Raw genomic sequence first — 144,179 nt, 5'->3', positions numbered from 1 at the left:
ATACACGATCCGGCTTAAGACCTTTAATCTTATATATATATTATATCTTTTCTTTTTTTATTTTCTTTGTTATATCTTTGTTTGATTATCGAGAATAACTTCGACTTAGGGTCTTAAGCCCTTTCAATATTTTATTATTATTTTGGTTGGGCATTATGCCTACCTTTATAGTCTTAGGAATACCCTTCACACTCGGGCAGTACTTCGACTCTATCTTTCTTATCAATACTCACTTGATCAACCCTTGGCACGCTTTCCGAGACACCAACACTCTTGGCACGCTTTTCGAGACACCAACACCCTTGGCACGCACTTCGAGGTAAATCGTCGGGACGTCGGACAGCACCTCCTCTTAACTCAGAATGTCGACGGAAAGTGGCACGTATATCGAGGTAATGGGCACGGAAAACGAGGCTTCGGGGCATGTTTATCGAGAGAGATCGTTGGCACGTAACTCGAGGTAGTGAGAGAGTATGTGTGTGAAAATTTGGTGTGAGTGGATCAATCCCGCAGCCCTCCTATTTATACCCATTTTTGAACCCCATCGCGGTACGCGATGGGTTCCCTGGCTCCCCTATCGCGTACCGCGATATAGGGTTGGTGAGTCAGGGTGTAGACCTGTCACGTGTCAACACGTAGCAGGCGCCGCCACACGTGTCAACACGTGGTGACACGTGGCAGTAGGTGCTGCCACCGTGTGCCACGTGGCACACGTGTCATGCTGTGTCAAACACCCCATCGCGGTACGCGATGGGTGTCTTTATTGACCCTGTCGTGTAGCGCGATAGGTCCAGAATACAGATTTTTTCATTTTAGTCCCTGAGGTTTGGAAATTGGCAGAATTGGTTCCTTGACCTTAAAAACTTGACATTTTTGGCCCGAAATTTACGTGATATTACACTTCTATTCATTCAACTTTACGAACACTTAGTTATATTGTCATTTAAAACTACATATAAAAAACTAGGCATATGCCCATTATGACACTAGATGGTTATCGGGTTGTGGCTATAGAAGATTTACGTATGAGAAATACAAAAATGCGATCAAATAGGAAACGGGTTAATTATAAATAACGAATTGTGCTATTAAAGTGGACACAAGTAAGATGTGTTACTTTCCTCACCTTTGCATGATACCTAACTTTGTGAAAGATGAAAACTACTTTATCTTTCAAACAAATTATAAACTGAATTAAATACATAAAAACATATGAGAATGATGGTAGATATTTTTGTTTGGTTTGAAATTTATCATTTAAGTGCTTATGACTTATTTAAGTCATATAAAATAAGCTTTGGTTTGGTGATACGTGAGCTATCGGAATTATGACAACAAATTGACGTCTGAAGTTAGAACTATTGTGTGGTCATTGTGATGTGGATGGTATGCCTTGGTTTCAGCTATTATGAACCCAAGTTGGTTTCATGTGTCGAAACTCGAAAGACTTTCTAAATTATAATTCTTTCTCTTATCTTTCAATTATGCATAAAGAGCCAAACTCATGTTTTTTAACAAAATTCAATGAATATCGTAATAAAAATGGATCTGAAACCTAATAAAGGAGTTAATTACATGACAACTTTTATATATATATTTTTGCACGGCCAATTTTTTATTTTTTTTGAACGACCAGCAAAATTTTTATTAAAACTAGCAAGATGCTAAACCGCCAAATACAACCACCAAACGAAGGCAAAGAGTGAAAATACAAACTAAGCCTCTCCACCAAAAGCAAAACCATACAACACTAACAACGAATTTATAACCGAAACCTACATCAATCCTCCCAATTTAACCCTCTTTTTTTTGGATCTACTCTTGATCCAAAGGTAACTTAGAGATTTAATCTCTTCGAAAAGACTTTGAAAGTGAACCGAGGCCCCATTGTGGACTAGATCATTTCGTTTCTTCCAAAGACACCATATTGTAACTAGACAAACCGCATGAAAAGCTTTAGCTTTATCCTTTGGAGCCAACATATTCCTATGAAGTTCCACTAAATCTTGAACTCTAAATGCATAAATTGGAGGTACCTTGCACCATTGGGAAATCAAACACCACACCGCTTGAGCTTCTTCACACAAGAAAAGAATATGATCGGCCGATTCCTCCTCCATACCACAAACCGGGCACTCGGTTGAACTTACCGGAATGCTCCTCCTAGCCAGAGCTTCAAAGGTCGGAAGTCTATTAAGCACGGCTCGCCAAGCCACAGCTTCAAAGGTCGGAAGTCTATTAAGCACGGCTCGCCAAGCTACAAAACCCACCTTTTTCGGAATCCAATTGTTCCATTCAAAAACAGAAACGGGCTTGACTAATTCTTTCTCCACCAATATGCTTTTTAGATTGCGGACCGAAAACTCACCTGAGGGGTCACCGCACCAGAATATTTTATCCTTACCGGGCTCGAGTAACACCTGTTAACACATAGTTAGCATCTCCCTAAACTCCTTCAAGAGAACCGGACCCACGGGCCACTATTAATAAAAAGCTAGCAAAATGCTAGAAAAAAAAAGTTAGTTGCATGACAATAAAAGGATTTTTAACTCATTCTGACCGACTAACCGCAAATTTACTATCTATATTATTTAACTACCAAAACATGGTAACAAAATCAAAGATAGGTCTTTTTTTTCCTTTTTTGCGTGAAAAACGGCATTATTTAGGGGGTGTTTGTTTTTTCTTCAAACATCTTCAAGGGAGCTAATGTCTGCAGGCGCGCAGACATTACCCTTGAAGACTGTTTGTTTTTTTTCTTAAAACAGATCTGAAGTTATCTTCTTTCATCTTAAAAGAAAAGCAAGGAAATCTTGCTTAAAACATCTTCACAAAAAAACCCTACTCTTCTCCCTTTGCAGCCACCCTCTCATCCACTGCTCCTACCACCGTCCGCCAACACCACCACCCACCGTACGCCGCCACCACCACCCCCGTACCCCGCCGCCACCGTCCACCATCCATCACCGCCACCACCACCGTCCACCACCCACCATCCATCACCACCACCGTCCACCACCCACCATCCATCACCACCACCGTCCGCCACCACCACCACCATCCATCACCCACCACCACCACCATCCATCACCGCCACCACCACCACCATCCATCACCGCCACCACCACCGTCCACCACCCACCATCCATCACCACCACCGTCCACCACCCACCATCCATCACCACCACCGTCCGCCACCACCACCACCATCCATCACCACCACCGTCCACCACCCACCATCCATCACCACCACCATCCATCACCACCACCACCATCCATCACCGCCACCACCACCATCCATCACCACCACCGTCCACCACCAACCAAAACCATCCATCACCACCACCCATTGTCCACCACCACCATCCACCGCCACTACCCACCGTCCGCCGCCACTACCACCATCCACCACCACCACCTTCCACCACCCACCAAAACCAAATCGGCATGGCAAGCAAAGACTAAAAACTAGATGTAACTTGAATAAATGACTTCTATCTTGTGAGATAAGTTTGACAGTTATGCAGACAGTATCAGCTTATAAAAACAAACAGTCTTATATTTTCAGCTTGCAGATCTTCAGACCACATCTTCAGTTGCAGACATGAAAACAGATGAAATCAGCTTGCAGACAGTTTATGTCTGCAAAAACAAACAGCACCTTAGAAGTCTCCGGCTCACCTATCACATTGTGAAAATATAGAATACCATGAATAAACTCTCTTCTTGCCCGAAACAGATACAAAATCAAGCCATGTCAGAATCCTCGAGATGGAGAGATAGTTTGAATCGGCTATAAATTCAATCATATAGTTACAAAGATCCACACTCTCGAAGCAATCTTGCAAGGACCAAACAAATGATCTATCCGTCTTTATGTGTGGATGATAACATAAAGTGGTACGGGTTCAAGCCTCACAAAGTGAGCATTGGATGAATTTCAGGAGTAGATGTTACTGGCGTGTGCGTGTGCGTGTGTGACGTTAAGAAAAAAAAAGATAATAATATAAAAAAACTTAAATCTCATTAGGTGAATTTCATGGTATTGAAGTTATCACATCCATCAAACAAACCAACTACTAGAATTCAATGCTTTGGTATTCAAAAGTATATTCAAGTACCGACATGATTGTCCCTCTCGCTAGTACTTATTATGCGAATAAACTTCTTCCACCAAATTTTTTAAAGAATATTAATGACGAATATATTGCTATTTTTGTCTTGTACTTAACTATTGTCTATACGCACTACAAATAAGTATAATCTAGCACTACTAATAAGTACTAACATATAAAGTCGGAAACATATAACTTATGAACGTATATGTGTAAGCGAGGAAGACGTCAACCATTCTTTAATATGTCTTAAGCTAATTTTTATGTGTGTGCGGGTAAAATATGTTTCACCATTTTTTTCTATTAAACCGACTCTTTTGATAATTTAACGGTTTCAATTAATTTTTATAATAATATGTAGAGGTCGGCTTCAAACTCTATGATTCTTGCCCCTAAAAACCAATAGGCATAGAGTAAGTGGTGTGAAATGAGGTTAGTTAACGAAAAGTGACGACACATCATTGTTATGTGTATAAAAATGCATTTACAAACCAACCCAAAAAGGTGAAAAACAAGTGTAATGGAGGGAGGTTAGTTAACCAAAGTATTATAAAAAAAAATTAAAAAAAAAAGATGATTGATTGAAATAGGGATGGACTCCACATTTATGTACTTTCTTGGGCGTAAATGAAATGACGAGAGAGGGGTATAAAGAGCGGCGCTCATTTGATGTTATATTTGGTTTGCTCACTAATGTTGTGCCAAGCATTTGCGATATAGGTCCTATGTTTTTGAAAAAGTCAGGTTCGGAATTTTCGATACCATTACTGAGCTCATTCAAATAACTTGTGATTCAAAGATGATCAGGAGTTTGATCTCAATCGGAATAATTTTGTGGGTATCAACCAAAGGCATAGCAACATTCCTGTCGGTACCAGGTGTCACATAAACCATCTTGATTTTATCTTTATGCATACTCTTGTAAAATAATTATATGTATAATATTGTATTAAACGTTTGCATAAAAAAAACTAGTAGAATTTTGTTCTTATAATTAATTTTTAAATGATGTAACCGTAAACTCATTATTAGTTTATCAATATATAAAGAGTGATGGTTATGTTAGATCAACAATTGATTTGTACGTTTTGACATGATAAAATGAAAATCTGTAAAAGCAAGTTAATATTAAAGTTTACTTGCTTTTATTATTCCATAAAAAAAACCATAAATACACTTAGTTTGGAGTAGAATTAGTTGGAATATATAACTACCAAAATAAAAAAATATTAATAAGGCAACCACTATGACGAAAAAGTAGTTGGGGTTGTTACTTGTTACAACTATCAAATACAATTTTAATCACCAAAGGAACGAGTAATCATATTCAACACTTTAAAACTTCTAAGTTAAGTGTTTTGATCACTTCTTAAGATTTTGTATAAACTTATTATACTTTAAATGGTTTGTATTATAAGGAAGATATCTATGCATAATAATACTATAAATTATGTACACATGCAAAACAAACTAAATTATTTATTTTGTTCAATCTTTATTTCGTTTTAGAAAAATACGGTTGAAATGTAGTGTTCAATATCTCTCTTAAAATTCAAACACACAAACACAACTTGACAAGACACGATTATTTGTGAGATGTGGTGCTAGACACAAACACGACATAATAACTAATTATGTCATTTTTTCTAAACACAAACCTATTTAAAAAAAAATTACACACGAGCCGTTCAGAAACACGATAAATACCATATTAATGATGAAACAAAAGTTGTGAATGGTACATAAAAGTTTTAATGTAATAATAATAATAATAATAATAATAATAATAATAATAATAATAAGATTTTGAATATCACTCACTCGGTCACGGGTGAGATGCCTAAAAGGCGTAAAGTCACGCAGAACTATAATAATAATAATAATAATAATAATAATAATAATAATAATAATAATAATAATAATACACTCCGTCCGCATATTCATTCATTCATGGCCTCAACCAGCTTACTGCTCGCTCTGTTTCTGAAAATCAATTGGTGAATCATAATGGATCGGAAACACTCATTTACCGGATTATTATCTCACCGCCGTCTCATCAGTGATTTTAGCAACAACTTAAATCTCTTCTCCGATGAATCATCCGACTGTACGTTTTCCATTTCTCCTCACGTCAATTGTTTTCACTTACCTCTTACACACACACACACACACATATATCTATATATTATTATGATGATGATGATGATGATGATGATGATGGTGATTTCTTCAACGTTAATTACTAGTTTTGAGTTTTGATGCATACGTCATACGTGCTTGCTAGTTTTATTCTATTCTTCATTCTCTGTTAATCAGTCACCTGAATGAATCACTTATTAGTTATTTAGATTTCAGTTACTGAAGAGGTAGGTCCCAGCAGAGCCCAGTTGGACCCGCAAGACTCACCTTAAACAGGGACGTCTGCGCAGAGACCAACTGGATCCGCAGGACCAACCATGCTCAGAGAAGTGACGTCCTTACGCGCAGTATGCAAGCTGGTCCCGCAGGAAATGCCTCCCATGGTGAAGGACTCCGCCTGTTCCCGCAGCCTCGGATACAAGCCATGAGGGAAGGCCACCCGCGCAGCATGGCTACACGCACTAGGTACTTAGCTCTCGATCATTCAGTATCACCTGAAAGAATGAGCAAAGCCGGGAGCAATCCCGCACAGAGGCGGGAGGGGGAATACTCCCGCCCAAATAAGCCAGTCTATACTGAAGGACCTTTCACTGTACCTGACGAGGTATGGGCGAAAGATCTGATCAGGGATACGACAGCTCACTGATACAGTATGGCGAGCAGCATGCTCCTGTACTGTATCACTATTAAGCCGCTGCCTACTCACCAACTACTGTCATACCACGTGCGTAGCCGGCAGTTGGTGGAAAGGGAATAGTATACAGCAGGCCTGGTCGCTATCAGCCGCTGCCTACCCACCAACTACCAGCAGGGCACGTGCGTAGGCTACTGTTGATGAACAGGAACACTGTTGCAGCCGGCCATACCTCCTTGGAAACCTACCTTCGGCTATAAATACCCCAAATGGTATGATCATCAAAACACATCATATCTTACTACATTATCATCATATTATACCTGATATCTGCTCTAGCAATCTCTTAATATACTTTTATATTTAAAGAGCAATCTAGTCTGATTCTCACGCCGGAGGGTGGTCACAAGGAGGAACCCCCCCCTTCTCAGTGACGAGCTCACGGTGTCTGTTTTGCAGGTTATCAGAAGAACCATCTTCCAAGGGTCTAACCCCTCGTGGGAAACAGCTATCCAACCCCCAGGTTACCAGTAATCTGCCCGGGGTCCGGTTAGTGTTTCTTCATTGGCGCCATCCGTGTATAAAGCTAGAACTTTATTTTTCTCCAGTTTTTTCAAACTTCTGCAAAGATGGTTAGAGAAATTCCGGTAATCATAACCCCTGCTACTAGGGGGAATACCGGCAACACAGTTTTTACGAACACTACCCCGGCAACCGAAGCCGGGGCAAGCGAAGTAAATTTTACGAACACTACCCCACTTACCAAAGCTGGGGCAAGTGCAGTAAATGATCGCCTACTGGGATCCACTGATACCCAGGTTGAGAAACGAAGACTCCCCCGCCAAACTCTCGATGAAGTTAAGGCATGGGCGGAGGCACGACAAAAGGAATTCCAGGCTGAGTTGGACGAACGCTTGCGTTCCGTGCAACAAGCCGACGAATTCGAATACTGGGAGGATGAATCGGAGGAATCCGACTCCGACGCGAACCCTCGCCATAGGGCAAAAGGGAAGCATAAGGAAACGGAATCCCAACCGAAAAGGCATTTTGGACAAGCCTTCAAACCAAAAAGCACAGGTGGAAGTCCACGAGACTTCTCTAAAACGTTCAGACCAAACGTTGCAAATGCAGGAACGTCCAAATTTGCGAGGGACATTGCTGAAGCAATCGCCCCAAAGAGTGCCAAACAAATGCCCAACATAGGCACATATGACGGTATATCTGATCCAGACGATCATTTGAACAGGTTCATAGCAGGGGCAACCGTCAGCAATTGGACGGAACCCACGTGGTGTTACATGTTCCAAATGACGCTGGTTGGGGCTGCTAGAGCATGGTTCGATCGTCTACCGGTCAACCACATCTACGACTGGGCAGACTTCCAACAAAAGTTTAGCCAACACTTCAGCCAGCAACGGAAGTATACCGAGGAGCAATGGACAATCCTCAAATGCATACGAGAGGAAGACGAATCTCTGCCAAACTTCATCACTCGCTTCAACTCAAAGAAGTTAAGTTTGGGCAATATCAGTGAAGATCTTGTTCGCGCTGCCTTCATCCAGGGCGCACATGACCCGGAGCTCATCCGCACCCTAACGGGTAAAGATGGCATGCCATCCACATGGGATGGCATCATGACAGCAGCAAAACGCTATGCGGAAACAGAGAAGCAACTGGGTAGAGATCTCCCACAGAGCACAAACCTCTACACCCAGAGGACGAGAGAAGACAACGTCCTCACCGCCCGATTAAATAAAAAACGAAAGCTAGGCATCTGGCAGTCAAGGGTAAACTTTGACACCTCATCCGGCTTGCAAAATCGGTTGGGCGGAAGGGATAATGTACAGTCGCACCGGAACTCCAGATGGACGCCACTCACCAAAAGCGTCACTGAGATATTCGCCACTGAAGGGCTCCCATGGCCAAAACCGCCAATAATCCGACATCGTCACGATGCAGATCGGAGCAAATACTGTGACTTTCACAAGACAAAGGGCCACAACACTGAAGAATGCATAGATGTAAAAGATATGGTCGAAGCATTTGTCAGAGATGGGACGCTCGCGCACCTCGTGGCGTAATAAAGGCTGAGCAGGCGGGTGCGTATAGAACCCCAGCTGGGGAAAACACGAATCAATTCCAGCTTCAAAATCGAGACTACATGCTGCGTAAAGAACGAGATCCCGAACCAGGTGCGTATCGGCTCGATGGCACTCCCATCCCAACAAGGAAGGGAGCTCATTTACACATTTTGCATGTAAATCAATTCCAATTTGTAAAGAAAAGGCCAAGAGCCACTTCTAATGGAAATGATTCTCTTAAGAATATCGAAGCTGATGATTTTACATTTAATACTTTTCTGGACACTAATATGCCGGTTTTCACCGCATAATTACGTGAAGTCATTGCATGGGAAGGCGGTCCTACCCGCACGAACCCAATAACGTGACGAACCTTCACGCAGGTCAGTTCAAGGGGAAAAAGTTCAGCACCCAAAAATGAAAGTGCCGGTCTATCCGCATGAATCATTAACGAAACTGAATAACCTATCGACAACCGCGCGTCGAACGGTTCAGAACAAAATTCTTATAAAGGTAAGAAAAACCTACACGCAGGTCAGATAAGGGTAAAGTTTTGCCATCCTACTAAGTGCAAGTGACGGTTCTACCCGCACAATCACGAAAGAGGAAGCAAAACTTCACACCTATTATCAACCACGTTCAAAGGTTAACTTATCCTCAAAAGGTAAACCTACACGCAGGTCAGATAAGGGTAAAGTTTTGCCATCCTACTAAGTGCAAGTGACGGTTCTACCCGCACAATCACGAAAGAGGAAGCAAAACTTCACACCTATTATCAACCACGTTCAAAGGTTAACTTATCCTCAAAAGGCAAAGAAAACCTACACGCAGGTCAGATAAGGGTAAAGTTTTGCCATCCTACTAAGTGCAAGTGACGGTTCTACCCGCACAATCACGAAAGAGGAAGCAAAACTTCACACCTATTATCAACCACGTTCAAAGGTTAACTTATCCTCAAAAAGTAAGAAAAACCAGCACGCAGGTTAGATAAAAGTTAAAGTTTAGCCATCCTACCAAGTGCAAGTGACGGTTCTACCCGCACAATCACGAAGGAGGAAGCGAAACTTTAACCCACTATCAACCACGTTCAAAGATTCTTATTCTAAACACTTGGAAAATTGCTAATTTAAACTAAGTATGCAAGTCATAAGTTTATAAAGCAAGGAACCCAAAGAAGGAAATAACAATCTTATACGCAAAAAGATTAATATTTCAAGAATATATTACAAGAATGGCCGGGTAACTACCCGCCTAAAAGAAAATAAAAAACTATAAGTCTTAGCAATGGGAAGGGATCTTCAGGATCAAGCCTCAGGGCCGCTACCACTTGGACCCGCTCCGTCAGAACGGGGTGGTTCGAGGAACGCTTTGAGGACAGCTAACCCATCATCAGCAGCAGCTACTTCGTCCACCTTCTCCACCACTGGATGCGGGAAGGCGGCGTATTGGTTCAATGCTTGGTCATAAATGGCTTCAGTATCCACATTGAACAAAGGGAAGTTGGAAGGCGGGACGCCTTTCTCAACAAACCCTAGACCAAGCATGAAGCCGGCCTTTTCCCCATCATCATGAGAAGCGTTGAGGGCTGCGGTCATAGCATCATCGTAAGAGGTCTCTGAAAAGACCCGACGCACAACCTACAAAGAAAACACAAGTATTAGAACCTTTTCTTACAAAAGAAATGCGTAAGGATAAATCTAAACATACCTGAGGCAACGCTTCTCGAAGAAGCCATCGGAGGGCAGCTTGAGCTTCGGTATGGGCGCGTTCGGCTTCGCTCTTGTTAAGGTTGGCAAGTAAAACTTCCTTAGCGGCAGCCTCTTCGACGCCCTTAAGCTTCCGCTGGGTCTGGTCAAGCACCCCCCTTTGGTCCAGGATTTCCTGGAGTTTCTTGGCATCTTCCATTGCCAAGGCATCATGAGCGCGTTGGAGAGCCTCTAATTTGGCCTTGAGCTCCTCATTCTCCACACGCAAAGGCTCAGCAACGGCTTCAGCCTTGGCAGCCCTCTCGGTTGCGTTTCGCGCAGTCTCCCTGGCCAACCGAAGCTGTTCATTCACAGCTTGGGCAGCCTTGGAGCGGGCCTCGAGTCGCGCCTGAACTTCAACCTCGAGGGCCTTGAAGGCCTTCTCCTTGTCGGCGGCAGCTGCCGCCAGCTGTTGGTTCTCCTCCCGAAGAGCACGTGCCTCAGATATGTCCTTGGCGTGAGCTGCTTTCAACTTGTCGTTTTCACGACAAAGCAGCTCGACGCGCGGCAGCATCCGGGCCTGGAGAACCCGAAGCTCATTAGTTAGCCTACCCTCCTGGTAGCTAACCATGGCTTCCCCCAACGCGCCCGGAGGAGCAGCGTGGCGAGCCCAGTCCACGCATTCCACGGGTGTGCGAAGGGTTGTTCCTCGGCGTATGTTCCATCGAGGAACATACACTTCATTGGAATCCGATACTGCAAAAGAAACAAAAGCAGTAAGGAAAAGATGATGAAAAAACATTAAGGGAAAAAGAAAGGAACCCTACGCACCTGTAGGGTCAATGACAGGCCGATAGCCGCCAAAACCCATCACCTGAACCTAAAGGAAATCCATCCAACAGGTCAGGCAGACGGGAAGGTGGCAAAGATCGGCGTGAAGCCCTGCGCGTACCTGATGGTCCGGCCATTGGTGCCGGTGGCGCGGGCATGGTGGCAGCCGCCGTGGTCGCCGTCGTCTCCGCCGCGGTCGCCGCCTCCTTAAAAGCAGCAGTGACCGCCGGTTCCGTGAAGGATGCTGTAAAAATCGCACTCACGGCCGGCGGTGACGTCATCTCGGCCGGAACAGTTGGCTCGACGGAACGACCAACTGGACCAGCGGATGCAGGCGCAGGCGACTGGGTCGACGCCTCAGGAAGGCTGACCGAGCCTACCATCATTGGCGAGGAAGTACTCCCCTGCGTTTCACCCAGGATTGCGTCAACATCCACGCCTGCACAAAGAAGAAAGTGTTAAAAGAAAATTATTGACAAATATTCAAAGGCATTATGATTATACTTACGGGTTTTCTTGACCCTGAACGTACGGACGGGCGGGGAGGAACCCGATGGAGCCGGCCTCTTGGTACCGGTCACCGTCGTCTTCGTTGGTTCTCCGGAGGTAACGGTCGTAGCCTCCGGAGCAGTGGTCTTCTCACCACCGGGCTTCCCCGCCACCTCTTCACTATCTGACTCCGTGTCAGATAGAACCACTGGATCAGCTGTGGCCTTCTCCTTCCCCTTCACGCCGGCAGCAGTCTTTTTCTTCCGCACCAACGGAGGACCTTCTGCGGATTCCTCAGAAGAAGAAATGTCAAGAACTCCAGCAGCAGGCACAGCATTGAGGGGTTCAGGGTAGAAGATAGGCTTACCAGGCCGTCGGTGGCTCAGGATCTCTTGGGCCGGCGGGTAAACCTCCACGAACCGACACGCAGTTTGCTCTAGGATGGGCAACTCGTTCTCGTCCAGAGCACGAGTACCCATCCGTGCGGGACCATCTTCCTCCCGCGGATTCAGGAGCGACTGTAGGTCGTTCCCCTCTGAAATAAACAGGAAAGTTAGAAAAAAGTCAACATCAACAAAAAGAAACAAGACATACCATAAGGGACAGAGTTCGAACCATATTCAAGGACAATCGGAACCTTCTGCGCATTCGCCGCCTTCCACACTCGGCTCATCCCCAGCATTACCATCGCTGACTCCGGAAAACGGAAAACCGGGGATTGGACCCGGGATATCTTCGAGAACCATTCCGCCTCCTCGTAGTTGGGGGCGTGAAGGCTCTGAAGTGCCTGGCCGTTCTTGAACTTCATGGCAATGGGGATGGCGCGAGCGGATATGAAGAAGAACTCTCTTCTCCACGAGCGAAGACTCCGCTCGGTGGTACAAATCTTTAAACCCTTAATCCGGGTTGTAAGACTGTACCACCCCTGGATGCACCTCCAAGTGTAGAAGGTCATCAGGCGGTCCACATAGGGCTCGATGCCCAGAATCCGGCACACCCACTCAAAATGACGAATCTTGGCGATCGCCATGGGGTGCAGCTCGGTCAAATGAACGCTGTGCCTCTCAAGAACACGGTACACAAACTTTGTCAACGGGAACCTAAGGTTCCCGTAGACAAAGAATGCAGCATAAACCCCGATCTTGCCACTAGGGGCATCGTACACAGTATGGTGGGGTTCAGGAAACTCAGGCTCGAGAGACTCGAGCATGAACTTCCTGACGATATACTGGTACAGATCGACAGGAAGAGAACACTGGCACTCGCCAGCAGTCTTCTGATCGTCGGCATCATGAGAAGACATTTTTGCAGAAAGAGAAGTGATTTCGGGAAAATGCTTGCCTGAAAAAGGGGAGTATTTGCCGGAAATCACTAAGAAGAAGAAGAAGAAAGGTGAAAGTGTGAATTACAAATAACCCTCTTCCCCTTTATATAGTAATCGCAATTAATGCGGTGAATTTAATGCGGAGGAGAGAGAAATCAAAGGTGCAATGAAACTATGACACGTGGCAAAAAGCAGGCTGGCAACAGCTGTTGAAAGGACGTGTGCCAGTAATTTCGCGGCCACGCGCCCGAAAAATCACGCCCACGCGCCTGAAAAAGCGACTGGAATGACCATGTTCTGTCACGTCACCATAACTTCCTGCACGTCCTGACACAGTCAGAAGAAACCGTCGCACGACGTTTCAGAGGTTTGGACTGTTCTTATCTTTCCACTAACTCTTCGAATTTCAAAATTCAAAATTTAAAAAATATTAAAAAGTAAGTGGGAAAATACCCCTTACCCCTTGGCAAACAAGTAACCGTTAGACGGATGCGGGTACAGTGTAAAGGCAAAACCCTTCACATACCTAGCACCCGCAGGGAATTGAAGCCAAGTAAACCTTGGCAAACAAGTAACCGTTAGACGGATGCGGGTACAGTGTAAAGGCAAAACCCTTCACATACCTAGCACCCGCAGGGAATTGAAGCCAAGTAAACCTTGGCAAACAAGTAACCGTTAGACGGATGCGGGTACAGTGTAAAGGCAAAACCCTTCACATACCTAGCACCCGCATGGAATTGAAGCCAAGTAAACCTTGGCGAACAAGTAACCGTTAGACGGATGCGGGTACAGTGTAAAGGCAAAACCCTTCACGTACCTAGCACCCGCAGGGAATTGAAGCCAAATATTCCTCGGCAACCAAGTAACTATAAGACAGGCGCGGATACAGTGTAAAGGCAAAACCCTTCACGTACCTAGCACCTGCAGGGAATTGACGCTAGGAATACCTTGGAAGTAAAGTAACCGTAAGACGAGCGCTGGTACAGTGTTAAGGCAAAACCCTTCACATACCTAGCGCTCCGCTGGGAATTGAAACCAGGAAGGATCTTCTGGGCAATGCTTGCGGAAACGGAAATAACATCCCCGCATAGCGGGAACGTTGAGAACTACGTTGTTTGAAGCGCCAGGATGGAATTGGTGGTTTTAACATAATTGATCACTATGTTCAAAACTACCAAAACCTCATGGAGAATCCACACAACTGGGACTCAATGCTCCTGACTTGCGAGGAGGTTACAGACCTACCCGCATCATACCCAAAGACCAAGCAGGAAACTCGGGCATTTCTGCAAGTGACAAGGACTTCCCATGGAAAACCTTACAAAACCCTTTTCAAAACCCTTTGCTTAAGTCCAAAAGTTCACCTCACTTTATTAAACACGCATGAGAAGAACATTGGACTGGGGGGACTTGAAGAGGTAGGTCCCAGCAGAGCCCAGTTGGACCCGCAAGACTCACCTTAAACAGGGACGTCTGCGCAGAGACCAACTGGATCCGCAGGACCAACCATGCTCAGAGAAGTGACGTCCTTACGCGCAGTATGCAAGCTGGTCCCGCAGGAAATGCCTCCCATGGTGAAGGACTCCGCCTGTTCCCGCAGCCTCGGATACAAGCCATGAGGGAAGGCCACCCGCGCAGCATGGCTACACGCACTAGGTACTTAGCTCTCGATCATTCAGTATCACCTGAAAGAATGAGCAAAGCCGGGAGCAATCCCGCACAGAGGCGGGAGGGGGAATACTCCCGCCCAAATAAGCCAGTCTATACTGAAGGACCTTTCACTGTACCTGACGAGGTATGGGCGAAAGATCTGATCAGGGATACGACAGCTCACTGATACAGTATGGCGAGCAGCATGCTCCTGTACTGTATCACTATTAAGCCGCTGCCTACTCACCAACTACTGTCATACCACGTGCGTAGCCGGCAGTTGGTGGAAAGGGAATAGTATACAGCAGGCCTGGTCGCTATCAGCCGCTGCCTACCCACCAACTACCAGCAGGGCACGTGCGTAGGCTACTGTTGATGAACAGGAACACTGTTGCAGCCGGCCATACCTCCTTGGAAACCTACCTTCGGCTATAAATACCCCAAATGGTATGATCATCAAAACACATCATATCTTACTACATTATCATCATATTATACCTGATATCTGCTCTAGCAATCTCTTAATATACTTTTATATTTAAAGAGCAATCTAGTCTGATTCTCACGCCGGAGGGTGGTCACAAGGAGGAACCCCCCCCTTCTCAGTGACGAGCTCACGGTGTCTGTTTTGCAGGTTATCAGAAGAACCATCTTCCAAGGGTCTAACCCCTCGTGGGAAACAGCTATCCAACCCCCAGGTTACCAGTAATCTGCCCGGGGTCCGGTTAGTGTTTCTTCAGTTACGAACAACCTTCAATGCGGTTTGTTTTTGGATGATATCGGCTCAAGCCTGAGTTTCACTTATCAATATAATTATTAAGTAATTTATATATAATGCTACGTAAAAATAACTAAATTATATATATTATGATTTATAAAAAATTATAATTGAGAAAGTATATAAATATATGCAAAGTAATTAATATATAGTAAACGAGTCGAGCTTGAGCATGAAAAACTACTCACAAGCCAAGCTCAAGCTTCAGAAATAGATATCGAACCGAGCCGAGCTCGAGCCCTGTGTAAGTTAAACGAGCCAAGCTCGGGCTCGGGTCGGCTCGTTTGCATTTAGATTTCAATGAACGTTCAATGCGGTCTGTGAATATCTATGTATTTTCTGCCATTCTGGCGTAATTTGGAGATTAAAATGCATACGTCGTAATTTTCGCTAATTTTTTCGTTATATTTGCTTTCAACTTTGATGACTAGTTGTAAAGTTTGATAAATAATAAATGCATGTTTGTTGATATGATGCTGGTGTTTGTTCTATGTTCACCAGTGCAGGTGAGATCTGAAAGGCGGCTTTCGTCCGGATCAACAAAACCTGCAGCAAAAGGCATATTATTAGATGATATGCTTTCATCTAATGAAGGAGGACAGCATGACTATGACTGGTAATGTTGTTGTCTCCAAACCAACTTCTCATGTCAAATTATTTTATTAAATTAATTGAATGTGACAACCTATGCCTTTAATTCAGATCTACCTAACTTATTTTCTAGCAAAATAACATGTAATTGATGTGGATTAAATGATTTTAAATCTTGATTAATGATTGATGATCACTTCACCTGTTTTTGCATCATTTGATTGGTAATTTGTTAAAGAGTTATGATAATTATAGGTTTTTACAGTTTAGCAATTAGCATATTGTGCTTGCTTGAAGTTAGGGGTGTACACGGTTCGGTTGTTTCGATTTTTCGGTTTTTGCCATTTGAGCTTGAAAATTTAGGCCGAAAAAAAGTTGCCCAAAAATAATGAATTTAGGTATAAATAATTTTGTTAATTATGAACTAATTGATTATTATACATTTGGTCAAAAATATTTGAGTTTTATATTTATTAAATTCTTATAAATTACTTAACATAAAAAATAAAAATCTAGAAATTACAGCAAAAAAATCAAACCGTCGTTCTTATTTCGGTTTCTTGCACACCCATAGTTGTAGTTGGACCTGATTATAAGCTCACTAACCACCATGATGGTTACAGGCTGTTAACTCCACCAGAAACAACTCTAATTCCATCCTCAAATGCAATAGAATCTCAACCAAAGTCAGTTTCTCAAAAAAGGAATCCTTCAGTTAGATCAGCCTCAACAAATAGAACCTCAAGGGTAGATTTTTTCTCCTTTTTTACAACATATTTTCTACATGTCACATGTCACAAACTTAACTTCACACTAACTGAATTAACTTTTATTGTCATCAATGATTTTGTTTCAATTGTAGCTTTCTGTTTCTCAATCTGAAAGTCACCATATTTCAAGACCAACAAGAAGCAGTTCAGTAACCCGCCCATCAATCTCTACAAACAGAAACTCGAATATTCTAAACACAAGCTCAGCTTCCGTCTCATCTTACATAAGACCGTCCACGCCAACTAACCGTCCACCATCAGTAGCCAGACCATCCACTGCATCTTCCCGCCCAACGCCTTCTAAAAGCCGCCCACTCACCACGACTATTGATAGGGTCATTAGACCATCAACTCCAACTAGTAGAAGCCCAACACCTTCTTTCAATAACCGGAGTGCGGGACACACATCCAGGCCAAGCTCTCCTGTCTCACGGGCCCGGGCCTGGGCCCAGCCCATCAGTCTTCCTGATTTTCCAAACGAGGCGCCTCCAAATCTTAGAACTTGTTTGCCAGAAAGGCCTGTGTCTGCTGGTAGGTGCAGGCCCGGTGCAGCCATGACTGTGATGGGAAATGTGGATAATATAAACACAAGGAGACATCCGTCGCCTGTTGCCGCTAGGGGAAGACTTACAGAACCACCTGGACGGGGGCGGTTGCATGCTAACGGGCATGCAGTTGAATCAGTTACAAGAAAACCTGTAAAGGTTATGAGTTCAGAGAATGGTACAGGATTTGGAAGGAGTATTTCAAAGAAATCACTTGACATGGCCATAAAACATATGGTATTATTCTTACTCTTTTTTTTAATTGTTCTGTTACAATTATTATATAGAAAAGAACTACTTTTATAGATATAAAAATACTAGTGGTTATAATATTCTGAAGTTCTAAATATTTGAATATTATAATAAATGATGTTTTACATAGTAAATAAAAGCATTCCATCAAGCAAATTTGATTTAATCAGTTTTAAACACATATTATTTTTACTTATTCTATTTAATACAAATTTTTAGTTACTTGAAAAGAATTCTTTTTTCACCTTGAATACTTTTGAGATATTATTAGTGTATATATATAGATGTTTACACCTAATTTTCATGATTAAGTATTCTCATTATTGTTGCTGATGACAAAAGAAAAGTTTCTAAAGTTAAGTTATTACAAATTGGTTTAAGATTAAAATTTTCACTAAATAGATTAAGACAGTGTTAACCGTGTCGTGTTGGTGAGTTGAGTTGTTCAACCCAAACACGGCCCGCACCCACTTATAACCATGTACTCCAAACACGATATGTTAAACCCGTTTATCTAAACGTGTCAAACGGGTTGGCGGGTGACAACCACATTATAAGCATGCTAATCAAGTTGGTAGATTGTAAAAAAAATGTGTTAAACAGGTCATAAATTGGTTAGTAGGTCGACTTGTTTAACTAAATAGGTTAAACATGCCAATCTGAACACAACCCGTGTTTGATATGCCAACCCAAAACCTGATTTAGAAAAAAACATTGATTGCAGGATATAAGAAAGGGAGGCGCGCGCCCACTTCCTGGGTCAACACTCTTTCCTCACAGCATTCGATCTAGTCAACCTTCAAGTGCAAGCAACAATGTTAACTCCAAAAATGGAACTTTAAAAAATGGTTATTTTGATAACAAAGTGAAACCTGTAACCGTAGAACATAATAGTCTGTATTCTTCTAAACTAGGACGTGCAGATGTATACGAGAGCTTGAGGTACGACTCGATGTTGCTAAAAGAAGACTTGAAGAACACGAGTTGGCTCCACGGTGCAGATGAAAAGAGTGATCAAAGTCTGTTGTTTGACAATGGGTTTGAGTCACTCCCTGAACCTTTTGCCCCATGATATGTCTTCTTTTTATTCATTAATTCATATGCTAAATTTCATTTAGCATCTTTGAAATGCATGTAATCCCTAAGACCCAAACACCTCAAAAACATACTTAAGCAATACTTATGCAAAGGAAGTATGTCATTTAAATCCTTATGGCAAGTATAAATGCAATCTCCCCATTGCTCCTGCTATTGTATATTGTAAACTCAATACACAAGTAACAATCAAGTTGCTATTTGATAATATACACATTAAAACCACATCAGAAAACATACTTGAGCACATATAGTCCTTTATTCCAAATGGATAACTTAAAAATTCACCATCAAAGAAAAAAATAATGGTATCATCTGTAGTTCATCTTTTAATGTAATTCCCACTCTATCCCTCTATCAAAAATTTTCACAATTCTCCTACTTGTTTGCTACAATCATATCAAACCATCATTCATTATTGTTGGTTTACATATATTAGAACTACAACTCACTTCTGAACCAAGTCGGCCCCACTCACATATCTCGCCATAAACGATATCAACCTAAACGGAGCACCAATAAGGGGAGCGTCTGTTAAAGGCACCGGCTCGGGAACAGAGGTTGCTGACATGGCGTCATTCTCATTCAATGAAACCTGCACGATTTCAACCGACTCCATGCTTACTCGAGAATTTTGATTCAAATCAGAACCCATTGGATTCATATGATTCACAAGCTTATCCGATGGCATTCCAGATAGCGGGCCCACGTTGCTGACGGTGTCTAGTTCTTCAGCTGATGATAGAATTGGATCAGTTTCAGAAGCTGACGTGTCATCCATGTCAGCAGATTTGGGATTTTTGATTTTTGGATCAGATGACTGGATGCTTGCAGTCTTTTGGTCAAGTTCGATTTGTAAGATGTTGACCTGCAATTAAATACCATAATTACTGAAATTTGTGATTATTGGATCATTAGTGTTAGTTGTTAGCACGCCTGCACTAAAATTAACTACCTTCTCAACTAACTTCTCGTTTTCAGAAAGCAATCTTGCAACGAGTGCTTGTGCAGATTCCAACTGTAAATTCATGTCGTCATATTCGGTAATGTGCTACACCAAGAAACAAAAATAATAAAACAATTCAGCATATAAGGTATGTGACTGGTAGAGGTGTAAACAAGCCAAGCTGCTTGGCTCGCTAAAAGCTCAAACTGAGCCAAGCTTAAACGAGCTTGAGCCTAAAATAAGCATGGTTAATAAACGATTGCAACAGCCCGAGCTTCACTAATCGAGCTCGAGCTGGCTAGCAAACTTAAACAGGCCTACTATTTTTATGCTTTTTATTAGACATATTAAATATATATTTATACAATTATAACTATTATAAATAAAATTGGGATAAAAATAACTACATACTATGCATAATGTTATATATATAAATTAAGATTAAATTAGGTCTAAAAAATATATATAAACAAAAAACTAATTAACGAATGATAAACGAGCCAGGCCAAGCTTGAGATCTCGTAAGTTATATGATTTGAGCTTGAGCTTGACTCGTTTAACTTCACAGAGCTCAAGTTTGGCTCGTGAGTAAGTTTTCAAGCTCGAGCTCGTTCGGGGCTATGCTGATATGCTCGTTTAATATTAATTAATTAAATGATTTATATACATATATAATAGTTTACTACATATTTGTAATATATATTATTTAGTTATTTTTATCATAATTACAAATGTAACAATATCTATTTTGAAATCTACATTTATTATGTTAAACAAAAATTATTATATTTGCTTAAATAAATGGCTCGTGTAGGCTCACAAGCCTAATCAGGCTTGACATATGAAGCCAGAACTCGAGCTAGTAAACTGATCTCGAGTAGTTCAAGCTCGAGCTCGTTTACACTCCTGATAACTAATGATGTGGTAAAATAAAAAAAAAACAAAGAATTAAACAGACCTTTGTCCTTTCAGCAGATAAATGGGTAGCTACAGCATTCTCAAGATCCTGAATCTTTAACTGAAGATCCGAAACATGTTCTTTCAGCTGCTGATTTTGGTGGGAAATATGATTTATGGACGTTTCCAGCTCGATCACCTGCAAGACTTTGCTTTATTTTTAACAAATCATATAAGGTTAAACAAAACACATTTTTTAGACTGTAAAGATGTGTATGTAATGTACCCTTGCTTGTAACTTTGCATTGTCCTTGTTCAAAGTAGCTAGTGATGCTGCTGCAGAGTTCTGCAACACAAAGGAAACTCATAAGTATTTTTACACTAATTATCAATTATTAAAATAATCAATTATTATCTCAACACACCTCTTTTTGAAGCCAGGAGTGTTTTTCTGTTTGTAATTGTGAAACTCTTGCCTCAAGCTCATTCTGGTGAGCAAATCACAAGTTTTGTCAGATACATGAAAAGTTATTTAGGAGTAAAGTTAAAAGCTTTAATCACAACTATTATAGCTACTAGAGTCACCTCTTTATGATGCCATAAGTTTCTTTCTTTCCATGATTGCGAAAGATGATCAGCCTGTAAACATGTATCAACATAAAGCATAAGAAAGATAAACAATAATATCAATTTATCAAAAAAAACAAATTGGTCATTACCTCCCTTTGTGCATGCATGTCCAATTGCTCTTGTAATTCTTTTATTTTCTGTTCTAGAGAAGCCTGTAAACATGAATAATATTATTAACTGCTGTTAATCACATGACTCAGAAACATATTAACAAATGCATTGAGTTTAAAACATGTTTTTACCTCCCTGTTTAACCAATAGGACTTGTCAGCCTCAACCGAACGTGACTGTGTAGCCAAAATTTCAAAGCAGCAACAAATCAGGCTTCATATACATATGCACACACACATAGATGTATGTATATGTATATATGTGATACACAAATGTTATTACAAGAAATCTTACTGTTTCGGTTCCACTAATGGAGTCTCTATCTGAATCTGCAACTGTTTTCGGGACATCTGAATTATCAGAATTCAGGTTCTGATGAATCTGATTAGACGCATTTGCATGATTGTTTAATTCACCAGCAGCAGCAGCAGACGCATTTGTTTTCGCCTGCTTGTTCTTCTTTTTCTTATTTCTCTTCTTCTTTTCATTCTCCATAACTTCGAATTCCGAGACCGAACCGAAAAGGCACAATTATAATTTATATAAATACCTCTTCACCTGCACAAGGATTCACAAAATTCAATTCAAATCCATATAAATTGTAACTTTTAACAACAAAGAAAGAAAGATAAAATCCAGAAAATGTAACTTGTGAATGCTATCTATACTCATTTCATATATTTGGTGAAAACTCTCAATTGTTTTACACAACACATCAAATGTTTAATGAAATAATAAACCTTTCATATCTCTTAAAAGCCCTAATTTTGAAGCAGAATAATAAGATTCAATTGAATTGTAACTAGACAGATTACGAGAAACCCCCAAATTTATAACTTGACAGGCATATAATATAATATAATATAAACATCGACGGAAAGCTAAACAGATTAATAATAATATATCAATTTCTTCTTCATCAACACATTGCAGATTAAAGATGATGATACATTGCGATAATATTATCACCAAATTAAACGAACCTGTGTCGATCGATAGATGTGGTTGCGTAACAAAACAAAATGATGGAATGTATTTAGGTGCGTTCGTGCGTGCGTGCAGATCTGATTTCAAAATATTTTGGTAGGAGACAACCCACCCGGTAATAGACCCATTTAAATTAGGGCTGGTCGGGTTGTTCGGTTTAAATGCAAATTAAAAAGATATGTTTTATAAATATAGACAGGATTACGGAAATTGTCATGTTATGTTTATATTTTTTATCCATTATCTTTTATCTTCAAAATTGATATGTTTTATCATTTTAACTTTACAAATCCGACAGTGATTGTCAATTGGTCATAATTCAGTTAGTTTTTCTGTTAAGTCAAGCCATGTGTCTTATACATGAGGACAAATATATCATTTTACCTTGTACATTATAGACGCACTCTGCTCCCCCCCCAAAAAAAAATTACGTCTAACGGAAAACTAAAAACCTAAGTAGCGAAGTGACATGGATTTGGCGCACCATTATACACATATGGTATTGCGTGGGGCTAATGTTAAGGCATTGATAAACAAAACATAACGTATAACTATATACACTCGGTTAAAAAAAAAATTAGAAGAGTCTCCTCTACATAAAACAATAATATGTTTATGTTCACTGGTATTATTTGTTTGCTTTTTTTTTCCTAGTATGTGACAATTCTGCTAATTTTGACATGTACGCTGCTTTTATTACATTTATTACACGTGTAATATTGTTATACATATTATTTGGTTGTTATTTTAAAGTGATTATATATGTCATCATGTTACTTTTAGTTAACCATCTATTGAGTCTTGGGTAAGATATGTGTTGTTTTTTCATAAGAAGACACAAGGATAGTTAATGAAAAACTTCTACTTTTAAAATATGTATAAAATACTCGTCTGAGTATTAAAAATTTTATCAAGTTATTATTATTATTTTATTCTAATTTAAACGTTGAATCGCTTTCTTAATAATGAATACATTCATGAATTGTTATTTTATTCTCTAATAACAATGACACGTAAACCCAATTAGATAATAATAAGTCGAAACCGACATATGCACAATACAAATACAAACAATTCTTGTAAAATGAATAAATGGACGGTACACAAATGTTAATTAAGCTGCCAAAAGTGGTCCCACAGGCACATTTTGTCACATGCATAAACCAACAAAAAATACAAATTAATACTTCTAGAATAACTCAAGTAATATGATGCCAGTATAAAAGCGTTTACAGTGAGTTGTCAAAACAGGTCCTTACATTTTTTATCACATTAAACAATACTTCTAGATGAATCATCCACACGTTTAATGAGTTGCCAAGATAGACCCTTACATGTATTATATTATCATTCTTATACCCTTGGACTTTTCAAAACCAAGTCAATATATATATATATATATATATATATATATATATATATATATATATATCACAAAAGGCATCATATCATATCATATCATTAATCAATCACCTACCTAATTTCCAGATCAACGAGTATTCTGTAGGCTTTGTAACTTATTTCAATTGTCGCCGGAAACTTCAAATCTCAGGTATATTGCAGGTTTTTAGGTTATTAATTTTCTAACTGCACGCGTCTATATACTATTTTATGTGTAATTGGAATGTTTTGAGTTGAATCTGAAGTTGATTGGTTGACTGTTGGTAATTTAATATTCATTAGGTGTTGACAGTAGGGTGCACGGTTCGGTTCGGTTCGGTTATTAGCCTCAACCAGATTAACCAATAGGTTTTCGGTTAATCTGTTAGGTTTATTCAGTTAATTTTCGTCTTTGGTTTCGTACGGTTAATAACCAAAATTAAATTTGTAAATACATGAGATGAAGGTACAAGTAAATAAAGTGGTGGTATAAAACATGGAATGGAGACATAAAAGCTGGAAATATGTGAAAATATGAATAGTTCGGTTAATTTTGGTTAACCGAGGGTACAAAAAATAATCGATAACTGATTTTCGGTTATTTCGGTTATCGGTTAATTTTGGTTCGGTTTCATCGGTTTTCGGTTCGGTTATTGCTTACCAGCAGCTCGCTAAGGGGTTTAGTTTAGGTTAAAACGCTGAATTTATGCTTAGTGTGGTTTATTATTATTATTCTGTGATGATTTATATACTGAGATTTGCAATTTAGGACTAGAGTTCTAATCGATTTGTTTAATGCTTTTTTCTTGAAGTGCATATCGGTAGCAATTTGCTATTGATAACGTCTACTGATCAGTCAGTTTTGGATTAAGAATGTGTAAATAATTTAGCACTGAAGTTCCAATCAGGATGTAAATGGTTATGATATGAATTATGATATGCAGATTTTTACAGTGTTATCACCGGATTGTGTCTTGAATATGTTATTTAGACTGCTAATGTGCTATGAATATCTTTTATCGAGGTTATGTTCTGCTTCGGTTATGTGAATAGTGCTAATTGTTTTCTTTTGTTTTTCAGGATAAACCTGCTGCAGTTACTTTTAAACATCTAAATGGGACTTTGCTGCTCGTTGGTGAGTTTTCCTTGTAACAAAGAACTGGACATTTTTCCCAACTGTTCGTTTCATAATCAGTTAACTAGTTGTTCAGTTAATAAAGATTTTTAAGAGAGATCATGCTCACGATGATTTCCATGGTTGAGTGGAAGAATGTGTATTTTGGGTCATATAAGATCACACACTGCGAGAAAACATTAAAGTTATATGTGAATAACAAAGATATAACTTTTATCCCTATAGATTCATGAAAACACATGAAAATCAAATGTGACACTTTGACTTGACTTGACTTTGACTTGTAATGTTGAGGTCCTTTGATAATTTTAGAAAGGATAATGTTTAGTATTAGATGGCAGACAATTTGTGTGAATATGCTTATTATATAATCACTCGTTCATTCAAGGTTTGTAGTAAATTATTACAAACCTTGAATAAAAGAGGGATTATATAATAAGCATATTTTCACAAATTGTCTGCCATTTAATACTAAACATTATTTGTGCTAAAAGTATCAAAGAACCTCAAAATTACAAGTCAAAGTCTGATATGAATTACAAGTCGAAATCATCAGTAGGGCAGGGTCGTCTTCTCTACATCTTCAGAGTGTAAAATTTTCTCTAGTTAAGTGGTTATTCTTGGTCACCTCTAAAAGCAAGTTAAAACTCAAAACTGTTTAACTCTTTTCAAATAATCTGATCAAAAGACCAGATTACAAAATTCTTAATTTCTTATTGTAACCCTAGATTCTATCAAAGAAAGTTCACGAACTGTTAATTAATGTTCGGTTTGTTTACATGTACACGCGATTCTGGTTGCAGCACTTTGGCCATTGATCTATTCATTATGGTCTGTTTTATATGATGTGAGAAGTGAACATGTGGTCATTGATCCCATCTATTCTATGTGATGTGAATAAGAACTAAGATGAATCCACAAAAAGACATGCAGGAGTGTTATAACTTATAATCAAATATAACTTTAGTTTTTTAACTGACCATGTAATTTGACACTTGCAGCCTCAGGCTGATGAAGAAGAGACCAACATTCATACCAAGTTTGATGGCGGTAATGTGACTCTCATCACTACCAAAAATGTTTGGGACCAAAAGCTATCAGAAGCAAAGGCACAAGGCAAAATAGTAAGCCATCAAACCATATGTTAATTAACTTATTTCTACATTATAATGTAAATGTTATATTCATTTTGTATGTTTAATAATAATAGGTGATTGGCAACTTTAGTGCATCTTGGTGCGGTCCATGCAAGTCAATGGCACCACACTACGTTGAGCTATCAGAGAAGTATCCTTCACTTATGTTTTTAACCGTAGACGTTGATGAACTAAAGGTAAGAGTTACACTATTATATACATAAGGGTGAATTGACCATTCTACCCTTGGTTTTGAAAGTAATGATATTTGATATGGATGCAGGAGTTTAGCACACAACTGGATGTAAAAGCTACTCCAACATTCTTCTTCTTTAAAGATGGTCAACAATTTGATAAACTTGTGGGAGCAAACAAGCCTGAATTGCAGAAAAAGATAACCTCCATTGTTGATTCACAATAAGTATCCATAACCATAAACTTTGTGTTTCATGGTTGATGTTACATTCAACATGGTTGCTTTATTAAATATTGCCTGTTGTGTTGTATGAGTGAGAATTTTTAGAGGGTACGATTGTTTTTGTTTATTTGTATAAGTTGTAATGAATACGATCAATGCATTTTCTAGAACGGCCCAAGCGAAGGACGTTCTAGGTTAATCTCATGGGTTGACTTGTTTATTTTAATCAATATTTTTATCTAATAATTTGTGTGAAGACTTAAACCTAAATTCTATTTTATTTATTATTTTGTGTGTGCGCGCATTTGAACTTGCATTAGCTAGGTATTTTGTGTCAGTGTGTCACTGCTCAAGTTGAAAAGACAAATGAGTGTTAAGACCATCTCCATTGGATGGTTTTTGTGTGGTTTAAACCAACCTAAAAATCAAGAAACCAATGGAGGACTTGGTTTAAAACAAAAACAACATTTCAAGTTTGTTTTTTCAAACCACCAAAAACCACAAATTGTGGATCCCAACCCTACATAATTCAACCCGTATATATATATTTACCCATATTTATATTTATAAAATATATTAAAATATTATACTTATATACATATTTTTTTATACTTATTTCAAAAATTATGTATTTTTTTGTTTCTCTATTTTTTACGGCAAGTTTAACGGTTAAATTTATTAACGGCTATTTTTAACTATTTTATTATTTATTTTACAACGCTTAATTCGAATAAAAAAACTTTACAAGCGTACAACGGTTCAGGGATTTACGTAACAATGAAGCTCATCATGCACTTTGGAATGATTTAATGGAACATTTGTGGACGGTTAAAAATAATAATTCATAAGTTTTATTATTAAGCAAAAGTTTCAAATAATCTCTCTTTTATTTTGTTAGAGTAATTGTCATTTTAAATTATGTAATTTTTTTGTTTATCTGTTTATTATATTTTGGTTAATCTATTTTTTATTAGATTTTTATTATATTGCTATTTATTTAAGTAAAAAATTATTTTATAGTATTGTGAAATTCTTATTTAAAATAAATGTAAAAGTAAGTGATGAAGTGGAAATGTAAAGATGGTTTGAGAATGTGTATTGTTGGAGTAAAAAAATGGTTTTTAAAAAAACTGACGTGGCAGTGATGTGACCGGTTTGAACAGAAACCGTTGAAGATGGTCTAATAGCATGGTTTAAGTGCAATTGTTTTTGACAAAACTTTTTGTAGAAATATTTGTTTTGGATGTGCAATTTCTATTTTTAAGTGGAAAAAAAGTAATAACTTTCCGTTAAGATATTGTTTTATCTCAACCAGAGGATAAATGTCCGATATTATTTTGGGGCCATGTCATATATTTTTGTCTTTGAACGCCATTTTTCTAAATTAACTTTACATCCAAGATTGAATGTGAGACTTCTCACAAAAGACCTAAGTCTCGACCACTGACCAACTAGTCAAGTCGGAGCATTAACTATGGCTCTATATATCAACCAACAAACAACTAATTTTCCTTATCTTTACAAAATTAGAATAAATTAAGCCAAATAAAAGAATGGGGACTTTTTCCATCATCTCTATAAATAGATAGCCTATTTATAACTATGAATTAGTAACTCTATTCTGAAATAGAAATGATCACATCTGTGTTTCTATTTATGAATTTGTTTGGCAATCTTGGTTTAAATCATTAAAAGGTCTGCCTAGTTAAGAGGAAATCTCTTAATCATTCAGTATATCTCTGAAACTTAACCATTTAGCCGTTTTTGTAAAATCTTAGTGTTGGGTATGTATATTAAACCTTTAATGTGTAAATATATAAAAATCTTTAATTCATATATAGTCATAACGGTTAATTGTTTTTTTAAAGAACACAACTATTTACTTACAATTTTTTGTCAAAGTGATGCATGCTTTAATAACAACTAATAAAATCATTTTCAAAAACAAAAAGAAAATTCAAATTATGAAAGAATTGTTAAATATATATTCTAATACGGGAAAATGAAAACCAGAAAGTCAAACCATAGTTCAACTTCTTTTCTTTCGGTGGGTTGATGTTATGGAAAAAGATTAAATGATCCTTTCAACTTTTAGTATTTTAAGAAAGCTTGAAACAAAATAAAACAAATTGATTTATGATTTTAACTTTAGGTAAATGATGTGTAACTCATTGTAAGGTAAGAGATCTTTCTCTAACTATGTAATGTGTAAAACATATTCAACTTGATAGTTTTGTTTAACCTTGGTGTCGGGAGAAATCTTCTAGTATTTGTTGTGTTTTACACGCGTTTTATATTAACATAATCGCTTTGTTCTTGAGTTTTTTCAAAGGAGGGAAAGGAAAGGAAAACTAAGGATAGTTAAAAAATGGGTATTCTTGAGTCTTTTTTTTAGGATGGAAAGGAAATGAGTAGGAGGAGTTAGGAAGGATTAAATTAATGTATTTTTCTAATTAGTTATCCTCCTAAAAATGAGATGATTACTAAGGATAACTATTTTTAACATAATTATCATTTCCTTTCCTCTATTTCCTTCCAACTCAAAAAACACACCTAATTACAAAAAAAATCATTCTCTTCCCCCTCATTTCCTTTTCTTTCTTTGGTTAAAAAAACTCTAGAACAAGACGAAAATATTTATAAAAAGGGTATCATTTATATCAAGATAAATACTTTAAAATGCTTTTTTTAATGAATTAAAATATTTTTTATTATTTAATCTGTGTAACACAATGTGGTCTATAACCTAGTTTACAATAATAGAAAACATAACAAAGCACTATATAATATAGAAAACTATATTTTTACTCTAACCTTAAATTCTATTTATTTTTTATAGATGAAAGGCCCAACCATATATACACTCACGATGGGCCCCACATCTTAAATGTAGCATGACTTCCAAAAATAATTGTTTTCTCGTATGACAATATGATGATCTAGGCATAGCCGACCATCATCTAAATCTAATGCATATGTTCATATATACCTCAATTACATAATATCGGTCTTAATGCAGGCATTTTCGAAGAAGACGTAGAAGGGAAGAGCAAACCGATGAATTCGAACTTGTTAGATGGTACCGTGATCAGGTAAACTCATATGATATTTTATTGTATTGTTCGGGTAGTTTCAAAAGTTAGTTAAAACAAATTATATCTTTCTATATATGAAATTGATGTTAAAGATATGATTATATTTATGAAGTTGAGGATCTAATAAGAAGCTAAATATTTATTTAAAAAAAGGTAAAAAGTAATTTAATTTATTAAACATGTAATTTTAATTCATAATTTTATATATTTGTGTGAATTTATAAACTTTTATGAATCGAATATTTTCTTATTTCTTGCAATTATAGGCGTTCAAATTTCGTGTTCTATTTGTAAATATATTTTTTTCTTGTAAGATAGTTGTTTACTCTTTTCCCCAAATGGATTACCTATTTCATCACTCTCACTCAAACATGGAGAAGCCTTTGAAGTTACAGGAAAAGTGGGCCCAAAAGACACATTAATACATAATAGTGTAATACCTAAATTTCAACTTTGATGTAAGTAAAACTCTTAAATCCAAAATCAAAATTATGAAGATAAGAAATCTAACCAAAGTAAAAAGTTATTGTCATTTGGCTTTAGTCATGGCGACGAGACAATAACTCCCAACATAGGGGACACCTTACATCACACCTGGTTACTATTTGGTTCCGTCGATAAATAAATATAAAATATTCCACAAAAAATCATTAAGCATAACCATGGTTTAAAATTTTCATTGGTTTAGTTTCGGTTTTCTCAGTTTAGATATTTTTTTCAGTCAATATCGAAAACCAAATTCAAAGTTGGCAAAATCGAATGGTTCATTTTCGGTATCAAACCGAAAAACCCAATTCTAACAAGGTGTGTTAGTGGGATTTCGGGTTTCTCGGTTTTGTAACGGGCTACATATGACCAGACTGAATTTTCTAGAACCAAAAACTGATTACCAAATAAAAACCAAATATATAGTTTTGCCATTAGTATAACTCTTCTGTTACCACCTTTTCTCTTTCTCTAAATCACTTGACAAAGATATACAACCAATATCTTTTCTAGTTAATTCACATTACAAAGATTGCTTAAAAACATGAGTCACTATGTGTATGTGAGACAGCACCAAACCCATAACACCATCTTACATTACATTACATATATACATCTTAGCTTTGAAGGTAGCAAAATGGTTTCCTCTCCCACACTTTTCTTTATCATCATGCCATCATCCAAATCACATCAAACCATCTTATTATTATTATTATTATTATTATTATTATTATTATTATTATTATTATTATTATTATTATGATCCATCATAAACACATTCACAATCCAAACAAAACATCAAATGTATACCCATAAAACCATAATGTTGTTGATTATTCTTTTAGTTTACAACTTGCATACAAACTGTCTCAATGAAGAACATGTCTTTAAACATAGGTACCATTAAAACAAAATTAATGGAAATTAATTTTATGGCATTTGACATTGTGGCTTTCTTTTGCAGGATGGATGATGATTATGTGGGTGACATGGATGATGAACCATGGACACTGGTGAAGAAAAATGGGAACCAGTTTGTGGTGAATGACCAACCGTTTTATGTCAACGGGTTCAACACTTACTGGTTAATGACATTTGCTGTGGACGCTTCGACTCGTGGGAAAGTCACTGAGTTGTTTCAACAAGCGTCCGGTATGGGAATGACCGTGTGTCGAAGCGCGCGCTTCAGAAGAAACCTTCTGTTTATGACGAAGATGTTTTCAAGGTTCTTTCTTTATATTATACTAGTTTAAGACCCGTGTATTATACGCATAATTCATGAAAATACAAATAATCGATATACAATACACAAAACAATAAACCTATCAAACACCGACGTTTTCTTTATTTAAAATAAGAGATGATTATAATTTGCAAAATATATAAAGTAAATATTAAATTAACAGTTTTTGAAGCATAAATTTTAAGAATGGTAATTATTATTATTATTATTAATTTCCTGCTTGCGGTGCGCGCATATAATGCATATATTTGTGAACCCTAGGGTGGACTAAAGTGAAATTGCACTAAATTTGACGTAATTTTACAAATCTTGTGAAAATAATGTTAAAAGTGGCGGAAGGTTAATCAGGCATCATGTGGTGGCGTTGATAGCCGAAAGACAAGGGTACATGCACCAATCGGCCGATGTCCCGATGGTTGAGTGTTATGTGCCTTATACTATTGAATTTGAGCTGGGGGTCTAACCGGATGCAGTCTCTCTATTCTTATGGGTAGATGTAAGTCTGTCTACATCAGACCCTCCTCAGACCCTACCATAGCTTTGTTATTGGTGAGATTTGCTGAGTACGATGACGATGATGAATTTATTAAAAAGTGTGAGGTTTAATACGGGAGTGACAAGTGACAAAACTTTTAGTTTTTTTTATTACAAAGTATAGACTATTCTTATATGTATGTATATGATCATGTATTTGGGTGATGAATACAGGCTTTGGATTTTGTGGTGAGTGAAGCAAGGAGGTTCAAGATTAGACTAATACTGTCATTGACCAATAATTGGGATTCATATGGTGGGAAGCCTCAATACGTGAGGTGGGGGAATGAAGCTGGCTTAAATTTGACCAATGAAGATGATTTCTTTACTCACCCAACTCTTAAAAATTACTATAAGGCCCATGTTAAGGCAAGTTTCTAAATTTTAGTCATTCACTAGATCATGGATATTGGGATGCTCCAAAAGTTCGCGATTTGTTTGGAAATAGCTCTTTGTAAACGAGCTGAGTCGAGCCCGAGCCAAGGTCGGCTCGGCTCATGGCTCGCTTGTTTAGCTGGCTTGCCTAATTTTGATACATATAAAAGAGATTCATTGGAAAAGACTAGAATATTGCGAGAACAAAAAGAACAAACATAAATCGTTTAATTTTTTCTATCAATGGTCCATATTTTTTTAAACTTACTTTTTACATACAAATGTTTATGTTATATATATATATATAACCATCAAACAAAATTATTCATACTTTTTTTTAATTAATTTCATTTTTACACATTAGGTTTTTAAAAGAATTTTGTTTACATATATTTTAAAATTTTTAAAATTGAAAAAAAAATTGTTTTTTTTTTTTGTTTCTTCTACAAGTGACCTGTTATTTTAGACAAATAGCTAATGTTTACTTACTGTTTTAACAACTTCAATGATTAACTAGTTATTACTCCTTAGAACTTGGTCATGCTTTGAACTTGAATTATAAACTATGTAGTTTATAAATCCCTTTATAAATTATGCATTATGCCCATCTTAAAAATTTTATTTTTTTTGTTTTTTTTAATAACATTTAAATATGTTTAAACTATAGAACTATAAAAATAAACGAGTAGGCTCAAGCATTTCACTATCCGAGCCCGTGGTCAACATTTCAGCTCATCAAGATAAACGAGTTGAGCTCGTTCAGAAACTAGCTCGGCTCGGCTAGGCTTGTTTACAACCCTGCATAGTTAATATCATAAATATTTTTTCAAATGTTTTTTTGGGTTTTTAGACTGTGCTGAATAGAGTGAACACAATAACCAACACAACATACAAAGATGATCCAACTATATTCGCTTGGGAGTTAATGAACGAAGCTAGATGTCCATCAGATCCTTCAGGAGATAAACTACAGGTATTTGACTGACCGGTCAACTTGACCCGAGCCACTTTTTCTTCAAACTTTAACAAAAGGGTGCATGATAATGTAGGAATGGATAGAAGAAATGGCATATTATGTCAAAACCATTGATCCGAAACATCTAGTGGAGATCGGTCTGGAAGGATTTTACGGTCCTTCAACGCCTAACAAGATTCCATATAATCCAAATCCTGTTTGTCAACAAGTGGGAACCGATTTTATCAGAAACCATCAAGTTCTTGGCATTGACTTTGCTTCGGTTCATATTTATGCTGACTCTTGGTAAGTCAACTCAAAAGTTAAAAGTTAAGTTTTTCTAGATAACAAATAAGATATGTTCAATAGGTCTGTAAACGAACTTAATGCTTAGTGAACATTTTGTGAACATGTTCAACGGGAAGTTTGTTTATTTATTATATGAGCGAACATAAACATAAAGTTTTCTTCATTATGTTAAACAAACGAACATTAACACATGTCTCGTTCGTTCATTTATGTTCTTGAATGTTCATTCATTTAAATTCATTTACGTTCATTAGTTTACATTTTTCTAAGTTCGTTCATTAACATCCGTTAATATATTTAGTATTACTTTCATAACTTTTTAGGCTTAACACACTGTTTTAGCACAACTATGTCCGTTCTTTTATACTGTTAACAAGTAAACACAAACACGAACATGTTCATTTTCTTAATGAACAGACATGAACAAGAAAACCCCATCGTTTTATTGTTCATGTTCAATCGTTTATTCAGCTAAACTTGAATGTACATGAACATGCTCTTTCGTGTAGATTCGGTTCATTTACAAGCCTAATGTTCTAGTCATGTTGTACAATTTATATAACATATAATATATCTATTTTTGTAGGATTTCACCACCAATAACTGATGCTCATATCACGTTCACGAGATCATGGATGCAATCACACATTGATGATTCAGAGAAATATTTAGGGATGCCCGTGATCTTCACTGAGTTTGGTGTGTCTGCAAAAGACCCCGGTTACAATGCATCGTTTCGGGACAGCATGATAAGCACAGTGTACAACACTGTATTGGATTCAGCAAGAAAAGGAGGGAGTGGAAGTGGGACTCTTTTATGGCAAGTGTTTCCTGATGGAACCGAATATATGGACGATGGGTACGCGATTATCCTGTCTGAAGAGGTAGGTCCCAGCAGAGCCCAGTTGAACCCGCAAGACTCAACTTAAACACGAACGTCTGCGCAGAAACCAACTGGATCCGCAGGACCAACCATGCTCAGAGACGTGACGTCCTTACGCGCAGTACGCAAGCTGGTCCCGCAGGAAATGCCTCCCAATGGTGAAGGACTCCGCCTGTCCCCGCAGCCTCGGATACAAGCCATTAGGGAAGGCCACCCGCGCAGCAAGGCTACACGCACAAGGCACTTAGCTCTCAACCACAGTGTCACCTGAAGGAATGAGCGAAGCCGGGAACAATCCCGCACAAGGGCGGGAGGGGGAATACTCCCGCCCAAATAAGCCAGTCCGTACGATACGGGAAGATCTTCTGTACTGTACCTGACGAGGTATGGGAAAAAGATCTGACTAAAGATACGACAGCTTATGGACAACAGTATGGCGAGCAGCATGCTCCTACACTGTATGTCACTATTAGCCGCTGCCTACTCACCAACTCTTGTCATACCACGTGCGTAGCCGGCAGTTGGTGGAAAAGGAATAGTATACAGCAGGCCTGGTCTCTATCAGCCGCTACCTACCCACCAACTACCAGCAGGGCACGTGCGTAGGCTACTGTTGGTGGAACAGGAGCACTGTTGCAGCCGGCCATACCTCCTTGGAAACCTACCTTCGGCTATTAATACCACAAATGGTATGACCATCTCATCTTATCATATCTTATCACATTATCATCATAATATACCTGATATCTGCTCTAGCAATCTCTTAATATACTTTTATATTTAAAGAGCAATCTAGTCTGATTCTCACGCCGGAGGGTGGTCACAAGGAGGAACCCCCCCCCCCTTCTCAGTGACGAGCTCACGGTGTCTGTTTTGCAGGTTATCAGAAGAACCATCTTCCAAGGGTCTAACCCCTCGTGGGAAACAGCTATCCAACCCCCAGGTTACCAGTAATCTGTCCGGGGTCCGGTTAGTGTTTCTTCACTGTCTAAATCGCCTTCCACTTCTAATATTATATCACGACACTCGACGAGGCTTACGCTTTTCAACTCGTTGTGTAAATGGAAATGTCGTTGGGGCTGTAAGAAGCGACACGGGCTTGATGAGTCCCACTACCATGATGAGCTTTAAAGAAAGAAACCAAGGAATCAGCTTGCAGATATGTATATAACATACAGAGATATACATATACATATGTGTGCTACTTTGTGGATGATTTTACATAAACAATAATACTGATGTTTGTTAGATTATTATGTGGTGTTCATCTGATATAATTATGACTCCAGATCCGGGTGATTATACATAATTGAAAAAAATTAGAGGTGTAAGCGAGATAAGCAGCTTGTTACCTACTTGAGGCTGACTTGTTAAAAGCTCAAACTGAGTGAACTTAAACAAGCCGAGCCTATAATAAGTTTGTTTAATAACTAAGCCTTAGTCCAAGCTCAAGCTTCACTAATCAAGTTTGAGTAGGCAAGCCTACACATGAATATTGTTTGTGTAATTTTTATTTGATATATAATATAATAACTATTAATATATATCAAATTATGATAAATAAAATAACTAAACAATACATGTATATAATGTTAAATACACAAATTTTAAATTATAAATATATAAAAAGTAATTAAATTTGTATATAAATAAATTAATCAACAACAACAACAAGCCAAGCTAGACCTTGGGCGAGCTTGGTAAAATTATTATAAAAGTAGCCATGTAATATATATGATTTCATATATACAAACTTTTATTATAAAATTTTAATTAAGAATGTTTATAATTTATAAATAATGAGCTTTGCTCGAGCTTGAAAAAACCATTCACGAGCTAAGCTCAAGCTTGAAACAAGCACACTTAGGAAAGCTCAGGCTCGGCTCGATTACACCCGTAATGAAAATCACATCCTTCCATGCAATTGTGTAGACATTAGCAAGAAATAACCATAAAGCAGAAACACACAAGAAATTAGGTAGTAATTAAACACATTATAATTCCAGAATTCACAATCAGAATACATCATCAAAATAATGTAAAACAAAGTAAAAAGTAACCAACATGACAACGAAATAAAAAAGAGTTTCACAATAAAAATCCTTAAAACACTCAGAAACAATTAGCAGACCGGGCTGTTACTACTGAGAAACGAGGCTGCAGGCTTAACATAAGTAAACCCTTGAAAAAGATTAGCAGAAGCATCTGGGCTGGATGCAGGAGAGTCCAACAGGGGCATATCGGTCCACCTTTTATCAAAATTAGCAATGCATTGGATTCCTGCAACTTCGGGCCTAAAACTGGGCTTGATTTCTCGAGCATCCAACTTTTTCCAGTTAATGGGCTTGAACCACTTGTGATGCTTTATCTCCTCACTTCCCTTTGGCCCGTTTCCAAGCCTCTTGGTTGGATCCTTTTGCAGCAACTACAAAGAGAAGTATGTTGACTTTAGTGGTCAAAGTCAAACTAAATGTCATTAGTAAAATGGTAAAAAGAAAACTACTAACCCCTTTCAGTAAACAGTGTGCTTCGCTTGTTAAAAAGGCAGGTAGCTTTAATTTATCCTTAGTTATCTTTTTCTGTATTTTTTCTCGGTTGCCTCCATGAAACGGTGGCTGTTCAAGAAGAAACAACATTTAATAAGTAATACGGTAAGAAACACCATTTGATAGTTTTTTAGTAAAACTAATTAGTAATGAAAATGAAATTATAATAACTTTACCTGCCCTGTGAGCATCTCAAACAACAAGATTCCAACACTCCACCAATCAGCAGCCTTATCATGTCCCTTACATGAAAGTTATAATAATTAATTAAACAATAATATATAAATATTAATTTTCTCAATAAACGTGATATTTTCTCGATAAAATTTCTCGAACATCGAGATATGTCGGGTGTTTAATAAAAATATTAATTTGAAAGAACCGAGTTGTTACAGTCTCCCCTACTTTAGAGAATTTCGTCCCGAAATTAAAGAGTACTATAACAACACCATTAAAGTTTGAGGAAAAGAAAATTTTAAAATAAAATTTAAAAATTTATCATAACACCGAACTTTGAATAGTTAAAATAACGCTCCAAATACAAATCCGATATTGACACTTATATATAGGATGTACCAGCGGCGTATCCACCATGTCCTTATCATTTTTACATTTGTACCGTTATCTCAATTACTATTAATTCTATATTATGACACACGACTTTACGCTTCATGATTTCCATGCGAGGACTTCGATAATTATGTTCCGGACCAAAATTATTGTTATCGTCGAATGGTCTGCATGATTTGTCTCATCGTGTGGGTGTACAAAACGTTTTATTAAAAACACGACTTTAAGGAAACAAAAGTTTTATGGAGTTTTAATTTAGAACACTAGAAAGTAATCAATGTAAAAAAAAATCGAAAGTTGAAGTGAATTTTAGTAGAGCAAGAAATTTTAAGACGACTTTTATAAGTATTAAGTTTAAGGAGAGGTAGCTTATAAATAGTTAAGATTAATGAAGGTAAAGAAATACGATAGAAGTAGGCTTTAATAAAAAAATCTATTTGATCAAAAGAAACTTTATTTATTAGATAGAAGGTAAATAGTTCAAATTGGAAGTAATCCAAGACAATAAAGATGCGTTACAATACGTAGTTAAGAAAAGACAAAAGATGATAAGATAGATAAAGAAAACGACAAAAGTCTTCATGATCGTTGAGTAGCTTAACTGGAGTGACTTGAGGCACCATGAGGAGTCGCATTCATATAAGTTGGAGCGTTCGAGGTAAATTGATTTGGGTCCTTACAGTGGTAGCAAGCACGGGTACTAGGAACATCAGGTTGAGCATGAGGGGTAGGTTGTTGCGGAACAGCTTGTGCAGTAGGCGGGACACGGCAGGTGTTAGCAAGATGGCCATAACGGTTACATTGGATGCAGCGATGGCATAGGGATTCAAACGAGTGATGTTAGTTACAAATGGAGCATGACGGAAAAAGGACCAAGGTAAGGTTTCTTGTTTGAAGAGACTTGCGGGTGATTAGGATTTGTTGCAGCAAGGTTCTTACGTGTCTTGTTGTGAGGATGAGTGGAGGTAGATGGTTTGTAGTCACTAGTAGAGGAATTAGCGGGAAAAGTTGAATCTGATTGATGTTTTGAATTCGCGTCACTATCCTAGGGATCGCAGCAGCCATCTCTTTGGTTATACAAGCAGCTATACGGTGGTTGTGAGAATCAAACGATTGATGTCGAGCATTGGTTTGTTGAATGAGACATTCTATAGGGACCAAAAATGAGGATTTATAAAATGAAGGATAAATTGAGAAACCATAAGAATAGTAAAATGTTTAATTATGTGAAAATGATAATGTTGTCTTAATAAGTGATGAATTGCGTCATGAGGATTAAAAGTAAAAAGTTTATAAGATGAGGGGGGTACATAGCGTAAATAGTTATTAAATGATGTAGTCAATAAGATTAATGTGTGATGATTACATGAGGAGTTAAGTCAGTTTAAAATTTAGATTTGATTAAGTTTACAATAAACTAACGAAATATAAATTGTGGGTGTTGGCCTCCCATGAGCTTTCCATGGCAATTTGAATGGCCCAACGAACTAACGAAAAACAACTGAGTTGGACAGCCCATGAGCGTCTCAACTAATTAACGAATTAACAATGCAATGAAGTTTGTCGGCCCAATGAGCGTTACACGGCGTTTTAACCGACCAAACTAAATAACGAACTATCGAAATCAATATGGGTAGTCGAAGAATCTTGTGAAATCACCACGTTGATTACTCCAACAAAAATACGAAATCAAGTTAAGAAATGAATAGTAGGAGTACCCATGGGTTCCATGGATTTTTCACCCAACTAACCATTTAAATAACGGAACACAATAATCGGGAAAACCGAGTTTAGCCAAGAAATCACCGTGAATTCGGTTAAAATCAAAAGTTGAAGTGAATTTTAGTAGAGCAAGAAATTTTAAGACGACTTTTATAAGTATTAAGTTTAAGGAGAGGTAGCTTATAAATAGTTAAGATTAATGAAGGTAAAGAAATGTAAGGCCCCGTTACCGGTAGCCCTACTTTAGCGTCGGATTTACTCATAAACACAGTTCTTACAAATCAGAGTAATTAAAACTTTCGCGGAACATTAGAAACTTTCATAAAACATTACAGCAATCCAAAACTTGCCTTAATTAAACATTCTTGTCTTTCAAAATAAACGTCAATTAACATTAAAACATCTTGAGTCTTCAGATGCCAGTCTCCTATTCGCCCACCATGTGCCCGCTCAAGCTAGCTGTCTCATTCTACTCACCTGCGTGCATACTAAAAGTCAGCTACGCTGAGTAAGTTCTAGTTAATCGGACGCCCTACAATACATACACATACATACATATCCGAAGATACATATCCATACTTAATCCGTTACCCTACTACCATACATACATACATACATATCTACAATCACTACCTCAGTCTACCGAGAGTACGTTCATAGTCCGTCGTCTATACCTGTACTCAAGATCGTAAACACGTAAAAGGTCCGCAGTCCTTACCTATGTTCACCAGTTATGGTACGTGCAAGGTCCGCAGTCCTTCCCTGTACCATCCTATATTGACAACACGTACAAGGTCCTCAGTCCTTCCCTATGTTGCAACCTAAACCATAGCACGTACGAAGTCCGCAGTCCTCCCCTATGCTAACACAACACAAATATAGCACGTATAAGGTCCACAGTCCTTTCCTGTGCTGATGCCTATCTACATTACGTATAAGGTCCGCAGTCCTTATCTACGTTGGCGTCTATCTCCTATAACACGTATAAGGCCCACCGTCCCTATCTTCGTCTACATCTATCATCTACATCACGTATAAGGCCCGCAGTCCTTAACTACGCCATCACCTGCCAAGTCTATGTCCAACAGAAGTTAGAGGGATTCGCCATCCTAACTTACTATGTCTAACGTAGGACTCACATACCATTAGTGTACCTGTACACACATACTTCACATATACAATAATTACATTATAGCATAAGAACACTCTAGGCGTTCTTTACATCATTCATTTAACAACCATACCCCTTGTCGATACGTGCAATATCCGAAGATCGTTCACGCCCCGACAAGTGTTCATTTGTAATGTTCATACATCTTCGATATATAATATTCGTACCTTTATATTTAACCTGACAGTACGCGCAATATCCGAAGATCGTTCGCGTACCGACAAGCAATCATTCATATCTATCACATATATCACATATGGCATACACTTATCACTTAGGATAAATGTATTAACAACACATCGAGTATGCACACAGCCCCGAAAACATAACAAGGAATGGGGCTAGAAACTCACCTGAATCTTGTTACGCTATCCGTTAATCGTTATTCCCTTCTTGAGCTGTGCACGGCTAACTATATAATATTTACATGTATCAATTAACTACTACTACTCATGTTGTATTTCTATCTTTATATAACCCACAACGTCTTAGAGCCGAGGGTCTCTCTGGAAGCCACATCTTTATTCCTTTGGATAGAGGTACGGTGTGCCTACATCCCACCCTCCCCAGACCCTACTTATAGCTTTGCTGTCGGTGGGATTTTACTGGGCATGATTGATTGATTGATTGATATAACCCACAAAGAACGGGGGTCCGGGGGCAGCGCCCCTGGCAGCGAGGTTCTAGGGGCGGCAGCCCCTAGCAGGGTCCAAGGGGCAGAGCCCCTGGCTGGGGTCGAGCTGCCAGGTCAGCTTGGAAAAATTTTATTTCCAATAACTGTCTTAACACATTTTTCATTAGGTTTTTAATTTATTTTCTAATTTGCTAATTCCAGCGAACTTATCATTAAGCGAACTTAAGCATAGGCGAAATTGTCATCAAGCGAACTTAGCATATGGCGAAGTTGTCATCAGGCGAACTTAGCATATGGAGAAGTTGTCATCAGGCGAACTTAGCATATGGCGAAGTTGTCATCAGGCGAACTTAGCATATGGCGAAGTTGCAACAGGTGAACTTGATCAGCGAACTTAGATTGGGTTAAGGCGAAGTTATCTTGGCGAACTTGGCTGTAGGCGAACTTAGCCGCAGGCGAAGTTGTCCAGCAGCGGCTACTGTTCGTCCTTAACCCCCATAATCATCTTCATTTTAACGTGTAACCCCTTGAAATGATATTAACCAACCCCGTGAACATTTCCATGATCGATATCGGGGAAAACTCAGCCCGGAAAAGTATAAAGTTGGGACCTTTAAGCTAAAAACGTTCAACACTAGATCTAAGGTTTTCTTTAAACGAACCGTACATGTTTATAGGTTTGTTTTAACGTCAAGTTTGCTACTTTAATACTTGTTTATACCCGATCTTTTCTAGGTTCGAGTTTCACGGATAAACGTTCATAAAAACGTAAACTTTAAGGATAAAAGACATACCTTTACGTGTTTTCAAGGTTACGGTTAGCTTGGTGATGAACTAAAATCTTGTATCTTGCTTTCACGCTCAAGATCTATTAAGTTATAGGCTCGGTTTGGTCTCGGATTGCTCCTTAGCTCGCGGCCGTATATGGTGTAGGAAGTATGTGTGTTTTTCAGTGTGTAGAGATTAGGATGGATAAGATGGATGGAATGGAAAGGATTAGGGTTTAAGGGGGTATTTATACTCCCTTAATCCCATGGACCTAAGGCCCATATTTCCTTTTGGTCCATAACTAATTCCATCTAATTATCCTACTAAGTCTTCATATTTTGCTATTATTATTATCGTTCCACTAACTCGTTAATTTCACCCGACAAAATAATATATTAAATATTACTTTAGAAATTTCGGGATGTTACAAGAAATACGATAGAAGTAGGCTTTAATAAAAAAATCTATTTGATCAAAAGAAACTTTATTTATTAGATAGAAGGTAAATAGTTCAAATTGGAAGTAATCCAAGGCAATAAAGATGCGTTACAATACGTAGTTAAGAAAAGACAAAAGATGATAAGATAGATAAAGAAAACGACAAAAGTCTTCATGATCGTTGAGTAGCTTAACTGGAGTGACTTGAGGCACCATGAGGAGTCGCATTCATATAAGTTGGAGCGTTCGAGGTAAATTGATTTGGGTCCTTACAGTGGTAGCAAGCACGGGTACTAGGAACATCAGGTTGTTCAATGCACTTGTTTATTTATATACTTATTTATTTATCAAATCATAAATATACACATACACACACTTTCATAGTACTCCAAGGTATCCTTACCTTAAAACGCAAAAACATTAGTTTTTTTATGGTGTTTTATGGATCACGAGCTTAACTTGGATCCCGTTGTTTCAAATCTCCTTAAAGATTGTCTCATATGAGATGACCACTTTAAGTAGTCGAATGCGAGCGTTCCGTTCGCCATCCTAATTTTCGGTGTTAAAACAATAGAACTACGGTGATTTCGTGGACTAGTGTTTTGACATGACGTTGTATTCTGATTTATTATTTTCTTACAATCGTTATTTGAGTCGAAGACATGAAAAAGACGCAGTGGTACGTGCACATGTTTAGACCCCAATATGGTATTTTTTTTATTTTTTTGTTATAAAGGTTTTTAGTGTCGGAATATCAAGTCATGGTGGTTCATGCACGATTTTTCCCCCTTAAAATCTTAAAACATTATTATTACATTTCAAGAATTTAAACCATTTTTCCTTCATTTTGTTATAAATCCTTATCACAAGTCTTTATTTATAAATGTTATATTTTTCTTATTGTTAATAATTCTTTTATATCTCGATCTTATATGGTAAAGTTTTATACCATTTCTCATTTTGATTTCACTATAATTTTTATTACAAATTTCGTTCATTATGATCTCTTCAATATAAGTTAAACATATATATATATATAATCATATTAAGAAGGTTTTTATGATAAATTGCACCTCAACTTTTCAAAATTAAAAACAAAAATTAAAAACTAAGCTAAACTAGCACTTTGCGCGTTGATTCCCCGGCAACGGCGCCATTTTGATGTAGATGTCGTGCTCTAATCAAAAACAAGTATTTATAAAGCTTAAATACCTATAACTAGTACGGGTAAGTAAGGTCGTCTCCACAGGGAATCAGTGGAAAGTGCAAGTAAAGTTCATAACTATTAAATATTATTCTAGGCGGACAGTCGATGTCAAGCGGTTTATAAAAGATAATTTAATAAATACACACGGTTACTTGGAAAAGTTTGTAAAGAATAATGAGAAAACGATTCACTTCAGGTTCAGGTAATGCGATGACCGACTAATCACAGATTCATAAGATTAATTGCACAGTAATTATTAAACCTAACAGTTGGGTTGTGAGGACAAACGATACCCTAACCGAATTGTTGACACAACTGAACTTCGGTTTACCCAATTACCAGTTTAAAATATGAAAACCAATTTTAAGCAATGACTAACGATTACTGGTTCAATGACATAAGAGCTAACCCTACATGTGATGAACACAACCAGAAAAGTGATGCAAAGTTTAATAATCAAAATCATAAACTGTTTAAACAATCAATTTGTAATGTAAAACAAGACTAAAACAATCAATCAAGTTCCTACTCATTCAAAACATAGAATCTGATCAAAGTTAGTTTACACAAAACCCTAGCCTAAAGTGAATACATTGGTTTAGCCTGACATCGGCATCACGAAGGATTCGCTTATCTGATGAGAGGATGAACGCATGCGATGAACGGACGAACCGGAGGCTTCGGGATGGTGGAAAATCGTCCTAGGGCTTGTACTTGGTTGACGGAATGAAGGATATGTCGAATGGGGGCTGAAAACTCAATATAATATAATTAGGTTTTAATTTCCCGTCTGGAAGACTTTAGCGCGACGCTAAAGTCCAGGGGGTGAGACTTTAGCGCGTCTCTAAAGTCTGCTTTCCTGATGTGAGTCTTTAGAGTATCTCTAAACTCCCTTAGCGCCGCGCTAAGGGCGTCTGACAGAATTTTCTTCATTTTCTTCATTTATTTTGCATCGGAAAGCTTGCCAATCATTATGAGTCTTCTACATCCTCGTTCCAAGCTCGTAATTCATCCTGATAAGCGTCCTTAACGTCAAGTATCCTGAAACACATAAACACGCTTGAAGTACCAAAGTTCACATAATATTTAAACTAAAATTAAACAAATAACATAATAATATACACGACTTTTGCCCGACCATCACATCCCCACACTTATCTTTTGCTTGCCCTCAAGCAAACTCTAATGCAACACATACACCTCGATCGATGATTCATAAATTACCACGATTAATATTAGTGAGGTATAAGGTCATACCCAATTCCCAAGAACTGACACTGTCAAGGTTGATAACCCACCAAATAATTTAATGTTACAATTTAAAACTATGGAATCGCCCAAACAAGTGTACTTTGTTTCCGGTTAAGGCACACATGGTCATACCCCTCATAATATAATATCTCTCTTCTCGGTTTAATATCTGGACCAACAAAAAATGTGCTAGTATATCTCTGTCCTCTATACCAAGTTTGAACACAATGTAATAAGCTTGGAAGCAAGTCATATCTCCACCCATTACCCACCGGTTGCATAAAGAATAGAACTAAGGGTTTTGTTGTGGCTTAGGTTAGGGTGTGGAAGCGGATTTATTTAGTAACTTATGGTGGATGAGACCCAATTTATTCAAACAAACAAACAACTCACTCACTATTATTTACAAACGAAAATAACTCAAACATGACTCCTTTTTGAGCTTTTCTTTGATTTTCCAACTTTTTTTCTTTCTTTTTTTTCTCTCTCTCTTTTTTTCTTTTCTTTTTTTTAAACAAATACTAACATCAATATATACAAACAACTGAATCGAGACATACGTACATTGTGTACTATGATCGACAAACAACTTATATACAACTCTTGACATACCGAATTTAATCCACAAGGTTAAAAATAATAAAGGCCAAGGCAAACACGGTTTGTAATGTGGGTTAAACAAACGAAAGGGAAAAGGCACAAACTTGGCTCCTAGGGGATAATGTAGGGTAGGGAGTATTATTTTATTTTTTATTTTTATATGTAAGGCCAATATAAAGTAGGTTTTCTACCGTCATATTTCTCCATACAGGTTGTGGTGTTAAGATCTCGAAATGCATGAGACAACCAAGTTCTAGATATCATAGACATATTGGTTACTCTCGATAATGGCACTCAAATGACATGTGTATATACTATATATTATATGTGTATTATATACAAGGCAAATCTTACACACGTACCGGAGGAATTAGGCTGCCGACATGAAACATGTGTATCTGTCCCCATGACTCGTTATCCCCATCTAAACGGTTCATTTTAATTGTCTAATTTTTGAAAAACATTTGCATGGGAAGACTTTCGAGAAGCTTAAAAACTGACCATGACCAAAGACCTCTACTTGGCATTAATACTAACAATTAACAAGTTACAATTCTGGCTTTTGCGCACAATCAAGGTACTCTAAGGCCAAAATTTTCAATTTCCCCCCATCCCCACACTTGAGGTTGACATTGTCCTCAATTTTTAAAAATATAACTTTTAAAAGAACATTAACGAGGACGGGGTTAAAATTTTACTGATTATAAATTTTAAAACCGGGCTTAATATGATGGTCCTAAAAATTATACAACTATACACTTAAACTTTTAACAATAAAACTAATAAAACAAAAAGAATTATGAAAACAAAATCACCTGATAAGAAAAATAAGCCACTCAAATACACTCGTGCTTGCGCTCAACGAACCCGGCTCCTCAATTCACTCAACAGAATCTGCAAACTCTCACACGTGTAGAAGCACGTTTCTCACAACACTTAAGATAGGTCTTTTATATCGTTTGCAAAACCGTTAATTTTAATTACCAAGCCAAGTTATATAAATTTCCTAATTAAATTTGTTAAAATAGTAAAATTGTTAAAAGACCTAACTCACTTTCGTAGGAATCACGATTGCATTTAGCGTATGCAACAAGCCCTTTAAACCCCCCGGTAGCCCGGGTGGACGAATGAGGTCTCGTGAGGGTTTATAGTGAACAACTGTCACACCCTCAAAATCCACTAACGGAGTTTTACCGTCAGAGGGTGTGAACTAACAGGATCGGAATCATTAGTTATAATCAAACATCATATTCAAAGTTTTTAAACCACAAATATTAAAGTTTAATGAAGGCGGAAGCGTAAATCATAAGCCAAGTGTTGCGTCACGCATGACGACTTAAAACCAAATTAATAAAAGTTTAAAAGCAAGTTTTCAAAACGATAGTGTTCAATGAAATGCATGTCCCTATATCGCGCGCCCGCCTCGGCTACCTGAGAATAACATACTAAAAGTGTCAACACAGGGTTGGTGAGTTCACATATATAAATAAAGGAAAACGTTTACGTTTAAGTGTTTGCGTTTGCGTTACCAGATAATGTTAAGTCAATTATATATCAATAGGTAGCTAGCCTATAAAACAAGTATACTAAGTGTTCGCCACCGAAGCTGACTGTTTATCATTTGCCTTGCCACCATGTCAACCACGACCATGGTAATATGTTAGCCAAGATTACACCCACTCGACCTACAGTCGAGTTTAGAGTTGGGTGGGGTTTGTCAAACCCAGTAGTACTACTCAATAGTGACTCGCTATTATCCAAATATTAACCGGTTCGATGTTATGAAGGACTTTAGTTGGTTTGTTTGCCACTTAGCCTTACAAGCGATATATAACCAATAACAAAATCTAAAGTGTTTGGAGTATGTTATCTCCCCCAAGTAAAAAGCGTTTAAAAGAGTAAAAGGGGAACGTGAAACTCACTGTTTGCGAAGAATTCAAAAACAAATCCGAGAGATGCGCGTCAAAGAAAATCCTCACTAGTGCTCTAAAACAAAAATGAGATTCTCTAAGTATTTAAACTACTATTGAGTCTCTAGACTCGGCACATAATACCTATGCATGAGATACGTTTCGTGTTTCGTTTGTGAATTATGTGTAACTCGACAAACACATTGGTGACACGTTACATTTGTATACAACTACTTAAGCATCAAATACTAAAATTGTACATTACTAGGAAATTATCTCCCCACAAGGGCAATTTAGTCAAAACATGGCAATTATCTATTAACAAACACGTTTCATGTATTTTCACATAGTTCAGCAGCTAGTTTTATCAAGACAGATTTCTACTTGAAAGATTACTCTATTCAACAGATCATAACATATCAATTAATTCACCAAAAATCGTCACAAAAGCACACATGAGTTAGGTTTCCAGAACTATTTTTATTTTATTTTTATTCCACTTAGTTTTCTCACAAAGACCAAAACATTACAGTAAACTCACAGCAGTCAAAATCATGCGCAACAGAATGATATTTGTTATTACCGTTAAATGGTAAATTCAATTAATGCAAGACCAATTGGATTAGATTCTTAACTCAAAATGTTAACTTTCAGAAGTGGAACCAACCCATTTGGTCTTGTAGTTTATGAGGTATGATAATTTCAAAACATTCTAACAGCAGACCTCATAATTCAGACTTGCACTACGGTTTTGTAAAATAATAAAAGTTAACTTTTACACCTCCAAAAATTACAAATTTGGACTCTATAGAAGCTAGACTCAACCTAGTATATTATAGCATCAGAAATCGCATCAAAACATGTAATTAACATCGAGTTATAGTCATCCAAACATGAATTAAATAATCTATCCAGCATCAGTTTTGACCTTTGATCACATTTAAATCGTTTGAGTAACCAAAACACCTCCAAATCAGGCGTGGTTGGGTTTTCTGAAAACTAGACTCAGAGTGCTACCTTTTAGACTCAAAAATAGTCCAGTTTGGTTTCATATTTAACAAGTTACACCTCGTTCAAGTTTAACTATCTCTGCTGTCAAAAATCAGCAAGCACACACAATCATCTAGCATGCATCCTAAGCATACGACACATCCCCAAACATGCAATAAATATTGTAATCATGAAAAAAACACTTTATATTCAGTTGTAACACTAATCATCCATAAAAATCAGTAGTAAACCCTCTAGGGTTTACGAAAAAATCAATGATATAACAATTTTTCACCGTTCAAAATCACACACGATCATTTAAATCAACAACCGAAGCATAATCAAGCATCATCTAATCAAAACAAAGCATATGAAAACTTAACACATAATTTTCGAAAACTAGGGTTTATGTTTATACCTCAAAAACTCAGAAACAAGCAAGAGGAAGGTGAGGGATGACCAGAAACAAGTGCGGGATGCTCCGATTATGAAAAACGAGGTCAAACGGAAGTGGTATGGTGGTGGTTGGTCATTGCCGTCGCCAAGGGGGTGTGAGGAGGGGGGGGGGGGCGATCGATTGTAAGGGAGAGGGAGGGAGGTTAGGGTTTTTGTTAATATTAAATATTAACTTGTAACACTTAAGTCCCTCTACTTCTTGTTATTCAATTTCTAGTATAATTAATAACCCTTGTCTCTTGTGTTTAGTATTTCACATACTTATCAAGTAACATATAGATTATAACACATACTTATCAAGCATTTATTGTTTTGATATTTGTCGTTTGTTCACCAATGGTTTGAGTCGACTCGTGTGCATTTCGGTGCAATCCCGAAAGACTACATGTGTAGTGATTGTCATGCGTCATTTAAAACCCTAGTTTAAATGTAATGAGATGTGCGTTATAAATCAAGTGATCTTAAGTTTGGATTAACGGAGTTTGGATTAACGGAGTTAACCTGAAATTGACGAGTGTCACAACAACACCCACAAAGTTCAAATACAACACAAAATATACACGTACCTGAATCAACGTAGCAAAGTATGAACGCACCTTGGGAAGCTGCAACTCATGTTAAGATGATTCTTCACCAAAACATTGCAAACTCTGACTTTTCCATGTGTGGCATCCCCACACTTGACTTTTGCTACAATGACACGCTTGAAATATAACGGTTAAACAAACTACAAAAAAAAACTAAAATAAAATACAAATTGAAAATAAAATCCGGGTTGCCTCCCGGTTAGCGCTAAGTTTTTGTTAAGGTCTTCAGCCAGACCGTTACCTGGTATGACGTTTATGGTGGTTTAAGCGGACACTTCCCTACCGAATTCCCTGTAAAAGCTCGGTAGTTGACGCACCTCGGCTCCGCTTCTTCCTTTATGTTCAAGATGTCTGATAAACAATTATGGGTCGGTGTGAATGAAAATTTACCTTCAGAATTTCCAACATATGCTCGGTAACGAACACGCCTAGCCCACGCCCTCTTTCTTGAGATTGAAACACTAGGATTCGATCGTGGTCGAACCGAACATTTTCCCACCGAATTTCCCGTGTATGCTCGGTAATTAAAATTTGTGCCCATAACTTCTTCTCTGTGGTGGACATGTGTGTAAAATGAATACAAGGCCACTTCACCATATTTTGTTCAAGGTCTTCCAAACTCACTTTCCTCTTCTTTGAACTTGCACCATCACCCCAATCTTCATTTATATGCGTGACCAAAATGGGAGAACGACTCAGATTCACCTGGGTTACTTCAGTCACCGGTTCTTTAAAGGTTACTATGTCTTCAATCGGGTCTAAACAGTCAACTTCATGCCCCAAAAGATCCGAACTCTCCCCCTTTATATCCTCATCATCAACCACAACTGATGCATTCATTGGCTCTTCGGTAACAAGAGGAATTGATGTGGTATTATTCTTCAAAACCAGATCCTCACATTCATTCTCTGAAAGATCACGAGCCTCTTTTATCACTTCCTCATCAACCATGGCACCACTAGCCAACTGCTCCCGATGTCGTTTCTTTTGGGCCACATCTTCAAATAGTTGACTCATCAATTCATCTTGGGCAGCATTATAAGTTTCTTGAAGTTCTAACCTCTGATTTAAAACCTAATTGTGAGCTTCTTGATCTCTCTTCATTTCCTTAAGAAAATCCATAACGTCTTTCCAAGACTCTTCTTGTTACTCGAGGAATCTTCTTGATCTTGCTGATAATTCCTTTGATACGTACCACCATGATTATAATGTTGAGGGACTTCCTCGTATATTGGTTGAGGATGTTCATGGTAGTAGTAGTCATCATCTTCTTGATAACTTACAAAAGTTGGCGTATCGGACCCTTCACTATCATGCTCCGAATTATCCTCAAACTGGTAACAATTAATTCTCTTTTGAGATTGAGAACTGCTTTGATACGAGTTTTCATTGTTACCGGTTGTTGACCCAAAATAACCCTTATAATCAGATTGAGGCGATGAATAATTTTTGTACCACATGTTGCGACCCTGTTGGTTGAATCTCCTTAGGTTATCTAACTCGTAGAAGCCTTGAGAGTTTGGTGAAGGTGGGCCATGATATGAATGTGTACGGTATGAGTCATCGTCCTCCACGACCTTATATCATTCATGTGGGTCACAGACCCAACTCCACGTCATCTTGAGTTACCTACACACATAAGACACACAAATACCAAGCGTAAAATCAACGAAGAAACAATTAAAAACAAAAATTAAAAACTAAGCTAAACTAGCACTTTGCGCGTTGATTCCCCGGCAACGGCGCCATTTTGATGTAGATGTCGTGCTCTAATCAAAAACAAGTATTTATAAAGCTTAAATACCTATAACTAGTACGGGTAAGTAAGGTCGTCTCCACAGGGAATCAGTGGAAAGTGCAAGTAAAGTTCATAACTATTAAATATTATTCTAGGCGGACAGTCGATGTCAAGCGGTTTATAAAAAATAATTTAATAAATACACGCGGTTACTTGGAAAAGTTTGTAAAGAATAATGAGAAAACGATTCACTTCAGGTTCAGGTAATGCGATGACCGACTAATCACAGATTCATAAGATTAATTGCGCAGTAATTATTAAACCTAACAGTTGGATTGTGAGGACAAACAATACCCTAACCGAATTGTTGACACAACTGAACTCCGGTTTACCCAATTACCAGTTTAAAATATGAAAACCAATTTTAAGCAATGACTAACGATTACTGGTTCAATGACATAAGAGCTAATCCTACATGTGATGTACACAACCAGAAAAGTGATGCAAAGTTTGATAATCAAAATCATAAACTGTTTAAACAATCAATTTGTAATGTAAAACAAGACTAAAACAATCAATCAAGTTCCTACTCATTCAAAACATAGAATCTGATCAAAGTTAGTTTACACAAAACCCTAGCCTAAGGTGAATACATTGGTTTAGCCTGACATCGGCATCACGAAGGATTCGCTTATCTGATGAGAGGATGAAAGCATGCGATGAACGGACGAACCGGAGGCTTCGGGATGGTGGAAAATCGTCCTAGGGCTTGTACTTGGTTGAAGGAATGAAGGATAGGTCGAATGGGGGCTGAAAACTCAATATAATATAATTAGGTTTTAATTTCCCGTCTGGAAGACTTTAGCGCGACGCTAAAGTCCAGGGGGTGAGACTTTAGCGCATCTCTAAAGTCTGCTTTCCTGATGTGAGTCTTTAGAGTATCTCTAAACTCCCTTAGCGCCGCGCTAAGGGCGTCTGACAGAATTTTCTTTATTTTCTTCATTTATTTTGCATCGGAAAGCTTGCCAATCATTTTGAGTCTTCTACATCCTTGTTCCAAGCTCGTAATTCATCCCGATAAGCGTCCTTAACGTCAAGTATCCTGAAACACATAAACACGCTTGAAGTACCAAAGTTCACATAATATTTAAACTAAAATTAAACAAATAACATAATAATATACACGACTTTTGCCCGACCATCAATCTTCTTGAAACTCTAATGCAAAATTTCATTGAAATTTTACTTAAAAGACAAAAATCGTTTACTCTTGATTTCTCGATTTACAATGCCGGTCATTCTAACTTACTATAATATTTTCGTCACAAGATATTAAATAATGAACTTGGTAAAAAGAAAAAAAAAAGGGATTTTTTTTTCGCAACTTTGTTTTCCCAAAACGACACTCATCATTCAATGTTTGATACCTCATAACAAATTTTGACATTCAATTTACGTATTTTAAATTTTCCTCATAAGCAAAATTTTTTTTATTGTAATCTTTAAAAAAAAATTGTGTGATTCACACGCTCGGATCTCAAAAAATTCTATTTATATAATATATATATTCATATATATATATATATATTAACTTGTAACTTCAATTATCAAAATTTTCATGGATGTTTCAAACATTAGTTATAAATTTTGATATTTTCAATTAATACTTATAGGTCAAAAATCTCCCTATACATAACCACAAGTTCCCAAACACCCGCATCCCGTCTCAAACTACACCCTTAAATCAAACCACCCTTCCTTTTCAAAAGTTTCCCGAGCACTCAAATCTTTCCTCAATATGAACGAAACCTAAACATCCAAAACTATGCCCTCACCAACTCAAGCCCCATGCAAAATCCAAGATGTACAATATTAACCCAACAAAAAGCCTTAAATACCGACACCTTTACGCCACGAAAACCTCTCAAACTTACCATCCAAATGCTTCAAAGACACGACAAACACATTCACCAAATGCCTTGAACATATACAAACCAAAGCTTACCCAACTAATACTCAAAACCCTTCGACCAATACCATTGTCGAGTCGCAAACCATATCGCCACATCATTCTCATCCAACCATAGAGTTTGATATCAAAATAGCAACCCAAACACTCCTTACAAAATACATGTATAAACCAAATCTCAACCCAAACTAGCCAAGATCAAAATTATCCAACCCATCAACTTAACCTGAGCTCAAATAAGCCAAACCGCACCTATTAGCCCAACCACTACTCACACAAACATCCAAGCCTAAACCACTCAAAAGACCTAAACTCAACAAACCCCATCAATTCAACTCAAGAAAACTCAACTACTCAAGCCGACCTAAACACCCTCACTTACTACTAAATTTCCAACCCATTCACCGTACGAAGCCTAAGACCCCTCCCTACGCATGCAAGCTTCGTTTTTCCCTAATTTTTTTTTGTAATTATATATATACAACTAATGTATTTTTATAACGACCTCATGTGTCCAAATAATCACTTTTAAATTATACACTCTAAAAATATGTGTATATATATATATATATTGTATTGTCATGACAAAAAAAATTATTTGATTATGAGGATTTGTCTTCAAAGGTTGTTAAACGATTATGTGTATGATTTCAAGATTTTAAATATTGTCACCTAAGGTGATAAATCTCTTAATAACTTTATAAATACGAGGTTTCATTTTGAATGTTGAATGCGGGATTTATTTAGTAATAAATTATAACTTTCACCATATTGCATAAATCCAATGACCATGGCTTTGCAAATCTTTTGGGACGCGTTTATAAATATTTTATATTGTAACACAAATTTTGTTCAATAATGATTTACGCGACTATTACCTCTTATTATATTATCGCAAGCATCATCACTTTATATAATTTATTTTCATCACAATAACTTTAAGTATACAAACTCCTTTAACAACTTGGTTTACATATTTCATATTTGGTAATGATTTAAATGTTTCTCTAGCTACAAGCTACTTCGATGCTTTGTTATTATGTACATTTTTTAGAAACAATAAAACGGCCTTACTTAATACCTCATTCTCAATTTTAGTCTATTATACGCTACGCGACTTACATATTTCGTCGTTTATTCGAGTCTCACTGATTTTTACGATTTCTTTTCATTTGATGAGATGTTTCGATGACCATATTATGCACATGAGATTTTATTTTTGTGTTTTAATTTCCGTGATCGAATGCAAACTATTAAATAACAATTTGTGTAATACTTTCAAAACCTTAACTTCGCTAAAAAAAATCTTGTTTATCTTTTAAACGATATTTTCATGACTATGTTATTTATATTTGAGCATTTATGTAAACACGATTCTATACATTATTCTATATCATTTCATCTAATCTATTAACGGCCTATATGTGGTTGTCTTCAAGTTTTGGCGCTATTAGAAACCGTTATTATAATGACGATTATATAAATGGTTTCACAATAGTGGCCGTATACACGTTTTATAACATTTCATCGATTGTTTTGGTTGTTAATCAAATACTATTTATTTATATTGATACACGTATGCGTCACCCCAAAGAAACTCACCTCATTTATCATGTTGTTACATTTCACGCAATCGAATTCTCAATTACTTTTAATCTCAAGTTTGTACACGTATGAAACTCATTGCACGACGTTATTGAAATTGTAACGTAGTTTACCCCTACCTCATGTACTCACCTTTCGGGTTTCTCATTTTCACCCTTTGGATCCTCGTTTCACTTATTGGATTTTTCTCATTTTTCACTCATCGAATTTTATACTAAATTTTAGTGTCCCGACGTACAACCACAGGGCTTAAGGATTTGTCTATTCTTTTCACATTGATGACATTTGACTTCAATCCTCGTCTCGTAATTGTCTACTATGGATTTTATTTATTTGATCGCCTTCACTTATTTCAACCAAAATAGTTATTTTCACCTTAGTTATACTTTAAGATTTTAATTGACTCAATTATTTATTCCATTTCCCTACTTATTTAAAAAGGGTCAACCCCAAAATTTCCAACTGCGGGTATTATAATATGTGTAAAAGTCAACAGATTCATGCACGTTTCTAATGTTTAAGATTTCAAAGTAAATATGTCTTTTAAACCACGCAACGGGACGAACCATGTGGACCATACGACGATCGAAATAATTATGGGTGCACAATTAATTATCGAAATTCCCGTATGGAAGCCATAGTAAGTACACTTGTGTGCGATAACTCAGGCCCGAGGATGATAGCGGAAAAATGGTAGAAATGAGAGTTATGATAAGGGCATGGTGGATACGTCGCTGGTACTTCCTATATATAAGTGTCTTTATTATGTTCTCATTTGTGGCGTTTTTTTGAGCCATCCAAGGAATTGGTGTTATTCTTTTGTCAAAATTTTTTCTTGCAATTATTTTACTAAAGGCAATATTGTTGGTAATTATTATTTTTCTTTAGTTTATCTTAATTTCGGGACGAAATTTCCTACAGTAGTAGATTCTGTGACATTCGTCAATTTCGGGTCTCGTTTTATATTCATTTGGTAATCATCTTGTAACATGTCGATTCCTTTTGCGTTTCATTTTAATAAATTATACTTCGAAATGGTGGTTAAGTTTGTAAACCCGAACCGGCAATTTATCAAATCTTTGATGTTATAACTCTAACGTGTGCGAGGTTTGTCAAAACTTCGTTAGTTTTAGTTTATACGTTTGGTTAAATAAACTTTAGGGACTAAATTGGATTTTCCTTAAAGCTAGACAAGTTTTAAATCATTTTTAACTAAATACCAAACTTGAGGGGCCAAAGTGTAATATTTTATAAACCACCTATAAATACCTAAAAACCCTAACCCTAATCTCATATAACCAGCCGCCACCCTCTCCCTGCCGTCTTTCCGGCGAACTCGATGTTCCGGCGAGCTCGTTTTCGGCGGACCTCCATTTCCGGCGAGAAGCTGTATCCGGCCACCACCTCCGGTAACCCCATCTTCTTCCTCCCTTGTTTCCGACCGCCGCCGCCGCAGCCATCCCTGCCGGCCATCACCTTCGACGCACCACCACCACTCCCCATTTTATTTCCCCTTTACGTTCTCCGGTAACCCCTCACCTTCACCCTTCGTTTTTCCGGCCAACACCATCACCGAACACCACCTCTCACTGCACACCACCTTGCTCCCTCCCTGTAACCCAACCCGACGCCGACCACCAGCCGTCTCCCCTAGGACTGTGCAACGGTTCAGAACCGCAAGAACCGAACCGGAACCGATCCGGAACTGAAAATGAGTGAAAAATAGAACCAGAACCGGAACCTATTATAGTAAACCGGTTCGGTTCCAAAACCGCTTAAGCCGGTTCTTGCCAATCGGTTCTGGCTAAAACCGGTTCGATCATTTATTTACAAATGAGTTATGCAAACTTTGCAAATTGCAAAACAAGTTTATACAACGGTGTGTCTTTTTTCACGGTAAAACTAATTTTGATTACAACATGAACATTCGTTATATTTTTTTATTAAAACCAAAGTGTTCAAGTTAAATAAATCATTAGCAACGATAGATTAATGAAATATCGTATCATTTTATATTAAATTAGCTTGATAGCTTAAATCAAAATTGATGATGGTTGCTAATTTCTTGAACGTAAAGAAAGGAGATTTGAATTAAAATATGATTGAATATATGCCGGTTAATAAGTTACTCTATAAAATATGGGGATTGGTAAATTTATTTAAGGCGTTTTGAATATTCCGGTTCTACGGTTCCAAGTCTAGAACCGCCGGTTTTACCCGGAACCAAACCGGGAACCGTTTAATGCAAATTCTGATAACCGAGAACCGAACCGGTACACACATTAGCGGTTCTAAGGCACCGGTTCAGTTCCGGTTCCTCGGTTCCGACGGTTCCGAACCGTTTTTTGCTCACCCCTAGTCTCCCCCTCACCACTCGTTTTTCCGGCAACCGGAAAACCGGCCACCGGTGTACCACTGGGTCTTTCCCTCTCTCTCTGCCTCTCTCTCTCTCACCGTCATCTCTCTCTCTCAGTTTCGTTTTCCGGCGCGTCTCCGACGGCCGGAATCGGCTCCGACAGTTTTGTTCCTTCGTCTCCGGTGGGTGCGCCTCGGTTCCTTCACGGTGTAGAGTCATGACTCGCGAACCTCTGAAAGGTATAAAATTTAGGCCTTGGTATTATTAGTTTAATTCGATTATAAGATTTAAGTTTGTTAAAAATCGGTTATAAGTTTGGTTATAATTTGTTATATAAAATATGGAATTGAATTGTGTTTTGGAAATTTGATTGATGAGTCGTCTCGACAAGACCCGGGTTTGAGTCCCACGTTAAAACCGATTTCGTGTTATCATTGTTAAAAGTTGCATACTTAGTATAAAACTATTAAAATATATAAAACTTATTAGTTTTAAAGACTTTCATTATTATTATTATTAAGATAGTTTTTATATTATTATTATTGTCGTTATTATTATCATTTAACCAAGAAATTATTATTATCATAATTGTCATAACAATATATTATTATTATTATGATTATTAAGTAATATTATTAAATTATATTATTGTGAATATTATCCACTTGTTTTATAGAACCGAAACCCATGTCGGGCCTAGTTGTCATTTAACGTCGTCGCCACTCGAGTTATATTTTTATCACTAATACTACTATTATTAAAATGTTAAGTATTAGTTATTATAAATTTGGACATATAATTATAATAATAATTATTATTATTATTATTATTAAAACTTATAAATCTATTAATAACGCATCCAACAACAAAAGTAATAATTATTATATTTATTATTACTACTACTACTACTATTAGTTTTAACAACAATTCTCAATTTGTAGTATTACTAAGTTTTATCATCATTTTGATCTTTTATATATATATATATATATATATATATATATATATATAGCATGTTATAAAATTATTATTATCATTTCTATCTTTATCATTAATAATATTATTATAAACTTTATTATCAATTCATTTTTATAAAAACCGAACCCTTGATTTAAAACCCGTCTTGTTTCTATTTAATATTGGTGTAGTTATTTAAAAGCCCAAATAAAATAATATTATTTTATTTTAAATTATCAATTAAGTACGAGTCTCTAGTCGTTAACAAATTAACCGGAAACCCGACTAACAACCGAACCTTCTCATTCAATGTTTCCAATATAGTTTCATTATGGTTTCAAGTTCATTAATTATTACACTATTTATTTTAGCTAAGGTGTTTATCGTTTCAAGTCGGATCTGTTCGTTTACCGTTCGAGCTTCATTTATTTATCTATTTATTTTTCGGTTCATCAATCGAGGTGAGTACATTTCATCCCCCGTTTTCCCTTTTATGTTTTGGGGGTAACATGCATACTTATTCAAAACAAGAATGATTTATTATACACATTTCTCAAACCACAAACTTTAGGGTATATGATACTTGGAATACTTGCTCTTTCGTGTGTTATATGCCTCATATGTTTTACGTGCGCGAGTGTTTATTTTTATGTTGTTGTTGAGCCTCATTAAGTATGATCAAACGCTCCCCTAACTACTTAGCCTTGTGCTAGTAGAATAGGGCCTCATTATTCAAATATGTCGGTTGTTACCAATCAGAAAGGATCCTCATTTACATATGTTTTATATGCCACGATTGATGCTTTTATTTATAGTCTCATATACGTTTATGGATTTCGTTCATATTATATATATACTCAAACTGTGAAATTGCTCACCAACATACGTGTTGACAAAATATTATTTTATGCATGTTACAGGTTTGACTTTTGTTGACTCGAGGACTTGATGAAAAACGTTACCAAGACCATTAGGGTATTAGTAAAACGAACAATATGATTTTTACTTGTTTCCAAATTTGTTTATATGAACGAGATGTGTTTGTTTATTGATTTATGAAATAAATGAGTTGTTTAAATATTGTCACTTTAAATAGTGTCTTGTGTATTTGTCCAATCACGTTGCACCCGGCATGTTCCGCCGCCTTTGATCGAGGTGTGACATACATACTATAAATGCTATAAATGCATATTATATTTAACAAAAAAAATTATTTACCTTAAAACATAAAGATGTAAAAATAAGGTAGTTCAACATTAGATGTTGAAATTCAAAACAGATTGCAAATATTTAAATGCCCATATTATAACAGCTAAATTGTTAGCCTTAATTTCATAAATAAAAATAATTTTCATAAATAAAAATAATGGTTTTTATTTCTTTCATTTTACTTTTTGTTTAAACTAAATAAAATATTTACAAATTATATTTTTAAACATAACATTATGGCAAGTGTCAGCTTTACATGTTTTATTTGTCGGTTGGTTAAACGATTTTTTCAAACTTTGTTTTCCTATTTTTCATAGTTCATCTTTAAAATGACCGAAACTTTTTTCATGATTTAAAAATATCCCATCGTCTCATGATTTTATATCCGTGTTTCAACGTTTGATACATCGCCTTCAACTATATTTTTTTTGCTTACTAATTTATGTTTACGAATTTGTGTTGGTACCACTGATACTAACCGAATTTGTGTTAGTTTACTGTTGTAACGTGTCGGTTTTATTGGTTCTACATATGATATAATTTGTTGTATTTTGGCATTGACGGGTTTATTTATTTTGTTTAGTTTCGATGTAGTAACCTGATACAGACTGACTTCGTGTTGACTTGCAACGAGTTTATAGTTTAACTCTTTTACTTATATTTTTTTGTTCGACTTAACGCTCTCGTCGCGAAGCGCGGGTCCTAAATGCTAGTTTAAGAATTAAATACAAAAGTAATTGACCTATTAACTTTAACATTCGTCCTTTCCAATACGGTATAGTGGTAAGAAGCTTGAGTTTCTCAATGAAAACTCAAGTTCAAACTCTACTAACAACACTTTGGAGGGGCATGAGAGGCTTGATGAAAAAAGACTGAGATCTTTTTCGTTCGATTTCGAAGGCGTCCGAGTTTTACTATCGGTAGGCCTTCGGGCAGGTATGTTTCCCCGGAAATGGAGATAACTTAGAGGCGCTTAACGACTTCGTACGACTGGGTTACGCCAGCTGACAGTAACCTTTTGCCATTGGGTCGCCCCGTACAGAATAACTAATTCCCTGTATGTTGGCCGTTAAAAAAAATAACATTCTTTGATGATGTAAAGAATATCATCTGACAAGGATTCTCATGTCTTTTTCCAAACAAAATCAAATGTATGAAGACTATCAAACAATAGCGTTGTAGCAAACAAACAGCATTATAGATGATAATCGGAACCTGAATGATTTGCTTCTTCAATGGTCTTTATATATTCCATGTCGTCGTCTAAAAAACCACACACGTAACACGAATCTCTGAAACATTTTTACCTATTTATATTGGTTGAATCTCATCAAATGATTTTGGCCATTTTACCTTGTTAATTAAGAATTCAAATATATCTTTAAGTTTCCACATAAACTGAGCAGCAAATTTAACATAAGTCAGTTTTCTTGATTTTTAATATATTTGGTTACAATTCATCCTCACCATACACTTGTTGTCCAGAAATATGGAATTGAAGCCTACCACATAAGGTGAAGAAACACTAAGTGACAAACAGTACTAGAGGGTGCTCCCCTCTGACTTATGTTAAATTTGCTGCTCAGTTTATGTGGAAACTTAAAGATATATTTGAATTCTTAATTAACAAGGTAAAATGGCCAAAATCATGTACTGAGATTTTGATGGTAGTAGGTGATTCCATTTTGATAATGGCTTCGACCTTTTCAAGGTTCGCTCTGAAGCCATCTTTAGTGACGATGACCCCCAAGAACTTCCCTTCTTCCATTCCAAAGGCACACTTGCTCGGGTTGAGCTTCATGTTTATCTTCCTGAGCGTGTTGAAAGTTTCTTCGATGTCTTTCAACATCGCTTCTGGGTCAGGGCTTTTGATGACCAAGTCATCCATGTAGACTTCCAAGTTCCTCCCAATTTGGGAATGAAACTCTTTGTCCATCAGGCGTTGGTATGTGGACCCGGCATTCTTAAGTCCGAATGGCATCATTTGATAACAAAATGTGCCATCGGGCGTCCGAAAAGCGGTTTTGTCCTGATCATCAACGGCCATGTGGATTTGATGGTACCCCTTATACGCGTCCAGGAAGCATTTAAGGCGGAATGGTGCCAACGAATCCACCTTAAGATCAATTTCAGGTAACGGATAACAATCTTTGGGGCATGCTTTGTTCAAATCCTTGAAATCTATGCACATGCGCCATTGTTTGTCATTCTTCGGTACCATAACGGGATTTGCAACCCAAGTTTGATATCTACTAACGCGTACGATGCCTGCGTCAAGGAGTTCCTTGACTTGGATTCTACACGCGTTAGTTTGTTCTGGCCCCATTACTCTGCGCTTTTGTACGATCGGCGTGACAGCCGGATCGCATTTGAGCTTATGCTCTGCCTTACTCCGGGGTACACCAGTCATGTCAGCTGGTGTCCACGCGAAGATGTCGGCGTTCCTTTGTAATAAGCGCTTAAGTAAGGTGCGTGTGGGATCAACAATTGTTGGGCCAATGGTGACGGCCTGGTCCGGCTACTTGCCGTTGAAGGCCCATCTTTCTGGTTCGGTGATGGTTGGTTTAGCCATCTTTGGTTTGGGTTTAGATGAGACAGATGCGATGCATACCTGGGGAATGTCGGTGATCATCGCTACACCCTCAGCTGTTGGCCATCCCATCATGCCGTGGACTGAGGATACCACGGCGTTGAATCTTGCCATCCCGTCTCTCCCGAAGAGAATGTCGTATGTGTGGTGTGGCTTCCTCATCACGACAAAGTCCACGTCTTCTGTGCGGGAGTGTTTCCCATCTGTGAGAGTGACGGGGAAAGATAGGATACCCAGGGGGGTGTTTGTGCTGCCATCAAACCCTTCCATCGAGGCGTGGATCGTTTCCAGGCGTTCCTTGTCTTCGTCATCTAGCTTGTCGAAGAACTGCCTGTACATCACCGTTGACGAGGCGCCGTTGTCAGCAAGAGTGCGGGAGGTGATGTAGTGCCCCAGCTGGCTTTTGATGATGATAGGGCCTTCTTTGCTGGGTCCTCCTGGCACTCGCGGGAAGCGCACCTCAGCTTCCTTCCACGCACATGGTTCTATCGTTCGCCTTTTTCTTCCTCTGATATTACCATGAACCATGTTGATTCTGATGTCAACGGGCTTTCGTCCGTTGCCTCGGTACCGGTTGTCGTTCCGTCCTCCCTTCTTGATTGATGCCACCAGGTGTGCCAGTCTTCCATCCTTGACGAATGCTTCAACAATATCCTTCAAGGATGTACACTCTTCTGTACCATGACCCTTTGTCCCGTGGAAGTCACAGGATTTGCTCTGATCCGCATTAGGTCGCTGCCGGATCATTGGAGCTTTTGGCCACGGTAGCTTTTCAGTGGCAAATATCTCCGTGACGCTTTTGGTGAGTGGCGTCCACCGGTGCTTTTGGCTTGAAGGGTGTGTGTGATTTCTTCCGCCAACAAGAGGGTGAGAGCTGGACGAGGTGTCAAAGTTTATCCTTGACTGCCAGATACCTAGCTTCCTCTTTTTGTTCTGCCGGGCGATCCGAACATTGTTCTCTCTTGTCCTCTGCGTGTAGAGGTGTGTACTCTGGGGAAGATCCCTTCCCAGTTGCTTTTCCGTCTCGGCAAAGCGCTTTGCCGCCGTCATGATGGCATCCCATGTTGATGGCATGCCATCCTTACCCGTCAATGTGCGGATAAGCTCTGGGTATTCGGCGCCTTGGATGAAAGCGGCGCGAACCAGATCTTCACTTATGTTGCCGAGACTTAGCTTTTTGGAGTTGAAGCGGGTGATGAAGTCTAGTAAAGATTCATCCTCCTCTCTAACGCAGTTGAGGATCGTCCACTGTTCTTCAGTGTATTTCCTCTGTTGGCTGAAGTGCTGGCTGAACTTGTTCTGAAAGTCCGCCCAGTCATATATATGGTGGACCGGTAAACGATCGAACCATGCCCTGGCCGCTCCGACCAGAGTCATCTGGAACATGTAACACCACGTGGGTTCCGTCCAGTTACTGACGGTAGCCCCCGCAATGAACCTGTTCAAATGGTCATCTGGGTCGGATAGACCGTCATAAGTGCCAATGTTGGACATTTGTTTGGCACTTCTCGGGGCGATTGCTTCCGCAATGTCCCTTGCGAATTTTGACTTTCCTGCATTTGTAGCAGTTGGTCTAAAGGTTTTGGAGAAGTCACGCGGGTTTCTCTCCGCATTTGTTGGTTTAAAAGCTTCCCCAAAATTCCTTTTTGGTTGGAAGTCCGTTTCCTTACGCTTCCCTTTCGCCTTATGGCGAGGGTTTGCGTCGGTATCGGATTCTTCCCTCTCGTCTTCTGAGTACTCGCACTCACTGTTCATATTGAGGTGTTGGCGAGTACTGCCGAATTCGTCAGCCTGTTGAACTGAACGCAAGCGTTCATCCAATTCAGCTTGGAACTCTCTTTGACGTGCTTCGGCCCACGCCTTCACTTGATCTAGTGTTTGGCGAGGGACCCTCGTTCGTTTTTCCAACTGGGCATCAGTGAACCCCAGTGAAATATTTACTGCACTTGCCCCGGCTTGGGTAGTCGGGGTAGTGTTCGTAAGATTTGTATAACCGCCGGTGTTCCCCCCAGTTGCTGGGGTTGTGGTTACCGGGGTTTCTTGGTCGGTTACTAGCCTTGGGACCGGAGTAACGTTAACCATTTCTTCAAAAATTTTGAAAAACTAAATTAGTTCTAGCTTTTATGCACGGATGGCGCCAATGAAGAAACACTAAGTGAACCCTGGACAGATTATAGATAATCTGGGGGTTAAGTAATGTTTCCCACGGGGATGAGGTCCAGCTGAGAAGGTTGTTCTTCTAGAGACCTGCAAAACAGACACCGTAAGCTCGTCACTGAGAAGGGGGGGTTCCTCCTTGTGACCACCCTCCGGCGTGAGAATCAGACTAGATTGCTCTGAATATAAGTGTATATTAAGAGATTGCTAGATAAGATTGAGATATCAGATGATGATCTTACCATTCCAAGGTGTTGGAGTATTTATAGCCGAAGGTAGGTTTCCAAGCAGGTACAGCCGGCTGAATAGTATTCCTGTTCTACCAACAGTGGACTATGCACAGGCCATGCTGGTTGGTGGATAGGTTACGGCCAACAGTAATAAGGTCGGCTGTATACTGTTCCTTTACTGCCGGCTACGCACTGTTCCACCAACTGTAGGCTGCGCACGTTCCATCGTAAGGGTTGGTGAGTAGGCAGCGGCTAATAGTGACAAACAGTACTAGAGGGTGCTCCTCCTCGTATTGTTGTCGGTGAGCTGTCACCCTGTGATTAGTTCATGGGCTGCTCTGGTCAAAGTGTCTGTTCCGCCCATACCTTAGTAGGTATAGTACGAAAGACCTTCCAGAAGCATACGGACTGGCTCATTTAGGCGGGAGTGTTCCCGCCTTGCTCATTCCTTCATGTGACTACTGAAGTAACGAATGCCTTGCGCGTGTAGCCTTGCTGTTAGTGCGGGTAGCCTTCCCTGATGACTTGTATCCGCAGCTGCGGGAACAGGCGGGGTACTTCACCATTGGGAGGCTTTCCCTGCGGGTACAACTGGCGTACTGCGCGTAAGGTTCTTTGAGCATGGTGGGTCCTGCTGGAGCGGTTGGTCATTGCACAGACGTCCCTGTTCAAGGTGAGTCTTGCGGGTCCAACTGGGCTCTGCTGGGACCTACCTCTTCATAAGGAGTCCTTTAATGAGCATCATATGCAAATATCCTCCATGATTGCGTAGTTCGTTATTTTCTATAATAGAAACAATTACTTTATCACTATCAGGACCTTTGCTAATGTATTTAAACAATTATTTGATTCGTCTAAGTTCTTTTCATAGTCGTTTGTACATCAACAAAATAAACAAATTTTATTATTTCAATTTTTTTTAAAAAAATGTATCATTTTCTATAATATATACAACAATTTAGAAGTTTGTGTTGCAAAGCCCTCATTGTGCCACTTTGCGGTACCGTATTAAGGGTATTTTTGTTTTTTTTGTTTTATTAGTTTCGGCCTTAATCAACGTAACAAAAACTGACCGAATGTCAATTTTGTATTTGTTATTTTAAAAACTATTTTTGTTTTAGTTACGGTACCGTGACGAATGTGATAGAACCCGACCGAATTCGTGTAGACTCACTGTGTTTTGTTTTAGTTTTCTTACTGTAACTAAAACCGATCGAATACTGATTTTTTTAGTTTCGGTACCGTAACAAATACGATGAAAATCGACCGAATTCGCATAGACTCACTGCCTCAACAACCGGGATCGATAACGGCCAGGTATTACCAATTATCGAGTTTTACCGACCGATGCGACGCCATTGGTCAGTACAATAACACACGTAACCAAAACCGATGGAATTCGTATCAACTTACCACATCACGCTTGGGTTTTACCATCATCCGAGTTTACCAACCTACCGGACGCAACATGTCTGAGACCACACTGGTTTTCTATAATATTAACCTTTAGTAACACACAAAGAATCTTAAATTATCAGGAATCCAGTGGGCTCATCACATAATTAAAAAGAAAAAAAAACAAGACACCACATAGCCGTTAGTCCCGCTTCCATGCTTTCAAATTCAAATCTTACCCTTTCAACATCTTCCCTTTTATATTCCCATTTCCTTTCCTTTACACACAAAGCCAAACTCACTAACTCTCCATTCATCTGAATCTCAAAACCCCAATCAATAATGTTGTCCGTTCGATCCCCGGTCACCGAAACCCACCTCCCTCGGTCCAAACCCACCCGCCGCCCTCTCCAACCCCTCAAATCCCATTCCAACATCCCGCCGCAACCTCCAAACCCAAAATCCATCAACAAGGATGAGAAGATTGATCGAGCTTCATACCCGGAACCAACTCGTTCTCCAGTATCCACTGTTTCATCTGCCCCGGTGCAAATCGAGCAGTTTGAAGTATCGTTGGCGGATGAATTGAACGCGATCCGTGAGAAAATGGAGCGGTTGAAGGCGGATAGAGAGCGGACGGAGGAGATACTTAAAGCGAGGGAGGTGACGATGGAGATGAAGATGAAGGAGATTGAGGAGAGAGGTGAGATTCAGAAGGTGCTTGAGATTGAAGTCGATCGCCTTTATAGGTTAAACGAGCTCAGATCGGTATGCAATGTAAGTTCTAAATTTGAAGAATAAGTGTTTGTTAATCGAATAGGGGGTTCGGATTGGTTTAACGGGTTGTTTTCGATGTGTGTGGTTCAGAGGATATTGCCGATTAGATCGTTGAGAGAGAAGGAACAAGAGAAGATCAAACCGGATAAATTGCAAGTGAGTTACTGATTAAGAATTGATTTGAATTGCGGGTGTGCCAGTCGGTTTTCAGCTAAAACCAAACCATAAACTGAAAGTTCGGTTTCGGCTTTTTGTTTAAATTCGTTTCGGTTTTATCGTCTTAGCTTGAAATTTTTGGATTAAAAATAAGAAGGCAAAAGAAAAATGAGTTTGGATCTAACATTTTTTTAGCTAATAATTAATTCATTATTATACATGTGGGTTATACTACATATTAAACGATTAAATTTACTTTAAAAAAAATGGAAATCTGTAAGTTTGGTTTTCCGGTTTTAATTAAACACAATAGTAAAACCGGCCCGACTTTAAAAACGGTTAAATTTTTTTTTGCCCGAAGGCGAAATATTTATTTTGGGCCTTAATAGAAAGGAGGGGTATCTTATTGGGTTTAAGCAATTTAATTTAGCCTTATTTTTTTTGGTCTTATGATTTGGTTGTGTAAAAAGCATTTTTTTATAAAAATAAGGGGGTGTTTGGCCTAGCTTTTTTAGCTTTTTTTTATAAAATAAGCTTAACTTGGGTTTTAGCCTAGCTTTTTTAGCTTATGCTTATTAGCTTATATAAGCCCATTTGAAGAAACTTATTTGAAGATGGTTTTTTAGCTTATTTGATATAAGCTTATTTGTCTATGAGTGTAAATTACTCATTTGTCCTCAAATGATGGTGGATTAGTAATTATTACTCTAACAAATTAAAGAATGTTGGATTTAACAACTTATTAAGGCACATAATTAACTTATAGAATATAAGCTAATCCAAACACTTAAAAAAATGTTATCAAATAATAGAAAAAAAGCAATAAGCTAATTTTATATATAAGCATAAGCTTAAAAATAATAGCTAGGCCAAACACCCCCTAAGGTTAAATGTGTGAATTGACGTTAGGACCCACAACCTTTTGGTTGAAAGTCGTATCTCTTTGCCACTAAACCAAGCTAGTGGTTGTGTAATTAAGTTTAAACATTATATATACATATTGTTTTTCATAAAAATACATATACAATTTTTATTTTTATTTTAAATCCGGTCATATCGGGGTGTCGGGCCGGGGTCCGTCGACCGCCCGGCCCTGGCAAAACCGAACCAAAAGTTCAGATTTTGTGAAAACATAAAGCATTGGTTTTTATTTTGGTTTCATGAACACCCCTAATTTAGACGACACTAGTTGAACAATTCTTTTGTTGATTTCTGAATGTTTGGAATTTGAATTTTGCAGGGAGTGGTGAAGGTAGAAGAAAGAGAAGCAAAAGGCCAAGGTTCCATATGAGTAATCGGGTCGGATAAGTTGTTATTCGGGTCAAAAGGAATGGTGGGTATAATTAATGTGTTGTATTATGGATGAGTGGTATTTGTATTTTATGATGATTAGGAAATATCATCTTGTTGTGGCATGGTTTTGGTTTGATTCTTTGAGGAGGCACAATGGAAAGAATGAACCTTACTTTCATTTGTAATTGTATCCAACAATCATATAATATATATATATATATAACAAATAAACTATATTGATTTCAAAAAATTTGTCTCTCATTCTCCGTATATTTTTAGTTCTTTGTGATGGTGTTTGGTTGGTTAGTCTCTTAGTCACGGTAGAAACACCAGTTGGCAAACCCCAAATCTAGTTTTGGTGTTTTTACACCAAGTTTTGAGACATTCATTTTTTTAAATGCTACATCTTGCATAGTGTGTGTAGGTTTTTGTAGTTGATATACATCCATGTCTGGTCAGTCATTTGAGTTGAAGCAGGCCCAAACAAACTGGTTATTGATGTGCGAAAATGTATCTACGAAGACTACGACTCACAACTAAGCTTTAGATTAAAACGGAATATCCTAACTTAAGTTCACACAACCGGCAAGTGTACCGATCGTATGTAGTAAAGACTAAGGAAGTTCGAGTATCGAACACAAAGACACGTGAGGTGGCTCAGATTACTAACCCTACTCAATATATTTGTTTAACTTATATATATCTAAACTAACTTAACTAACGCTAACGAAACTAACTAGAAACTTAACGGGATTTAACGATAATAAGAAAATGAATCACCTAGGTAATATGACTTAACGGGTATAGGATGGGTCAGGTGCTAACAAGTGTTTGAAACCGGCTTCTAAAGATGAACTAAGATAGATGGAATCAAGTCAACTGGGTCCTACGGTCAGTTTTACTAGAAAACCCTAACAAAGTCTATTTAGCTTTTAATTTACGGTTGTTTATTTACGTACCCTAATGATTTATTACTTGGTCCGTATCAAAATCACAATCCTCACTAAGGCTCGAGCTAATTACAAACCTAGGAACAGAGGGGTAATTCAATAATAAGGATAATATAACTCAACTTACAAACTAACCTAGTCGATAGCTTGAAAACCGCACGTGGTCTCGCAAGGGGTAACTAAATCAACTAAAGCATAGAGAAAAGCTAACCCCTAAGGTTTTGGTTCAACTCAAAGGGGATGATCCTACTAGCCTAAATGATTCAAGAAACACGTTTCCTAATGGCACACGTCTACCATAATTAATCAACACACTCAGTATTAACCGAACTAGCAATTAACGACTACACAAAACAAATTCATGCAATAATCAACTACCCGGGGCTCATGCAACCTAAAATACATTTAATGTCAGCAAGGTTCATGGAATAATATCACAAATTATGAACTTTACAATAACTAAACAATCAAACACAATATTAGCACCCGAAAAGTGATAAATCACCCGTTAAACATCAAACCTAGGTGATTCAAACAAGTTTAGCAAAAAATAATGAATGAACAATAGATAAAATAGATAAATATGATAAACATGTTCATGTTCATTAGAATCTGATTACAACTTGTTTGAATGTCTAAAACTCAAAAACAAACTCACAATCGTTAAAAATACTCAAAACCAACAACCGGGTGATGAAATAACGAACCGGCTCCTCCTCCTCCTCCTTGGTATTTCGTTTGGAACAGATCTTTGGTGGCTGGAATCGTGATTCATTCGTTTTTAGGGTTTATGGTTCTTAAATATATCATTAAACTTGATAAACAAGCCAAACTAGGTCCAAACAAGCCCATATAAGACAAAATAGTCGTGTTGATGCATTTGGGAAGCCATAGAACACCCCTAGGGTGCCGCGCTACGTGACCATGAAGGGTCAGGTGGCCGCGCGGCGTGGTCATGCCCTTTGGGTCTTCGTTTATCGACTGCTGACTCGTTTAAACTTCGTTTGTGCGTACCGGCTTCATTTGAGCTCCGTATTAACTGATTCTTTCTTCATTTGACTCGTTTTCTCACTCTCTTCAACATGGGACATATCACATACACAAACATGTAAATTCAAGCAAAAGCAAATGATATTCATTAACGTTTATGCGCAAAACGACATACAAACTAGCAAGGAAAAATGTGTGTTTTACAACACATCAGTTATCAAAAAATAGCAGCAACTAGGTAACATGTTCAACATTACATCACCAAGACATTTATTCATCTAACTAACAAAACAAATATTTAACAGGTATAATATATTGTGGTGAAAAGTAGCAGCTTGAAGGAATGGACACATTACAACATATATATGCAATGTTATTTTGTACTTTATAATACTAGCAAAAGTGCCATAAATAGTCATGTGTAACTCAGAATACATGCCAGTAAAAATGTAAAAGCCACAAAATTTTAATCTCTATTTGCCATCATTGCTTTTCACCTGGTGTAACGCGCTGGTGCTACCAACTAGTTTTATTTAAGAAAAAGATAAACAATCAGAAAACTTAAAAATCACCAAAACTTGAAAATCTATAAAAAAAAGGAAAAAAAACTCATTTAAAAATAGCTAAATAAGCCACTTTATACTTTTAGTAAAAACACGAGTAATATAGACATTTTGTTAACTATCTATGCTATATTATAAAACATTTAAAAAGGTATGTTAAAAATTTTTGTTTTTAAAAGTTTCATAAAATTTTATCCATATAATATAACACTTAATGCATTCACTTTACGTGATTACAACATTTAAATGGGTAGAATGGTCCTTTAGTCACTAGTCATACACTTAGTTCACATTTATTAATTTTATTTTATTCATTATTCGTATTTAATAATATAAATTTTACTTATTTTTATTTATCTATACTACTATAAAATCGACCCATTCCATAGTTTAACGTGTCGTCGCAGCACGCGACGAAAACTGTAGCACTTTGAATTACTATAACTAACATTAGTGTGATCATATTTCACACTCGTCGTTAAGTTGCAGACTCTCCATTAATTATTAATAAAATATATTGAGATGGTTATGAAATATCAATTTTATAAAATCGATTATGTGGTTTGATCACAATTGACACTTTCATCCAAAATAAAAAGATTAAAATACCTATATGATATCTAATTCTCCTAATCATATTATTCCAGTTAGCACATGAAAGGTTAATTTTAGTTCTATACGTTTCCTTACCAAATCTTAACAAATAACTAACCAACATGAGTGTTGGTGACAAATTTAAATGTTTTGATTCTTCTAATTATGCTTTAAGATACCTTAAAGATTATGATAATTAACCAAAATGTAGTATCAATACTTAAGCTATATTATGACAATTGTAAGGTTTATATAGTCAACATAAAGTCACTCTTACCTTAAACTTTCATATTATTTGTTATCAACAACTTGATAGAAACATTTATTAGATATAACTAGATGATACTATACATTTTTACAACTTTTGTTATCATGCAAATGGGAAATTAACGAAAGACAAGTGAGACCTATAAATTTCATTTACTGAAACCAAATTTCCTGTCTGACATGGTTGATGATGATTTATTTATTTATTCTCATTCTTAGTTATTTTAAATCATGTGTTAAATGCCCTAAACATTACTTGGCTTAAGGAATAACTACGAGTCCACCAAAAGTTACATTTCACTGAAATACGTGGAACTTATTCCATTAACGTTAAAAACATTAACGAGGCTAGCGAAACAAATGAAAATGACAAGATTCAAATCCTCAAAAGTTCATCTTTAAAAAAATATATTTGTACTAAGCATACATACCTGACTAAACATACGTAACAAAAAGACACTTTACTCTGCTTTATTTCTTTTTATGTTATACTCAAACATAGAATGGAAAAACTAACGTCTTAGATAGCGATCAAAGGATTGCATCTTAATTCTTAATAATAAAGGCATTAAAGTATGTACATAATGATAGCTCTTTTCAATAGTGTCACGTATCATAACAGGCCAAATCTTAAAAAAGGAAAAAAAAAAAATATTAAAGTTAGATACTGATCAAAACCAGAAAATCAAAAGGGTAAGGTTTGCGGTGGATATATTAAAAACCACCCTAAAATTAAATTAAAAAAAAAAAAAAAAAGCTACGAAGAAAAGAAAGATGATGAAAACGTGAAACTGTTGCCGACTCAAATGAACAAAACCCGTGAAATTAAACCCACTTTAAACTACACAAAGAAAAGAAGCAACCTTTATTATTATTTTATTATTATTATGCTACCCTTTTCACCTTCATAAATTAAACCCAATTTGCTTCCAATTTCTACGCTCCAGATCCGTTCAACACTGCCTTCAAGGCTTAATCTCATCTGGGTTAGTCTCATAATTCATCAATTTGCTCTAATTGTATGATCTGTATTATGCACACCACCTGTTTGTTTAAATGCCTCAATGAGATTATGCTTCTTGTTTCACAGGTGAACACACCTGGGCTTTTGTTAATTATCAGTCTAGGGTTTCCATTTAGGTTTTAGCTGCCTGAATATAATCAATTACTTTATGATCTATATTATGCACACCACCTGTTTGTATAAATGCCTTAATGGAATTATGCTCTTGTTTCACACCCGGGTTTTATTTATTATCAGTCTAGGGTTTTCATTTAAGTTTTAGCTGCCCAAATATAATCAATTACTTTATGATCTATATTATGCACACCACCTGTTTGTATAAATTCCTTAATGAAATTATGCTTCTTGTTTGACAGGTGAACGCACCCGGGTTTTATTTATTATCAGTCTAGGGTTTCCGTTTAAGTCACAGAACAAGATTTTGTTAGCTGCTTGGGCAAATGAAATGTGATTGATTACTTTTATGAGTAAAAGAGGGAAAGATTATGCTTTACGCGAATCCCGGATACGTTTAGCCGATCTGAAATTCGTAATAAAAGCATGCAGTTGAATAATCATAATACTCATAACGGTCCAGCACGCGATAATTCAAGGCTTGTGTACATCAACAACCCTCAAAGAACCAATGAAGAATATGAATTCACAGGGAACAAGATTACTACTAGCAAATACACAATCTTTAGCTTCTTACCGAAGAATATTTTCATTCAGTTTCATCGTGTGGCGTACGTTTATTTTCTAGTAATCGCAGCCTTAAATCAGCTCCCGCCACTTGCAGTCTTCGGTAGAACCGTCTCACTTTTCCCGTTACTGTTTGTGCTAACTGTGACCGCTATTAAAGATGGTTACGAGGATTGGCGAAGACACCGTTCGGACCGAAACGAGAACAATAAAGAGTCACCCGTGTTTCAAATTGGTAAGTTTAGACCAAAAAGATGGAAAGATATCCAAGTAGGCGAGGTGGTGAAAGTGTGTGCCGACGAGGCGATCCCGTGTGACATGGTGCTGCTCGGGACCAGTGATCCAAGTGGCATCGCGTATATCCAAACCATGAATCTAGACGGTGAGTCAAATTTAAAAACGCGTTATGCTAGACAAGAAACGTGTTATATGCCATTTGATGGCGATTTGATATCTGGTGTTATTAGATGTGAGCAACCCAATAGAAACATATACGAATTCACCGCAACAATGGAAATAAACGCGCAAAAAGTGTCGTTAAGCCAGTCGAATATTATCTTACGCGGGTGTCAGGTGAAAAACACTGAGTGGGTTGTCGGCGTGGTGGTTTACGCGGGTCAAGAAACAAAAGCAATGTTAAACAGTGCGGTTTCACCATCTAAAAGAAGCAAATTGGAACAACAAATGAACAAAGGAACCATTTGGTTATCGGTTTTTCTCTTCGTGTTATGTCTCGTTGTTGCGATTGGAATGTGTTTATGGTTGATTCGACACAAGCAGCAAATTGACACACTGCCTTATTATAGAAAAAGTTATTCAATAAAAGGGAAGATTCCGGGAAAACCTTATAAGTATTATGGGATACCAATGGAGACGTTTTTTGCGTTTTTGAGTTCGATTATTGTGTTTCAGATAATGATACTGATATCTTTGTATATTACAATGGAGTTGGTGAGAATAGGACAATCTTATTTTATGATTGAAGATAAACATATGTATGATAGTAGTACAAATTCTAGGTTTCAGTGTAGATCTTTGAATATTAATGAGGATTTGGGGCAAATACGATATGTGTTTTCGGATAAAACGGGTACGCTTACCGAGAATAAGATGGAGTTTCGGAAAGCTTCGGTGTTTGGGAAGAATTATTGTAATTCGTCTATGGTGGCCTGCGCTACACCGGATAATACAGAGATCACAGGTTTGGTACTTTATAGTAAAGCAATTGGTTTTATAGATTCGATTATGAAATTTTGCTAACCCGTTTCACTTATTTTGTAACTACATCAAAATTACCGTTTATACCCATTTCTATTTTAAATTGATGTTAAAAAACGTATTTTTATGTATAATATATTTCTATGTTATTGAAAAAATTAAAATTAAAATCTAGTGATGTTTACATTATTTTTACTCTCTTCACGAGATTAAGTGATTTAAAAAGTTTCCATTACTATCATATCCTTTATTCACTTTGCGTTTATATTATTAACAGTTTCTAGGTTATTAATCATATACTTCTAAAAAAACACATCATTATTCATTACGAATAATCACAATTTATTTACTGACCATGCAATAATCTAGTATGACAGTATACAAATAGGTATAAATATGCATATGCACACATATATGAATCTATTTCCAGTTTATACCATTATTTATCTGCAGAATCAGCAAAAGGAAAGAATCTGAAGTCTGATGTTATTGTTGATCCCGGGCTCATGGAGTTGCTTCACAAAGAAATTGATGGAGATGAAAAGATTGCCGCTCATGAATTTTTTCTTACATTGGCAGCATGTAACACTGTGATTCCTATTAATAATCAAACTAATTCCATTGAGACTGAACTTCATCAAGATCTTGATTATCAGGGAGAATCTCCTGATGAACAAGCTCTTGTAGCTGCTGCATGTGCTTACGGTTATATTCTTTTTGAGAGGACATCTGGTCATATCGTACTTGATGTCAATGGCGAGAATTTAAGGTACAAAACTCTCTTTTGAGCCTTGATTACTGTTTAAAGTTTAATGAAACCGAAATAAGCGAACTGTAACCGGCAAACTGAATCGAAACAACCAAACCCAATAAAAAATCGACCAATTTAAAGTTTTAGTTTATAAAAACAAATTTTTGTGCGGTTTAGTTTTGCTATCAACCAAAATCGAAAAAACCGAACCGATAAAGCAATTTTGGGTTTTTTTGTTGGCCCAAGTTTCAAGTCCAAATTCATTATTTTGAATCTTGCTTGTTGGCCTAAAGTTTCAGGCCCAAAGTAAATAATTTGGGTCAATTTTTTGCCCAAAGTTTTAGGCCCAAGTTCATCAATTTTGGTCATTTTTTTGGGCCCACAATTTTATTGACCAAGTGGTGAAACTGAAAAAAAAAAAACTGAACCGAACCCATTATTTCAACCAAAAAACCAAAATCGAACAAGTTTTACAAACCCAAAAAACCGGAACCGAATGGTTTTGGAATACTCTAAAACCGAATATTTGGTTTGGTTTGAGCCCAAAACTGACCATGAACTCCCTTCTTTGATCTATAAAAGGTGAAAAATAAAGCCTGTTTTTGCCATAAAATGTAGGTTGGATGTTTTAGGTCTGCACGAGTTCGATAGTGTGCGAAAACGAATGTCAGTCGTTATCAGATTCCCGGACAATAACGTGAAGGTGTTGGTAAAAGGAGCAGACACGTCAATCCTCACCATTTTGTGGAAAGATCACGATAATGACGATATTACCCTCGCAACACACCACCATTTAACCGAATACTCCTCACTTGGTCTTCGCACACTCGTACTCGCTGCTAAAGATCTCACAAACGAAGAACTTGAAAAATGGCAATTAATGTATGAAGATGCAACAACTTCATTGGCTGATAGATCTTTAAAATTAAGGGAAACCGCATTATTTGTTGAATCTAATTTGCGGTTGCTTGGAGCAACTGGAATTGAAGATAAACTTCAAGAGGGGGTCCCGGAAACGATTGAGTGTCTTCGCCAGGCTGGCATTAAAGTTTGGGTGTTGACCGGAGATAAACAAGAAACTGCTATTTCAATTGCTCTCTCTTGTAAGTTATTGACACCTGATATGCATCAGATTATCATAATGGAACTTCAGAGAGTGAATGTAAAGCACTTTTATCGGAGGCGAAAATCGAGAGATCAACGGTGGACGGGTCGGTAGCACTTATTATTGACGGGAATAGTTTAGTTTACATCTTGGAGAGAGATTTGGAATCAGAGGTATGAACACACGTCTCGTTCATGCATTTAAGTTTGTTTATTTATGTTTATTAGTTTTGTTGGAGTTCGTTCGTTAGTATATTCACTTTTGTTTCTGGTCCAATGCATTGTTCACATTTAATTCTGATTGGTTTTAGCTCAATTATGTTTTTTTTTGTAGTTATGTTCGTTCGTTTACATTAGTGATCCGTTTGTTTATACTGTTAATGACTGAACATAAAGAACATGAACACGTTCATTTTCTCAAAGAACGAACTCGAACAAGAAAACCCTGTTCGTTTAGTTGTTCATGTTCGATTTTGTTCGGCTCCAGGTAAAAGAAAAGACACGAACATGCTCCATTCGTATTGATTTACAGGCTGTTATGCTCCATTCGAATTCAAGTTTTTGAAGTTTTGCTAAATATGTTTACTTATAAGATAACTTGAGTTTTATATCTGATTAAGGCATTTGTGTTTTTTTGGACAGCTGTTCGAGCTTGCAACTTTATGCAGGGTTGTTTTATGTTGTCGTGTTGCTCCCTTACAAAAGGCGGGGATTGTTGATTTAATAAAGAGTCGAACCGATGATATGACACTCGCGATAGGTGATGGTAAGTTAGTTTATTACTTTATTTAATAAATAATTTTCTTTTAAGAGGATTCATTAGTATCTACATAACAATATGAATGCTTTTAGGTGCTAATGATGTGTCAATGATCCAAATGGCGGATGTTGGTGTTGGCATATGTGGACAGGAAGGTCGCCAGGCTGTCATGGTTTCTGATTTTGCAATGGGCCAGTTTAGGTTTTTAAGAAGACTGCTTTTGGTGCACGGTCATTGGAATTACCAACGCATGGGCTATTTAGTTCTCTATAACTTTTACCGCAATGCCGTCTTTGTATTTATGCTTTTCTGGTAAATAATTTCACATCCTTCTTTACAACTGACTAAGCAAGGTAAAACAGGCGGGTTGGGTAAACTAACAGGTTAAAACGGGTCTTTTTGGAAAGTATGAATTTTGACATTTTCTAGGTCAAAACTAACAGGTCAATGTGAGTCGTTTTTAAAAAAAGTATCTATTTGGACCCGTTCTAGGTTGTTTTAAACTAATAGATCATAATTGGTTGTTTTAAAAAAGTATCAATATGGGTCGGTTCTAGGTCGGGTAAACTAACGTGTCAATACGAAAAAAAAGGAATCAATTTGGACCCATTCTAGGCCGGGTAAACTAACAGGTCAAAACAGGTTGCTCTAAAAAAGTATCAATTTGGACCCGTTCTAGGTCGAGTAAGCTAACAGGTTAAAACTGTTATTAGAAGGAATAAGTATCAATTTGGACCCGTTCGTCTAGTAAACTAATGGGTTGTTTAAAAAAGATATTTAATAGGAGTTACCCATCTTGACCTGTCGTGTAATTTGATTGATCCAAATCAACCCATTGAGTAAACAAAAATGATCTAAATCAACCCATCTTCTGAAAAAACAGGTCACAATCACCATGCATACAATTATCATACATATATATAGTCTGGGTTTGGATCAAATACTAGTTACGTTTATCGTGAGAAGTGTACAAATAACTAGAGTAATTATGTTAAAATTAGAGTAATTATTGTTACACTGTTATATTTTTTATAACGTAATTACTCTAGTTCAAAACTATAATTATTAATTACTCTAGTTATTTGTATGTTTAGTATGTTAATTTTGTTTGTACCGGATCCCTCCCCTATATAGTCTCAACTTATTATATCATCTTCAGGTACATATTATGTGCAGCTTTCTCAACAACATCCGCCCTTACTGATTGGAGCAGTGTATTTTACTCAGTAATTTACACTTCCGTCCCTACAATTATAGTTGGAATTCTGGATAAAGACCTAAGTCACAAAACCCTTCTCAAATATCCTAAGTTATATGAAGCGGGCCATCGACATGAAAGCTACAACAGTTTTCTGCTTTGGATTATGATGACCGACACAATATGGCAAAGTCTCGTTCTGTTTTGTGTTCCCATATTTGTTTACAAGGAAAGCACGATTGATATTTGGAGTATGGGTAGTTTGTGGACGGTTGCTGTCGTGATATTAGTGAACATACACTTGGCGATGGATGTTCAAAGATGGGTTGTTTATACGCATGTTTCGATTTGGGGCTCAGTTGTACTGACGTTTGCTTGTGTGGTGGTTTTGGACTCGATACCTGTTTTTCCCAATTACGGGTTAGTTTTCCTTAACTTTGTCACTTTTTTTTATAATAATAATAAGGTGTTTATGAACTGGTCCGACCAGTTTCGGAGAACTACATATCAAACTGGCTGGTTTTAGAAAGGTTTAACACTTCAGTCCTTGGTGCAAAATTGTTAGTTGGTATTAAGAATGTTCAAATGATAAATATGGTTTATGAATATAAATATCTGATACATATACATAACTACTAGTCATAGGTGATAGGGGTGTGCACATGTGTCAGTTTTGGGGTCAAACTGAACCAAAATCCAAAGTTTCGGTTTTTGGATTTTTGAAAAGCGTTTGTTTACGGTTTAGCCGTTTGGGCTTGGAAATATTGGGCCGAAAAATGGTTCGAAATAATGAGAATTTGGACATGAAACTTTGGGCCTAGTTTTTTTTTTTTTGGTTACTTAATGATTACACATTTGGACTTAAAACTTTTGGGCTACAGTGCTACCCTATTCATTAGTTTCTTATAAATTACTTAAAGTTGGTTTATTCGGTTTTTCAATCAGCTGGGGTTTGATTTTTTTGGGTTTTGTTGGTTTATTTGGTTTTCAAAACGGAACTGACTTTTTTTTTGGGAAAAACATAAAACATCTTTATTGGGTTTGGTTATTTCTGTTACGTCTTTGTTATATCGGTTTCGTGCACACTGCACACCCCTTAACTAGATACTTAAAAACGAGAAAAATATATAAAAAGGGTCAAAACTACTGGTTCCAAATTCTAAACTCTGTCAGACCATTAAACCAGACCGAACCAAACTGGCCAGTGTGCTTCGGTTTGGTCGGTTTTAACAGTTTTTGAACACCCATGTGATAATAAGTTACTAATGTCATATTCAAACATTGTCAGAACAATATATGAATTGGCAAAGCAACCTACATATTGGCTCTCGATTTTGCTTATAATAGTGGCGGCATTGCTTCCTCGGTTCATCATAAAATCTTTGCACAGAATGTTTTGGGCTTCAGATATCCAGATAGCTAGAGAAGCTGAGATATTAAGAAAAAAACGATTATTCTACGGGCCGTGGAAATGGAGTTAGCATGACCGTTATCAAAGGTTCACCGTTCGTGTGCCCCACATGATTTTTAATTCTAGAGAATGATGGTAGGTATTCTTCATGGTTTCCATATGATGTGTATATATTAGGTGGTGTTTGGTTGAAGGGTGTTGGGGAAGGGGTGTGATTCCTTGTATGGGGTGTTTGGTTGATTGGTATGCCTTGAAAATTAGCAATCATTTATGGTATGCCTTGAAATTAGCAATCATTTATGAAACCAGCTCAAAAAGATTATGGAAAGTATGAAACTGAAGTGATTTTTGCAGCTAAAAACATTGCCTATAAAAATGCAGAAGGAAAATGTTGGATTATTATTATTGTTATTATTATTATTATTTGTTGTTATTATTTAAATAGTTAAGATCTCTTATTAGTTTTTTTACCAATAGAATATTATATCAACATTCTAGGTGAACTTGTCCACATGGTAACCAATTTTAAGTTTATGAATATAGTCTTCATATGCAAATGGTCACTCTTATCCGGTCAAATTGCACCGTGCTGTATACTCTCTTCGATCACAAATAAATCTTCCTGAATAACAAGCGATGATCAGGTTCTCAAGTCAATTAGTGGTTTTCGAATTCTCAACTCAGTGAGAGTTATCGATATTCATCCGAGTTGAATGAAATCAAGCTTTAAAACTTGATACCATCTTGGTAGAACGTACTCAATTTTGGTGTAGTATATTTGTTAGTGTGTGACTCCATAATGAGCTTTCACCTCCACTATGATTTATAAATCTCAAGTTAAGAATTGGTATTGCTCGTTTATTAATAAAAAATTCTGACTTTAAAACTTGATTACATTGTCCCTACTATAAACATGGTATATATAGCAAACTTAAATACAATTGACTACAACTAGGACTCAATTAATAAATTCCACAATAATTATCTAACACATATCCTATCATCTCTATTAGGTTGGATTCACGCTTGAAGTTAGACGAGCCAACTCGTCGTAAAAGCCTTGAGCCAACTCAACTTTTTTCAAAATTTGTATATTTACACATATTGACGTATATAAAAATAAAAACGTTATATTATCCACATCACAACGCAATTAAAATTTGTGCTTTAACTTAAACGAGCCAGTCAACAAAAGATTTTACCTTGGCCGGGCTCGACTTGTTTACATACGATTGAACAAGCCACGTTGACCGATTTTCATTCGTAGACAATAGAAAGTGACATCAATGCATTAACATACGTAGTCTCCAATGTTAATCTATGAACAGACACTTAGACAATTCCAATGATATGTACGTACAAAACAGGCTAAATCCTTGTCAATTTGATATAACCAAGGGACAATATTTTAAGTTTGTCATTCTCAGTATTATGAGTTATTTAAAGTTAAAACCTGTTCTTATACTCATTTTTATGTTTAAAACTTAAAACTAAAACAATGACAATGGGGAAGTTAAGGTTTATCATTAGTGTTTGGTTTCTCTTCATGTGTGGATCTTGTTTGTGCAGTTTTGTAGTGGAAAACAATAGTTTGAAGGTATCTTCACCTGAGAATCTAAAAGGTACATATGAATGTGCAGTTAGTAGTTTTGGTGTTCCTCAACATGGAGGAACATTGACCGGTGTTGTCGTTTATCTGAAAGTTAATCAAAAAGCTTGCAACAGTTTCACTCATGAAATCTCATTCAAAACCAAGGCTCATGTTGGTAGCCTTCCGGTTTTTCTTCTTGCTGATAGAGGAGGTAATAAATTATATTACTATATGATGTGCTTATGAAAATGGGAGTGTTCGTGTTCTTCTATGTTTGATTCGTTAATATTATAAACATGCGTAAGTGAACGAACATAAGTGTGACTGAACATAAGTGAACGATCAATATAATTGAACGTAAACGAAGAAAAAGACAAATAGGAATATGTAAACGAACGAATGTAAATTAACGAACATAAATGAATTAAATTTACAACTTTTTTTGGGGTCATGTTTGTTTGTTTATTATATAAACAAACTTCCCGCCAAACAGTTAAGAAGTTGGAGATCATATTATTTATATTGAATTATTGATTTGCATGGCAGATTGTCACTTCAGTTTCAAGGTACAGAATGCACAAAATGCAGGAGCTGCAGGTATTCTTGTTGCGAATGATCGTGAGTTCTTGACGACCATAGTAGACGGTTATATTATGGAAAACCAAACCATCCCTTTGGCGCTCATTAGGAGATCGCTTGGCAATTCAATAAAGAAAGCCTTATACGAGGGTGAGTTTGTACGCATGAATCTTGAATGGACAGGAGATTTCACTCATCACGAATTAGAGCAAGTCGATATGGACAAGAGCGATACTAATGAGTGTCCGGTAGATGAGTGTATTGATCTAACACAAGAGGATGAATGGGATGTTCATCCATTTTGGGGAGTTCTGATGATGAACAATATAAGTAGCTGGTTAAAGCTTCTATGGGAAAACCGGATCATATAGAAAGTGTCTTGAAAATGTATAAATTTTGAATTGGCATACCTAGACTAAAATTCACTTTTTGATTTTTTTTTGGTCTTTTGTTTTATATTTTGTGGAAAGTTAACGTACAAATGGAATCAACGTGCTAATTGTGAGAATCATATATAGTAATTATGTAATTACATCATAAAGTAATTATGTCTATGATGAAATTACATAATTACTCTACTTGATTATATAATTACTCTACTTGATTATCACGTTTAGCACTTTAATTTCATTTGTATTTGATCCAAACCCTATATATATAAAATTACAGAACTCTTAAATTATTTAAGAATTTGAAGGAACCTTGAAAATTAACGTTTTTTATAAATTTTTTTTGTATGCTATTGTTATTTGAGTGTACTTTTATCACTTTTTATATCTATAATTACAATTATAATTATGAAAATTAGTTTTTACACATATCTAAACTTTTTTCTACATATATGTAAATTTGTTATTACATAAATTTTACAGATATGTAAACTTGTGATTTATATATGTAATAACAAATTTATATATAAAATATGGTAAAACTAGTCTTAAACAATGTTAATATATGAAAAAAGTTAAAAAAATGTTTGTTTCTTATGAGTTCCTAGAAGTTCTTAACTTTTTTGAAGTTCTCAAATGATACCAACCCTATATATATATATATATATATATATATATATATAGTAAACTTCATCTTCTTCTAGACTTCTAGTTTTCTTGTTCTCTCTAAATTGATCATAAGAGAATGAAGTGATGGACAACTACTAGTGAAATGGGAACTATCATTTTTACTTTTTTACAAAGATTATATCCTAGTTATTTATAAATGAAGAGATGTCAAAGGAGATTTTTACTCTTCAAAGGAATCCTTCTACATCTTCTCGTTATAAACGTTTACTTATCAAGAAGATGCAAGAAAAACACTTAATCTGACATATGACTACACAACACAAGTATGTGGTGACGTCGTGGCCCTTGTGTATTTTTAAAATGTTTGCATGGTTTTAGTGTTTTACATGGCTAAGTGGTGATCATGCCTCACATAGTCGTTGTCCTAACGTCGGATTGCAAATTAGTGTTTGTTTTAAATGGCGTGACTATGAATGACTTGATCACATAGTTATGAATTTTCATAATATTCCATGGGTTGTTGGGTTGAATTACATATACATATCATGCTCTACAAATGTTATATTTTCCAAATGCATTCAGAAAGAGATGGATTAACCGAGAGAATGTAAGATCTCTTTCTCCATTTCCATCTCAAAAACTTAAATATTTTTATATTTTGCATCTCCATCTGATTTCCATCACAAAAATTTAAAGTTTTATTAATAGTGATTTTTATCATCTCTTTAAACTTTAAATAATATATGTGAGTATATAAAAAAAAAGAGAAAAATAGTTTGTAAGTTGAATAGAGATAGAGATGGAGAATGAATTTGGTTGATTAAACACAATCTAGAGAAATATATATAATGTACTCGGTGGCACACTTAACTTTTAATTACGATATTGTGTCAAGGATAGTCACACTCTGACGGCAAAGTTTGTACGTAGGCCGTAAGATATTATGAATCAACATAAAAGAAAGTTACGAGCAAACGAGGTCCTTATCAATCACAAAGTGAAAATTAAGAGTGTCACTAGTTACATTGTCTATATGAATTATTATTCGTTAACTTTATATTAGAATATATTATTTTAAAAGCATTGTTCCGAAGCTATTGGATTTATATGACCACTTTGATTTAATTGCCGGCCTCGTTGTCTCCTCGTAGTTTCCGATATTTGTACATATCAAACACCACAAACGACACTTCATATTTTAGCTACATACAAACCCTTTGAATTTGGGTGTTGAGTTTTGATCAAAACTGGATATTATGAGAACATTAAAGTTGGTTTTTGTGATTTGTGTTTTGTTTTTATCTATCATTGAATCTTGTTTGTGTAGATTTGTGGTGGAAAACATCAGTTTGAAGGTGACATCACCTGAGAGTTTGAAAGACACTTATAAATGTGCACTTGCTAATTTTGGTATTCCTAGATACGGAGGAACATTAACCGGTGTGGTTAGATATCGAAAGGCGAATCCTGAAGCTTGCAACGAACTCACCGATGATATATCTTTTAAACCTAAGAAGCCAGGTGGCCTTCCCGTGTTTCTTCTTGTGGATCGCGGTGGTAAGAACACTTTGCTAAGTTATTTGTGGTTTGTTTTGATGCATGATGAATTGGTGATATCTTGATTATTAATTATTGAATTATGTTGGTTTATTACTTTGGGATTTTTGGTTTTAATGATCTTTGATCCAACTAAAGTAAAGTTGAATAATAAGTTATTTTGTTGAAATTTGAGTTTGAAGTTAAAAGTTGACGCAGAGCGGAAGCATGAAAAATAACATACAAAGAATTCTTAAAAAAGATTGATGTAAAACTAAATTTGCGTTTAAACGTTCTCAAATGACTGTTTTTACGGTTTGGTTTTACATCTATGAATTGAAAGCTCCCAACGATCCACAGTCTTTAGAATTATTAGATCTTCAAATCGTTCATTTGAAAAAATGATTCTAGATAAAATAAAAGTTAGAAAAAAACATACTTTTGTATTAAATTTTATAAGTAAAATATTAGGGTTGTTTATGAACACAATATATACACCTAATTCGTATTTCTATAATAAAACAATTAGTTAATGTTAAATGGCCATTTTAGTTTACACGGCATGTTTCAAGTCTAAACCGTAAACCATCAACGGTAAAAACCAAACTGTGAACCATACTGTAAATAACTAAATATTATAAACCGGTCAAGCCATATCATTTTTTTTTCGTTTGCGTGGTTCGGTTGGTCTCAACGATTTATGAACACCCGTAACTTAAACCATTACATGAGATGTCACTATAAAGGCAACTCTAAATTTGGTAGCTATTGCCAAATATTTGAATTTGCAAGCTGGTAATAAATACTGAGGTTAACGAGACTAATAAACGTGTAATTTAAGACAATCAATTTACACCAAAAAGAAAAAAATACGAGTAAGCTAAAATTTGTCAAAGATCTTGGGTGACGAAACCGAAGCCCTAATTGATGGAATTTGGTCCCGACAGTCGGGTCAAACTGCCTAAGAAAGTTTGTCACATGATCCGGCTCGTTGAGACCTTTCCATTACACTCATTTGAAGTTTGGGCTATTTCTGTCATGCTTCCTTTTGTCCCGCTTGTCCAAAACTACAAAACCATTTCTTGACATATATACAAGGCATAAATCATTGGTATCTATATATCTATTTGACAGGTTGTTACTTCTCAAAGAAGGCATGGAACGCACAAAACGCCGAGGCCGATGCTATTCTCGTCGAGAGTGAATCCGACAAATTAATAACCATGGAAAAGCCAGAAGATCCAGCAGCCACATACTTGAAAAACTTAACAATCTCATCTGTCCTCATCACACAATCACTTGGGACATCAATGAAAAAATCCCTAGAAAACAATGATCTTGTCCTTGTAAATCTTGATTGGACCGAAGCTCTCCCTCATCCAGATGAGCGTGTCGAATACGCATTTTGGACCAACAGCAACGACGAATGTGGGCCCAAGTGTGACACTCAGTTAAACTTTGTTAAAACGTTTAAACATGTTGCAAAAATGCTTGAACAACAAGGACACGCGAAGTTCACCCCACATTATATAACTTGGTATTGCCCGGAGGATTATAAAACAAGCGAAAGGTGCAAGTCTCAGTGTATTAATCATGGGAGATATTGTGCTCCGGATCCCGAGGAAGATTTTAGTAAAGGGTATACTGGGAAAGAAGTTGTTGTTCAAAATTTGATTCAGGCTTGTTTTTATAAGGTAACGAGTGAAGACGGGAAACCATGGTTTTGGTGGGACTATGTGACGGGTTTTTCAACTCGTTGTCAAATGAAAGAGAAGAAGTTTAACAAAGAATGCGCGTATGAAGTTATCGCAACGTTTGGTAAGTTAATGTGCCATAAAATGTGGTTATTTCTTTTAATCCTCTCTTGTTTTGGTTTATGCTTGATTAATCTTTGGCTAATATTGACTTTATGTGCTATAAACAGGAATTGATATCGCGAAAATAAATGAATGTTTGGGTAATATAGAAGAAGACACTGAAAACGCAGTCCTCAAGGCTGAGCAAGAGGCACAGGTTTGTGAATATCTATCAACTATTAGCGTGTCAAATATGATTTTTATTTTATTATTATATAATTAAGTTAATTTACAAAATGACTTGGGACGTTATATGCATTATAAATACACTTTGGGTAACTATAAACCAACTGAGATTTTTATATATATTAATTTACTAGTTTTTATCTTATATTATAGAGGTTGTTTTATATTATTTGTTTTTAATATTTATTTATTTTTAAAATTTTTGTTTTTTTTATTCCCTTTGCTTTTAATACTTTTGGTTTCTTAGCTCCGGATGCCGTGGACCTTTTGAATAGGGTTCAGAAAGTTGTGCATAGTAACGTATCGACACATAAGAATCGAAACTTTGTTTTTAGTAGGATTGGGTTTGCTATCCAAAAGGGGGTTGCGACGCAACTTGTTGCCATTTGCCACTTCATTGTAAATCGTTTGGATGTTTCTATGATATTTAAGAAGTTTCTAAAAAAACCAAAAAAAAAAATTATTGTAAGGAAATTTATAATATACTTAGAGTTTGATGATAAAATGGTTTCACAAATAACTAAGATGTTATAACCCGGTTTAAATGGTATATGGGTTTGATGAGACCTAAGACCCGTTTATTTTTTTATTATAAAATTGGTTTTTTAATTATAAATAATATATATCTTTTTTTAAATAAATCATATATTAATTTTTAGTATATCTCTACTTTATAGGATTTTTATATCAAATATTTGGTGAGATTAGTTTTTTATTTAATGAGATATTATAACCCATTTAAGAAATATCTGGGTTTGATAAGACCAATACCCGTGAATTCGGGTCAAATGAATGAGAAGGCTCAATTTATAAATCAAACAAATCTGGTGACTCCGAAAAAAGGGGAAGCGACCACATCACGACACGTAGGATTTTTGAGTTTTTGTTTTTATATATTATAGATTTTGTTATGCCAATCGACTAGTTCAAGTTCAAGATAAAATGTAACCCAAAATGACCAGTTTATATATAAATGGAACGAAACTAGAGATGTACAACTTTTAATTGGGCCCAAGCTCGGTCCAAAACTTAATATTACTTAAAAGTGACATAATATTTAGCATTGGTTTTAAACTTCACATAAAGTTAATATCACAATAACAAAATCTAATAAATAATATAAATCATTTTGTAGAAAAATACCTCAAAAAATAAAGTAAAATTACACATTGTAGGATTTTATGGGATAATGGGAGTATGGGATTAAGCTTTTTGGGCCTAATTGGGCTTCTACCCGGCCCATTTGTTCACCTCTAAGTTGCAATATTGCATATTGTTGACATAATAATATACATAAAATTGTAAATCTGCAGATAGGGGATGGTACCCGTGGGGATGTGACAATGCAACCGACTCTTGTAATAAATAACAGACAGTATAGAGGTCTGTTGTCTACAACTACAACAGTAAATATTTTGATGTTAAAGTTCATCTCACATTTTTTTAAATAAAACTGTCTAATAACAATTAATTGGTGCAGGTAGACTTGATAACAAGGCCGTTTTGAAAGCCATTTGTTCGGGATTTAAGGAGACCACAGAACCAGCATTGTGTTTAAGCAATGGTCAGTATTGAGCCTGGAAAATGGGCGGGTTGGGTTGGGTTGCGTTGGGTTGGGTTGGGTTAGTAATAAACAAGTAAAAATGGGTTCTGACCAAATGAGTTCATATAAAAACGACTGTTATAAAATTATTAATTTGGTTCGATCGGGTCAACCCATAATTTTGTATTGTATAATGCTTGCAGAAATAGAAGCAAATGAGTGTTTGATTGACAACGGAGGCTGCTGGATAGACAAAGTTGCTAATATTACCGCTTGCAAGGTACCACGATAATTCTATTTTCACGTGGTTCACTTTTGATCCATGGTTTAGATTATCGTATGACTTATCTGAGAAACATGTTTTAATTCATACGATGTAGGATACTTTCCGCGGGAAAGTGTGTGAATGCCCGGTCGTGAATGGTGTGAAGTATGTTGGTGATGGCTATACACATTGTGAAGGTAGTTTGCTTCCATTTGAGAATAAATTAGCATAATGAAATATCTAAAAAGCCGCTTATTGTTTTCATTGTAGCTTCGACAGCCCTCCGTTGTGAAGTTAAAAATGGAGGTTGTTGGGAAGGCACCAACGAGGGCAGGAACTACACTGCTTGCATTGTTAGTTCTCTCTGTATCTCTCTCTCTCTCTCTCTCTCTTTGTTTGTATATGTGTGTATGCATATGTATGAATGTATATTGTTCATCTTCCTTAAGGATGGCCGTACAAAAGGTTGCACATGTCCACCGGGTTTCAAGGGTGACGGAGTTAGTATTTGTGAAGGTACTACAAGATTCTTCCAGGAACTTGTAACTTTGTAACGACAAGTGACAGTTTTGATCCATTTACTTATGAAAGGAGTCTATTTTGGAATTTGGGTTGTTCTTTTTTCGGGTCGAAAGTCAAACTTGCTACTTTTTTTATGATCCTTACCTTATTATATCTTAGATATCGATGAATGCAAAGAAAAAAGCGCATGTCAGTGTTCTAAATGCAAGTGCAAGAATACTTGGGGAAGTTATGAGTGTAGCTGTGCAGCCAACTTGTTCTACCTTAAAGAACATGATATATGCATAAGTGAGTATATATATTGAATATATGTTTCTTGGATTTTATTCATGGTACTTTCCAAACTCAAAGATTTATCGGTTTATCTAAAAAGACATTGTGGCAGATCTACACAATTTGTAGAATGTTTCTTGATGTGATTAATGAATCTTGGACAGGTACTAAAGACGTTAATACACGCGGCGGCTGGGGTTTTGGATGGGTATTTATTGTTTTGATTGCTATTGGAGTTGTTGGATACATATTCTACAAGTATAGAGTTCGGGTACGCCTTTTAACTTTTTCCCTTTTTTTTGAATAAGCAGTTGTACGAAGTGCTTTAACTGGGATCGATACATAATGCAGTTAAGTAACATATTGAAATTTGTAAAAGTTATGAAGCGCGTTTAACTGAAGTGCATAACTAGACTAGAGAACGAACCATCGATATAAACCAGAAACAAACCGTAAAGAAACCTAACCTGGGCATGTGGGCTAAACACAAATAGAATTCCAAATGCATTATAGTCAATTTATATGATAAAAAATATAAGAGATGAGACATGCTCATTATGTAAAGAACTATGAGAACCGCATAATCACTATACGTACGTAGTGAATAGACAAGAATCACATATGGTAGGTGTAAGTGTTGATTAATTTGTTTATTGCTTTTTACTTTTGGTTTTGTATTAACATCTATATAATCAATATGTGTGTATACTTGTGAACTTTTAATGCAGAGATACATGGATTTAGAGATCCGGGCTATTATGGCACAATATATGCCATTGGATAATGAGGCTGAGGTTCCTATTACCAGGTCCCATGGAGAAATCTAAACAACATACACTCGTTGATGGCATGCATGTTCGATACTATCTTATGTACATGTATAGACTCGTGGGTTTTGAGATTTTTGTTTGGTCAATTTACGATTATAATGCTGAATCTATATTGTATACAGTATACCTGTATGAGGTGGTCCATATTTGACTGTTTTCCATTGATAAAATCAACAAAAGTTACTACTAGAATGTCCAAAGATGCCATGTAAGGGTACTTATGTATTCCATGGATTATGTTACTGTTATAATTGTGTAGTTGAAAATGTCAAGTTGTAGTTGATATGTAAATCCTAATTTGTTGACATAAACCGGGGTGGTACGGACGATCTCATAGGGAGGCTAAGGAGGAGATTTAACTGCCTTATCTTTATCTAAAAGTTTGTTATGGTTTTAGATACATATTTCAGTTTGTTATGGTTTTAGATACATTTTTCATAGCTCGAGTCAGATTAGTCTCACTGGTCTATAACTAAGGATCAAGAGGTTGACAATTGAGTTTAGAATCGGCAATTGAGCAAACAAAAAAAAGTCTAGGAGGAATCACGAGCGACTTGAGAGAGAATTTATGAAAATGACAGGAATCTGTACAACCTTGACTAAGGTAATCCGAAGCTTACAAGATTCAAGCAACAACACTGACAATCAACATTCAAATCATGAAGATCACACAGAATAAAAGGAGCAATAATCGATTTTGTAAGATTGAGTTTCCAAAATTTCATGGTGAAGAAATTGAGGGATGTTGTATAGTTGTGACTTGTGACCATTTCTTCACCATTCAAACAAATCTTACGCATATAAAACATTTTAATAATTTGTGATAGATTTTGTTGTTTTGTGCACTTACGGTTCACATGTTTAGCTAAAAATAAGAACAAACGAATTAAAATAATCAGAGAATATACATTTAAAACAAAAAAAATGTTGGAAGTGAATAGTTAAATGGAAATTAAGTATCTAAGCATTTAACTTTAAAATTTAACACTTCCTATCTTCAAAATCAAAATATTAACTTCTCTAAAATTCTTAAACGGGTCAACCGGTCAACCAACTTTTTAAACGAGTCAAGTTCAGAAAACGGGTCATTTCAGACAACCCAAAACCTATATTCTTTCATGTCAGGTTTCGGGTCGTGTCAGGATTTGCCGCCCCTAGTAACAAGAATCAACTAGTGGGATGCATTTCACTAATTGTGTTAATTTGATTTCAGTATCATACAATAATTGTGTTGATTTCTTATGTATTTTTATTAGCATTTTGAATTGATTGTGAATAAGTGAGAGACTAGGAATTTTAATTCTTGAGAATGAGGAGCATTTTTATGGTAATAATAGTTTAGCTGAAAAATGTCAAGTTGTAATAGAGCATGGGTCTAAGTGTAAATGGGATTGTTTGTTTTTTTTTCTTGAAACTACCCTTCACGAATGAGTTTTTTGAGTCGTAATATCAACCGTCTATCTAATTTTAACGTTGCAGACTTGAATTAACCAGGAACATCATCAAAGAAAAAACCTACCAGTGTGAGAAAAACACCATTGAGTCATGTTTTGAATTTAAAACCATGAGATTTCAAAACAATGGCTAGTTAGTTGTTAAACTAATCGGATAACTCGTAATACAAGAATAACTGATCTAACTACATAGATGTAACATGAGATTGGCAAATCTATCTATTCTAATAAATAACTATCAATTTTTGCCACTTGTCACTCTCATAGCTCTCTTTCTCCTTTTTTTCAACATTTCAATATTGATCCTTGTATTTTGAGTCATTTCAATATATGAATTGAAGTTTATTTTTCTTAATATAAATCTTATTCGATTAATTCATTAACATTAATGTTGAAATATAATAAAATAAAAAAATATCAAAATTAAAGTTGCAGACCTATTAGAATAAAATTTTAATATCACAGGTAATTAAAATCAAGGTAAACTATAAGTTGTTTTTAAACTGAGATTTGAGCAGCATTAATGTTAACTAATAAATCGAATAAGATTTACATTAAGAAAAATAAACTTCAATTCATATATTAAAATGACTCAAAATATAAGGATCATTATTGAAATGTTGAAAAAAAAAAGGAGAAAGAGAGCAATGAGAGTGACAAAAATTGGTAGTTATTTATTAGAATAGATAGATTTGTTTCAATTTGAATTTAAAATTTTCTCATATGTATTTGAACTAAAAAAAATGTGTATTTTCTTAATTTTCTCCAACCATTTTATATAAATATTGCAAACATGAAGAATACATTTTATATATATCTCGGTGTTTAACATTAATTTATTGAAGTTGAATATTATGATTATAATCCATATGAATAACGATTTACTATATGAACTATCTATCATTTATTTATATGATTTGTAAGGCCCCGAACCCGGTAGCCTTACTTTAGCGTCGGATTTATTCATAAACACAGTTCTTACAAATCAGAGTTCATTAAAACTTTCGCGGAATATAACAACTTTCATGAAACGTTACAACAATCCAAAACTTGCCTTAATTAAACATTCTTGTCTTTCAAAATAAACGTCAATTACATTAAAACATCTTGAGTCTTCAAATGCCAGTCTCCTATTCGCCCACCATGTGCCCGCTCAAGCTAGTTGTCTCATTCTACTCACCTGCGTGCATACTAAAAGTCAGCTACGCTGAGTGAGTTCTAGTTAATCGGACGCCATACAATACATACACATACATACATATCCGAAGATACATATCCATACCTAACTAGTTACCCTTCTGTTCTACATACATACTTACTACCATACATACATACATATCTACAATCACTAACCTCAGTCTACCGAGAGTACGTTCATAGTCCGCCGTCTATACCTGTACTCAAGGTCGTGAACACGTAAAAGGTCCGCAGTCCTTACCTATGTTCACCATTTATGGTACGTGCAAGGCCCGCAGTCCTTCCCTATACCATCCTACATCCACAACACGTACAAGGTCCACAGTCCTTCCCTATGTTGCAACCTAAACCATAGCACGTACGAGGTGCGCAGTCCTCCCCTATGCTACCACAATACAAATACAGCACGTATAAGGTCCACAGTCTTTTCTTATGCTGATGCCTATCTATAATACGTATAAGGTCCGCAGTCCTTAACTACGTTGTCGTCTATTATCTGTAACACGTATAAGGCCCACCGTCCCTATCTACGTTTACATCTATCATCTACATTACGTATAAGGCCCGCAGTCCTTAACTACGCCATCACCAGCCGAGTCTATGTCCGACAAAAGCTAGAGGGATTTGTCATCCTAACTTACTATGTCGAACGTAGAACTCACATACCATTCGTGTACCTGTATACACATACTTCACATATACAATATTTACATTATAGCATAAGAACACTCTAGGCGTTCTTTACATCATTCATTTAACAACCATACCTCTTGTCGATACGTGCAATATCCGAAGATCGTTCACGCCCCGACAAGTATTCATTTGTAATGTTCATACATCTTCGATATATAATATTCGTACCTTTATTTTTGACCTGACAGTACGCGCAATATCCGAAGATCGTTCGCGTACCGACAAGCAATCATTCATATCCATCACATATATCACATATGTCATACACTTATCACTTAGGATAAATGTATTAACAACACATCGAGTATGCACACAGCCCCGAAAACATAACACATAAATGGGGCTAGAAACTCACCTGAATCATGTTACGCTCTCTGTTAATCGTTATTCCCTTCTTGAGCTGTGCACGGCTAACTGTATAATATTTACATGTATCAATTAACTACTACTACTCATGTTGTATTTATATCTTTATACAACCCACAACGAACGGGGGTCCGGGGGCAGCGCCCCTGGCAGCGGGGTCTAGGGGCGGCAGCCCCTAGCAGGGTCCAAGGGGCAGAGCCCCTGGCTGGGGTCGAGCTGCCAGGTCAGCTTGGAAAAATTTTATTTACATTAACTGTCTTAACACATTTTCCATTAGGTTTTTAATTTATTTTCTAATCGAACTTGACTTTAGGCGAAGTTAAACCTTAGGCGAACTTAGCTTTAGGCGAAGTTAAACCTTATGCGAACTTAGCTTTAGGCGAAGTTAAACCTTAGGCGAACTTAGCTTTAGGCGAAGTTAAACCTTAGGCGAACTTAGCTTTAGGCGAAGTTACCAGCTAGGCGAACTTGGCAGTAGGCGAAGTTAAGCTTTGAAGGCGAAGTTAAGCTTTGAAGGCGAAGTTACCAGTTTGCAGGCGAAGTTATCAGTTTGCAGGCGAAGTTGCCCAGTTCAGCTACGGGTTTGGTTTTTATCAAGCATTTTGGCGATTTTAATACCCTTGTTATGGTTCGACATCACCCACTAACGTTCCCTAACCATTTCGTTCGTATATATATCCCGTATATACTATAAAGCTTTGATCTTTAAGCTTAAGGACATTCAATAAAACATAAACTTTAAAGGTCAAGAACATACCTTTTGTGCTCGTTTGGATCTCGTTTAACTTGTTTAATCACAACTAATCGTTTACTCTCTCTCGGATCTTGCTCGTTTCTCTCCCTCGGCCGCCGGCCGTATATGGCGGTGTGTGGTGTGTGTGTGTTTTGGAGTATGTAGAGATTATGATGTAAATGAAATGAGGGTTTAGGGTTTTAGGTTGGTTTAGGGGATATTTATATCCCTTAAAGCCCATGGACCTAAAGCCCATTCTCATTTAACCCATCTCAATTAATCTAAATCCATGATCCGTTCTTTACTCGATATTAATTAATTAATAACGCGGAAATCACTAAACGTAACTTTCTTTATTCAACATTATAAATATTAGGATGTTACATGATTTTTTTGTGCAATATAAATGGTTAGCAACAAGAAGATCAACATTTTGTTTTAATATTTTCTTTCATAACTCAAGACAAAAATACTCTAGAAATATATATTTTATGACTTGATTTATATTTTTTTATACATTCAAATATATTAAATTTAATGTCTTATAAGACAAATTACTTAATTAAAATCATTCAAATTTTTAAACAAAAAAATATGTTTTAATCCCTTTCCACTATATTCGTTTTCCAAAAATCATTTAGGATATGAAAACCTAGAATATCGTTTTCATCAGTTATTCATTCAAATCATTTCAATATTATATTACTTAGTAATTTTAATTTTAGAAAATACAATGATTTGAGGTTATGTTAGTATAACCTATTGGGTAATACATAATTAAAGTGTCTATTATAGTTTATATTCAAAATAATAAAACTATACACATTTAAAAAAAAGAATTTACTGTTATTTGAACATGGCTTTAAGGTTAGTATGTCTTTGTCATTTTCCATTCATATGAAATGAAACAAATCATTTTGTTATATTTAAATTTTGGGTTTTATATGTTTCTTGATTATACAATTGTTAATTTTAATATATAAAATTAATTAAAATTTGTCATATGCAGAATATTAATAACAACAAATAAGTTATCATGATTAATCAATTTCATATTCTAATGATGATTATATCATCAAAATTCAGGTAATTAATCTGTTTTTTGTTTAGATAATCATGTTTTTCTTTTGGATAAACATGAGCATATGATCTCAAATGACATCATGTATATTAATTGATCAAAAATGTATGCTATTTTATGTGTATGAATATTTTTTTGTTAGTTTCATGGATATATATTATAATTTATCTAGGGTCGCGGTATGTACTTGAATAACCTTATTTGTCACACAAACATATATTTTATTTTATAAAGAGTTACAAGCAGACATGGAATAAAGATTTTGATTTTTAATGAACAGTGTATATCAACCAATCCGTTCTATTAAAAGTGTCAATGTTTCTTTTTTTGTTTGTCTCATTACAAATGTCCACTTTCAAAATTTATTAGTCAATTTCCAAATTTACGATTAAACACACACAATTAACATTAATAACAATATTGATGGACCCAATTTCCAAGGGCATTATTGTAATTTAGTAAGCAAGAAAAGTAATCATTCAATCTACCTTAAACTTTGTGTTTTTCAAACCATGACACTGCTAATGAGACGGAGGGACTACTTATTTGTAACACAGTTGTGTTATCTTAGTTATGTAATTTCTATAATTTCATATAAATTGTAATTGTATTAACAAATATATGATCATTTTGTTGACTGTAATTCACTTAATGGTTAAAGTTACAATTTTCATTGTAGAAACCTCAAATGTTGTGGGGATCAGTGAGTTAGATGAACGAGTGTGGACGTGAGGTTCTTGGTGAAGGATCTCGTTTGAGATGACTGATAAGATAATAATAATCGATTATATTCTTTTTGCCTATCTCCTATTACAAAATAAGTGTTTACATATATAAGGTGAAAAGGGAATCTTCCCTCTTGACCGTTTAACCCAGGACCCATCCTATTACCCATTGGTTTTCTCCATTGGCGGATCCAGGATTTTTTTTCAGGTGGTGCACAACTTTTAGATATTTCAAATTCATAGATCAGGGTATAAAGAATTTCGGGTCGGTTCGATGGTTCGGGTCGGTTTGAGGTTCGATGGTTCAATCCGATGAATCAATTATGAAACACTTAGGGTTCAGCTAGTCTAAACCCACAATTTGAAATCATCACCAAACACAATATCAATCCAGTTGTATGCGAAACTAGTCAAAATTGCGTCATTATACATCCAAGTTGTATGCGAAACCAGTCAAAACTAAGTCATTTTGATTTAAACATAATTAAAAATACTGATGTATGTTTTTCTTCCCGCTATCGCCCTTATCTCCCAAGTTAATCCCCCATTCTTCAATCCTTATCCATGTTCTTGGTCACATATCGATTGATTTCAGCCATTGCAACCATTCCGTTCTATTCAATCATTGTTGCTCTATTAAATAATTTAACTAAACAAATTGAATTGAATATATAACCTAATTAAACTAAATCGTAAACCAAGGATACATAAAACTAAACAATGGCTCTAATTGCAACTAGTAATGGTTTACAATAATGAAGCAATTGCTACTAGATTAATTTCAATTGTAAAGTAAAGGCACCTTGTGATTTCGGTTTCATCCATCGCATGCACACAACTTACGCAACAACAAGGAATTAATTTTTATTCTTATACAACAAGAAAAATGTAACACCGCGTTTTTTACCCTCTTTAATATGAGCTTAAATGTACTAACTTAGAAAGTTCAGGGACCAAAATGTAAATTCTGAAAATTTTTTCCCGCCACGGTACGCAACGGGGTAATATGTACGCGATGGGGTGGGTGAGTCATCGGACATGTGTCCAACACCGTGTCAACACGTGGCGCGTTGTGACAGGCCACGTGTCACCACCGCATAAGGTGGCGCAATATTGCGGCGTCGCGGTACGCGACCAGTCCCAAAGGACCGGGCGCGGTACGCGACGGGGCCCAAAAATGGCTATAAAAGGGGAGTAACGGGTATGAGCCTCATTCATCCCAAACACACCTCTCTTTACACATACATAGCATTGGAAAGCGTGCCCCGTACAAGCCGACGTACTGTTTTCTCGTAATACGTGCAAGAAACGAAGTTGGAATTAAGCTAGCAATCACCTAAGCGAGTAGATAAAGTCCTGCCTTATCGTTTTATCTTTCTAAGCATCCAATCTAAGGTAGGAGTTATGTTTAAGTTATTTGAATTATAGCTTAGACTATCAATCGAGGCTATGGCCTTTAACCTTGATCGTATTTTACAAACATTCATTCAAAATCAGGTTTTTAAAAATGTTACTTCATGATTAAGTAATGTTAATGAAAGATATATTTTGAAGGGCATGTAGTAACTGGAAGGGAGATATCACTAGTAGTAAGTTTCTTGCCTAAGGAAAAGTAATTCGCATAAATCCCAATCAACCGAGGGACCCGTTTACTTACCTGGAGAAACTTACCAACGTGGTAGAACCTATTAGGCCAAAGCATGCTATATCAAACGTCACATAAAACAAGTGTTTTCATTCACAATCAAAGATAAACGATTTCAAGGTTAAGCTTAGCAATCATAGCTTAATCAAAACAACATTCAAATATTTATACAAACCTATTGTGTATAGGTTAATATCATTCACAATCAATCAATCGATCAGTCAAGGTTTACAACACCGATGATACAGGTGAATACGTCAACCTTTTTAATCAGTCAAAACATATTATACTCAATGAGACAAACGGGTGTTTGTCTTAACGAGTCAATCAATGTCTACATGAGATCATGCAATCTCTAAAACTTTATAATACAAAGTAGAAAATAAAGTCAACTCAGACCGAATACACATGTGTCTGGATCCAAACATAACCGTTCAGCCTAATCATTCTAAGGCTACGTGGCCGCGGGCTAATGGTCATAACTAGTCTCCCGGAAAGGGCTACGTGGCTTGGGAACAATTGTGTGTGTAAGGCAGTGGTACATAGACCAGAAGTATAAATGTTTCTGCTGAGCTTGTAGAGAAAACTATATTTGTATTATATTGTCATTCAAATGTTTTATTGAGTCATACGTGTTCACTAGCATATAGCTGACGTATTTTTCCAACCCATTGCAGGTAATTAAGCATAAGTAGCGTTAACAAGGATTGGAGTCTTATTGAAGATAGAAGCGCATACAAGATGGTTCCGTTTTTGATATAAAATCCTTGTAATATGAAAACATATCTTTTGTAAACCAATACTCGGGTATTTAATTCCCGAGTAAATTTTCAATGTAAATTAATATTATATTCAACCTAAAGTCTTCTGCTAAAATTAACCCATAAACTCTGATATATTTACAAAACAGGTACCAACTTGTGGTCACACGCCTAGGCCCTAAGTCGGGGTATGACAAAAAAAGATCCTAAAGTGGTAGACAAACACTGATTTGGATAGTGGTCTGCATTTAAATTTGGAAAACAATAACAGGAAGAAAGACAGAGACGATGGAGTCGATGAAGTAGTTTTGTGAAAAGAGATTTAAAAATAAAAAAAAAGAGTTCCAAAAATCCGCTAGAGGCCGGATCGAACATGTGACCTTCGATTTGCAAAGCCAACCTTTTACCAGCTAGACCAACTGCTTTAGTAAAATTGAGTGGTTCATTTATAATTTATAAGGTGGTTCCTCTAATATGTTCTATATATAAACACACTATTTTGTCAAAACTCGGGTGGTTCTGAGGAACCACCCTTTTATGCATTAAATCTGCCCCTGGTTTTCTCTCTTCTACAGAGCACTCTCTATTATCCGTCGGACGCTTCTTTTTCCTCAGGAATGCGTCATCCTCAGTCTTCTGTGATGTCCAGGTTAATAGGGACCTATCATGACTCCAGAGCTTGTCCTGAAGCGTACTGGGCTTCTCTGGGCTCCGCTTCTTTGGGCTTTACTTGGTTTCCGCTTCCTTGGGCTTTACTTGGGCTGGACTCGACGTAGTCTCTTCATTCATCAATTACCTGTGTTATACACAGGCCTCAATCTAGTATTACTATAGATGTAATATTAGATTAAAAATTTAAATTTTATCTTAGCTAAAACACCACCCTTAAGTTAGTAGACAATATATTTCATGCAGTTGAGCTTCTAGTTCAATACTTCAATAGCATGGGTTAATGATTAAGGCTTGAAATTTTTTGTCTTAGGTTTGAAATTTGACTTAAGAGGATTTTCTCACACGGTGATAGGTTTTCTCTTAAATCTTTAATGATGTTCCTGAGTGAGTTAAGTCTGAAATATCAAAATCAATACGGACGACTAACATCCGTCTAACAAAAAAAATAATAAATAAAAAACTTGGCGTTGTTAAAAAATAAAGGATAATATATATTTGGGAAGTTGACCGTGGGAATAGAGAATAGAGATGTTGACCACGTGTGTAGATGGGTGTCATTAAAAACCAAATTAACTGCAACGTTACGACGCAATTAATTTGTTTGTTATTCTTGTGTTCTTTGTCACCGCTTTTTGCGCTAAAACCCCATGTACTTATCGAGACCCCCACCCATATTTTACATTTTACATATATCAATAAAATAACATTTCTGATGATATGCTAAAGGGTTTATTTTCACTTTAAATGATATTTTATGACATTTTTGTTATAATAATAATAATATAATAGTAACAATACGTATTTTAGTTCATACGGATGAATCACAGATCCAAGTCACACTCGTTAATCCAATCGTTGTTTTCTTCTAAATCTAATTTCACTTTTCATACTAGTGTAAAAAATATGTCAGTCAATTGTATAACAAATTATAAAATATGATATATTTCACGACTGTTTAATGAAATATGTTTGTATGATTTTCTTATTGACAGTGGTGTAAGATGATTCGACAGAACTTCAATGGTCTACTAGAAACACCATTCAAATTTTTTTTTCTGTCTATGTTTTTTCAAAAGGTGTAATATCGAGTAAATTGGTTAAAAATGAATAAAGTATGTACATATCAGACACACGAATGGTTGCAAATAACAAAAGTCAAGCTTAATTTAGTGTTGTTGGAGTCATGTTAGGATATTTGCATCATCTAATCCTCTCGGATAGCTTACAAGTTGCATGATATTTGTAACATCGATAGCGTCTTGACTTATTAGGCTGAGGGGTGTGGGGGGCGCGAGAGGGGGCGCGAGTGGGGGCGCCAGCCAATAATATTGTGACGTGTGGCAGAGAGAGAAACTTGATAAGATGGGTGTTGGTTGTGGTGCTCGCGCCCCGGGACATGGTGTGGAGGGGCGCGAGAGGGGGCGCGAGCGGTTTTTATTTTTATTTTTTAATAAATGTATTAAAAAAACGTATTATTAAAAAAACTCATAAATTATTTAAAAAAATACACATTAATTAAAAAAACACATTAATATCTAAAAAAAAATTTGTGATTTTTTATCTATACATAGAGAATTAGAGATAGAGACCCACTAGGAGAGATAGAGAGAGAAACACACATCTATTATCTATACACACATATATATGTGTGTCTATATATATATACAGAGAGAGAAAGCATGTCTATAATCTTCTTCTACATTTCTTCATTTCTGGTCTAACTTGGATATTGCTAAGGTGAATATCTTTTAACTCACTTTGTGTTTTTCTTCAAATATATGTAAAAACTGTGACAAGAAAACATATTTAACTCAGCAAATTTTTCATAAAGTCTGTGTTTTTCTTGAATATATTCAAAATTTACACATGGGTATGAAAAAACGAGCCCAACGGCTCTATTCACGCAACCCAAGAACCCTTCACGCCATTCCCAGCCGCTAGCCCATCCGCGCCTGCCTCTTTTTCCGCGCTCGCGCCCCTCTCGCGCCTCGGTGGTGTGGTGCTCGCGCCCCGGGGCGCGAGCGGAAGGGCTTTCGCGCCCCTTCTCGCGCTCCGCACCCCTCAGCCTTAATATAGAGAGTACTATTGGAAGGAGTGAAACAATAAATGCACTACATTAAATGCAATAACGTGCGATTGGTTGACCATACATTCTACTAACATACCTAAAAAAAGGAACACATAGAATACTAGGAAATAAATGTATACCAAAATAACATACATACGTAACAAGAATATATGAATAAATATGTAAAAGGAAACAGTATTACAAAACGAGAAAATGCAGCAAACTATAAACCTTTATTAACAAATAAATGAAAGACACAAGAAATTTTAGTGAAAATCATCATTGCTAAAGCAAAACAGTAGATTATGTATGAATAAACATATTGAAAGTATAGATAATATACATTCAAACATTATCCGCTTGAATTTGCACACTGCATAAACTCGTATTTTCGCCGCCAAGGTTACACAAACTAATATAAACATAAGTAATAGTATAACATAACATTTATTAATGTATTTTAGATTATTTTCATAAGTTTTTATTTTTATCATTACAAAGAGACATATAATTAAATTAGACATCCATGTAACAAAATTCTTACATACAAATTTCGTTTAGATGAAAACATATCTATCCAGTAAAATAACAAATAAAACTCACCCTTGGCAGGTATTTAAATGAAGCTAAGGTTTATATCTTTTTTAAGCAAGGTTTTTTAATATATTTTCTCTGTCAATATATTTTAACTCAATATTATTAATAATGTTAATTTAAACTGATTAATAAAATAAAAAAAATGTAAAAAGGGGACAAACTCACAAAGAGTACTTGAAAAGATAAAAAAAAAAGTCAAAATAATGTGTGATTTGTTTATAGATGGAATATAGATACAAGTACAACAACCACAAAGAAAAAATGACAAATAAAAACAAAAACAAAAACCAGATTTACAAATACATTTTGTAGTTTAGGAAACAACCAAAAGAGGTGCAGTGAGATTTTATTTGACTTAGCTTTGGTAATTTCGTTACTGGGTTTGTCATTTTACTGTCTTTTACCCCTTTGGAATCATGTTAAACAAAGTGATATCTTGTTTTGTTTTTCACTATCCAACAATCTCATCTATAAAAATACAACTTTGTTATAAAAATTATTTTAATTCAGATATTTGTTTTTTTACAAGAATATTTAAGAATGTAATGAAACATTCATGTGAGAATATATAAGATTGTGGTCAATTAATAAAAAATTAACCAAGTTACCTCTAGTATAATTGAATCAGGGTAAGGTGTAATTTAGGAAACAACCAAAAGAGGTGCAGTGAGATTTTTTTTGACTTTAGCTTTGGTAATTTTCTTACTGTGTTTGGCTCTTTAGTGTCTATTAAGTATTAACTCTTTGGATCATGTTAAACAAAATGATTTCTTGTTTTATTTTTCACACGTTATCCAATAATTTTATCTATAAAAATTACAACTTTGCTTTAAGATTTATTTAATCTGGATAGCCTTTTTTTAATAAGTATATTTAAGAAAGTAATGAAACATTCATATGAGGTTATATAAGATTGTCGTCAATTAATCTAAATTAACCAAAGGGCTTCTTGTATACTAGATTCAAGGTGTTAAATAGCGGTGTTCATTTCCATAAGGTTGAGGGTTTGAATCCTATAATGGACATTGATATAGATTTAAAAGTATAATTAAAATGAATGATTAGTAGTTATAACTTATAAAAAAATAATAAATAATTTAAAGTTAATTTTTATCTTTGAATAATTTAGCGCGAGTGATTAATAAGTATACTTGCTAATAATCAACATTAAAAATGTTAATCCACAGTGCAAAATATAAAGATAATATTAATTGATGTAAAGAATATCAATAAATATTAAATACACCACTTTATTTTAGAATGTAGATGTAAGCACTCACTACCATTTAAGATTCCTAAAAAATTAGTGCGTTTGAGGCTTTGAGCTACTAATCATAAAATTTTGAGTAAGGAGTTCTGTTATAATTAAATGCCAAATTGGTAAATCTAATATTTATAAAAAAAGTTAGAAAAGAACAAACAAATTTATTGTAAACCTTCTATACAATTTTAAATTAAACTTATAACTCGTTTGAATAATAACCTCATTGATGTGTTGCATCATACACAAGTCACAAGTGGCACACAAGTGGCACAATATAATCAAACATTTACTAAAAGTGACAACATTAAAAACTGGCAATCCATCACAACATATAACTCATTCATTAAACACCCTTTTTTTAATATTTATAAATATAAAACAAAATGTAACTTTTGGATTATAAAACATAGAAAGCATGTTATGTCGAATATTTTGACAACATAATGAAATAGGCATGGCATGAGGGTGTAAAGAACCGAAAATATAATCATGTTGTATTTCTTTGGTTAGAGTAAATAAAATAATAAAAAAACAAAATAATTTAAAAAAGATAACGAGGTTGAGTAAAGTTTAAAGTTTTAATGGGGTGGAGTTAATGCAGTCCCACCAGACACGCTCATTGCTCATTACTCCCTCTTCACTTTTTCCAACCCTTTTTCTTAAATGAATTCAAAATCAAATTCCTACTTTATTTTTAAATAATGGTCCGCATGTTAGTTCTTTTAGTTTTAGTTATAAGTTAAAGTTATACAATCTTATAAAAGAAAAAAAAATACACATCATTTTTATGTTTAAGAAGATAAAAGTTCAATAAATGTATCAATTTGTCACATTATTAATACTGTTTTCTTTAACTATTTATCAATCAAAAGTAATAAGTTCTTAACTTTAATCATGTAGGAAACAATATTTATTTATGGACTGAAAGAAGTATAAGAAAGAGACATTTTAACCTATTGATCGCTTATGGTTATGATTAAGTACGTCTCATAACATAATATTAATCGAATTGAACAGAAGAAATTCAAACATTGTTACGCTAAGAGATGAAAACATATTTATGTGTATATATATATCTATGTGGATTGGTCTACATGTCAATGTTATAACAAAAAAAACCTTTTATTTGTATATGTTAATCTTCATTCAATTCTCATCAAACATCATCCATTATTTTTTTCATGCTCATTTAATTTTTTATTTTTTTTTCAAACTGTGATTGATTAATTAACCACATAAAACCGAAACCAAACCATAATTGAGCAGCATAACCAATTAACAAAAACAAAGTTCGGTTATGGTTACGGTTAAGAGATTCTTTTAACGGTTATGGTTAAATGTAAAACCCGTTAAACCAAACCGAACCGGACTTCTAATTTGAAAAATAACAAAATAAATTTTGTTTAAAAAAAAAGTAAAAATAAAGGAGACCATATGAGAAGAAATAAAAACAGAAAAAAGTAAAAAGAAAAAGACATGTCTCCACTCTCTCTTCTTCTCTCTCCGGCAACCATCATCACCAACACCAACACCAACACCAACACCAGCCTTAAAGACGGCACATTCCCACACACCTCTTATATTATTCTCTTCACTTTCACACTTCTTCTTTCCAATTTCCGACCTCATTTTCCGACCAAAATCCACAATCTTCACCATTCCACCATCTTCATCCAAAACCCATCAAAACCCACTTCTTCGTTTCCCCAATGAAGCACCCAACCTTCACTCAGTCTTTTCGTCGAACACCTGGCGTTCGTAAATAGATCCACAAACTCCCACACCAAACCCACCACCCAACCCCACAAAATGCGGACCCACACGACGCCGTTTCAAGTACTCATCACCGTCCTGCTAATACTCTCACCGGATACACCAACTGTTCTCACAAACTCACTAAACATAGCGCTAAACGACGACGTTTTGGGGTTAATGGTGTTCAAAGCCGATGTCCAAGACCCGTACGCTAAACTCTCCACATGGAAAGAAGAAGATGACAATCCGTGTAACTGGGTCGGAGTCATGTGCGACCCGTATTCCAACCGGGTCACGGAGCTCAGGTTAGACGGGTTCTCACTCTCCGGCCACGTCAGCAAGGGTTTGTTAAGGTTGCAATATCTTCAAACACTTTCTCTCTCTAGAAACAATTTCACGGGCCAAATCAATAACCCGATTTTAATTCAAGTAATTAAAAACACCCAGTTTGTTAATTTGAGTGAAAACGGGTTTTCCGGGTCAATACCCGAACAGCTGTTCGTCCAATGTGGGTCACTTAGATCCGTTAATTTGGCGAATAATAAGTTGACCGGTCAAATACCCAGTTCAATTTCGTCATGTTTGACTTTGCAAAACGTTGACTTTTCGTCAAATCAGTTGTCAGGTGGGCTACCCAGTGACATTTGGTCGTTATCTTCGTTAAGATCACTTGATGTTTCTAATAACTTTCTTGATGGTGAAATCCCACATGAAAAGATTGAAACTTTATTTGACTTGAGGGTTTTTAATTTAAGCAGCAATAATTTTAGTGGTGAGTTGCCTGATAAAATTGGAGAGTGTTTGTTATTAAAGTCTGTTGATTTTAGTAATAATTATTTGGTGGGTACATTGCCTGAGTCTTTACAGAAGCTTAGTTTATGCAATGTGGTTAATCTGAGGGGGAATTACTTCGCGGGTGACGTACCCGAGTGGGTTAGAAGTTTGAAAAGTTTGGAAATTTTGGATCTTTCAGTTAATAATTTCACGGGTTTGGTTCCGAACGCTTTGGGTGATCTTGAATCGTTAAAAAGTTTGAATCTTTCGTTGAATCAGTTCACTGGGGGATTACCCGATTCGTTAGCGAAATGTGTTAACCTTTCGGTTATCGATGTTAGTTTTAATTTGTTTACCGGATATTTTCCGAGTTGGGTTTTTGGTTTAAGGTTAAGGGGTGTGTTTCTTTCGGGTAATCGGTTTACTGGGAATGTTGAATTTGGTGAACATGGTGGTGGTTTTGACAGTCTTGAAGTTTTGGATTTGTCTGCTAATTCGTTGTCGGGTCCGATCCCGTCGTCTGTTGGTGAGTTTAGTCGGTTGGTGGTTTTGAACATGTCGAGAAACAGTTTGGTCGGTTCGCTTCCGGGGAGTTTGGGTGGATTGAAAGGTGTGAGTGTGATTGATTTAAGCCATAATTGGCTCAATGGCAGCATTCCTAAAGAGATCGGTGGTGCGGGTTCGTTGGAAGAATTATGGCTCGAGAGTAACTACCTGACTGGCTCGATCCCGGACCAGATCCAAAACTGCTCGGGTTTAACCACTCTGTAAGTCTTGATCATTACTGGATACGATTCTGTTTAGCTTTGTTCGTTTTTTTACAATGGGATCGGTTTTGGTTTTACCATCTGGGGTTGAAATCTTTTGGTAAAAAAATGTTATTTTTATTAATATAAAACAAACTGTCGGATTTTTATTGATTTTTCCGTGCTGTTTTTCGATTTTTAGTCGTACCAAACCGAACTGAAAAGTCGGTTTAAAAAGAAAATAAAACCAAACCATCGTTTTTTATTTGGTTCGGTTATCTGCTTATCTCTGTTTGTTTTAGTTTGTTATTCCGGTAATACTTCGGTTATTTTGGTCACCTCAGTTATTCCGGTTACAGTTCGGTTACTTCGGTTTCATGTACACCTCTGATCTGAAAGCGCGTTGAAATTTATTAAACAGATTTTTTAAATTTTCTCATGCAGGATATTGTCTCAAAACAACATTACGGGTACTATCCCGATATCCATCGCGAAATTAACCGAGCTCGAATACGTTGATTTATCATTCAACAGCCTCTTGGGAACTTTACCAAAAGAACTAACAAACCTTTCAAGCCTCGTGACATTTAATGTCTCGCATAACAACTTTGAAGGCGAGCTTCCGCTCGGTGGTTTCTTCAACACAATCCCACTTTCTGCGGTTTCCGATAACCCGTCTCTATGCGGGTCAATAGTCAACCAATCGTGCCCCGGCGCACACCCAAAGCCAATAGTCCTGAACCCGAACCCATCTCGGTCAAACCACGGGTCAACCGCGTTAAACATGAGTCACAAAAGAATCATTCTTAGCATATCTGCCATTATAGCTATTGCAGCTGCAGTGTTTATAGCGTTGGGTGTAATTGTGGTTACAATTCTTAACCTCCATGTTAGGAACTCGATGTCCCGATCCGCTGCGGTAGCACTCACGTTTTCCGGTGGGGATGAGTTCAGTCACACACGCTCACCGAGCTCGGATTATGGAAAACTTGTTATGTTTACTGGTGATGGCGAGTTTGTGTCTGGGACCAATGCGTTGCTTAATAAGGAATGCGAACTCGGGCGGGGCGGGTTCGGGGTGGTGTACTGGACTGCTCTCAGGAATGGGCGGTCGGTCGCGATAAAAAAGTTAAACGTCTCGAGCATGTCAAAATGCCAAGAGGATTTCGATCGGGAGGTTAAGAAACTCGGGACGATTCGACACGCGAATCTCGTGTTGCTTGAAGGGTATTATTGGACTCCTACGTTACAATTGTTGATAAACGAGTATGTGTCGAGTGGGAGCTTGTATAATCATTTGCACGAAGGAAATGACGAAAACACCCTCTCGTGGAGAGAACGGTTCGAGATCATACTCGGGACCGCAAAGGGTTTGGCTCATTTGCATCAAATGAAGGTCATTCATTATAATATTAAATCGACAAACGTTTTAATCGATTGCTCGGGTGAAGCGAAAGTTGGAGATTACGGCTTGGCGGGACTTCTACCATCGTTAGACCGACACGTGTTAAGTGGGAAGATTCAGAGTGCTCTCGGGTACATGGCGCCTGAGTTTGCGTGTCAAACGGTTAAAATTACCGAAAAGTGTGACATTTACGGGTTCGGGGTGTTGGTGCTCGAGGTCGTTACGGGGAAGAAACCAGTGGAGTATATGGAGGACGATGTGGTAATTTTGTGCGATATGGTTCGGGGAGCGTTGGATAACAGTCGGGCCGATGAATGTATTGATAGAAAGTTGAAAGGTGAGTTCCCGACCGAGGAGGCTATTTCGGTAATCAAGCTCGGGTTGGTTTGTGCATCGCAGGTCCCGTCAAACCGACCCGACATGGAAGAAGTCGTGAAGATTTTGGAGTTGATTCAGTGTCCTGAAGGTCAAGAGGAGATAGAATGAAAAGGGTAAATTGGTAAAATGCTGCTGGCAAAGACGATCGGTCTCGGGTTTGATTGTTAATGCGGAGGGTACAACAGATCAATGCGCGGTATGATGTTGTATATGATCTTAAAAGGGTAAAACATGACATGGGGTCTTTGGTGAGAGCATTTTGCCTTTGTGTTTTGAAGGCAAGGTGGTAGATTTTGTTTGATATAGGTTAGGATCATACTTGTGTTGTTTAAGGTTGTTTTTATGGTTCTAAATTAATGTTTTATGTGATTTGTATTGGTGAAAAAAGAAAATCTTTGTCGGGTTATAATTGTTCCTATTTAACTCCTTTTGTGGATAGGTTACAAACTTAAAGGGCTAATTCGTCTTTTATTGATGCTATCCTTTTTCTTTATTCAATTTTCGTTTAAAAATCACAAGGGCAAAATCGTCTTTTGCTGTACTCTCTTCTTTATTGACTCACTTAGACTCTTTATTGACTCACTACTGGGACCTGGATTAAAGGATAAAGAAGTACAGAACAAAAAGGGTAGAAATATCCGGTATAAAATATTATGTTAATCAATTTTTTCTACTTAGTTTTTATATGGAAATACCAAGCAATATAACACACACGTATATATAGATCAAGATAATTTTTCATAATTTCAAATAATTTTAAAATATTAAAACCAATAATTTCTTTTATTTTATTTATATATTTGATATTTTTTTGAGAGTAGATATGTCACAAAATGAGATATAATAAATCAAAAAATATATCGTTAAATATATTTTATATTTTCTTGGTTTGGGAAGAAAATATAATCATGTCTTCTAATATTCAGGTTCCAAGTACATACTAATACATGTTTTCGAAAAGTTTTGCAAAAAAAATACAAGTTTAATATAACGAAATATTTCAAACTATAAATTAATAACTAACCATGGACATACTGTTTTGATACCCATGACCACGTGGTCAAGTGGTAAGATGTTTGGCTTTAAAAAAAAAATAAGATGATTGGTTCAAATCCTTACAATTGTATTTTATGTAGATTTTATATATAAAAAAAAAGTTGCTATTCTAATTTTAGATGAAATCTGAGTATCTGACCACTTAACTTTAACATTGGTCCCATAATTTTGATAATGGATGAATGTATTTTGAATTTGAACACAAGCAACTCTAACTTTAATTGTGGAAGTGAGGATCTCTTTTGTCATTGCATATCGCAATTAGAGAACTTTAAATGCATACTCACATCTTTCTTACATCCCTCATTGCGTCTTTTGAGTAAATATTTTTATTATAATAAATGTTTATAAACGATTTTACTTTTACTAATATATATTTGTTAATATATTTACCCTTTCTTGCCAGCTTTGACGGAGTGGTAAGATTCTTGTCTTCGAGTGGAGAAAACCATAATTAAAATCCTGACATTGGTGTACATTGTTTTCTTGTAGTTGTTTAGAGTAGGAAATAGATAAATGTGTGAGTAGTCACTAAAAAAACTACTTTACTTTTTCTCCATGTAAGAAAGCAATCAATGGCGAAGCTTGGACATATACGTCGAGGGGGCCGGCCTCAGTATGTATAAAAAAATTTACAAACTAGAGGCGGGCGGGATCAAAATGTATAAAAAATTTTGGTCGAAAACGGGTAAATTCACACTATGTATAAAAATTTTCGGCCAAAAAAGGATAAAATTACACTACCGAGCGGAAAAAACGGAGGGGGTTGGGCTAAAATTTCGGTCGGAAACGATAAATTTACACAATGTAAAAAACGTTTTGGCCGAAAAAGGATAAATTTACATTACCGAGCGAATAACGGAGGGGGCCGGACTCAAAATTTTGGTCGAAAACGGGTAAATTTACACCTATCTATAAAAATTTTCAGCCGAAAAAAGATAAATTTACACCACCGAACGAAAAAACGGAGGGGCCCCAAGCTACGCCTCTAAAAGCAACTGAGTAAATAAACTTATGTAATAACAATGATACGCATGAGCATTAAATTTAAAATTAAAAATAAATTTGATGATGTACTATTTACCTATACACTAATTTTTATATATAGTCACGGTATATATATATATATATATATATATTTAAGCAATGCAAATCAGCATAATGAAGATATAAATCAAATGTGAAACAGTATACATGGTTAAAAATAAAAAAAATTTGAGCTTTAATGAGAGAAATATATAATGCAGTAATGCACACTGTACACTGTACACTTAACTTAGTTACTTGGATAATAAGAGTGAAATAAATAGTGTACACTTAACTTAGTTACTTTGGATAATACTATCTGACCATGATATACATTCCGCTAGTTTTTGGATATATCCATGTTACGACTTACGATCCCGTCATCAAGAGCATTCACATTTGTATCTTCATCTCCGTCCCTTTATAACTAAGTAAAATGAACTTTCATTTAAAAATTTGTTCACATTTTAAAAAACCTTACATTAGATTATATCTCTACTAGATTTTATCCTCCGTATTACGGGGGTTGTTTTACATTATTCGTTTATAATATTTATATATTTTTTGGATTATAATTTTATTTTTTGTACAGAAGTTAATAATATACTTATTATTTAATTATAAAAGGGTTTCACAAATAAATGAAATGTTATAACCCTGTTTAAAAACTATTTGGGTTTTGTAAGACACATAACCCGCTTATTTTTTTTACTACAAAGTTGTTTTTTAATTATAAATAATATATATATTTTTTTAAAGAAATCATATACTGATTTTTAGTATATCCTTATTTTATAGGATTTTCATATCAAATATTAATTTGTGAGAATTTTTAATTTAATGAGAGGTTATAACCCGTTTAAGGAATATCTGGGTTTGGTTAAACTCATACCTTTGAATTCGGGTCAAATGCATGAGAAGCTCCATTTACAAATGACGCAACCTGATGGTTTGAGATAATGTAAGGACCAAACATAGAGATTTTAAAGCTTTTGTTTAATATTATAGATTTTAGATTCTATTAAATAATATTTTTCTCTATTATTTTTTTTATATATCCACACAAGCACAAACCCCCCATAAAAAGAAAAATATAAAGAATAAATATAGAGGGTGAATAGTGATTCTTTGTATAAGATGTAGCTTAAATGTTTTATTTAGAAGTATATGACATGTTAATTAAAATAGTACTCTTAAACCATGAGTAGTCATAAAGCCTCACATCCAGGCATTATGCGACACGTGGCGCCTAGTCAGAGTTATGGTTTTATATAAAAATAGAGTGTAGTCATAAAACCTCCATAATGCCTCCAACTCCATTATTTGATTATTATTTTTTTGCCTATAACATGCGTTATGTACAAAACGTACAAAAAAAGCTATAATGCCGGGGGGGGCGGGGGTGTGCCCCCGGCGTTTTAGCACACAACGCCTCCACAACTTTACCACTACCGGTGGTCTTATATTTGGGTAGTATTTTAATTGGTGTAATAATTGTTGCTTGAATTTGAAGTCATTGTACAATCAAATGGTATTGGAAGCTTTAAATGGAAAGGGGCCTAATGAATAAACATGCACAAGACCACTTCACATGATATATATGTTTGTTTATTCAAACACCAAAGTATAGGTGTATTCTATATTAATTAGTTTCATTATTTAACAAACACGTATATAGTTTCATTAGTTTTTAGCATAACACATGCATATAATTGGTTTTAAGTAACTCATTATTTAACAAACATGTTATAATTTAACTAGTATTTAAATACAAGAAAAAAGAATAAATATGTGTGTGTTAGCATGAGATCGATGGAGAGAAATGGACCCCCACCCTCTTTTTTGTTGAGTGGGTGCTAATGGGCCACCGACCAAAGGGCTAACATCCTTCTTTAACCTCTCGTTTTGATGTTTAGTGGCATTAAAGTTGATTTGGCTTTTGGTGCCGCCCATGTTAACGCCCTTGTGACTTGTGAGTCGGGTAATCATGATAAATTCAAGTATTTCAATGTGTGAACCAAGCCTATGAGAGTAAAACCAGATCCCAAACCTCATAATTAGTTATATTTTACTTAAAACATCAATATGTATATCAAAATACATGTGTTGCATGTTGGTAATATCCTACAGTTCACACATTGAAAACAGTTAATAGAGGAATTAGATATCTATCTATCTACTATAATAAAAGCCTACCACCTTCGCCGCTTGTCAATATCATAGTCCTTCTCACCTTTTTTTCAATCAATTTTCATATATGGTCCTTATCTTTTAAATCATTTCAATATATGACATTAAAATTATAGGTTTATTCCAACTAAATCCATTACTACATATAATATATATTCTCCATTTGGATTGACAAGAGACGATTAGTGAATTTTAAAGTGTTAATTAAAGTGTGTATTATGGTTTATATTCAAAATAATAAACAATAAACATTCGATTCAAAATATGTGGAATGAGAACAATCGACTTGAACTAAATTCTGATAACGTTAGCGGCTAAGGCTTAGCCTTTAATACCTAAAAATACATATGATTTTATAACTAAAAGTTTTCGGGTTGACCCGAAACCTAGAATTCGGACCCAAGAACCAACCCGAATTACTTCGGTTCAGGTTCGAGTTAGTATTTTCTTGGGTTCGAGTTTCTTGGGTCAGGTTAGTTTGGGTTCAGGTACGGGTTTTCTTGGATTGGCTTTCATGTTACGGGTAAAAGTGGCAGCCCTACTTTCAACGATTATAAATAAGAATCACTACATTCATTTTATGCAACTTTAAATATTCTAATTCTAATATTCTATTTGTAACACCCTTGACAAACACAACATCGTCCCACTCTTAGGCTATCCCACATCGGCCGTGGACAAGAGAGATTGATATACATCTATTTATACATCTCGAATCCCGTGTAAATCCGTAATGTTTTAAGTTCGTTTAAGTTCGAGTTTTGTTTATCTTTTATTAATTTAGGTTTTGAGTCAAGTTTTATATATTTATCGTGTTTTAACTCTTTTGGTGTCTTGCATGTTTTACTTAATTCTTTCTATCTTTTCATGCGAAGTTTAAGTACGTTTTGCTCGTTAATGATTACATGATTGTTCCACTTAGCGTTTCGAGTTGTTTTCATGTAGATGGTGACTTGTAAGAAAAGAATGTCTATAAGGTTCTAAACGTTACTTGGAGTTCAAGAAAGGGATTTAACATGGTTAAATAATAAAGAAAAAGCAAAAATCGAAAATTCCCAAAAGAGGGCGCCGCGCCGCGCCTAGGCAAATGCCCAGGATGCCTTCGCGTGGCGCCTAGGGCCTCCTGACCAGCCAAAATTTGTTAAACCAAGGCCCAACTCGTTTATTATATAATGGATGCAAACCTAAACGAATGGAGACTGGTTGGCAGCCGATTTCAAGAGCTTTTCCAAGGTTTTGAAGGTGATTTGAAGCTAAGAACTAAGGAGGATCGAGAGAGCTTTCATCCGGGTGTTCGAGGATCAATCGCTAAGGGTTTTATCGCTCTAACTTTCGTTCCTTGTTCATTATTCTTGATGTCTTTCCTCTTTGTTTTTAAGACTTGTTTAGGATTGTTTTTAATAATGATTCTAGGCTAGACTTCATGTCTACCTAGGATTGATGAACATGTTTGAGACTTGATTCTTGCTTTGGACTTATGCTTTGATTATGGTTTGTTGATTTAATAGTAAAAGACTTGATTTTGCTTTCACGATGCATATGAATGTTTATTATCTTGATTGATTGTTAATTATAGCTTCACATAGATCTTTTATCTTTTGATTGTGTTCTTTAAATTTATGGTTTATGTTTAAATCATTACTTGGTGTTTTGATTATTGTGATTAAATGGGCCCATTAGATCATAGAAGCTTGTTGATAGTTGGTTAAGGTTTTAAATGTTTTGCTAAATTCCAATAGTTGTAAGGTGAGGAGTTGTTCATGTGTCTTGGTCAATTGCATGCTAGGATAGTAGTGACAATATTCTTGCTTATTGTGTTGATCCATGTTCATGATGTCATGTTAGTTTATCAAGTTATCTAAGGTTTAGTGTTTCGTAAGATTGCTTGCTATAGATACTATTAATTAACCTTAATTGATGACTTTGCAGAAATCAATAATACTGATTGCTTAATAATCTAATAATTGTTCTTTGGGATTTCATTTGATTCAGCCAAAGGTCCTTAGGGTTTGTCAGATGAATACGTTTAGAAATCAGTTTCCATAATCATGTTATTTATCCATTGCTTTATGATTGTTGATGCATGAGGTTCTTACCTAGGTAGATTCTTTCTCTGATTGGTGTCGATCTTGTGTTTAATTGCTTGTTTCTTGTTTACTTGTTTATTTGCTTTCTTAGTTTAATCTTAGTTTAAAAAACCCCCTTTAAACATTAATAATAAATAGTCTTGTCGTAAGTCGAGTCTAATTAGTTAATTAACGTAATTTATAGAGTCATGTGGGTTCGATATTCCGGACTTACTTAGCTTTAGTACAATTGACCGATTCACTTGCCGGTGTTTTGTGTAGTTGAGTCTTAAGTCTAGTTTTTATTACTTGTTAATTTAGTTAATATTTAATTGACTGTTTTAAGCACATCAGAGATCCTTGGTTCATAAGTAAATGTCATGCCTCTTCAATCACCAACGCGTTTTTGGCAACCAAAAACAAATCCGTGAGCTCTTCGTGGACAGAGCGGACAATATTAGTGGTGCGAGGGGCCGGATGTTACAGGTGGTATCAGAGCCACTCTTGTGCCGTTCGGGATGATGGGACACGCCTCATCGAGGACGATGAGTCCAAAGGGGGGTTGTCTGTAACACCCTTGACAAACACAACATCGTCCCACTCTTAGGCTATCCCACATCGGTCGTGGACAAGAGAGATCCTTGGTTCGTAAGTAAATGTCCTGCCTCTTCAATTACCAAAGCGTTTTGGGCAACCAAAAACAAATCCGTGAGCTCTTCGTGGGCAGAGCGGACAATATTGGTGGTGCGAGGGGCCGGATGTTACACTATTAACTCAGAATAATCACTATTACTTGAAAATGGTTTTAATGTTAGTATGTATTTTTCATTTTCCTGGCGATAACATTCATATGAAATAAACAAATCATTTTGTTATATTTAAATTTTATGTTTTTATGTTGCTTGATTATACAATTTTTAATTGTAAAATATAAAGTCAATTAAAATTTTGTCATACACGGAATATTAATGACAACAAATTTATCATGATCAATTAATTTTAAATTGTAAAGATTCCAATGATAATTATATAATCAAAGTTCAGGTATATGGTTTTGGGATAATCATGTTTTTTTTTTTATAAACATGAGGATATGTTCTCAAATGACATCATATTAATTGATTAAAAGTTATTATATTTTATGTATATGAATATTTTTTTATTAGTATCATGGATACAATTTATCATTAATCTATAGTTGGTATGTACTTGGAAAACATTTTTTGTCACACGGACAACTATATATAGCTATATCAAGAGTTATAAGCAGGCATATACAATTGATTAAAAGTTATTATATTTTATGTATATGGTATGTACTTGGAAAACATTTTTTGTCACATAAATTGATTAAAAGTTATTATATTTTATGTATATGGTATGTACTTGGAAAACATTTTTTGTCACACGGACAACTATATATAGCTATATCAAGAGTTATAAGCAGGCTATATTTAAATTTTATGTTTTTATGTTGCTTGATTATACAATTTTTAATTGTAAAATATAAAGTCAATTAAAATTTTGTCATACACGGAATATTAATGACAACAAATTTATCATGATCAATTAATTTTAAATTGTAAAGATTCCAATGATAATTATATAATCAAAGTTCAGGTATATGGTTTTGAGATAATCATGTTTTTTTTTTTATAAACATGAGGATATGTTCTCAAATGACATCATATTAATTGATTAAAAGTTATTATATTTTATGTATATGAATATTTTTTTATTAGTATCATGGATACAATTTATCATTAATCTATAGTTGGTATGTACTTGGAAAACATTTTTTGTCACACGGACAACTATATATAGCTATATCAAGAGTTATAAGCAGGCATATACAATTGATTAAAAGTTATTATATTTTATGTATATGGTATGTACTTGGAAAACATTTTTTGTCACATAAATTGATTAAAAGTTATTATATTTTATGTATATGGTATGTACTTGGAAAACATTTTTTGTCACACGGACAACTATATATAGCTATATCAAGAGTTATAAGCAGGCTATATTTAAATTTTATGTTTTTATGTTGCTTGATTATACAATTTTTAATTGTAAAATATAAAGTCAATTAAAATTTTGTCATACACGGAATATTAATGACAACAAATTTATCATGATCAATTAATTTTAAATTGTAAAGATTCCAATGATAATTATATAATCAAAGTTCAGGTATATGGTTTTGAGATAATCATGTTTTTTTTATAAACATGAGGATATGTTCTCAAATGACATCATATTAATTGATTAAAAGTTATTATATTTTATGTATATGAATATTTTTTTATTAGTATCATGGATACAATTTATCATTAATCTATAGTTGGTATGTACTTGGAAAACATTTTTTGTCACACGGACAACTATATATGGTTTTAATGTTAGTATGCATTTTTCATTTTCCTGGCGATAACATTCATATGAAATAAACAAATCATTTTGTTATATTTAAATTTTATGTTTTTATGTTGCTTGATTATACAATTTTTAATTGTAAAATATAAAATCAATTAAAATTTTGTCATACACGGAATATTAATGACAACAAATTTATCATGATCAATTAATTTTAAATTGTAAAGATTCCAATGATAATTATATAATCAAAGTTCAGGTATATGGTTTTGGGATAATCATGTTTTTTTTATAAACATGAAGATATGTTCTCAAATGACATCATATTAATTGATTAAAAGTTATTATATTTTATGTATATGAATATTTTTTTATTAGTATCATGGATACAATTTATCATTAATCTATAGTTGGTATGTACTTGGAAAACATTTTTTGTCACACGGACAACTATATATAGCTATATCAAGAGTTATAAGCAGGCATATACACTTTAAAACTAAGTTTTTACCTATTTGTAACATATTTGTGTAATTTTAGTTATGTAATTTCTGTAATTTTAATTTAATTATAATTGTATTAACAATATATGATTAATTTGTTGATTGTATTTCACTTAATGGTCAAAATTTAAAATTTCAACAATTACCCGTATAATACACGGACCTCAAACTAGTTACATATATATTTGTGTGTATTTGTCAAAAGTATTGATAAACTTATACAACTTTAATAATTTATAAATAATGAAACTTAAAATTATCATTTAGTTAGAAAATTGATTCTTATTATGTTTATGTTGGAAAGGGCAATTCTTTATGTTTACTTCTAATTCTAATGAAAACATTTCAAACATCATAATCACTACTTGGAATTCTTAAGATTATAATGATGGTTATTATTCAATGTTGCTTAAAATGCCTTTATGTCCATACCAACAATCAATGGCTCTACCAACTATACAAGTAATCTATTTTAAGGCTATGCGTAGTGAAGGGACTACAAATGGGGGCGAATTGCGTCGTGTGGCGCCCAGTCAGCAAGGGGTGAGAATTTATTTTTAAGGTGTAATGGTGTAGGGGCTACAAATAGTAATATATATATGTATATATATATAACACAAAATAATATAATAATAATATTCCTTTTACTCTTCCGGCGACAAAAACATCACGCCCCCGTCCCCTTTCGCCCAAAAATCGCCCGAGGGGGGGGGGGGTGTTCCAAAACTTCTTGCCCCTTTTCGCCCCTCCTTCTCGCCCCACTACGTATGGCCTAAGAGTTTGTACCCCATTCAACATTAATCATTTCATTTAGTTTTCCATTTACAAATTGGATTTTAATAATATCAACCTAGTGCCATTCACCGATAATAATCCAAATTGAGAAATTCTGGCAGGTGGTCCAAATTTAGAAAATCTACTCTCATTGGGACACGTTAAAAAAAAATTAACGGCGTTAGGTTTTTTTCGAATTTGAAACTAATGTTTTAAGGCTTTTATCGGATGAAGGATACGAGTTGACTGATATAAAACTCATCGTGATCCAGACGGCTTGATTTTTATCAATTGAAAGTTCAAACACTCAAATTGAAGCACCGTGTCGTCGTTTAGAGAAAAGTTTCGAGAAAGTTTACATTAATCGACTGGTATTCTCCTTCCAACCAAAAGCCCTAAAACATCAGTTGAACTTCGGAAAAAAGTTAACGTCGTTCAATTATTTTTAACGAATGTCCAATGAGAGTAGATTGTTTTAAATTTGAGACCACCAACATGAATATTCTCAGTTGGGGTTATTATCACCATTGTCATTTAAGTTGGGATAAATCCACTTTTTCGTTTTTCATTTATTAACAGTTACCAAGCAAAATAGTACATTTTTTTATCAGTAGTTCATAAATTAAATCGTTTTTCATTCCAGATAATACTAAATCGTTTGAAAATTTTATAACACCACACACTCAACTAATCTCAAATTGTTTGACAACTTGGCCAAAAGGCTATATTGCCAATTTATTCAGTTCTAGCTATCCTTACACATCCTTTGGCAAAATATAGTTTATAGAAAACGATAAAGGTATATGCACACAATATCAGCATAAAGCTAAATGAGACAACCATATAGTACCCAGACAAGAAAGGTGAACACTGAGAAAATCCTTACACGCATATATACATTGAGGCAATGTCAATAACACCCCCCCCCCCCCCCCCACCAACCAGTTCACACACACCCAAAAAAACATATGACTATTCCACCAGACGCATACTCTTGAAAACCGGAATATAATACACCAATGGGTGCATAATAGGCTAGTTATATGTAAAGTTGCTCTTTTGTTGACCATAAACTTGCAATACAACTCATACACATACAAACTAATATTTATCACAATACACGCCTATGCAACACGCTAAGTTTCTAGCAATCCCTCCATGCTAAAAACAAATTCTCAAGATCCACAACTTGAATTCTCATAATTGGGTCGCATTCTCTTTGAGGCCCATAAGTTTGTATTTCCCATGTTAGAATTAAGCACAACTCCACCTACTCATACTCAAACTCAATTCTATCATTGACCATGAGCTCTCTAATTTTATGTCAAATAATGCTTGTCAAGGTCAACTACTCGTTAAAACCCTTAGCCTCATAATGAGACTTTGCACTTTACACAATACGTAACTGAAGATATAAGGATGAGCTATTCAATCCGAGTTCTGCTAAAGGGGAACCTCCTTCGATCCTCCCCTGTTCTTCGAGAGTCCTCTATACATAGGAGGGATACGAACTTAACCCTTATAGGTCTAACCGTCTAATGTATTAGGCTTTGGTCCAATTAGGATAGTATTTTTACATTATTATTTGAGATTGTTAGACGTTATTAAGTTATATTATTATACCATTGAATCATACACGATCGTGTACAAGTTAGATACACGGAATTCTAGCAAAACAAGAGTCATCATTTTAGTTATAGTTTAAAACAATTAGTTACATAATCTTTTATAGAACATCGTGAAATACTATAAACGCTTTCAATGTTTAAAATCTAACTTGTATAGTACATTTAAAATATTGTAACTGTTACAACATATTTATTTTTATCTATGTCCCGATGTAAGTTCTATAACTGTTTGTGTCGTACGCTATAACAAGTGCATGTACTGTAGGGATGAGCTCGGTATCAAATACCGATCTCAAAAACCCTGATCCCAAATTTTTTCAAAAACTTGGTACCAGTATCGAAAATACTCAGTTCGGTATCGGTACCAAAGACTAACATACGGTAAATACCGTTATTTGTATCATTTGCTCATCCCTAATGTGCCATAAAGAACCAATAGCGTTTAGACAACATCAATACCGATAATCCGATATCAACATTATCAGAACCGGTATCGATACTCGTTTTTATGTTTTCTTGTTCAATTCAAAACATGTATCAGTCTCCCTTAAAACATATCTTCAACCCTCAACCCACCTTATTACTCCGACAACCATGAATTCTCCGGCAGTAAGGCCTCCACTTCACCTGCAACCTCCATCCTTCTTCACCCCATCAAACCCACCAAAACATTATCCAAAGCCCACCCATCACCCACCGCACAAAACCCAAATCGCCCAAAAACTCGCCGGTAAAATCAAACACGGTAATAAAATTCAAACCCTAACTGAGTTCAATAACCTCTTCATGACCATGGTTTCAGCTAACGAAACTGATCTCGCCTTCAAATTCTACTCCAATTTACCCAATTACAACTTATCCCCAAATGACTTAACCTATTCTATTCTCATCAACTGTCACTGCAAACGAAATGACCCAATTGAAGCTAATAAGGTCTTACAACATGTTATCAATAATGGGTTTGGTTCACCTAATGTTAAAACATTCACCCAAGTGATCAACTGTCTTTGTAAAAAGGGTAAGTTAACACATGCACTCCAGGTGTTCGATGAAATGCGTCAGAGAGAGTGTTCTCCGAATATTAACACGTATAATTGTTTGTTAAAAGGGCTGTGTTATGTGGGTAGAGTTGAAGAGGCTAATGAGTTGTTGTTAAAGATTTTGAAAGATGGTGGATTGAAGCCTGATGTTTATAGTTTCACTGCGGTTATGGACGGGTTTTGTAAAGTCGGGAGGTCGGACGAGGCGTTGGATTTGCTCGATGAAGCGATTGGTATCGGGTTGGTTCCGAGTATAGTGACTTATAACACGGTTTTTAACGGGTATTTTAAGGAAGGGAGGCCGTTGGAGGGGTTCGGTTTGTTGGAGAAGATGAAGGAGAGGGGTTGCAGGCCGGATTGCGTTAGTTATAGCACGTTGTTACACGGGTTGTTGCAATGGGGGGAGGTTCAGGCGGGTGTTAAGGTTTATAACGAGATGTTGGATATGGGATTTGAGGTTGACGAGAGAATGATGAATACTTTGTTAAGAGGGGTGTGTAGGAAATCGAGAAAGGAAAAGGAGTTGTTGAAAGTTGCGTACCAGGTGTTCGATGAAATGTCTAGACGAGGTTGTGGGTTTGACCCGTGTGGGTATGAGCTCATGATTGAGGCGTTTTGTAACGGGAATGAGGTGGACAAGGCTTTTGTGAATTTGTGTGAGATGATGAAGATGGGTTTGGTTCCAAGGACATTTACTTTGGACACTGTGGTTAGAGGGCTTTGTGTTGAGGGGAAGATTGAACAAGCAATGTGGATTTTGGTTTTGGTGTGTAGAGGAGGAAGTGAAATGTTTGAGAGAGTTACCTTTGATGTTTTGATTAGTGAGCTGAATCGACGAGGGATGGTTACGCATGCCACTTGCGTGTATTGTGTTGCGTTAAAAAATGGAGTCATCCCGCTTAAGAAGCCTAGTTGATGAGTTGTCGTATGATCTTTCACTTTTAAAGTTCGACCCTTGTTAATTTCGGATGTAGCATGAGATAGTTTTTTTGTAATACAAAGTGCTTTACGGATTATTTTGAGCTCAAGCGGATAAAAGTGTTCATAGCAGAACTAGTAAGGGGTGTTTTGAATGCGTATAAATGTTGTAACTAGATGGCGCTAAGGGTTTTGGGATGATGAAATGCTATAACACAGACATTTTTATAAAGCTCTGTAAAGTTTAAGATATCTCGTCCATTATAAGTTCATAACAGCCAAGACCTCTGTCAACAAACAACGTGCTTAAAACCATTTGAGGTCGAATATAGAAAAAAACATTTGAGGTCGAACGTTTCTATAAATACAAGCTATAATTCTTGACATGACACGAAAATAGTTAAAGTTTTGGATCGACTATAATAAATTAGTTAAACAGGCTAACTTGGGCACGAAACGTTTAATAAGCGGTAACCCTAACAATCTAATATGACTGTTTAATAAACGAATTAACCAGTTTATGCTTAAGGGTTTAAAACAAATACAATTTATATCTAAAAAGATTATTTAAAAAAATGTTAAAATTTGAAAAAAAACATATAAAATTTACTTGACCAACAAATTTTAATCGTACTATAAACCAATATTACACGTCTTTGCCCAAGTTAGAACTGTTATAAGTGAACAATAAACGGCTCGGCCAAAAACAAAACTCAAAAGACAACATGTTCACAACCAATATGAAATTTGCATAGAGTGTTTACAAATACGTTCCATATACCTCAAGGAAGGTTACAAAATTAGAGGTAGATAAACAATAATAGTTACCCATAAGTAATCACTTTAAAGAGTACATTAAAGATTCATTTATATGCAAGTAACTTTCACAACAAATTTACCAACATGCTATTCAAGAATCTAAAGCTGTAATAGAAACTCCTGCAAACATGATTGAACAAAATTTTCTTCAAAATAACCCGTTGAGGAACAAATCATACACGACTCACGTACTGTCCTGTTCTTGTATCCACAATAATCTCTTGATCTCTGTCCACAAACAAAGGAACATAAACAACTGCACCCGTTTCTACAGTCGCTGGCTTTGATCCACCTGCCAAAAACAACAATCATTTAAAACCTCTAATACCATACACGAAGGGTATTTTAGACATTTGATTAATAGGATAAACAGATAGTAATAACTATTAGTAACATTTATATTACCTTGAGCCGCATCACCTTTCACACCGGGATCAACATCAACTATTTTCACTTTAACCTGTATCGGCAGCTCAAAATCGATAACTTTTCCCTTCCAAAATAGCAAACTGCACTCCATGCCTTCTTTCAGCCATTTCGTCTTATCTCCCATATCAGACTCGTTAAGACGAACTTCCTCGTATGAAGACTGCAATATAGCACGCCAATATTAATCTTAAAAAAAATAGGAAATGATGATTAAAGAAAATTCGTAAGTAAAAGAAGTTAAAGATACCAGATCCATGAAAACAAATTGTGAACCGTCCTTGTATGTGAATTGTTTCATTTCCTTAGAGATCTCAGCTTGTTCAATCTGACAAGATCATCAAAGATAAAATAAAGTAGAATGAACATTTTGACTTTTGAGGTCAAACGAACCAATTTTGACCGCAAAATGACAGATTTTTTTTTAAGTTTTGGGGAAAATCTTAAATAGCCATCAATTCTTATAACAAATATTGCATAAAGAACTTTTTTTCTGTTGTAAAACTTGTAACAGTGCTACATCAATTTTGGAAATTTTTTTTTTTTGAATTTCTAATACTTGAGTGATTAACTTGCTAAATTATATAGAAACATAGATATTACATCAACATAGCAGGTAGGCGGACAACAAGCTGCACCGCCACCCCTTTCTGAATTAATAGAAAAAAGACATTTGACTTCAAAGAGTCAAAACATTTCTATATACCTTGCTTCCAGCTCGGAAAGTTTTCTCAACAGAGTTTCCGGTTATATGATTCCGTAGTGTAGTCCTCACATAAGCAGCTCCTTTTCCAGGCTTCACATGAAGAAACTCTGAACATCAAATAGAAAACACACACACAAAAAGGAAAAAAAGAAAAGAAAAAGAAATAGAATGAGATAAAAGGAAATTCGATATAATGCAATTTGTCATATAAGAAATTACTCCATTGGTGGTACCATTAAATAGCAACATAGCAACCATATTATATAAGTGCCCAAACCGCTTACAAACAATGAAGTGTGTCACATATTATAAAACTGGCTAAAACACCCCTAAAACGTTTATGGGGTAGCACACATTTAAAGCATAACTATTTTATAAGTTGTGTTTAAAGGAATGTAAGTTACCTCTGGATCGCAAATCACAACCAAACAAACACACACAGAGAAAACAGAATTCAAGCGGAGAAACAGGGCACGAGATTCACCGATCTGTATGATCTACGTCCACGACTGCAACTAGCCAACTAGTGGTTTAATATTATTTAGGTGCTCAAGGAATTACAAGCACATCATTTTGCATTTAAAGATTAACTGTAGTGTTAATAGATTTATTTAGGGTTGGCTATAATAAAGCGGGCCGAACGAAAGCAAGGGCAGGCTACCCTCCCTTGATCGAGCCACCAAAACATCGCGCCTAACAAGGAACACCACTAACACACCATCCAGACACCATTAATGTTGCTATACAGGCCGCATGGTCCCAGACTATTTTGATTCATGGGACACAAGAGTATTTTGTGTTTATTAGAAATCATGTAAGCTGACAAATCGTTTAGTACTACTCTAAGTGAATAATTTAACTGGATTATGTGACATTTTCCATCACTAAAGGGTGTCACACGAACACTGATACAAACTTAGATCATCATTTTGTCACGGGATAATATTTGATACTATAAAAAACATCAATTTGTAATACGTTTTTATTTTCACAGTCAAAACACTTCCTAAACAGATTAAGCATATGAAGAATCCAATAATGAAATTACAGATAGGGGTGAGCAATAACCAACGAAACTGAACCGAAATTAACCAAGTTATCTGTTATTTTTTGTGCCCTCCATTAACCACTCATGTCATCATATATTTTTAGCTTTTATACCTTCACTTCATGTATTATGCATCCATTTCATGTATTTCTACATTCATTTCATGTATCTTTAAGTTAAAACTTTATTCTAAATTTGATTTTGGTCATTAACCGATTGGTTGATTTGGTCGAGGCTAATAACCAAACCGTGCAAACCCATATAGAACATCAAGGCATGAATAAACTTAAAGATGAATAAATTCTGATAATGAATTGGGAACAGAAGTACCTAGAACCTTCCAAGGAGCACCATCAACCTCAATGTTAGAACCCACCTTTATATCATTACTTGAATACGCATATATTCCTGCCATTTACAAAACAAAGCCCATAATAATTAATTTAGAGCGAAAGAAAGAAAGAAATTGTACGTGGGAATGTCCAGCGGCGTGAAGAAAACTTGGCAGAATGTAATGATTTGTTTGAAGTAAAAGAATTTGGTGGAAGACCAGAGGATGAGACAGACGACAACTTCAACGATGACATCAAAGTAGTAATCATGGTTTACTCACTGTGTTTATGGTGATGTTTTTTGTTTTTTAAAACCCCGACTCCATGGATAAGGGGGCTTTGGGACTTCAAACGCATACAAACCTCTAAAACTCAGCAATTAACGTCATCTACTCGCTTAGTTTTTAATTACGCCGTCAAAATAAAATGATAAGAGCAGGAATTGAACCTTATGTCACATAACATCAAGTCTCTCTTTTAACACTCTACAACTGCTCATTGACAAATAAAATTACCAACATTTTTTTTATTTATATTGTTAAGTGCATTCAAGGAAAGTAATAAATTTTATCTACCCCTATACAAAAACCCGATAAACTAAAAGATCAACATTATGTGGGTTTAGAATCTACTTATAGCATATTAAAGTTTGGCTGATTGTTTAAAAAAATTCATATGGCACTTTGGATATTCTAAGTTATAACAAAGTAGTTTTTTTTTGTTTTTTTTGTTTTTTTTTTTTGCAATGTGCATTTCTCTTGTTTTTACTAAACATACCAACCCCTTCAACTTTTACATTTATACGAGTTAAACATTTTCATTTGTTTTCTTCTTCATTATGTTATCTTTTATCATCATTCCTGTTTTACAATTTGTTGCTTATTTTTTTTTTAAATGTCTTTCTACTATTTTTCTTTTTGTACTTCTTAGAAAATGTGTTTTATTTTTTCAAGTAACCAAATACGTACTTTTTTTCTTATTAAAAAGAAATTTTTTTCTTATTTTTCATAAAATGCTTTTTCTATAAATGTTTTAATTTTTTTGGAGATTGTTTTTTAAAGATACATTTTAGGGATGATTAACATTAAAAAAATCGTATTGGTTTTTTAATAAATAAAAACAATTAAATAACATAAAACTTGATCAACAAGTTTGTTTCTTTTCTCATATAACATTAATCTTATGCATTCGAATCTAACAAAAAGAAATTTAATCGTTTTTATAAAGACGTAATATCATTATTATCTAAATACATCTTTATAAAAATTTAAATAATAGCTAGAAACATGTTATTAAAATAAATTTTATAAATTAAAAAAACTTTTTTTTATTTAGTTTAGTTAACATTTTTATTTGTTTAATAAGTGTTTTTGAAGTTTTTTTTTTCTAAAAAGAAAACCGTTTAAGAAACTTCTAAAGAATGAAATTAAACCAGCTTTGATTTGATTTTATAGAGAGTGGTGATTGGTGATGATAAGTAGAAAGGAGAGAGAAAATACGTTTATCCTGACTATTTTTTTTTTACTGTATGTTGCAATTGTTTTGATTATAAAACTATATTTAACAGAAAAAAAAAATGCTTTTGTTTCATTTCCACTAAAATCTTTTAAATTGTCCTTTTTTTACTTCCAACTTCATACATCTTTTAATTAAACTTATAGAAAAACTGAATTCTTTTAACTAGAACACAATACCAAACCCAAAGTTAAAAGGTAAGTATGACCTTTTTTCACCAAATTAACTAGCATATTTACAAATGGTTCACTAGAAAGTACACCTAATTAACACCTAACCAAACATTTTGATCATCCTTCAAATGTTAAACCATGGCTGCATTACCCTGCTCCACCCTAACCGTTGCTCGGTCTCCGCCATCAACAACCTTAGCAGGAACCAAAGACCGTCTACAATTCGGGCACGAGGCATGTTCCTTTAGCCACTTATCCACACACTTGACATGAAACTCATGGTTACATTCCGGCAACACTCTCACCTTCTCCCCATCCACAAAATCTCCAAGACATATTGAGCACTCGGTCCCGGAGCCACCGCCTGGCCGCAACCTAAACACCGCCACCGGAATCTTTCTTAGTGCCCGTTTCTCTAGCCCAACAGGTTGCACACTTGTTGTTGCCTCCATGGACTCACGCCTACGTTTTAAGATTATGTGTATCACCGAATTTAACAAAAGCGCGGCTACTAAGGCGCATAATAAAGCCGCTAACATCACCACCATGTCGGCATCGAAACTGATTTCTTCGGACTGGGAAGAATCATCTGTGATGTCCCCGTTCATGGGGTAAGATGACAAAAGAAGACGATGGTTAGACTCAACCATGATTAGATGAAGAACTAGAGATCTATGTTGTTTTAAGGATGTTATAACTTATAAGGTTTATATGTATATAAGCATATAAGATGATCTTTGTTCTGGTTACCTAATAATCACTACCAAATCCAATATTACCACCTTTTGTGAATTTGTTTAGGGTTTCCATGCATTTTAACACACTTTTTGAATTATATTGAAAATAGATAAAACTTTTGTTTTAATATAGTATTTAAAATCATAAAATGTATTGTTTTTTTTTATTAAGGGATCCATGTAATGTAGCAAAGTCAATGGGTTAGGGTTTGTAGAAGGAGATTAGGTAAAGGGTGTGAGGTTTTCCTAATGATTGTTGAAGTTGTTAGGGTTAGGCAAGCAAATTTATTACGTTTAGTGGTTTGGGTTCACTTCCAAATAAATGCAATCATTTTTTCCAATTAACACAAATTTTAATATTTTTAAGAATAATAGTGACAAAGTTTTAATCTCAGTGATCCAAATGACCGATTAAAAAAACAAAGTTTATATATATATAGTGATTCGTTATGAAACTTTTATAACTTTTTAAACCAAGTAATCAAAGTAAACTTAATATTGTTTGGTAATTTTTCAAGTTTATATAAAAGAAACTGAGTTTTAGTTTTTTTTTTAAATCGCTATATAATGATCAAATTTCATAGTGTCACGTTTAATTCGCTTAATATATAATTAGTTACGTGAAATTTGATATAGATTTGACTATGTATATGCACATGATATCAAGAGATTGATGATCATGAGGACAAGGAACAATACTTAACATGGTTGGGATTCCATCATTGTAAATCTAAACCAATAAAAAAAAGAAAAAAAAAGTGTACTCTAGATTCCAAAACATGTTTCTTTACCTTTTGTAGAAAATATATGGTGGCCAAATTTTTGGTTCGACGAAAGCAGAAAGCATTAAGACCCACAAGCCAACTTTTTGATGACAATGTTAGAAGAATATTTCAAGAGGAGCTAGCTTTTACAAGATGTAATGATGCATAACAACTAGAAGTGGTAATAGATTGAAAATCCTAATCTTATAATCTGTTATAAACAAATGTCTTATACTCAATTATATACCTTATGTTACCGACTGTTGGACATACTCTTTGATATTATTAAGTAGTTAAAAATTATTTGAATTTTTGAAGCCAAAACGCTACAATTGTATATTGTTATTAGTTTCAGGTTTAAAATAACTGTAAACTACTATATATGTTCATTTCCAATATATGAATAAACAAGTATGAGATAGATTTGGGTTAATTGGACATTCGGACATATATTATATACGTGCTGTTTGTTTTCATCTGAATGGAACCATTCAGATGGAAACATCTGATTCATTCAGAATACATGCTGTTTGGTTTCACACAAAAAAACATTTGAATAATTATAATTTGGTCTGAATCATTTAGACTCAAATATGTTGCTGAATGAGACAGAGGCTTATTCAAATCTGACTCATTCAGATCTGAATGAACCAAACAGCCCCATAGTTTAATATCATATCGGTTGACGTTTTAGGCCATGAAAAACTTTGGGTTTGCCAAATTGTCAAAAGTGACCTCAACCCAATCTTTAAATGGCCCACATTCACTGGCCTGGTATAGTTACATTAATAAACTTTTGGGTTTGTGAAATTGACACTAGCCCACCATCGCTATTGAATTATTCACTAGAAGCCCGTTAGAAAATATAGTTTCATTTTGTTAATCAAGAAGAAGAGCCTAAAAAAATGATTTTAGGCGTCACTGTGATGTAATATATTAGTTTTTTTTCTTTATTTTTAGATTTTTCTTGCCGACAATTGCTGAGAAGAAGAGTCAAAATGAAGAGGTCGTTGAGGGTATAATGGCATATAAATATGAAGTAAATGCGAACCGATAGTTTATAGATTTGTTTTTACTTTTTTACATGAATTATTATTATTATTATTAGTATTATTATTATTATTATTATCAAATAAAGGGATCTACATAAAAATTAATTTTGCTAGATAAACTATGAATAACTGTAATGATTCAAAAACAATATATGATTGATTTGGTTCATAATATAATATTAATTATCATGCAACTTATTCATGTAAGGTCTATAAAGTTCAAAACTCAAAACTAAAATAACTAATCACTTATTAGTTAAAAACACATATTAAAATAACTACATGAAGTAGGTCTTACCAAAACAAAAACCCAAACCAATCCAACCGTTGCTAATCTCGACAAGACCGAACACATATATATACGACTTTTTAGAATCGTTTACCTCAGTTTGAAGCCTTTGATGTATGGTAGAAGATATACGGATCTATGTCTTTATTCGTATCCACGCGATTTCAAGGATCAAGGTGCTAGTTCGATTCAACCTAAACCATCTTTCCTTCTTCCATTGATAATAACTGAACACCGAATCAAAGAGGGAGAGAGGGGCAATATCTAGTGATATGAGGTTAGAAATATCAGCTTAGGGCAAGAGATTGGCAACTCTAGAGATATGGAGGTGTATTATATATTCATATATATAGTTAAACTTCCAAGTTGTCCTATGAGTTTAGGATCTCCCTTGAGTATTTAGATATTTTTTAATTGAACTATATGGTTAAGTATTTACATATGTTGTATAATTGCGTACCTGGATGATGAATTTGATCAATGATGCAAACATGTAATCTTGGTTTCTTGAACAATTTCCTGGATTAATCTCTGAATCGTGAATCACTTTCAGATAAACCTATTTGCGGGTTATGCGCAATCGTATCGGATAAGACAGAGATTTTCAGTAGTTGGAATTGGATTTGATGATTCTATATGATGATGAAGAACCAGAGAGAAGTAACCGTCTCTCTGTTCTATCTATTCGATCGATATAATCTTATTATCCAGGGAATGAAAATATTGATTAATATATTAATCCAAACCTAATTCCCTCATGAGCCCAAATGAATTAATTAAAAGTCCATTTAACATTACACTTAAGCCCAAGTATAAAACCGAATGACAAAGTCTAAATAACATTATTGTTAAACAAGCCCGCACTCCCGCGTCACCTAACTCGTTTAATCTCTAATGTTATTTCCTCGATCGACAAGTTAATCCAATAACACTAAAATATCCAACAACATATATTTAATAAACTAGGTTAAATATATAACTCAAGGTATTTATGCTTAAGTAAGTATTATAATATTAACTAAAGTAGTTTATAGACATAATAGTTTTATCAATTTACTATTTATAGTGCCCAAATATTATTTGGTGATCATCTACAAATTATTATAAGACAAAAACAAATGTCATTGGTTAGTTACTCGTGTATTGTACAAGACTGAATAATGAAAACATTATAATCTATAAATGGTTTACGATACGGTTTATCAATGACAATTATATTGCATTGTTTGTACTTAATACATGATTTTTAATGTATGTTGACAATGTTAGTTACATGATGCAAACATCGTATCTGGTAGTGGCAGGTTTATGTTAGCGGTGGCCGGTGGTTGATGATGTCAACTCTAGTTATAGATTTCCTGTGAAGAGTTAAAGGTGTTAGGAAAAAAAACAAAGAAATAGCAATTTTAAAAATGCATAACTATAAATAAAAAAAAGCATCAACAAAAGCTCATGATTAGCGGAGTAAAGCCGATAAACAAAAAGCTTATCTAAAAACACCTGGTAAACTGAAAATGCATCAAACACACATTTTGAATTTTTGATCCATTTGATCAGTTTATGGGTCAAGACTGCCATACGTACTAATGAATATCTATATACTTTAGGCAAGTTTTGACTTTTTGACTTGTTTGACCAGCTGAAGGGTCAAAATTTCCACATTGCTATCATATGTCTAATAGTGTCTAGGAGTAGCATTTTGAGTAAAACGTTATTAAGTAATAAGCATAAGTTATTAAGAAATGAAAAGAATTAAATTTTATACGCATCCGTCATTCTCGACTTTGTTTACTTTTTACATCTAAAAGGTTATTTCAAACTTTCAGTGAACTGAAGAAGCTTGCCATATGACAAATGAATATCTATGCACTTAGGGTAAATTTTGACACTCTAACCCGTTTGACCAGTTAAGGGTCAAAATTGCCACAATGCAATCCTATAAACATTATATTGGTCAAAATTTCACCTGTATGTAAAAAATAAAAAGATCAAGTAACATTTCTTAAACTGATTGGGTTCTTATGCCAAAATTAAAATTATTAAAAAAATAAACATCAAGTTTTGTAGTTTAATACCATAATACTTTGGAGGTTCGACATATGGATTATTTTCATATTATTCCACATGCTATCCCACATAGCGCGCTATAGCTGGTCTGGATAAAGAATCAAGATATGTAAACATTTTATAATTAGCTTCATTAGGAATTACATATAACAAATTTTAAATTTACTAAATTAGTTAAATGATTCAACTTTAGCATTTATTTATTTATTCTATCACTATTAAAATATAAAAATAATGATTTTCAAAAGTACTAATCTAACGTATAGGTGTTATCTTGTTTTATGTTTATGTTTAACCTCTCTTGTTTCACTGCGTATCTATTTTGTGATATCCATGATTTCAATCAACACTTTGATGTCTTTTAACATATTTAATTAACAAAGTGTTTGACAAAGAATCATCATTGATGAACTAGTAATTATATGTCAGGTCAAATTTAATTAGTCATCATCAAAAGTAAGTAATTATTTTTAAAATTAAAAATTGTTTTCTGAACAATGGGAATATTGATGCTAACAATTCCGAACCAATAAGACATTGGGTACCAAGCCTCTTTCTTTAAGAATTTGTTGCACATTGGTGATAATGTTCGTGTTATCTAACATCACCCTTGATACCAAAGACAAATTGTTATCGTTTCTTTTTTCTGAAAGCTCGAATAGTCGAATTCTTATCATTCAAAACTTAGAACTTATGTAAAGTTATAAGCAAAGAATTTTAAAGGCATGAAACAAATTCTTTTGCAATTATATAATTTTATAAATAAATATGTAACTGTGTGCAGTTGCCATAGACATAATTTAAATTGAATAATAAATACAAGTTGGGCCTAGTCTTTGCAACTTAAAGATGGGTGCAAAGAACCACAAAGTCTTGGCCACCTAAGTCTTTAATTTTCTTAAATGTTAGTGGTCATAGAGTCATATGATACAGTTTAGAAGCAAAGTCACGTTTAGTTACAACGATAGGGAGAGAATTGAACCACTCACGTACGTATAGCGCCTAGGAAGATGCTAGCGAGTCGTACATGGTCACTGTATTTTTGTTTTTTTCTTTAATACTTTTCTAATGCAAGTCTTTTTTAATAATAATAATAATAATAATTCTGTTACTATTGACAAATACTACCTCTATTATGATTATGATTATTCTTTTTATTGTTATTATTATATTAATATCATTATTATTATAATTGTAATGTGTTTGCTCATTAATATTTTATACTTTGCTATATGCTGGATTTACAAAACTTACTAATTAAAATGGGCTTGAATTCACACATGTTCAGCTGTCCACAATCAATGGCCGGTTAACGGTCAACACAACGAACTACTTTTATTTTTGAACAATTAAGTGATATTCTAAAGAGATTGAAACTTTGACTTCATATTTCACATTTTAACCACCTCATAACCTGACAACGAACTACCTTTATCAATATCCAAAATAGCAAGATTTTTTTTATTTCTATAGTTTATACCAAACTAATCCCTTATTGAAAATTTATCAAATTAATACACGCTTTTAGATTTAGTTTCGACAAGCAATCACCTAACGATCTTCGACTTTTGATTACGTCTAGAAGAGCATCTCATATATAAAAAAATTTTGAGTCGTATATAAAAATATCCGAAATCCGTATAAGTTTATGAGTCATATCTTCATTATTTTCTTTTAGTTTTATATTTCATAACTTAAAGTTATGAAATATTTAATCAATGTATAATTAATAAATTATATCCTATATATATTGTATAGAAATATTTATATTATATATAACTGAAGAGGAAACAGTTTGGAAAGTTAATAACATAGAAACATAAACACAAACTGTATAGTTTTTTTCCCCTTTACATAGTGAAGCTTAACAAAAAAAATTAATAAACTAATAAATACATATAAAAAAACTTAATTCCACAAAATTACAAAATCTGGTTGACTTCAAGTCAACTTGAAATCACTAACATCAATTTCCAAACCCCAACAAACCACTAATCACGTAAAGTTAAGACCAAACTCTAATATGATGAAACAATTGAATAATTGCTTAACAAAAAACATTACAGTTAATAACATGAAAGTTGAAGAAGTGATTTACAATATATTTTTCCCTAATTTTAATAAAACACTTAAACGATTGCATTCAATAAAAGATACTGTTTATGTGACACAGAAGGCAAATGGCCAACAAGTTGCGACACTAGCTCTTATTGGATAGCAAAACTAAGTCGTTTGAAAACAGAATTCACAGTTTGAGGGGTCTGCTTTACATGACTCGTCTGACACGACTAAGTAGCTCCACAACCTCAGCAACTAGAAAAACAAAAGCATCAAATGCGAATGATATAAACACGTGTTGGTTGTCAAGACACACCTTATCTTATTTTAATTATATTTTATATCCGCATGTATTTCATACATTTATTAAACTTTTTAGTAAACCCCTCAAACAAATGCATGTAGTGATCAAGTATTCGTGTATCACTTAGTTATAAGGCTATGTGCTCTCTACACCATTATTTTTACCATTCGTCATGTCAACGTCATCTTAATTTTTCCTCTATCATACAACCCCACCACTCACGAATGTCCCTTCCTGATATATATCCCATGGCCTAAACGTATTTATAAATGTATAAAACATATGGAAAAGGAAAATTATTATTTTCTGATTTTCTCTTACTTGTAATTAACTTTCAATATAGTTTCTGATTTTAATAAAAATATGATTGTAAATATCCATAGCAAAATAATATATCAAAAACAAAATAAGGAAAGTAACAAAGTTTCAATAATTGTAAAAATCCAAGATCTTTCTACATAGTCTTCTATATAAACCCCACTGAAGAAACGTGGATCGGCTCACTGGTAGACGATCAACTTTCCTCGGGTATGAGTGTGCTATATCACCGATGGTTCTCCGGAGTATGAATTCTTCCACCTACAAAATGAGCAGCACCGTGAACTTACCCCTCAGAAAGGGACAGAGGGGTCCTCTTTGGGGTAACCCTCCGGCGTACAAAGTGAGCTTGGAACTTCTCCAATAGCTCTTCGAACCCATCGATTTGTCCAGTCGGCAAGCTTTCGAACCAGACACGCGCCGCGCCCGTGAGGCAGCGAGCAAACATGTGACACCATGTTAGCATCGTCCAGCTTTCTAGGTTTCCAGGGTTGTAAAAACCTTGTAAGAAATCGTCTGGATCTGTTGTGCCATCGTACTTGCCCAACCCACTTGGCATCTTGGTTTTGTGTTGAATGGGAGCCTTCGCGATGCGCTCAGTGAATTTTGAATGCTTCACCAAGATGGCTGGCCTGTATGGTGTGGTTACGTTCACTTGCCCTCTCGCTGGTGGGTTGTACGGTGTGTATAGATCCATATCGGCTTTGGCTCCAGGCGCCATGTTCATGTGTGCGCGGAGCTGTGAGCCTCCTGCATGAGTATCTCGCGTCTTCCTCATGCTGTGCACTTCTTCATCACTAAAATCAGCATGTTCGGTGTGAACAGAGTGACCATCTTCCGGCGCGCGCGCCCTTTTTGTTGTTCCCTGAATGGTTTGCTTATCAAATGCGAGCCTTTGTGTTAAGTCGGCTAACTTTTTGTGTTTGACCAGCTCATTGTACTTGTCCATTAAACGCCGTTGTTCGTTTATGAGCCATTCTTTAGGGTCATTGGTTTCAACTTCTGGACCCATTGGTCCTTTTTGTTTTGCACCAGTCAGATTCTGGAACGTGAGATCGTCTGGAGGAGTTTCAGTCTGGCTATGAGGTGTTGTGATGAAGGGATGGTTACTGGTGGTGCGCGCAGTATCACGCGGCGCCCTCAGAAACTGCTGTCCCTCATTAACATCCTCAAGCTCATTATCCTCCAGAACTTGATCGCTGTTTCGAACACCGGAAACCATGGTGAAGTTTTTCAGAGAGAACTGATGAGATTTTGTTGCCGTTGTAACAGGTGATGGCGCCAATGAAGAAACGTGGATCGGCTCACTGGTAGACGATCAACTTTCCTCGGGTATGAGTGTGCTATATCACCGATGGTTCTCCGGAGTATGAATTCTTCCACCTACAAAATGAGCAGCACCGTGAACTTACCCCTCAGAAAGGGACAGAGGGGTCCTCTTTGGGGTAACCCTCCGGTGTGAGAATAAGAGATTGTAGGAGAATAATAATAATCTGAGAGTGAGTAAAGATTTAGAGTGTATTTTCTTGCTTACCTCCCCTTGTAGAGGTGGTGTGGTATTTATAGTGTTAGGATTTTCAATGATTGGGCTCAGGTCCCATTAGGGCCTTTTTGGCCTCTTCCTATTGCTTCGCGCCACGTATCCTTAGGACACCTGGTGCTTTTTCATTGATTATTCTCTGACCAAGGTATTTCACCTGACCCATATGCAATCACGTGGTAGCACATGGGTTTTGCTGAGTTGTCCACCTTTCATTGGCAGCTGTCAACATCAGCATATTCTTTATTCCTTAAAGGATTCCTTCTGGAAGGTTGTCTGATGAGCACAATCAGGGTTGTCCTTATCCTGATTTGGATAAGGACGAGGTTGATTATGTGCATGTGTGATATGCGCCTATCCTGAGGATGCGCGAGGTCTTCTCTTTATTCTCACGCGCAGATGTTTCATGCGCAGATGTTTGATGCGTGAGCATATGTGTACGCGCCACGCGCGGATGCGCCACGCGCAGATGTGATATGCGTGAGCATATATGACGCGTGAGCATATGTGATCTGCGCCACGCGCAGATGTGATATGCGTGAGCATATATGGTGCGTGAGCATATGTGATGCGTGAGCATATGTGATATGCGTGAGCATATGTGATATGCGCCATGCGCATAGGTTTTGGCTTTGTGCCTTCATGACATCTTGATTTCAAGCCTCTTGTCTATATCTTGTGGGTTGACCCGCCCCGCTCGATGTTAAGGCGGGTGCATACCTCTTCACCCACAATCACATGCTTCTGATTGCACATTCAAAGCATTTACCTTCCTATTAACTTCCATCAATTCTCACTTCTAGCAATATGACAACTATGTTTATCAAGATGTCTTGCATGATGGTATTGCTAGTTGTGTTACTAGCAGTGACCGTGCCCGAGACAGAGGCCGTGACATGTGGTCAGGTTGTGGGCTCTGTGGCACCATGCCTTGGGTACCTTAGGAATGGCGGGAATCCGCCGCCAGCTTGTTGTAACGGGCTTAGAGGGCTTAGGAGTCAGGCAAAAACTACCGCTGACCGTAAGACCGTTTGCAATTGTCTGAAGAGTGCTTCGTCGTCTTACCGTGGCGTTAGTGGCAATAATGCGGCTAGTCTCCCTGGAAAATGTGGTATTAACTTGCCCTATAAGATCAGCCCCTCAACAGACTGCAACAGGTATAAATTATGAAATAAATTTATAGCGCGTTACGCTATGTTTGGGACGGATTTTGTTTTGATCGTTAATTTTGCGACCATTTATATGATTTCGGTCGCTAATATGGTCGCTAAATGCACAATAAAATTTGTTGCTTTGTTATTTTTTATTTATATATAATTTACAAAAATAAAATCTTTTTCATAGTTACTAAAATATTATGCTAACGTGAGTTTATTTTATGCAGTAGATGGTACTGATATGATATTTTAATATAAAGTTAAAATTAATTTATTTGTTTTTAGAAAAAAAAAAGTAATGTTACTTAAGAATATTTTAATGTACTAATTCTTATTATTATTAATTTTTGTTTTACAGGATCCAGTGAGGTGGAGTTGTTGAAAATAAAAACAAAAATGTAGCGGTGATGGTTATTATGCCACGTCAATAAAGTCATAGTTCTCCACTTGTGAACTAAGACCAAAAACCAGTTTCTTATTATTTTGGTGTATTTGCAATCTTTGAAATGTTGTAGCATGTGATATTAACGGACTACGTATTTGAGTAATAAATTATGAGAAATAGAGTTCTTTATTTCTCGATTTGTCTAGCCGGTCAGCATACAAATATTATTAACAACTACTGAATACGAAGATGGATACACAAAATTATAAGAAGTGGTGGATCTAGGATTTAATGTGAGTGGACACAAAATTAAATAGAATCAAATACTATAACAAACCATAAAATAAAAAGTAAAGAAAACAAAAAAAGGAAAATCACATCCCACATTGGTGAGGAAAGGAAAGGAGAGGCTTCCGCCTTAATATAAGTAGGAGTGTAAGTTTCTTGTCCCACATCGCTAGATTATAAAACTAGTGAGCTTTTTATAAAAAAAAAAATTCTTATGTTAATGTTCTTATAAGACATATCACATCCAGTGGTCCTAGCGGAGGGTGCGGAGCACCCGAACGCGCACAGGCATGCGGACTGCCAGCTTAAATAAGTGGCTTGTAACCAGAATAAAGAAACGTGTTTTGTAAATTAGAATTTAACTATATAAAACTTATGTCTGTATCAAAAAGTGATTAAATTCCCGGTTTATCATAATAATAATCATGGTGTTTTTATAACTCTGATCATTTTTTCTGAACATTGGTGATAATGTTCGTGTTATCTAACATCACCCTTGATACCAAAGACAAATTGTTATCGTTTCTTTTTTCTGAAAGCTCGAATAGTCGAATTCTTATCATTCAAAACTTAGAACTTATGTAAAGTTATAAGCAAAGAATTTTAAAGGCATGAAACAAATTCTTTTGCAATTATATAATTTTATAAATAAATATGTAACTGTGTGCAGTTGCCATAGACATAATTTAAATTGAATAATAAATACAAGTTGGGCCTAGTCTTTGCAACTTAAAGATGGGTGCAAAGAACCACAAAGTCTTGGCCACCTAAGTCTTTAATTTTCTTAAATGTTAGTGGTCATAGAGTCATATGATACAGTTTAGAAGCAAAGTCACGTTTAGTTACAACGATAGGGAGAGAATTGAACCACTCACGTACGTATAGCGCCTAGGAAGATGCTAGCGAGTCGTACATGGTCACTGTATTTTTGTTTTTTTCTTTAATACTTTTCTAATGCAAGTCTTTTTTAATAATAATAATAATAATTCTGTTACTATTGACAAATACTACCTCTATTATGATTATGATTATTCTTTTTATTGTTATTATTATATTAATATCATTATTATTATAATTGTAATGTGTTTGCTCATTAATATTTTATACTTTGCTATATGCTGGATTTACAAAACTTACTAATTAAAATGGGCTTGAATTCACACATGTTCAGCTGTCCACAATCAATGGCCGGTTAACGGTCAACACAACGAACTACTTTTATTTTTGAACAATTATGTGATATTCTAAAGAGATTGAACTTTGACTTCATATTTCACATTTTAACCACCTCATAACCTGACAACGAACTACCTTTATCAATATCCAAAATAGCAAGATTTTTTTTATTTCTATAGTTTATACCAAACTAATCCCTTATTGAAAATTTATCAAATTAATACACGCTTTTAGATTTAGTTTCGACAAGCAATCACCTAACGATCTTCGACTTTTGATTATATATAACTGAAGAGGAAACTGTTTGGAAAGTTAATAACATAGAAACATAAACACAAACTGTATAGTTTTTTTCCCCTCTACATAGTGAAGCTTAACAAAAAAAATTAATAAACTAATAAATACATATAAAAAAACTTAATTCCACAAAATTACAAAATCTGGTTGACTTCAAGTCAACTTGAAATCACTAACATCAATTTCCAAACCCCAACAACCCACTAATCACGTAAAGTTAAGACCAAACTCTAATATGATGAAACAATTTGAATAATTGCTTAACAAAAAACATTACAGTTAATAACATGAAAGTTGAAGAAGTGATTTACAATATATTTTTCCCTAATTTTAATAAAACACTTAAACGATTGCATTCAATAAAAGATACTGTTTATGTGACACAGAAGGCAAATGGCCAACAAGTTGCGACACTAGCTCTTATTGGATAGCAAAACTAAGTCGTTTGAAAACAGAATTCACAGTTTGAGGGGTCTGCTTTACATGACTCGTCTGACACGACTAAGTAGCTCCACAACCTCAGCAACTAGAAAAACAAAAGCATCAAATGCGAATGATATAAACACGTGTTGGTTGTCAAGACACACCTTATCTTATTTTAATTATATTTTATATCCGCATGTATTTCATACATTTATTAAACTTTTTAGTAAACCCCTCAAACAAATGCATGTAGTGATCAAGTATTCGTGTATCACTTAGTTATAAGGCTATGTGCTCTCTACACCATTATTTTTACCATTCGTCATGTCAACGTCATCTTAATTTTTCCTCTATCATACAACCCCACCACTCACGAATGACCCTTCCTGATATATATCCCATGGCCTAAACGTATTTATAAATGTATAAAACATATGGAAAAGGAAAATTATTATTTTCTGATTTTCTCTTACTTGTAATTAACTTTCAATATAGTTTCTGATTTTAATAAAAATATGATTGTAAATATCCATAGCAAAATAATATATCAAAAACAAAATAAGGAAAGTAACAAAGTTTCAATAATTGTAAAAATCCAAGATCTTTCTACATAGTCTTCTATATAAACCCCACAATCACATGCTTCTGATTGCACATTCAATGCATTTACCTTCCTATTAACTTCCATCAATTCTCACTTCTAGCAATATGACAACTATGTTTATCAAGATGTCTTGCATGATGGTATTGCTAGTTGTGTTACTAGCAGTGACCGTGCCCGAGACAGAGGCCGTGACATGTGGTCAGGTTGTGGGCTCTGTGGCACCATGCCTTGGGTACCTTAGGAATGGCGGGAATCCGCCGCCAGCTTGTTGTAACGGGCTTAGAGGGCTTAGGAGTCAGGCAAAAACTACCGCTGACCGTAAGACCGTTTGCAATTGTCTGAAGAGTGCTTCGTCGTCTTACCGTGGCGTTAGTGGCAATAATGCTGCTAGTCTCCCTGGAAAATGTGGTATTAACTTGCCCTATAAGATCAGCCCCTCAACAGACTGCAACAGGTATAAATTATGAAATAAATTTATAGCGCGTTACGCTATGTTTGCGACGGATTTTGTTTTGATCGTTAATTTTGCGACCATTTATATGAATTCGGTCGCTAATATGGTCGCTAAATGCACAATAAAATTTGTTGCGTTGTTATTTTTTATTTATATATAATTTACAAAAATAAAACCTTTTTCATAGTTACTAAAATATTATGCTAACGTGAGTTTATTTTATGTAGTAGATGGTACTGATATGATATATTAATATAAAGTTAAAATTAATTTATTTGTTTTTAGAAAAAAAAAAGTAATGTTACTTAAGAATATTTTAATGTACTAATTCTTATTATTATTAATTTTTGTTTTACAGGATCCAGTGAGGTGGAGTTGTTGAAAATAAAGACAAAAATGTAGCGGTGATGATTATTATGCCACGTCAATAAAGTCATAGTTCTCCACTTGTGAACTAAGACCAAAAACCAGTTTCTTATTATTTTGGTGTATTTGCAATCTTTGAAATGTTGTAGCATGTGATATTAACGGACTACGTATTTGAGTAATAAATTATGAGAAATAGAGTTCTTTATTTCTCGATTTGTCTAGCCGGTCAGCATACAAATATTATTAACAACTACTGAATACGAAGATGGATACACAAAATTATAAGAAGTGATGGATCTAGGATTTAATGTGAGTGGACACAAAATTAAATAGAATCAAATACTATAACAAACCATAAAATAAAAAGTAAAGAAAACAAAAAAAGGAAAATCACATCCCACATTGGTGGAGTAATGGAAAGGAGAGGCTTCCGCCTTAATATAAGTAGGAGTGTAAGTTTCTTGTCCCATATCGTTAGATTATAAAACTAGTGAGCTTTTTATAAGAAAAAAAATTCCTATGTTAATGTTCTTATAAGACATATCACATCCAGTGGTCTTAGCGGAACGCGCACAGGCATGCGGACTTCCAGCTTAAATAAGTGGCTTGTCACCAGAATAAAGAAACGTGTTTTGTAAATTAGAATTTAACTATATAAAACTTATGTCTGTATCAAAAAGTGATTAAATTCCCGGTTTATCATAATAATAATCATGGTGTTTTTATAACTCTGATCATTTTTTCTGAACATTGGTGATAATGTTCGTGTTATCTAACATCACCCTTGATACCAAAGACAAATTGTTATCGTTTCTTTTTTCTGAAAGCTCGAATAGTCGAATTCTTATCATTCAAAACTTAGAACTTATGTAAAGTTATAAGCAAAGAATTTTAAAGGCATGAAACAAATTCTTTTGCAATTATATAATTTTATAAATAAATATGTAACTGTGTGCAGTTGCCATAGACATAATTTAAATTGAATAATAAATACAAGTTGGGCCTAGTCTTTGCAACTTAAAGATGGGTGCAAAGAACCACAAAGTCTTGGCCACCTAAGTCTTTAATTTTCTTAAATGTTAGTGGTCATAGAGTCATATGATACAGTTTAGAAGCAAAGTCACGTTTAGTTACAACGATAGGGAGAGAATTGAACCACTCACGTACGTATAGCGCCTAGGAAGATGCTAGCGAGTCGTACATGGTCACTGTATTTTTGTTTTTTTCTTTAATACTTTTCTAATGCAAGTCTTTTTTAATAATAATAATAATAATAATAATAATAATAATAATAATTCTGTTACTATTGACAAATACTACCTCTGTTATGATTATGATTATTCTTTTTATTGTTATTATTATATTAATATCATTATTATTATAATTGTAATGTGTTTGCTCATTAATATTTAATACTTTGCTATATGCTGGATTTACAAAACTTACTGATTAAAATGGGCTTGAATTCACACATGTTCACCTGTCCACAATCAATGGCCGGTTAACGGTCAACACAACGAACTACTTTTATTTTTGAACAATTAAGTGATATTCTAAAGAGATTGAAACTTTGACTTCATATTTCACATTTTAACCACCTCATATCCTGACAACGAACTACCTTTATCAATATCCAAAATAGCAAGATTTTTTTTATTTCTATAGTTTATACCAAACTAATCCCTTGTTGAAAATTTATCAAATTAATACACGCTTTTAGATTTAGTTTCGACAAGCAATCACCTAACGATCTTCGACTTTTGATTACGTCTAGAAGAGCATCTCATATATAAAAAAATTTTGAGTCGTATATAAAAATATCCGAAATTCGTATAAGTTTATGAGTCATATCTTCGTTATTTTCTTTTAGTTTTATATTTCATAACTTAAAGTTATGAAATATTTAATCAATGTATAATTAATAAATTATATCCTATATATATTGTATAGAAATATTTATATTATATATAACTGAAGAGGAAACTGTTTGGAAAGTTAATAACATAGAAACATAAACACAAACTGTATAGTTTTTTTCCCCTCTACATAGTGAAGCTTAACAAAAAAAATTAAGAAACTAATAAATACATATAAAAAAACTTAATTCCACAAAATTACAAAATCTGGTTGACTTCAAGTCAACTTGAAATCACTAACATCAATTTCCAAACCCCTACAACCCACTAATCACGTAAAGTTAAGACCAAACTCTAATATGATGAAACAATTTGAATAATTGCTTAACAAAAAACATTACAGTTAATTACATGAAAGTTGAAGAAGTGATTTACAATATATTTTTCCCTAATTTTAATAAAACACTTAAACGATTGCATTCAATAAAAGATACTGTTTATGTGACACAGAAGGCAAATGGCCAACAAGTTGCGACACTAGCTCTTATTGGATAGCAAAACTAAGTCGTTTGAAAACAGAATTCACAGTTTGAGGGGTCTGCTTTACATGACTCGTCTGACACGACTAAGTAGCTCCACAACCTCAGCAACTAGAAAAACAAAAGCATCAAATGCGAATGATATAAACACGTGTTGGTTGTCAAGACACACCTTATCTTATTTTAATTATATTTTATATCCGCATGTATTTCATACATTTATTAAACTTTTTAGTAAACCCCTCAAACAAATGCATGTAGTGATCAAGTATTCGTGTATCACTTAGTTATAAGGCTATGTGTTCTCTACACCATTATTTTTACCATTCGTCATGTCAACGTCATCTTAATTTTTCCTCTATCATACAACCCCACCACTCACGAATGACCCTTCCTGATATATATCCCATGGCCTAAACGTATTTATAAATGTATAAAACATATGGAAAAGGAAAATTATTATTTTCTGATTTTCTCTTACTTGTAATTAACTTTCAATATAGTTTCTGATATTAATAAAAATATGATTGTAAATATCCATAGCAAAATAATATATCAAAAACAAAATAAGGAAAGTAACAAAGTTTCAATAATTGTAAAAATCCAAGATCTTTCTACATAGTCTTCTATATAAACCCCACTGAAGAAACGTGGATCGGCTCACTGGTAGACGATCAACTTTCCTCGGGTATGAGTGTGCTATATCACCGATGGTTCTCCGGAGTATGAATTCTTCCACCTACAAAATGAGCAGCACCGTGAACTTACCTCTCAGAAAGGGACAGAGGGGTCCCCTTTGGGGTAACCCTCCGGTGTACAAAGTGAGCTTGGAACTTCTCCAATAGCTCTTCGAACCCATCGATTTGTCCAGTCGGCAAGCTTTCGAACCAGACACGCGCCGCGCCCGTGAGGCAGCGAGCAAACATGTGACACCATGTTGGCATCGTCCAGCTTTCTAGGTTTCCAGTGTTGTAAAAACCTTGTAAGAAATCGTCTGGATCTGCTGTGCCATCGTACTTGCCAACCCACTTGGCATCTTGGTTTTGTGTTGAATGGGAGCCTTCGCGATGCGCTCAGTGAATTTTGAATGCTTCACC

General features: G+C 35.5%; 11 protein-coding genes, 1 long non-coding RNA gene and 3 pseudogenes across 15 annotated transcripts; 12 read left to right on the top strand and 3 right to left on the bottom strand.

Moving 5' to 3' along the window:
• The first annotated feature begins 6,075 nt into the window (after nucleotides 1-6,075).
• On the top strand, nucleotides 6,076-19,000 carry LOC143532383 (uncharacterized). Its single transcript, XM_077027448.1, has 5 exons — nucleotides 6,076-6,222; nucleotides 16,228-16,342; nucleotides 16,941-17,064; nucleotides 17,180-17,869; nucleotides 18,609-19,000. The coding sequence occupies exons 1-5, from the start codon at nucleotides 6,123-6,125 to the stop codon at nucleotides 18,954-18,956; spliced, it is 1,377 nt and encodes a 458-aa protein (XP_076883563.1). The 5' UTR covers nucleotides 6,076-6,122; the 3' UTR covers nucleotides 18,957-19,000.
• A 174-nt stretch (nucleotides 19,001-19,174) lies between these two features.
• LOC143532382 (uncharacterized) lies at nucleotides 19,175-22,119 on the bottom strand. 2 transcript variants are annotated; one of them, XM_077027446.1, is made up of 9 exons: nucleotides 21,858-22,119; nucleotides 21,695-21,739; nucleotides 21,542-21,604; nucleotides 21,408-21,461; nucleotides 21,248-21,310; nucleotides 21,109-21,168; nucleotides 20,884-21,021; nucleotides 19,935-20,030; nucleotides 19,175-19,847 (listed from the first exon to the last, which is right to left on the bottom strand). In XM_077027446.1, the coding sequence occupies exons 1-9, from the start codon at nucleotides 22,056-22,058 to the stop codon at nucleotides 19,428-19,430; spliced, it is 1,140 nt and encodes a 379-aa protein (XP_076883561.1). In that variant the 5' UTR covers nucleotides 22,059-22,119; the 3' UTR covers nucleotides 19,175-19,427. The 2 variants fall into 2 exon arrangements, with proteins under 2 accessions (XP_076883561.1, XP_076883562.1); XM_077027447.1 differs by lacking the exon at nucleotides 21,695-21,739.
• Nucleotides 22,120-24,998: 2,879 nt separating this feature from the next.
• Nucleotides 24,999-26,761, top strand: LOC143532381 (thioredoxin H-type-like). The gene is made up of 4 exons (XM_077027445.1): nucleotides 24,999-25,065; nucleotides 26,067-26,189; nucleotides 26,276-26,398; nucleotides 26,485-26,761. Exons 1-4 carry the CDS (start codon nucleotides 25,045-25,047, stop codon nucleotides 26,620-26,622), a joined length of 405 nt encoding a protein of 134 aa, XP_076883560.1. The 5' UTR covers nucleotides 24,999-25,044; the 3' UTR covers nucleotides 26,623-26,761.
• Nucleotides 26,762-30,987: 4,226 nt separating this feature from the next.
• Nucleotides 30,988-35,825, top strand: LOC143532380 (mannan endo-1,4-beta-mannosidase 6-like; annotated as a pseudogene). Its single transcript, XR_013135163.1, has 7 exons — nucleotides 30,988-31,097; nucleotides 31,165-31,425; nucleotides 32,152-32,346; nucleotides 33,203-33,325; nucleotides 33,402-33,613; nucleotides 34,203-34,490; nucleotides 35,474-35,825. The product of XR_013135163.1 is annotated as a mannan endo-1,4-beta-mannosidase 6-like (transcript).
• Nucleotides 35,826-65,872: 30,047 nt separating this feature from the next.
• Nucleotides 65,873-66,533, top strand: LOC143532397 (uncharacterized). The gene is made up of 2 exons (XM_077027459.1): nucleotides 65,873-66,332; nucleotides 66,423-66,533. Exons 1-2 carry the CDS (start codon nucleotides 65,898-65,900, stop codon nucleotides 66,498-66,500), a joined length of 513 nt encoding a protein of 170 aa, XP_076883574.1. The 5' UTR covers nucleotides 65,873-65,897; the 3' UTR covers nucleotides 66,501-66,533.
• A 5,169-nt stretch (nucleotides 66,534-71,702) lies between these two features.
• LOC143532396 (phospholipid-transporting ATPase 1-like) lies at nucleotides 71,703-79,490 on the top strand (annotated as a pseudogene). The gene is made up of 8 exons (XR_013135164.1): nucleotides 71,703-72,131; nucleotides 72,526-74,051; nucleotides 74,522-74,837; nucleotides 75,438-76,097; nucleotides 76,566-76,689; nucleotides 76,776-76,995; nucleotides 77,843-78,301; nucleotides 79,170-79,490. The product of XR_013135164.1 is annotated as a phospholipid-transporting ATPase 1-like (transcript).
• A 1,020-nt stretch (nucleotides 79,491-80,510) lies between these two features.
• On the top strand, nucleotides 80,511-81,891 carry LOC143532377 (vacuolar-sorting receptor 2-like). Its single transcript, XM_077027444.1, has 2 exons — nucleotides 80,511-81,094; nucleotides 81,430-81,891. Exons 1-2 carry the CDS (start codon nucleotides 80,791-80,793, stop codon nucleotides 81,831-81,833), a joined length of 708 nt encoding a protein of 235 aa, XP_076883559.1. The 5' UTR covers nucleotides 80,511-80,790; the 3' UTR covers nucleotides 81,834-81,891.
• A 1,592-nt stretch (nucleotides 81,892-83,483) lies between these two features.
• Nucleotides 83,484-87,644, top strand: LOC143532376 (vacuolar-sorting receptor 1-like). Its single transcript, XM_077027443.1, has 5 exons — nucleotides 83,484-84,038; nucleotides 85,152-85,835; nucleotides 85,942-86,030; nucleotides 87,373-87,442; nucleotides 87,540-87,644. Exons 1-5 carry the CDS (start codon nucleotides 83,738-83,740, stop codon nucleotides 87,632-87,634), a joined length of 1,239 nt encoding a protein of 412 aa, XP_076883558.1. The 5' UTR covers nucleotides 83,484-83,737; the 3' UTR covers nucleotides 87,635-87,644.
• Nucleotides 87,645-88,523: 879 nt separating this feature from the next.
• Nucleotides 88,524-89,593, top strand: LOC143532378 (uncharacterized). The gene is made up of 3 exons (XR_013135162.1): nucleotides 88,524-88,677; nucleotides 88,827-88,933; nucleotides 89,391-89,593. It is a non-coding gene; the product is annotated as an uncharacterized LOC143532378 (long non-coding RNA).
• A 14,628-nt stretch (nucleotides 89,594-104,221) lies between these two features.
• On the top strand, nucleotides 104,222-108,390 carry LOC143532395 (putative LRR receptor-like serine/threonine-protein kinase IRK). Its single transcript, XM_077027458.1, has 2 exons — nucleotides 104,222-106,044; nucleotides 106,468-108,390. Exons 1-2 carry the CDS (start codon nucleotides 104,558-104,560, stop codon nucleotides 107,912-107,914), a joined length of 2,934 nt encoding a protein of 977 aa, XP_076883573.1. The 5' UTR covers nucleotides 104,222-104,557; the 3' UTR covers nucleotides 107,915-108,390.
• An 11,510-nt stretch (nucleotides 108,391-119,900) lies between these two features.
• Nucleotides 119,901-121,875, top strand: LOC143532375 (uncharacterized). The gene has a single exon (XM_077027442.1). It carries the CDS (start codon nucleotides 120,023-120,025, stop codon nucleotides 121,382-121,384), a length of 1,362 nt encoding a protein of 453 aa, XP_076883557.1. The 5' UTR covers nucleotides 119,901-120,022; the 3' UTR covers nucleotides 121,385-121,875.
• A 474-nt stretch (nucleotides 121,876-122,349) lies between these two features.
• On the bottom strand, nucleotides 122,350-124,987 carry LOC143532374 (uncharacterized). The gene is made up of 6 exons (XM_077027441.1): nucleotides 124,858-124,987; nucleotides 124,716-124,793; nucleotides 123,338-123,444; nucleotides 122,882-122,959; nucleotides 122,611-122,794; nucleotides 122,350-122,497 (listed from the first exon to the last, which is right to left on the bottom strand). Exons 1-6 carry the CDS (start codon nucleotides 124,985-124,987, stop codon nucleotides 122,379-122,381), a joined length of 696 nt encoding a protein of 231 aa, XP_076883556.1. The 3' UTR covers nucleotides 122,350-122,378.
• Nucleotides 124,988-126,396: 1,409 nt separating this feature from the next.
• On the bottom strand, nucleotides 126,397-127,111 carry LOC143532373 (RING-H2 finger protein ATL74 pseudogene; annotated as a pseudogene).
• Nucleotides 127,112-136,271: 9,160 nt separating this feature from the next.
• On the top strand, nucleotides 136,272-137,281 carry LOC143532372 (non-specific lipid-transfer protein 1-like). Its single transcript, XM_077027440.1, has 2 exons — nucleotides 136,272-136,691; nucleotides 137,050-137,281. The coding sequence occupies exons 1-2, from the start codon at nucleotides 136,342-136,344 to the stop codon at nucleotides 137,057-137,059; spliced, it is 360 nt and encodes a 119-aa protein (XP_076883555.1). The 5' UTR covers nucleotides 136,272-136,341; the 3' UTR covers nucleotides 137,060-137,281.
• Nucleotides 137,282-139,903: 2,622 nt separating this feature from the next.
• On the top strand, nucleotides 139,904-140,908 carry LOC143532371 (non-specific lipid-transfer protein 1-like). The gene is made up of 2 exons (XM_077027438.1): nucleotides 139,904-140,318; nucleotides 140,677-140,908. Exons 1-2 carry the CDS (start codon nucleotides 139,969-139,971, stop codon nucleotides 140,684-140,686), a joined length of 360 nt encoding a protein of 119 aa, XP_076883553.1. The 5' UTR covers nucleotides 139,904-139,968; the 3' UTR covers nucleotides 140,687-140,908.
• Nucleotides 140,909-144,179: the final 3,271 nt, after the last annotated feature.

Source organism: Bidens hawaiensis, unplaced genomic scaffold (genome assembly GCF_021521415.1).
Source record: "Bidens hawaiensis isolate Kalapana, Puna unplaced genomic scaffold, B.hawaiensis_p1.1 tig00009444_1, whole genome shotgun sequence".
Taxonomy (NCBI): domain Eukaryota; kingdom Viridiplantae; phylum Streptophyta; class Magnoliopsida; order Asterales; family Asteraceae; genus Bidens; species Bidens hawaiensis.
Note: the sequence above shows the minus strand (reverse complement) of the source record. Positions and strands in the feature narration are given on the sequence as shown.

Excerpts from the sequence above, each read along its gene's own strand:
- LOC143532382 (XM_077027446.1), bottom strand. The coding sequence starts at position 22,058 with ATGGAGAATGAAAAGAAGAAGAGAAATAAGAAAAAGAAGAACAAGCAG. Across the intron at positions 21,740-21,857 it reads CCATTAGTGGAACCGAAACA|TCACGTTCGGTTGAGGCTGA; the intron begins GTAAGATTTCTT and ends TTGGCTACACAG. Across the intron at positions 20,031-20,883 it reads TATCTGCTGAAAGGACAAAG|CACATTACCGAATATGACGA; the intron begins GTCTGTTTAATT and ends TTCTTGGTGTAG.
- LOC143532397 (XM_077027459.1), top strand. The coding sequence starts at position 65,898 with ATGTTGTCCGTTCGATCCCCGGTCACCGAAACCCACCTCCCTCGGTCC. Across the intron at positions 66,333-66,422 it reads AGCTCAGATCGGTATGCAAT|AGGATATTGCCGATTAGATC; the intron begins GTAAGTTCTAAA and ends TGTGTGGTTCAG.
- LOC143532377 (XM_077027444.1), top strand. The coding sequence starts at position 80,791 with ATGACAATGGGGAAGTTAAGGTTTATCATTAGTGTTTGGTTTCTCTTC. Across the intron at positions 81,095-81,429 it reads TCTTCTTGCTGATAGAGGAG|ATTGTCACTTCAGTTTCAAG; the intron begins GTAATAAATTAT and ends TTTGCATGGCAG.
- LOC143532383 (XM_077027448.1), top strand. The coding sequence starts at position 6,123 with ATGGATCGGAAACACTCATTTACCGGATTATTATCTCACCGCCGTCTC. Across the intron at positions 17,065-17,179 it reads CAACAAATAGAACCTCAAGG|CTTTCTGTTTCTCAATCTGA; the intron begins GTAGATTTTTTC and ends TTTCAATTGTAG. Across the intron at positions 17,870-18,608 it reads ACATGGCCATAAAACATATG|GATATAAGAAAGGGAGGCGC; the intron begins GTATTATTCTTA and ends CATTGATTGCAG.
- LOC143532395 (XM_077027458.1), top strand. The coding sequence starts at position 104,558 with ATGCGGACCCACACGACGCCGTTTCAAGTACTCATCACCGTCCTGCTA. Across the intron at positions 106,045-106,467 it reads TGCTCGGGTTTAACCACTCT|GATATTGTCTCAAAACAACA; the intron begins GTAAGTCTTGAT and ends TTTCTCATGCAG.
- LOC143532371 (XM_077027438.1), top strand. The coding sequence starts at position 139,969 with ATGACAACTATGTTTATCAAGATGTCTTGCATGATGGTATTGCTAGTT.
- LOC143532372 (XM_077027440.1), top strand. The coding sequence starts at position 136,342 with ATGACAACTATGTTTATCAAGATGTCTTGCATGATGGTATTGCTAGTT.
- LOC143532374 (XM_077027441.1), bottom strand. The coding sequence starts at position 124,987 with ATGATTACTACTTTGATGTCATCGTTGAAGTTGTCGTCTGTCTCATCC. Across the intron at positions 123,445-124,715 it reads TGCTCCTTGGAAGGTTCTAG|AGTTTCTTCATGTGAAGCCT; the intron begins GTACTTCTGTTC and ends TTTGATGTTCAG. Across the intron at positions 122,795-122,881 it reads AATTTGTTTTCATGGATCTG|TCTTCATACGAGGAAGTTCG; the intron begins GTATCTTTAACT and ends GCTATATTGCAG.
- LOC143532381 (XM_077027445.1), top strand. The coding sequence starts at position 25,045 with ATGGGACTTTGCTGCTCGTTG. Across the intron at positions 25,066-26,066 it reads TGGGACTTTGCTGCTCGTTG|CCTCAGGCTGATGAAGAAGA; the intron begins GTGAGTTTTCCT and ends TGACACTTGCAG. Across the intron at positions 26,190-26,275 it reads CAAAGGCACAAGGCAAAATA|GTGATTGGCAACTTTAGTGC; the intron begins GTAAGCCATCAA and ends TAATAATAATAG.
- LOC143532375 (XM_077027442.1), top strand. The coding sequence starts at position 120,023 with ATGAATTCTCCGGCAGTAAGGCCTCCACTTCACCTGCAACCTCCATCC.
- LOC143532376 (XM_077027443.1), top strand. The coding sequence starts at position 83,738 with ATGAGAACATTAAAGTTGGTTTTTGTGATTTGTGTTTTGTTTTTATCT. Across the intron at positions 85,836-85,941 it reads TGAAGTTATCGCAACGTTTG|GAATTGATATCGCGAAAATA; the intron begins GTAAGTTAATGT and ends TGCTATAAACAG. Across the intron at positions 87,443-87,539 it reads AAATAACAGACAGTATAGAG|GTAGACTTGATAACAAGGCC; the intron begins GTCTGTTGTCTA and ends TAATTGGTGCAG.